Source organism: Eptatretus burgeri, chromosome 11, assembly GCF_056783735.1.
Source record: "Eptatretus burgeri isolate ZD-2024b chromosome 11, Ebu_testis_v1, whole genome shotgun sequence".
Classification (NCBI taxonomy): Eukaryota; Metazoa; Chordata; class Myxini; order Myxiniformes; family Myxinidae; genus Eptatretus; species Eptatretus burgeri.
Window position 1 is genome coordinate 27,133,914 of NC_140971.1, and position 122,129 is coordinate 27,256,042.

At 43.7% G+C, this 122,129-nt stretch overlaps 1 protein-coding gene and 1 pseudogene across 6 annotated transcripts; both read right to left on the minus strand.

Moving 5' to 3' along the window:
* Positions 1-613: 613 nt before the first annotated feature.
* Positions 614-4,060, minus strand: LOC147016724 (uncharacterized; annotated as a pseudogene). The gene is made up of 4 exons (XR_015049656.1): positions 2,676-4,060; positions 2,316-2,589; positions 1,839-2,219; positions 614-1,744 (listed from the first exon to the last, which is right to left on the minus strand). The product of XR_015049656.1 is annotated as an uncharacterized LOC147016724 (transcript).
* An 8,471-nt stretch (positions 4,061-12,531) lies between these two features.
* LOC147016725 (kinesin-like protein KIF2A) lies at positions 12,532-118,186 on the minus strand. 5 transcript variants are annotated; one of them, XM_085847867.1, is made up of 17 exons: positions 106,160-106,251; positions 102,548-102,796; positions 78,718-78,822; positions 72,057-72,108; positions 71,788-71,904; positions 63,697-63,788; positions 57,364-57,459; positions 57,210-57,264; positions 52,855-53,017; positions 40,294-40,384; positions 40,093-40,156; positions 33,803-33,894; positions 33,400-33,542; positions 30,743-30,968; positions 23,545-23,655; positions 13,365-13,432; positions 12,532-13,090 (listed from the first exon to the last, which is right to left on the minus strand). In XM_085847867.1, exons 2-17 carry the CDS (start codon positions 102,680-102,682, stop codon positions 12,652-12,654), a joined length of 2,049 nt encoding a protein of 682 aa, XP_085703993.1. In that variant the 5' UTR covers positions 102,683-102,796; positions 106,160-106,251; the 3' UTR covers positions 12,532-12,651. The 5 variants fall into 5 exon arrangements, with proteins under 5 accessions (XP_085703993.1, XP_085703995.1, XP_085703996.1 ...); XM_085847869.1 differs by lacking the exon at positions 102,548-102,796 and adding an exon at positions 77,649-77,676 and having other exon boundaries at positions 12,533-13,090; XM_085847870.1 differs by lacking the exon at positions 106,160-106,251 and adding an exon at positions 77,649-77,676 and having other exon boundaries at positions 12,533-13,090; positions 102,548-102,657.
* Between the last annotated feature and the right edge of the window lie 3,943 nt (positions 118,187-122,129).

Consider the following 122,129-nt stretch of genomic DNA (forward strand, 5'->3'; position numbering starts at 1 on the left):
CAGCATCTGATCTGAAGTAAGAGCAAACATCTTAGTTCGTGGCTGTTCCCAGCACTGCCAGGGTTTGTGGTCCCTGTTGAGGCACCAAAATGGTGGTGGAAAAGAACTCGATTTCCACAAGTTGGATCAGCATACAGAAGGAGAATCTTTAATTTCGTATATACGGAGGAAGAACATTCAATGATTCACTAAAACATTCGAATGGACTTCACTGAAACAGAAGCCCGAAGTAATCCCTCATACACAATTTGACATCCAAAAATGGGAGGGTCAAACATTTGGCAATTAAACTGCAGGATGAGCTGATAAGCATAAGGCTAAAGAACTCAAAACTGCAATAAGTGTCCACTTTGGGTGGGAGGGAGAGAATGACACTCATGGCAAAAGTTTGCAGTGTGATCAACCAGGTCACCCTGTTTCTATGCAGTGAGAAATAGTCTAGTAGGAAGATAGGGTCCCATGCACCCCCATGATACATTTTTTTTAACCTGCATTTATACAATCCCTGAGGTGTGTGGGAACAGAATTTCCTTTGTTCCCATTCCAAAAAATGTCCCATGTGGGTCGTTTCGCCATTTTTTTGTCCGCCATCTTGGATTTCTTGGGACTCAAAAGTAAGGGGTAGGGGTAATATAAAGGACCTTTTCACATTGAAAGAAATTAGTTATAGGTACAAATTAGGTACCATTGGAAAGGGTATGACCTGCACTATCACAAGAACCCATCAATTATTCAATTAGGGCATCGATGACGTCATCAGGGGGTCAAAAGGTCACGTTGAAGGGCCACCAAGTCAAATTTCACGCCCATCCTCTGTCATCCACCCTGCACCTAAGTGAATGAATCTTTTGGATTCTACTTTACTTGAAGGAAAGTGTACATGTATAGGCAGTTTTTAAAACTAAAACAAATTATTTAACTTCAGTACAACATCATTAACCCTTTCCGCAAAAATACCGAAAATATTGAAAAAAATGAATTTTTGTAATAAGTTTCCTGTGAAATTGCAGTTTGACACATATTTGTTTTCTCTGCCTTTTTGTTATGGTAAAAGGCTTTACATGTTCCAATGAGTCCTGAAATACAGTCTATGTATCATTCTCTTGATATTTTCACTTCCACTCCTTACTAATTGATATGGGAATATGCATTATATAGAGATCGTGTGTTAACGAGTTACTATAATACGCAGGCCCACAACTAATGTTGAAACATTATTACGACTGCCAAAAGTCTCAATGTTCATATTTTAATCTAGTCTTTGTTATCACTGAGAAGTTCTTCATAGTCACTATCTTGGCTGGACTGTTCTTCCTCAATGTCATCATCACACTGTTCCATCTCTTCCATAGTCTTCTCAACTAAGTCTATCAAGGTAGGTGGAAGTACTGGGCCACAAGACCACACTGGCTCCAAAACACCCTCATCATTTCTTTCCCAACCTTGTTCAGGATCATATGGCTTTGGAGACCAGAAGATTGGAATATCTGCTCACTTGTAGATAGCAAGGCGATGGTTCACTCGACCAATGTGTGGGATAAGGTTGTCTCGGCAAAGTGGCAACCAGGAGAGGTCAATCTTAGATTTGGTTGTCAGTTGCTCATCTTCCCCAACCATCTTCCTCAACATGATTCCACGTACAGTGTCAATAGATTTCTGTCTGGAGTCGCCGTACATCAGACATGTGAATGCCTCAATATCATCAATCGTTTCTGGCTTTACAGACCATTCATCCCCAAGTTTTCTGAAAGGAGATGAGTACAATTATATGAATTGCCACACAAAAGTTAAAAGAAACTGTGATAGTCAGCGGATTTCATAGATAATAAAACAAATACCTGAAAGCTTCATGATAAATTAGGATGACGTTGTAACTTCTTGAGGGGTCCGATCTTGCCCTTTCCCTTGAAGGAACTTATTACGTCTTCCCCGGTGAACACGTACAGGCCCAGGACCATCTTACAGTTGTCGGCACCCATGGATTCTGCCATTTGACTTATGTTGACAATCTGACGATGTTTACCAGTTCCGATGTCAAGAAAGATGGTAAGACCTGTTGTGTTAGCATAAAACAGGAGGATAACAAATATATCGGTGTCTGGTGTCCTGACTACAGCTGACTTGTAACCCAGTTTGGCTGCATACTTCAGGTACAGCACAATCCTTGTGTCTGTTTCCTCCTGATTTGACGTCAACTCATGAATTTCTTGTGCTGTAACCTGAAATGATATAATGTGGAATTTATCATACATACTGATTTTAAGCAGTAGGGAAAGGGTTTACAATAAATTGACATATGGAATTCAATTACTTACCTCACCATCAGATGATTGTAACTGGTATGCCTTGCCATCCACTACCACCAGTGCTGTTCCACATTGCTCCATGCGAGATGCTGGTGCATTGCTGCTCCACACCTTGAGTAGTAGTTCGCAGAGCTGTGTTTTATTGTGTTCATTTGCCAGGAATAGCAATTTCTTGTTGCTGGCCCTTGTATTAGATAACGCTGAGAAGATCCTGAGCGTAACCTCTCCTGAGCCTTGATAGAATCAGCATGGTAAGAATCAGTTGAGAAGAAAAAAAATCTTTCTTGGCCACCATCTGATACAACACTTGCAGACATATTTTTCCAAATGTAGGGGATATGTTTATCAGGGCATGAAAAAGTGCATTGCCATCTTGGATGTGTAGGGCACCTTTCTGACAAGGAATATCCTCCTGACTGTCATCTGTGAAGAAATTTCTGAAATCTGGATTTGGAAATCCACAGCATTCAAGTTCTTTGACGTATAGGTGGCTGAGTGTTCCAAGTTGCACGACCTCCTTCTGCCCAATTACCCTCTCACGTATAAAATCCAGAACTACATTAAATGAGCTTTGATGAGCTTCAAGCTTTTCATCTTGCTTGTTTTCAATACTCCTGTTGGCTTGATCACGTAAATAATTCACATGTCTCAGTTTGAATGAACTATGACAGGATTTATGGAAACGAGCCTCTTGAAAACAAATCTTCGCCTGCCACCTTGCGAGGTAAACGATTGTCTCCTATTTCTAGGGCTTGGGATTCAATACGAGTCCAAGCTGCTTCCTTTCCCTTGAAAGATGCAAACTGGACACAACGTTCAGTCCTTCCGGAAACTTTTGTCTCAAGCATTTCACAGAAAATACATTCTGGTGGAAAAATGTTCTTGGAAGAGGTTGATGGTTTACGAGGGGATCGTATTGTTGAGGGTTCAACGTCTGGTATGACACATTTCAAACGATCCTGATATTTGGTAAAGGCTTGATAGCATCCCCGGTGATAGCCTATCATTTCTAGGTCCACACCATCAAGATTGTCTGGAATTAACCTACACACAGCTTCCATACAAGCAGGTGAATCATGAGACTGAAGGAGCCGTTTCTCACGAAGATTATGTAACATCTCAAGTTTTTCCTGGGGAGGACCCCTTTTATTGTGTAGTGGTATAAATTCACCATGCTGTATGCCACTCACATGTAAAATACATACAGGAGGAGGCATCTGCAATCTGCAGTTCCTCTAAATTGCAACCATGATCAGTTCGGTGTTTCTTTGCCTTTGACATGATGAAGCCACCACCACCAGTTAACTGCAACTAAGCGTGCACTACCACCACTGGAGCACTAATCTATAATAGGTGTTGCCTGAAAAAAAAAAAGACAATTATCCACCACCAATAAACTACAGCTACAAGCAGGTATGCATGCCAGCAGATATTCAATACAACCACTAAAACATTAATCAAAATCACAGTTGTCTGCACGTCCTGCAACAAAAAACCACAACACCGTCAGTTGACGAAATTTAACACCACCACTAAAGTGTTAAGGTAGTTACAATGGCCTCACCTGTAACAAAAAGAATGTTAATAACCATAGCCATAAACTATAAATAAACAGTGAAATTAATCATTCGTATGCAAAGGACACACTCACACAGTAAACTCAATACAGAACCGCATTTTCGGTATTTTTGTGGAAAGGGTTAATGATGTTGTACTGAAGTTAAATAATTTGTTTTAGTTTTAAAAACTGCCTATACATGTACACTTTCCTTCAAACAAAGTAGAATCCAAAAGATTCATTCACTTAGGTGCAGGGTGGATGACAAAGAGGATGGGTGTGAAATTTGAGTTGGTGGCCCTTTAACGTGACCTTTTGACCCCTGATGACATCATCGATGCCCTAATTGAATAATTGATGGGTTCTTGTGATAATGCAGGTCATACCCTTTCCAATGATACCTAATTTGTACCTGTAACCAATTTCTTTCTATGCGAAAAGGTCCTTTATATTACCCCGACCCCTTACTTTTGCGTCCCAAGAAATCCAAGATGGCGGACAAAAAAAACGGCTAAACGACCCACATGGGACATTTTTTGGAATGGGAACAAAGGAAATTCTGTTCCCACACACCTCAGGGATTGTAAAAATGCAGGTTAAAAAAAAATGTATCATGGGGTGCATGGGAACCCTATCTTCCTCCTCAACGAAAAGACCTTTTTTCAGAGCAAGATATTCCTTTTATCAAAATTGCAAGTCAAAAGACTCTTGGGAAAAAGGAAACATGATTGACAGCCAATTTGACTATAGTACAAAAATTAAATATATAAAGTACCAGCAACAATTCAACAAGCTAATATAATTGAAAATACATGAATATAATTATTTTGCTTCTTCGGGAGGTCCGAGGTCCTTCGGGACCTCCAATCTTTGATGATAGGAAAGAAAACCACGGGGTAACCTTCCAGGGTCAGATTGAGGTCGTGTGTGTTGGGGTGGTGCTGAGGTCTCCTCCACCAGAGGACACCTGGTGTGTCAGTTCCTTCGGGTGGGTGCCTGGAATGTCCTATCCCTAAGAGAATGATCACCTGTCATCAACTGAGCTCAAGCATTTCAACATCTATATTGCAGCACTCAGTTTCGGAGACCGCATTGCATTGATATAATGGTGGGTGGTTACACCTACTGTACGATTGGTCTGGTCACTCTGATGGTTACCTTGCCCAAAGAGTTGCTGTAGCTGTGCCCAATAAGTTGACTAAAATGATAAGAGGTAACACCGGTCAATGACCGTATTATGAGACTAAGGATTCGTCACTCCTTGAGTGTCATTTCCCTGGTCTCAGTATATGCTCTGATGGAGGCGAGTGATCTCATCCTGTACGACGCATTCCATGCCACGCTCGAGTCTGGTTGATCAGTGCCCCAGGCGAGATACTCTAGTCTTGTGGGATTTCAATGCATCGACTGGCACTGATAGGGATGGTTATGAGACGTGTGTTGGTCCTCATGGGTCTAGAACTGTGAACCAGAATAGCACCAAGTTCCTTGACTTTGCAAGAATTTGTGGAAGAAAAATAATTATATTCATGTACTCTCAATTATAATTGTTGCTGGTGCTTTATAAATTTTATTTTTATGCGATAAGTCGAATTGGCTGTCAGTTATGTTTCCCTTTACCCAAGAGTCTTTTGACCTAAATATTGACAAAAGGAATGTCTTACAATGAAACAAGGTGACCTGGTTGATAACACTGCAACTTTTGCCATGATCATGTCATTCCCTTTCACCCAGTGGACACGTATTGCAGTTTGAGTTATTTTGCCTAATGCTGATCAGACCCCTCCACTCCCTTCAAAGCATATATACATCAGGAAATGCAAGCTTAGTTGAGTGCAAATCATTGTGAATGTTTGCATCAGTGTTTTGGACTCCATGGTACCACGCAATAAATGTTCTTTGATGAAATGTACTTTTCGTTGTGGACAGCGCATTATTTGTTTATTGCAAATTGAGTAATATATCAGCCGAGTCGGTTACAAATTCCACAACAAAGTCATGGACTTAGGGTGACTGGTTCATGGTTTCAGTGCCCACAGGCTCACCGCTGGACTTGGTATTCCAACACCAGTGGTGTGGCAAAGGAGATCGACCATATGTGGCAAAGGAGATTGACCATGTGTTCGTTCATGGTTCCTGGAGGATAATCCAGAACTGCAGGGTCCACCGGAGTGCTCAGTTCCTCAATACTGACCACAGGCTTGTTGTAGCAACTCTAAAGTTGCAGTTTAAATCCAGGAGAATGGTACCATCCCAGCCGAGGCTGGATGTTGGCAAGCTCAAGGATGAGAGGGTAGCTGAGGAGTTTGTAAACAGCCCGAATGGAAATTTGGGGGTCTGGGTGTTTTGAGGGATCCTGAAGAGTTGTGGAGTGCCTTCAAGACCACCGTCCTTGATGTTGCTGGTGGATGTCTAGGAACTCAACATAGGGCGAGGAAGAAGAATTGTCTCTCAAGGGACACTGGTTACCATTTACGTCGCAGGGCCAGGCTGAATGGCAGAGCTGAGCTGTTCAGGGAGCTGAGGCGTATAACTGGACGTGCACCAAGGAGGGCGTACCAGGCGGCCTATGAGCGAGGAATCTGAGAGGGTGTTGAGCATCACCTGTGGTCAAGTGATTCTCATCCTGCTTACAGGGGAATGCGCGCATTTCGTTCCTCCAAGACTGTCCCTCGGTGCACTGCAGTGAGAGCAGAGGGTGGTAGGCTCTTGACGGAGGAGTCTGAAGTGAAGGCCTGCTGGGCCAGTTACTATGAGCGACTGCACCAGGCTGATCCACCAGCTGTTGAGTTGGATGTCAGGGGTGTTACTACCCCTATTGCTGACCAATAAACTGCGGTAAACCTTCGTTTGTGGAAACACAGATGGCGGTGAACCGGTTGAAATGGGCAAAGCTCCTGAGATTTGTTGCATCCATGCTGAACCTCAAGGCTGGTGGAAATGCTGTACTCACGTTGCTGCATGCAGTTCTGTGCTCTATCTGGAACACAGGCATCATCCCAACAGACTGGAAGAGGGGCTTTGTTGTCCCTCTGGAAAGGGAAGGGTGATCGCCAAGACTGCAACAACTACCGAGGGGTGACGTTGCTCTGTGCCGGATAAGGTCTTTGCTCGGATAATTCTTGATAGGGTTCTGCACCATCTGCTTGAGCACCAGCGTCCAGAGCAGTCAGGCTTTACACCAAAGAGGTCAACGATTGACCGTATCCTTGTTCTTTGGGTCCAAACCGAGCGCAGACGAGAGTCTCGGAAGGGTTTTCTTCCAGCCTACATTGATCTCTGCAAAGCGTTTGATTCAATGAATCGGGATGCCCTCTGGAAGATTCTTGGACTTTGTGGGTGCCACCAAAATTGATCAGTCATCTGAACAATACTCTGGTACTGAGAGTGCTGTGAGATGTGGTGGTACCATCTCAGACTTATTTCCACTTGTTACTGGAGTTCGTCAAGGGTGTGTACTGACCCCACACTTTTCAGCATTTGTATGGACTGGATTATGGGGAGGATGTCAGAGAGATTAAATTGCGGTGAATCGTTTGGGAATGTCAATATCTCTGACCTTGATTTTGCAGATGATGCCATCACCTTTGCACACACAATGTACATCCTTTTGGGGGGCCAGAGGTGCTGAATGAGGAGTCGGAGCCTTTGGGATTACGGGTTTCCTGGGTCAAAACTAAGATCCAGGCTTTCAAAGACATCTTGGATGCTGCTATCCTGACTGTAGCTTTTTGTGGCGAGGATGTTGAGGTCACGGAGAGATTCATTTACCTTGGCAGTGATATTCGTGTCTCTGCTGGCTGTGAGCCAGAGGTCAATGGACGTCTGGGTCAGGCCTGGGAGTCATACATTCACTGGATCACGGGGTGTGGCGCTGCCTGTACCTGTGCGGGAGGATGAAAGTCTGAGTCTTCAGGTCCTTGGTGCTTCCAGTCTTGTTCTATGGATGTGAGACTTGGACTCTGACCATAGACCTGAGATGGAGATGGAGACTCGATTCCTTTGTAACCAGGTCTGTTCGGAGAATCCTTGGCTATCGCTGGTCAGACTTTATGTCGAACGAGCGGTTTCTGAGAGACTCAAATGAGATTTGTTTCTTGCATAGCCCATGAGAATCTTCTTCGGCTGTATGGACATGTGGCTCGTTTTCCTGACGGTGATCCTGCTCACCAGATTTTCTTAGCGAGGGAGCCTCGTTAGTGGAGGAGGCCAATGGGCCGACCATGTGCCTCGTGGTTGCAGCAGATTGATCAACATCTCAAGGAGATGGGGATGGGCCAGGCATCTGCCTGGGGGATGGCGAGACGGAGGCCCTTGGAGTACCAAAGGAAAGTGGATGCAGAGATGCGCTGCTCCGGCGCATGCTCCCATACCTGACCTGACCTAATCCTGCTTGCTCGGGGATGAGACGTTCACCTACTGTTTGAGCTATTCTGTTTTGGAGATAGTGTGCTATATACGAGACCTTTTGAGATATTGTGCTATACATCATTTTTTGGCCCTATCTCTCAATGCTGAAGAATCACTTTAAAAAAATTCTCCGATCCGAATCTTCACAAAAATTTAGCGTTGTCCTTGGCTGGTCACCTGCACACACAAAAAGTTTCAGAACGATGGCTTGTAAACTGTGGCCAAAAATTGTACACCAAACAAAGACAGACAATGCTACAGACCAACATACTGTGCAAGAACTCTCATCAGAAATTACATGTGCTGGCACTTGCAAATTGGCAGAGTCAAAAATTTGGATGGAACAATGACTAAAATCATGCCCTGCCTCATTAAAATGATTACATAAATAGGTCTTAACACCAGAAAACACAGTAGACTGATGCACATTCAAATGTTGATGGAAACGTTTGTTAAATTCTTCATTTACAACACGTTAGGTTTCAATGCAATGCAATGCAATGCAATGCAACGCTCTGTTTCATTTGCAACAATTCAAACAGTTAGGCCATTTCCAAAATTTGTTGTAAATTGTACTAAACTATCACCAACAAGGCAGCTGTGTCGAGTTGTTTTGATGCACAGAGACTTTTTGATATATATATATATATATATATATATATATATATATATATATATATATATATATATATATATATATATATATATATATATATATATATATATATATATATATATATATATATATATATAGTAGACTAGGCGTAAGTCGTCACCATCGGGACCGAGAAAAAAGTGACGACTTAGAAATGTGACGACTTACGCGTATGCGAACATTCATGATGACTGTGGGGTGAAGGATGAAGTCGCGCGTGGCCTGGACACATATGTGTGAGAGCCGGCTATTGTACCAAAAGGAAAACACAATCATCGGGGCATAGGTGGGGGTGAGTTGGAAAGTGATCAAGCAAAGATGGAATTCATGAATCAGTTTATCAAAAGTAAAGATAATGAACAACTCTGTAAGACAACTCGTATACCATCGGTGATGGTATGGTGACAAATTACATGACACACAGTCATCGTAATGATGATTACCACTCAATGCCTATGTGTAAGTGAGTGCGGTAATGTACAAAACAAGCCAATATAAAACCATGATCGGACTTCAACACTAAGCTCGATCGATCCTTTACTTCTTCGCGAAGTAATCCGTTATGTTTGACTGCCTCAAACTCTTGGGCATCTGGTGCATGAGAAAGGATTCAAACCAGTCATTGTATTCCATGATGTTGGCTGGGCAATCCTCCACCGAAAGACAGTATCGGCCGAATATTTGGCTGAATCGGCCGAAACCGAATATTTGGCTGAGCCGACATTTGCCGAAACCAGATGATGAGCGCGTCATCGACATCTTCAAAGGACACACATTTCACACTTTCCACCGGCCTCACGATCTTCTCCACTTGTTCAAATATCTTGCCCTTATTCTTCAAGATATCGTTCAATGTCTGCCGTTTGATGTCCAACTTCTCAGCTATGTCTGTTTTCTTCATCATTGGATTTGCCTCGCAAAACTGGATAATGTCGTATTTTTCTTGGTAGGTTTTAGTTGTAAGCTTACGCTTAGTCGCCATTGTCCTGCCTGCAGTGCGATCAACATGTGTACGCAGTTATAAATAGCCTATCACTGGTGGTGTATACCAATGAGCGAGCATCACGATTCTATGAAATCGGGCTTCTCATGAGGCAGCAGTTCCGTGTGACGAGTTAGGAGTGGTAATTTACTTGAGTTTCCATTACGTGGGAATGGACAACATCTGACGACTTAGACAAAGTGACGACTTAGAGATGACGACTTACAGAGGGATGACCCTTTATTCAAAGGGATTTAACATGAGATAAATTCGGGACTTTTTGACGCTGCCGACTTAGGCGAAGTGACGAGTTACACGCTGCCGACTTACACTTGCTCTTCTGCACGCACACACACACACACACACACACACACACACACACACACACACACACACACACACACACACACACGTCAAAAGTTGCTAATGCGTTACATTGCCTTCATGGAATTCGGTACGTTATAATTTTGCCTCTTTTTTGGATACCTTTGCCCAGTGTCGCATATTCTATTCCCACTACGTAGTTACATATCTTAGAACACGTCCGTAATAAAGTGCGCGGCATCGAAATTCATTGTTTGTCCGATTTTACATATCTTGTTCTGAAAAACGTTGATTCCGATGCACTAGTTTTGTGACGTCCGCGTAGAACGCATTTGCATACCCCTAGTAGCCGTACTCTCATACGTCTGTTGGAATATTAATCGCCTTTCCCCCAGAGAAATGTTCAGAATCCTTTGTTCTGCAACACGTTTCACCGGAAAGAACAACGAATTGTTCGTACGGAGCGATGTTTCCTCGGTTCACGTGCGTAATATGTGTCCGTCAAAGTTTCACGGGGGAGCATAAATGATAAGCTTTACTATTTAGCTGCATTGCAATTAAGATATCAATTATATGTATTACATCGTAATTGTAGTATACCGATCTGCATGAATCGCATCAATTGATGGCCGATCGTGCAAAACAACGCCCGACGAGACTGATGCAGGTCTGTCAATTTCTTACGCACGTGAAAGTGGTCTGCAGGTCACGTGGATGAGGTACAACAGAAGTGATGACGCTATAGACGTGTGCCTAGTGGCACTGCAAAAAGCAACACGTCATTGTTTTCCGATGAAGAAGCCCGTAATGGCCGTGATATCTTTGCTATTATGTGAAAAAAGCGTTTTATCCCCTGATATTTTGGTCAAACCTGACACACGTTAACCCCACTTTTTTGGCAAACATTCTATATTTTCTTCGTTTTCCAATGACTGGAAGCGTTTATAATGAGTGAAACCCAAAAATGTGGTATCAAATGATTCCAGAAGTGACGAATTGAGCGGAATTATTTGAATATGATTTTTCTGACCGGCTGTCACGCTTTTGTAACGCATTAGCGAATTTCGACTCATGTATATATATGTATATATATATATATGTATATATATATATATATATATATATATATATATATATATATATATATATATATATATATATATATATATATATATATATATATATATATATATATATATACATACAGTAGACTACGCGCAAGTCGGCAGCGTGAAACTCGTCACTTCGCCTAAGTCGGCAGCGTCAAAAAGTACCGAATTTATCTAATGTTAAATCCCTTTGAATAAGGTCTGTAAGTCGTCATCTCTAAGTCGTCACTTTGTCTAAGTCGTCAGATGTTGTTTGTTCCAGCGTAATGGAAACTCAAGTAAATTACCACGCCGAACTCGTCACACGGAACTGCTGCCTCGTGAGAAGCCCGATTTCATGGAATCGTGATGCACACTCATTGGTTTACACTGCCAGTGATAGGCTATTTATAACTGCGCTGCGTTCAGCTCAGTCAGCGTGCCGTCCCACAGGCCATCTGAAGAGGTAGGCAGGCTGCGCAATGCAGTCTCTGGCGAAGGAGGAAAGGATCGATCAAGCTTCGGTTTGAAGTCCGATCATGGTTTATATTGGCTTGTTTTGTACATCACTGCACTCCCTTACACATAGGCATTGAGTGGTAGTTATCACCACGATGACTGTCATGTAATTTGTCGATGGTATACGAGTTTTCATTCCATATGAAAACTCATTCCACATTCATTCCAATGAATGAATTACAACAGCAATTCATTCCACATTTGTCGATGGTGATATACCATCACTGATGGTATCCGAGTTGTCATACAGTTTTCATTATCTTTACTTTTGATAAACTGATTAATGAATTCCATCTTTGCTTGATCACTTTCCAACTCACCAATTAACCCCCACCTATGCACCGAGGATTGTGTTTCCCTTTTGGTACAATAGCCGCTTAGAGATTGTTGCGCCCTCTCACACGTACGTGTCCAGGCCACGCGCGACTTCATCCTTCACCCCAGAGTCATGAATGTTCGCATACGCGCAAGTCGTCACACGTCTCAGTCGTCACTTTTTTCTCGGTCCTGATGGTGACGACTTACGAGTAGTCTACTGCATATATATATATATATATATATATATATATATATATATACACATACAGTGTACACACACACACACACACACACACACACACACACACACACACACACACACACACACACACACACACACCAATTGCAAAACTTTATTGAAAATTTCAAAAATGACAAAATGGCAGAACAGACACAACCTCAAAACGCACAAAACATCCATTTTAAAATTTGAAATATTTTACCAAAGCAATGAAGCACTTTGTTTAAAGACAAAGATAAACATTAAAATTTCAGTCTTGAGACCGCATCGGTGCAACATTTTTGTTCGAACGTCCTCCAATCTGTTTCCCAATTTCTTCCTCTTCCTGCAAACCTTTGATGTACATCTGTGACTGGTTTGAGAGATCAGTGAGCATTTTCGTGTAATCTGTAATTTTCTCAAACAGATGAAGATGGTCCTCCAGTTCGAAATTGGCAGTCTCAGACTTTTGCAGTAGTTGCTGTAGGTCTTTTAACCAGCAAAAAAGTTCAGGCACAATGACATGAACTTGTGCCAAAATATTATCTTCCTTGACAGCGACTGCAGATACTATATTTTGAAAACAGAGAACCTCTTCAGTGGTGTTATCCTTTGAGAATGAATCACTGTTGGTTATTCCTCCTGGTGCAGTCACATCCTTCTCAGCAGTTCCTACCTCCGTTTCACCTTCCAGTGGCAGTTCCTTTACTCTGAGGATTTTTTTTGGAGAGACAAGGTGGAAATGGAATGGTTTGTGGTAAGATCAATGTGACTCCTTTCTCTGATGAACCAGTTAGGTTTTCTCAGCCTTATAACTAATGAGATAGTGCCAATAGTAATTTTAAAAACCAAAGTAATAATAAATCATGCAAGCCCTTTGGTGTTAAACAAGCATTTCAACAATTAATGGAGCATAAATCTGCAACCCAGAAACCCACCCTCCACCAAACAGAGCCACATATATTGATGGAAGAGAAACAAAACCTGTCAGCGTAGCGAAGTGTGTTAAGAGTGTGTTCGCAGCAACTCAGGGCTGGGGAGATCGTGGCAATCTGCAAAAAATAAAGAGCATTTATCAACAGCCATGACGCTCCATTTACACACAAATATCTTCTCGTAACCACGTGTTTCTGTTGGAATAGTTTCTACCCCCTGCGTTTTCCGATCTAAATTCACCATTCACCATTCACCTCATGACTTTTTCTTCAACCTTTCCTTTACCTAATCCAATGCAATGTATCAAAAAATAATTACAATAATAACAACAACAACAACAACAACAAAAAAACCACTTGTAATGCTTCATCTTCCTCTTTCACACATGTGGTACTCATTACTGTATCATAATGCACTACTCTTTTTCTATTTCAACAGACTGCTCTCAATTCGACCTTTCCTTCATCTAAAAAAAAATCCAACTGATTTCAGCGTTTCTTCTCTCGATTCTCTTAATTCGACTCTATTACATCCCTTCCGGGTTTTCCATCCCATCTCTAAACTGAAAAAAAAAACAAACAAAAAAAAAACCCAGTTTGCAATGCATGTTAGTTTTCCAACTTCAGTGCCAATTCACCCCTCCCTCTCAAAGCAACCATCACATTGTTCCCCCTCCAAGCTTCCCTCTCACCTTTCTCCCCACAATCACCCTTCTCAAAGTTGCCCCTCCTCACACCCACAAAGCTGCCTCCTTCCCCTGCCCTCTCTTCTCCATAAATCTTCAATTGCCTTCTGCCTTCTGCCCACACCCACTGTACCTCAACCCAGCACCACAGAGCCTTTTCTCCTCCTCATCCGGCCCTCTCCCCGAGCTCTTATGCAATCCCCCACACCCTTTCAACAACTATACTTACCTCCCCCCCCCACCACCCCCACCTCCTACCATCCCTCTTCAATCAGTGTGCACCTCAAATATCCAGAGCTTTCACTCAAACCTGAAGGATCTTTCCATACAGGTTGCCACTGGCAAAAGAGACAACCTGCCGAACAGAAACTTTCCTCCCTAAAGATGTCCCTGACTCCCGAGTATCTCTCCCTGGTTACTCCCTCCTCTGGTGTGACAGACCTGAGCTTCATGCTGGTGATGGATTGCTCTCTTCATCAAAGATTATTCCTCACTCTCCATGCACTGCCCTCACTCCCCCACACCCGCAGGTATACCTCTGGCTATGGCTTCCCCTCCACTCCCACCTCATATTTATGTGTCCAGTACCGTCCACCAAACAGTTGCAGTCTTGGTGGAAGGGTTGAGGGGTGTGGGGAGGGGGCTTGAAGGCTTGGAGTATGATGGGCTAGAGGCGGGGATTGAAGCTTTCGGGTTGAGAGAGGGAGGTTGTTGACTTGGGGATTGCGAGGAGGGCTTGAATACTTGGGGCTGGGATGGGGGGAGGGGTTGAGGATTTGAAGAAGAAAGGTTTTCTTTCCTGAGACAGACCTGAGCCTCATCCTGGTGGAGGAGTTGCTCTCTTCATCAAAGACTCTATTCCTCACTCTCTATGCACTGCCCTCACTCCCCCACACCCCCAGGAATACCTCTGGTTACAGCTTCACCTCCACTCCCACCTCATGTTTATATGTGTGTTGTACCATCCACCAAACAGAGATGACTCCATTTACACCTCACTATCCAAAAACATGGACCAACTTCTATCCTCTCATCCAAACTCTCTCTTCCTCAGATGTGGCAACTTCAATTGTCATCATGCCAGTTGGCTCGGTGTGGGTACCTCTCCAACCTGCCATGGCACTTCAGCAAAAGCTTTCTGTGACTCATTGGGTCAACTTCCCAACCCGGATCTCAACCAACGGTACTCCATCTCTTCTGGATCTGATTTTGACAAATTTTCCTGAAAATATCTGCTGTTCTTCCTCGGCTCCAAAGGGTTCTTCTGATCAGATGCTTGTCAAAGTAGACATCTCTCTGGCTGTGATTAGAGAGCCACCTCAGCGCTGTCGAGTCTGGCATTTCACTTAGGCTGATTGGTAGGGTCATCAAGCAGCCATCAAACTTGTACACTGGTCTCCCATCGCTACTTTCTCAAACATCAATCAACTCGTCCTGGGAATTCTTTCAAAGAAACTTGCTCTCTCTCATGCACAGCTTTATCTCCTCTAGTCTTCAGTTGTCCTAACCTTCCTCCCACCCATGATTCACTGAAGCTCATGGTGAGGCAGTTGTCCTGACAACTTGCCTTTGCCTCATGGAAAGCAAATCCAACTTAGGCTAAGCTCAGAACAAGTGTGTGTCCACCCTCAGGAAAGCCAGAAAACAACATCTTTGTAATCTCACAATTGATTCTCATTCTATATCTCTATATCTCTCTATCACACAATCTCTCTATATCTCTCTATCTCTCTCTATCTCTCTCTATCTCTCTCTATCTCTCTCTATCTCTCTCTATCTCTCTCTATCTCTTCTCTATCTCTCTCTATCTCTCTCTATATCTCTCTATCTCTCTATCTCTCTATCTCTCTATCTCTCTATCTCTCTATCTCTCTATCTCTCACACACACACACACACACACACACACACACACACACACACACACACACACACACACACACACACACACACACACACACACACACACACACCCACACACACACACACACACACACACACACACACACACACACACACACACACACACACACACACACACACACACACACACCCTGGTGGCGTGTAATCAAATCTGTTTCTGGTGTATGTTCCTCGTCCATCCCCAACCTTACCTCAAATGGCCGCACTGCTGACACCGCACGTGAAAAGACTGAATGCCTAAACTCTGTTTGCATCTAAATCTTGTGTCCGAAACCCATTGCTTTCTGTACCCACCTTACCCAGTCACACCCAGCTGTCCCTGGATTCTGTGTCCTTTTCTTCTGACAAAGTGGAGAGCTTACTGTCAAACCTCGACTCAGACTCTGCAACCGGTCCAGACAGCATCAGCCCATGTATCCTAAAAACCTACTCCTCTGCTCTTGCTCACCTACTGTGTTCTATTCACCCTCTCATTTGCTCAAGGTCATCTGCCATCTGCTTGGAAATCAGCAAACATTACCGCTCTGCATCAAAAAAGGTGCAAAAACAGATCCCTGCAACTACAGACCAATCAGACTTCTCCCAATCATCAGCAATGTCATGGAATCCATCATCGCTTGAGACATTAAATCCTTCCTCTACTCCAATGGCTTGATTTCCGACCATCAATATGGATTCAGACAAGGTCATGACCCTGGATATACTGCTTCTGCTCTCCCAACAATGGATGGAGATCCTCAATGCCAGACATGAAATCAGTCATCTCCCAAGACATATTGTGTGCCTTCAATACGGTCTGGCACCCTGTGCTGCGCACCAACCTCTTCCTATGGTATCCAAGGACATCTCCACTCCCAGCTCACAAACTTCCTCTCCTGTCCTGTCGCAGCCAACGTGTGGCCTTAAATGGAGTTCTTTCATCCCCTCTTCCTGTCCAGGCTGGAGTTCAAAGCAGCATTCTGGGGCTGTTCTTTTTCTGGTTTTCATCAACGATCTCTCCAACTCTGGAAAATCCTCTTCATCTCTTCGCTGATGACCGCCCTCTGTCATACCATGTGTCATCCCTCAGACAGGCAAGCTGCAGCTTCTTCGCTCTCTGCAGATCTGGATGAAATCACAAACTGGTCCAACACGTGGAACATGTCTTGAAATCCTGACAAGTATAACACTCTCACTGTCTCTCCGAAAGGACCGCTTGGAACCTCCCCCTTTCTGCTTTCTCAACAATCCTCTGGAAGAAGTCCTTTCATTTAAGCTTCTGGGTCTCTCTGCCATGATCTTTCCTGGGAAAGCTACATTTCCAAACTGGCCTCCAAAGACAGTCCTCCGTTGTGCAAAGTCCTTCTCGACAAACTAGGCATCCTCCATCGTGCAAAGTCCTTCCTCGGCCCAGCTGAGCTCCTGACCACATACAAAGCTTTCGTCCGCAGCCTGATGGAGTACTGCTCTCCCCTCTCACCTTTCTCGGCTTCACGCTGTGGAAACCAAGGCATATAGGATCATTGGTGACTCCCGCGGCGAGGCTGAGTCTTTGGGCCTCTGACTCTCTCACCGCAGGCACGTCGGTTGTCTGTATTCTCCCATCTCCTCTCCGGTCTCGCTCCCTCTGCTCTGTCTGCGATATGTCCCCCCCCCCCCATTTCCGCAGGGCACTCAAGGTCCACCAGCAACCCCCTTCTGGTAAAACTATCAAAATCATGAATCACTGCTCACCTTCACCCTTTCATTCCTCTCTTTTCCTGCCTTTGGAATAAATTCCCACACTCTCTTCAATCTCATCCTTCCCTCTCGGTCTTCAAAACAGCTGTTCATGGCCACCTCTCATCTTCCCTCATCCAAAACTACAATCTCCCCTCCCCCATTAATCCACTCCAAACCCAGCTCCTTCAAATTCCATGCCTTCCTTCCCGAAAGTTGTTGTGCAAGGTCTTGAAAGTCCCTGTGGTGTCCATCACGTATTCACCAGGTCTCCCGCCCCATCCCTCTCCCTTCCACAGATCTAATGCCTCTGTTCCCCACTGTTTTGTCTTTCCCCCTCCCCGCCACCCCTTGCTGTGTATTAGCCGTCATACGAGCCTCGACAATGTACACAAAAAAAAAAAATCATCAATTACTAAAAGGATCAGTGTCTGTCTGTCTGTCTATCCAGCACACTTTACTCTTGAGCGCATGCTGTCAAAAATGGTACCGTTGGAAAAGTAATAAGCCACTTATTTGGGGGGCAGGAGACACCAACAACAAAAAACCAGCACCAACATGTGATGAAAGATTCCTCCCCCACCCTCCCCAACGTTTCACTTCATTTAAAATCATTGAGACTCACAGATGAACTGTTCCATAAGTCTCACATATTATTGTGCTGAAGGTGAAATATAAATTTTATTATTTCACTCGTGTGTTATCCAGTATTAACATAATTGTTTGGCAGCCTTCGACCAGATTTGCTGGAGCTGTGGGTAAAATAATTTGTGTTGGCCTGTTTTAATGTCACCATGACCAACCAAGGTTGCAGTAAGGCTTTGACAAGAGTTTTGGAATGGTAACAAAACCAAAATCAAGGCAGCCAAAGGCTGCAATGGATTTTGGAAAGACAATGGCACTTCCGGAAAAAATTAACTGCTCTTGAGATGAGGCACCAGACTGCCATCCTGACCTTACCAACCATAAAACATATCTGGATCAAAGAACATCTAAGAAACACTGACAGTGTGCAAAGGATATAAAATGCCAATGATTAGCATCAGTTGACAGGAGAGGGGAACATGAAGATGAGGAAAAGGAACGGCTGTGTACTGCATTTGTTGTGGCAGATTTCATTTTTAAAACAGGCTCAACCACGAAAGGTGGAATCGGGAGTCTTCTGGATGCAAACCTGAAACGGTTCAGCAGCTCCATTTCCGAATTAAAGAACCAGCTTCACCTTGCTCTGATATACTGGTCAGTCTCATTGTCAAATCTGCTGTCATCTCAGAGATGACTTCAAAGCAGGCATCTTGCTGGCTGCAGAGACTGCAGTCTGTCCGTTCCTTCACTCTTTCCTCACCAGCTGCCAGTACGCATTGTTCTACACAGTCTGCAGTCCCAAATTCAACATCTAACCCAACTTGATTTGTGGACTCAAGTTAATCTGCATATGTCAGTGATACAAGGCTTCATCCTCTGAGGACTTTTGCAACACGAATGGCCTGTCAGATTAATCCTGTGCACACCCACTGGACAAGATCCTTTTGAACCGACCCTTCACCCATTTATAACCTGCTGGAGTTAATTTTACAAACTGGTTACCTGAGATAAATTGCCACTTCAAAAGTCATGAGTTAATTGACAGCTGCATTGATATCTGTAACGTTTGTACTTTATTAATTTGGGGATCCCTAGGAAAGTCACCAAGGGTTTATTTTAATTCGTATTATTGTTTTTAAGGTAGACAAGAGGGATTAATAAATATGACAAAGAAAGGATCCTTCCATCTATTGTCATTGCTGGTTTCACCAGAACAACAAACAGGACACATTGTTGTCCTCAAATCTTTTCTAGTGACATCCTGTGGGTAATAGGTGCTCTCGCTCTGGTGCCTCAAGATGGATACATAACATGCAGTATGTTTATCAAGTATAACATGCTGTCTTTTGATTACACCAGTCAGTGAAGCAATGGAAAGGCATGCCCAGTACATTTGAAAAGCAGGAAGCCAATAGTATATTCAAAATATAAATGAGTGGGGTAGGAAGACAGGGGGAGGGGAGGGGGAGAGAGTGAGAAACAAACTAAAGTAAATAAAAAGAATGTGTAAGTGGTGGAAGAAACTATTTAAAGTAAGGGGTGAGGGTGGGGGTAGGAAGGAAAGAGAAGGTGTGAGAAAGAATAAGGAAACAAATGCTAATAAATTCAGATGAAAGTTAGCAAGACCAAACCAAGATTAGATATCTGCGATAACAAAATCGATCACCAATGGTAAGCCAAGGTGGCTGGAAAAATAAAAATGGCAACTGCTTTGGAACTGCTTGCGAATGAAACTGTGGATAGTTTCATAGCTATGAATGTCAAAACGATTGCAAATGCAAATGGTAACTGTGCAAAATCAAATCGCTTTGGATTTAGTACTTGCTCCACAGGAGGAAGCCTGTCCTCTTATTGAGTTTGAATGTTGTACTCGCATCCCAGACAAATCAGAACACATTGAAAATTAAAGACGACGAAGAAACAAACTTTCAAAATTATTATGCGGATGATGGAATATTTTTCTTGACTAAAAGGGATCTTTGGAGGATGGTGGACAAAATTGTGGATTTTTGTTGGACATGTTACTTATCATAGTACTTTTCAATTGTGCTACTACAACATTCCCCTCACTAAAGGCGCCTTCAAGGATTGCCTCGGGCTTTTAGAGGGAAATTACCCTCTCTTTAATGGTACAAACTGAAGAGGCCTTTCTAGAATTGTGCAAATTGGAACCCTAATAAATACTGCTGCCCTTTCTACATGCAAGTAGCAAAGGAGATCGTTTTTGAGTGTACATACAACTGAGATATTCTTTAGATTTTAACATGTCATTTAGGTGAGAGAAAAAAAGAAAGGTAAAATTTTGATATTACATGTAATGTAGGTTAGATGCTTTTATAAGAACCTTTGTCAGTCTTATTGAAATAAATGGGCCCACAACGTTTTATTGATCAATTGAATTATATAATCAGTGTTTCACCTTGATTTTGTTTGTTTCGGAGTGTTGAGAGTAGTTGAACTATGCAGTATACAATTTCGTCTAATGAAGATTTGGAACAACTTCCACCGAAAGATTGGACGATGTAGAGAACTCAGATTTGGGAGATTGGGCATTCAACACGTGATCATGGCACGACCCCTTCCTGAGGAGATAAGATGAGCATGTTGAATTTTTTTTTTAAGTGAACTTGCCGTGAAAGCAAAATGCACAACAAAGGCCCTTAAGGGCCATACAGCGAGTCATCTGCAACATATGCCCAATGGTGCAGGGAAATCGTGAGGCCATCGCGGCTGCCTCTGCCATGCATAGCCTGCTTTGGCGGAACAAACTTGATTGCACAAACTGCTGCTTCGGGGCTCCAAATTCTGCTGGGGTTGGATCTCTGGGTCACATCTCGAATCCTCTTAATCTCCTTCAACTCGGTGTCATCTGCAATCTAATGTCAGGCCCAAGCTCATCCATGCGAGGGCCTACCTTCTCTGCAGCTCAAGAAGCGCTGAGACTGCTTCCCTTTGGGTGCTGCTCCATCTACACCTTGACCCACTGAGCACACCTTTACAACTCATGACAGCTGCTGACGAACAGGCTGTGAACGAGGCAGAAACACGCTTAACCCGTGCAGTAGAACTGCATCTTACTAAATCTTATGTGCTTTTATCACACTGAAATCATAATATATCATGGGTGTAAGCCTGGAACTTAAACTTTTCTCTGAACATATTCCACTCATACTTCCAAAATCTTCACATTATGTGTTCCATGGATTTCAGCAGGTGAGAGCGGATTCAAAAAATCGAATATAGATAGAATTTTCAAAGAGGGAATCGATGACGTCACAATCAGCAGCGGCAAACCGACGGCCGGGTCCCAGACAACGTGCTTTACTTAAATTGGTCCATGAGTTCAGGACGTTTATTCAACTCAGCATTTAACACTTTTATCCTGCCATGTTGTTAATCTGTTGATGGAGGCAATATAGAAACGATGAATATGTCAAATCGTTGGTGTTACTCATCCGGCACGATGTGTCAAGGCCAACAATCTAAAGCGACCGGTCTCAAACACGCCACCAATATGAACTGAGCTGTTGAATGCGGCACAAAACATCCAAACTACCGTAACTGAGTGTTGTGATCCGTCCCCCCCCAACCCCCCATACCCATCGTAGACAGGTATCTGCTAGTACATATAACCAAGATTAGTTTCTTCAATGTTTAAATGAAACTGCCCAGCTGCTGAAGAGAGGAACGCCTTGCTGCCGCCCTTGTCCAGAGGTAATTAAATAACTTTTGAAGGCGACTGGAGCAAACGTCTTGTTATTTAAGGAAAATTAAATAACTCCATTGAGTTTTGATGGCAAAGGCCTTGCCAGCTGCATGAAAACAGGCTGGGTGTTTTGAGAATGTCATTATCATGTGGTAAATGGGATGCATGTTCAAAGTACTGAGCTCATATTTCCCTCCACCCTTTCTCTGCTTTCTGTCTTAAGTCTGTCATCACCCTCTCAAGGCTGACCTGGTTGTTGATCCTGCAAACTTTTGCCATGAGTGTCTATCCTCCCTCCCTCCCGAAGTGGCCATGTGTGCAGTTCTTAGTTCCCTTACCTTTTGCCTGCCAGCCCTCCCCTTAATTAACCCTTGCCAAATGTCTCACCCTCTCCTGTTTTTTGGCTGTCACAATAGTATAAAAAGCATTGCTGTGTGCATTTTGAACAGAAAGAGGATCATGTTTGAAATTGCGTGTGCCTTGTTTTACTCTTTCTCCATGCACGTTTTTTGTTTTTTTTTGTCATTAATAAATGATCTCCAACAGAGAAGAACTGAATTTCTTCCACAACAGTATGATGTGCTGAAAGTAAGGAAGAGGTAGAAATTAAATTGGAAGAGTGGAGGAAGGCATTGGAAGATCGGGGCTTGAGGATTAGTCGGTCAAAGACAGACTACATGAGATGCAGAGCGAGTCGTGAAGAGGAAGAGGGAACAGATCAAGGAGGTGCAGAAGTTTAAGTACCTGGGGTCAGTCATGCAGCAGGATGGTGAGTTATATGGGGAGATGAGCATCAGGATACAGGCAGGATGGATTAACTGGAAGGTTTCAGGAGTGTTTTGTGAGAGAAAGGTGCTGATGAAACTGAAGGGAAAGGTGTACAGAACGTTAGTGAGGCCAGTGCTGTTATTACAGCATGGAGACATGGCCGATGATAAGGCTGGAGCAAAGATCAGATGTGACCGAGATGAGGATGTTGAGATGGTTGTGTGTTGTAATGCAAGACGACCATGTGAGGAACGAATAAATCAGAGGAACTGTGAAGGTAGTTGAAGCATCAAATAAGGTAAAGGGAAGTAGAATGAGATGGTATGGGCATGTGATGAGAATGATACCACCTGGAAAGGGAAAGCGGGGCAGACCGAAAAGATGGGGCAATTGTGTGGAAGTGGACATGAAGGAGAAAGTTGTGGATAAAGAATGGGTATACCACACCCAAATGTTGGAGCAGGTGTCGGTGATCCCACCTGAAGCGAGTCGGTACAGATCCACTATTATGATGAAAAAAACATCTTGGAAAGCCAAGTGGTCTTTGAGATTCTATATTAGCAAAACAACAAGTTCTCTTTTCAGACCACCATTAGACCTTGACCTTTAACTCAGAGGGGTCCAATGTAAATTAGAGAAGACTTAAATCCTCCACCATCACCGCCACTCGCTGTACCACAAAAAAACTCTTGTGTTTGAGGGAACTATTGAACTCGCAGTCGAGTGCTGTCAATAAATAGCCACCACAAATTAAGATTTCCAATGTCAACCTGTATGTAAGAATAAACAAATAACACATTACGGCAGGAAAAAAAACTCATTCACAAGAGCATGTGGGCAGTTAATGTGTTGTTGCGGGTCAAACCATGCAAGTGCGTGCCCTCTCTCCCACAAAAGAGTCTCGGAGAATCAGGGTGAGCTTGCTGCCTCGGAAAGGCTGGTGCGTCTGGTTCTCACTCATAGCTCGGATACATTCCTGCACAACCAAGAATCAAAAGAAAGCAGATAGAGCAAGAATAGTCACAAATTCTTAACAAGCGATTTTGTTAAGGGATGCATCGGTGTGCTGTGTCTTGACTGATGCTGGCATATCTACTATACGCTATGGACAGCATCATGTTTACAATGGTGCCAGACCCACAGCGACCAAATTTTAAGGGTATACGTCAGCATGTTCTTATTATTATTCTTTTGTAACCACCACCATTATTCCACCTAAATTGTGTGTCAGCCAGGGGGGAGCTTGGCCCAAATCTTCACGAACTGGCTGGCCAAGCCTGACGTTTGACGAGTTAGGGCAGGAATTTAGAATTTGGCCATGGTGCCAACAATAGCTCACTTATTCTTTGCAAAGGACACCATGGGATCTTTAACATCCACCAATGAATGCTGGCAGGCAGACAGGACGCCCATTTAACGTCCATCCAAGGGACGGCACACACATTCATTACCAGCGTCTGAATTTCCCTGCATCCAAATTTCAATTCAAGTAGATTCTCCCATGCCCAAATTTCCTGACTCCTCACCAAGGTCTTAGCCCAGATTGCAAAACTGCCAGTTTGTTATCCCAGCACAATATGCCTATACCTCTGGATGAAATGGCTGGAGATGCATTCTCAGCATTTTCTGGAAAAAGAAATAAACAAAACAAAAACTGAGGTTTTTATATTATTAAATAGCTCAAGCACAAACGGACCATCCACACATTGTTTTTCTCCATAATTGGATGTTCCCATTTCATCTATCATCTCAAATGGGGTATTGATACACGTCACCACAGTGTGTTCTCATGTTATTAAAGTAACATCTACAATCACCAACAGAGCACCGACATGGCTTTTCTCCAGTGTGTGGTCTCTTTTTCTAATCTATATTATTTTGGTCTCTTAGTGGAATGCCTATATTATAAAACAATAAACATCAACTTGGCTTTTCTTCAGGGTTTTCTCAGGTCACAACAGATGGTGCTTTGAGGTAGTTCTGCAACTGAAACTTACTATCCCAAGATAGACGCACGACAGTATACAGTTGCATCGATTATAAGTATGAATGTATAATGGCAAAGTCTGCCATTACAAATGTCTATATTCACTGGCTGCCTAAATTAAAACACTTGATTTGCATACTAAAAATGCTAAACTAAATCCTTCTATTTCCAACTCTGAAAAGGTTCACTTGGGCCTCCTGAAAGAAAGTCTTCAAACTTTATGCCAGAATAACTCAATCGAATCAGCTGATCTGAGTAGCTGTCAAGCTAGCCCTTAGTCAACTTGATGCAATTTTGCATGGAAAAAATAATCATTTCCACTTCTACATTTCCAACCATAACAAAGCCAGCAAGATTGCAAGTTGTGCATTTCCCTGTATCTAAATAGTCTTCACGAGGACGACCTCAAAATACTTTTCATGAGTTATGATGGTCGAAATGACAGAGAAGTACATTCCCCTCACCATTTTCTTCATTTTCACGACAATTCCGGCTCACGGTCTGCATAAATGTAAGGAACCCTCTTTGTAACTAAATGGATCAGCCATTCTTTGGAAATCCTGTCCATCATTCTGGTGATGTAGGGCATTTCAATGGTTGTTGCCCAATGTGTGTGGATATCTTGGGACATCCAACTACATCTTTCAAATACTCACATTGCATCCAGGATGCCAGTTTGTGGGAAGCTTTCCTACAGATTCTGTAACATTGTATTGACTTGTATATGTGCATGGCTCACAAAGTGGGTACACATACTGTTACACAAAGGGCAAAAAAAAAGTTTAGAGAAACATGAAATGCACCCCATTATGTTAATCTGCATGTATTCAAATATCTAAATCTAAATTTTTAGACATGCAGCACGTCCGGTTTTAAAGTTACCACTGAAAATATACAACACTGTAAATACACGTTCGAATTTCGAGCTTGGCGTCAGCGTTATGTACGGAATCAGATGAAAAAAAAAACAATGTAAATATTATATTTTGGGATAAGAAACAGATAATTTTTACTCTGCCTTTTTAAACAGGCTCAATATGTGACAGGAAAAAGAAAAATATACCATCAGAGATGGGGAATCCCCCACCATTGAATGAAAAAGGTCATACATATTCCAGATAATGAGGGAGGTGAATTGGAAACAAGACACCATTTGGTCATCATCTCAAAAAAGTTCTCCAGGAGTGAGGAATGTAGGAACCAAAAATAATTGAAATCAGATAAGCGGTTTTCCATTTATTACAAAAAAAAATTTTCAAGATGGCCGCCCCAATCGGCCATCTTGGATCCGGCCATGCCCAAAATCAATAGGGTTCTTCCTTTTCAGGTGGTACATGTGACTCAAATTTCAAATCGATATGGCAAACAGTTTATGAGTTATCGCACCCACAGCTATAAATGTTGACGCCGCCCCAGTCAGCCATTTTGGATCTGGCCACGCCCAAAATCAATAGGGTTCTTCCTTTTCAGGTGTGACATGTGTAACCCAAATTTCAAATTGATATGGCGAAAAAATTTTTTCAAGATGGCCGCCCCAGTCGGCCATCTTGGATCCTGCCACGCCCAAAATCAATAGGGTTCTTCCTTTTCAGGTGGTTCATGTGTGACCCAAATTTCAAATCGATATGGCGAACAGTTTATGAGTTATCGCACTCACAGCTATAAATGTTGACGCCCGGACGGACGGACAGACGGACGCCCTGGGTGACAACAATATCCCCCTTCCGCCACGCGGCGGGGGATAAAAACAACACATTTTGAGAGAGTCCAATGTTATAAATTACGAAGAAAACACAGACTAGTTCAGAAGCAAAGAAAGCCACAGTTGTAAGCGAAAAAATAACGTTAAAATCGAATACATTTCTTTCGAACTTTTGAAAATAATCACTTTAAACATGAAAAGAAAAACATAATTCTTACCTCTCAGATCCTCACAAGGCACCAAAAAAAATTATAGCGTTGGTTAAAATGAAGAATTATCAGACAAATGCGAGTCACCTCGTTCGGCTCGGCATCCTCACGCTGGATTCATACGTTCCGGCTCTCGCAAAGACACGGACACGAAGACAAACGCTGCGCTCAATGGCGAATGGAAATGTGCTGACACGCTTGCAAGTGCCTATTATATCCATCAATCGGGGAGGTTTGCAAGACGGCAAGATTTTCTAATGCTAGCGTTATTTGCGTCCGACGAGAGATGATGATTCGTACATAACGGGACTGACACAAAAATCAAGACGGGATTACTTGTGGCCCGAATTTTATTTTTCTGATCACAAATTTGATCTATATTTTTCTGCCGTTAGGCTCTGTCATATTTCCAAGAAATTAAGGGAGATTTGGAATAAAAATCATAGGAAACATTATCAACACTGGACTCCTTATTTTCCTCAATGCAGTGGACACGAAGCGTAATGTACGAATCCATTATTTCATCAGATAGGGTAGATACCACAAAACCCGAATAGGGAGACAGAACATCAAAACATAAAAGAGACACCAAAGTTCACATTCTGAGTCATCACACTCAAAATAACTGTCACATGTAGAGTAAAATAAAAATTTTACCAATCAAACTAACATTTCTAAGGTTACAATACCCATATTCTGTTGCTTTAATTCGTCTTTAATAAAACAGGGAAATGGAGAGTATGATATTGCCAGTTTCTACAGGTTCCCCAAGATGTCCACTTTCATTTCTGACCATTGATGGTTTGTCCAAGTACCTCATAATAGTTTTATGTGGAATTTCCCACAAACATACCATAGCATACCCACTTTGTGAGCCATGCACCTATTCATGAACTAGCAAATACAACCGGCTGCTTCGCTGATGGTGGTGTGAAGGGGAGGGGGGGGTGGAGAAAGAGAAAGGGAGAGGAGGCAGAGAGGATGGAGGGGAAGCGAGCAGTGGGTGAAGAGGGGGAAGCAAGGAAGGAGAGAAGAGTGAGGAAGAGGGATGGAGGTGGGGAGAGCAACGCCTCACAAAACATTGCTTTACACTGTGGGAGGGAGGGTGCGAGAGAGAGAGAGAGAGAGAGAGAGAGAGAGAGAGAGAGAGAGAGAGAGAGAGAGAGAGAGAGAGAGAGAGAGAGAGAGAGAGAGAGAGAGAGAGAGAGAGAGAGAGAGAGAGAGAGAGAGAGAGAGAGAGAGAGAGAGAGAGAGAGAGAGAGAGAGAGAGAGAGAGAGAGAGAGAGAGAGAGAGAGAGAGAGAGAGAGAGAGAGAGAGAGAGAGAGAGAGAGAGAGAGAGAGAGAGAGAGAGAGAGAGAGAGAGAGAGAGAGAGAGAGAGAGAGAGAGAGAGAGAGAGAGAGAGAGAGAGACAGCAAGAGAGCAACAGAGGTGTGGGAGGAGAGTGCTGCATTGTATTTGGAGGGGGAGCGAGGAGGGGAAAGACAGACAGACAGACACAGAGTGGGGTGGGGGGAGGAAAAAAAACAAAAGCGATAGGTGAAGGGTGGAGGTGACATTAGCAAAGAGTGATATGTTATGCTCAATGACCAAACGCAAATAAAAAACCCATCACATCAGAATAGCTGTATACACAACACCACAAAAGTTTGTCATGTTAACTACTGGCACATCTGCATAAAAACTTTGATATCCCAACTCCAGAAAATTTGTGGGAACATGAACCAAAAGCATGGACTGAAACCAAGGAAGTACCACTCACGGATAACCTCGTGATCCCATTGAGCGTGAACATAAAAAAACAAGGCGTTGCAACCAGATATACTTAGGTACAAACAAGAGAGAAGGCAGCATTGCTAAATGAGGTGTTAAAACCAGTGATTTTGGACTAAACAATGCAGAAATCAAGAAAATTACCAAATACCAAGACCTCAACAATGAAGTGAAAAGATCCTGGGAGCTGAAGAATGACAAAGTTGTACCAGTGATAATTGGAGCTACAGGAATGATAACAAAGAACCTCAGAGAGATATTAAAAACCATCCCTGGGAATTTTACTACAAACGAACTGCAGTTAGAAGCTGTCCGGGGCTCAGGGACGATCCTGAAGAGAGCGCTCGGCACAAAACTTTGAGAACAGAAAACTTCACAGCTTGGTCCATGAATCATGACCCCTTACTGAAATGAAGATGGATACTTTGAGCCTGCCTTGGGAGGACTCCATTCTGAAACTTACATATGTAGATACCACACACACAATTATGAAAAAGTGTGAGAATATAAAATGTGTTGAGCGAGGTCGTGAAGCCGATTGTACATGACCTGTACACAGATCTCCCATTTCCGACAAATTTAATGCACGTCCGCCACCCATCCGAATGAATCGTCTCGCATCCAAAAGACAGATGGATGGGTCACTATCGAAGCCAGTTTGGAATAATCATTATTCTGAATTTGGGAATTGCATGAAATGAATATGTACATATGTGTGCAAACGTTCCACAACCTTGGAATGAAGAGAAATGTTTTGCAAAAAAATAATATATTGTCGTGGAGGGTGGCCGGACCAAATTTGTGGGAGCCAGGCGGTTAACACAGACAGCCCCCGAACGGTCTCTTAAGAGGCGGCAGACATGTTGCTCGACGGAGATTTCAACATGTGCTCGAAGGGCATGGCGAAGGGCACAGGAGCACTGCACCAGCACAGCACAAGGGGGTTCAGCCTCAAACCCATGACAATTACACGAATAGTTTCTTCAAAGTAAACACATTTAATGAACATGCACAAATATTTACAAAGACAAAAATTCAATGGGTAATAATAATAATAATAATAAAATAAATAAATCCTACAGTAGCGGCCTTGCACACAGACGTAAATACAGAAAAAGGGTGACAAAAATGAAAAGAAAAACCCTCCTTTTTAAGTTTACTGGTACTTAGCTTGGCCCACCAGCACGTGCACAAAATGGCGCAGTCACTCATCGCAGGGCAGACGCACACCAGGCAATTCACAAGCAGCTTTTCACACGAATGCTCAAAACGTGCCAGTAAGGGCGTAGCCAGGCTGAGGCAGACGAGGCAGCTTCCTCGTCGCTCATTTCCTGAAATATGATCTGGCCTGAGCCCTCTGGCCATCTGAGCTCACTGGGGAGTAAACTATCAAAGCTACCCGGCAGTGCTCTGAATACTCTTATCTCCACTACTATCACAATACCTTAATAGGACAACACCCCCCCCCCCGACCTCTTTTCGCCTCATCGCTTTTGGACCTCTGGCTACGCCCTTGGCCAGCCTTCCTCTTTCCAAAGGTGCCACCTGCCTCATGCAGTCCTCACACCGACCTGGTGTGCAAGCTCGGCCAAACTCCCGACGGAAGTCCTATCCAGACAGAAGCCTTCCACAATCCACATGAGCAATGCGCCAGCCTCTCCTCTGCTGTGTGCGCTCCATCTACTTCGCCCTATATCCTCCGCTTCCAGGGCGTGGCCTGCTCGCCCCCAAACCCGGGGAGGCGGGGCTTCTCCTATTTGTCGTCGTTTCAGGGACTCGTTTCCCAGCGTTACTGCCTGGCTTGAAAAATAAAAAACATAGGGAAAAAAAAATCACAGAGGGCAATCATGAACTGGGGAACGAATTTTACCTCCCTAGGCTAATTAACACCACACCACCCCTCGTGTGGTGACATACAACACTTAAGACGCGTAACACTGGACATCATGACAGTGTTAGATCTAGCACAAGGCTAGGCCTTTACACAACAGTGTACTATTCACGTTTCCATGACCATTGCATTTTGCAACTTGGGGAGAATGCAGGGGTGGAGAGGGGGAACAAAAAGGACGTAATGTCTGATCCCTGGGAGCAGAAAAATTCATTGTTTTTTGGCAAATCCATGTGTGGATTACTAAAATTAACACTGGGTTGTTAGCAGTAAACAAAAGGTTTCTGGAATGGAAAATAAATTGCCAATATTGACTGTCAATAAAGTATTCGTGTACTGAAACGTGTACAAGCTATATTGTTCAACTGACAGCGGAGCGACAAGTTCAATGCCAGTAAAAATTTAAACAATGGTGTGCATTAACCTTTGAGCTCTGGACAAAACATTCACCCCAGAACATACAAAATGAAGATTCAGCCAAAACTGGCATCAGAGTACAAACCTTCAAAGCCAAAAGGCTGACGTTGATATCTGCCCCTTCTCGCCGAGTCTGTCTGTCCGAACTCGCAGTATCAGCTCCTCGCTCATTTCCAGCGAGATCTATGAGAGAGAGTTTTCCATGTACTGGCACAGGACAACCAGGATGGAGGCTCTTGGGCCGCAGGATAAGCTGGAAGATGGCATGAGATCTTGACGAATTGGTGTTCATAGATGTTTGGCCAGTGGTTCTAACGACGAGGAAAGCAGTGGGTTTGGGGAAATAAACAAAATCACTCGATTTGACAGCTATGAGATCATCTTTATTCCAATTCTACTTTGCAAGTACCGGTAATAACAGGTTTGTGCCTGTTCTTCACACTTATTGTCCCACATTTTGACTGAACATTTTGCTCCGTTTTGCAAGCTTTTGTACCAATAAGCACTGTTGATAGACACTGTGTACGATAAAGTGAACCTAATTGTGGTATCGATCTGTTACTCTTGAGCATCGATCATATACTGTTTTGTTTTTGGATACAATGTCGAGGCTCGTGGAGGAGCAAAAACAGAGGGTGTGTGGGGGGAGGAGGGGGGGAGGGGGAGGAACCATCAACAGGGAGGAGGGACAAAATAGTGAGACTTTAAGAAATACAGGATGTAGAAAAGAATGGGAGTCAGGGAAAACACATGGGGTGAGCAAGATGGCTACTGCTGCAAACTCAAGAAGCAAATAAATAAATAAAAGGAAAAAAAAACTTTGGGTAGGGTGGGGAAGGGAGTTTATGTAGGGTTAATGGGGGTAAAAAAAGATCATGGTTGCAGATGTGGAAAATGCAATCAATAAAATGATAACTGTTGCATTTAAATGCGCAGAATCAATGGTGTTCTTCACCAATGCCCATTTGTCTCAACGATAATGCACTCAACACCAAGGGTGTTTAAGACGATTTCCTAAGTTTGGTTGTCCTGATGTTTGCATTCATTCCTCCAGAAACCATTATTGGTGCTAAGACTGAGCAACGACTCACCTGCCAGATGTTGAGCGATGTAGTTGTTCCGAGCACACTCAAATCACAAAGTCCCAGATTCATGGCAACTACAAGGTTATTTTGCTCAGGTATTATGATGACAGACTCTTTAAACAGCATGGGAAAGACAGTTTAGAGACCTCTTTACAAGCATGTCCAGCAAGATAGCAACCACTCTCCCCTCTCTCACAAAACTCAGAACTACATGAACAAAACTATTGAAAATATGCTTGGAACTAAAAAAAAACTTCAATATAGACATAAAGACACACATTTTAAAGAACATTACCATAAAAAAAAAACAACCGCAAAGCATTTCGTTGTGCTCTCTATCAGGTGAAATTCACACAAAGTTAATGAGGTAACAAAGAAGAAAGTCTAACAGACACCTATCAACAGTCAAATCTGATTGAACGTTCTCAACTGACAGGTCATCACCTCCCAACGGTCTAGGTGGGAGGAGCCTGTTACCTTTTCTGGACGTCCTCATAAAGAGATCTGCATAATCATTTACTACGTCCTTCTATAGAAAGCCCACTTTCACCGGCCAGTATACTCGATGGGATTCTTCGTTCAATGAGATACAAGATTGGTTTGATCAATGTATTTTTGAGTCCAGTCAAGAGGACATGTTCCAACTCCAACCTTCAGACAGAGATGGACAAGACTAGGTATATCATCATCAAGTTTATGCACAAATTCCTCACTGCTATCGATGAACGGAAGACGGGTCCTGAAAAGTGCCCAGTCCACATCAAGATTCCTTGGAAAGGGAAAATGGCGCAAAGATGTGAGGAACAAATCAAAAGATGCGTCTCAAACACGTATCTGGCTGTTCGTCTAAGAGAGATTTTCACCTCTTGATGTCCGATTCCTGCAGTAAAGAAGGATGTTCTGCATACCTCAAAACTTAGCAATAATATTTATGAGTTCAAGTGCCGATGTGATGCTCGGTATGTAGGCAGAACTACCCAGACTCTGACTGACAGAATCAAACAGCACGTCCCTTTGGAAAAACACTATTGGTATGTGAATACAGCTGGTACGTCCTTGTCGGAAGGTCCCAGCATCAATCCCAACGTTGTGTGCATCTGCTATTGGACAGCATTTGATTAAGAATGCAAACTGTGCTGAACAGTACAACGTGGATGCATTCGAGATATTGAGTTCCAGAAGCGACATTTATCGATTCCATGGACCCTTCGTTATGTCGGCAAAAAAAGGTTGTCCACTCGCTTTGCTCATTTGTGCAAAGAAGAGGAGGAACACGAACTCATCTCACGATCACAGCTATTGATGAAGAGGATTCTACAACAGCCATAGCAGCTCCGCTTCTGACTCTGCAACCTCCAATTGGAGAGCTGAACACTGAACAGGCTCCTCCCACCTAGACTGTTGGGAGATGATAACGCATCAGTCGAGAATGTCCAATCAGAATTGACTTTGTTGATGGGTGTTTATTAGACTGTTCTTCATTAACTCATTCACTTTGAGCAAATTTCACCTGATGAGAGCACAACGAAAAGCTTTGTGGTTTTCTTTTTGTGGTAATTTACTTCAAAATGTCTCTGTTCATGTCCATATTCAAATTAGTGAAGTGACACCTGAGCACAAAAAAGGCAAATAGAGCAGTTAAGTGAAAGATTGCAACCTGTTGCAATTGCCTGCATTGACCAGACTCAAGATCTGAGATGCATCAGTAACCAGGATCTCTTTTAGGCCAACCACATGGACCTGCCCTCGCTTGTCCTCCATCACATGAAGTCTTGCTTTTCCATTCAAGAGGTCAAATACCTGCAATGGAATTTAAAACACTTACAAACTTAAACCTGCAAAGATCACCAAATCTTATATCTGCAAAGATCATCACGAGCTTGAAAATAAACCGAAGGTGGGCACTGATGCTCTCGAGAAGCATCGAGTTTACAAATCAACAAAAAGTAATCCCATTTTTAAATTAATTAATTTCACAGGGATGAAAACGAGCCACAACACAAGCATAACCACCAGACATTTTATACATCATCCCTCAAAATGATAAACTAGTACTTCACCTTGCTAGCATAAAGCTCAAAGTAAGCAGCGAAGACAGCAAGATTAAGACTCTGATACCGCTGCTGAATTATCAGCTCAAACACATCACGTGCTGAAAGGGACAGGCCAGTCAAGTAAACATGCCACCACAAATTGGCAAACAACCTTCACCAAGCAACAATGATGTCCACAGTTATTATATATGATGCCAAGCTAATATGCCAATATCAAAGTCTTTCATTTCAAAACCAGCACAAGCTGCATAACAATTCAAAACTACGACTTAGAAAAGCTAAAATAAAAGGGTAGACAAAGCCCAGATGGAATGTTCAAACACACCTGAAGCAGCACTTGTGAAGAAGTTCAGATTCTTAATGAATGGAAGGTTTGAAAATAAAGCTCATCACGGTGAACACCACCATTATGCAAGTGGATCGTCACAAACAACCCTGCACGTTCATCACCAAAGATCTTCAGGAAAGTAGGTGGTCTGCAATGCCCCATTGGGCTTTTCCTCCAGTTTGAGCCAGACCAGTCTTCATCATTGACACTTAAACATGTTTTCTTGACACGACGGGGTCACTTATCTGTCCGTAATACATTTATATGGCCTCAAAGTGGACAGTTAGGGAGATATGAGGGTCGAAAGTTTGTGGTGTCTGCCATTTTTTATGCCATTTAGACTGCTTTCTTGAAGTCCGATTTTGGATATGATGTTTAGGGGATCATAGTGAACCATTTGCAGCAGAGAAAGTGATTTGCAATTCGTTATGGGTCACCTATTTTGTGGCTACATTGCCTAGACTCCAAGGTTAAAATCACCGACATCATCATCATGACAAGTGGATACGGATGCAAGAGGAGGCTTTTTCCCAGCAATTTCCGCAAGGATCTCATCAGATAGCAGCCCAGGATATATCGATCATTGTGTTAATGATAATGATGTGAATGTAATTTACTTCTAGGTGGCAGCAAAGTCGAAAAATGACTTCTTTTTTTTATACCGTAAAGACTGAATGATTAACCCCTCATATTTGCCTCGATTCAAGATTGAAACTATTGCTTTGTGTATGCTGCATTATGGAGACTGCAATTTGCGAGGTCATTGACAATGGTAAGAATATCGTGAAAATCAGTGCAAAAGGAAGTGGCAAGTATGAACGACGCGAGTGCTTTGTGAGGGGTGAACGTTCCTGCAACCAAAGGGCAGAGATTATATGTGGACTGCTGGAGAACTTACTGCAATAGAAGCATCAAATCGAAGAAAAAAGGACAACGAAGGTGATGTCTCCGCACAAAGGAGCCAGAGTTCAATTTCAAATATCATTGCTTCCTCTGTGGGACCCTGGTAGTCCATGAAAATAAGGGTGACCGTTTTCTTTGCCAGGAGCTGGTATTTTCAATCTTCCATCATGCGAGCTTGTGATGAGGGGTGACCAATGAGCTGAAACTGTTCAGGGCAGAATAATATATGCACGTGACCTTCATGCCGCTGATGCTATATACCACCAGGCATGGAGCAAGAATCTTCATACAGGAGAACAAATTCCTTCATGATTCCAAAGAGAACCCACCGGCGAGGCAGCCACGTTTAGGACGGGCAGATTTGGTGAGGAAGGAAGCTTTTCTGTGCATGGTTGATGAACAGTGATCAGCAGAGTCGGCAATTTAGTAGATGAGATGTCTGAAATTTGCTACGAAGCTTATTGTGTGAAATACAAGCAAGGTGGGGCAGGGGAGGATGCGACCATTTTGTGTTCACAAATGGATGACCTGATGTAGGCCAGTGAATGACAATGAAGCACGACACGTGAGTGTGGCTATCAGAGAAGATGGATAGCAATAATGCTTTTGAATTCAGCTTCAAGAAGAAAGACCAGGTTTCAAATGTGTGACTTGATGGAAAGGCAGTATCAGTCAAGCCACAACTGTTCAGTGCCGGCCAAGGTAGCACAATACAAGAAAAGGGACGACAACTCTGACGAGAAATGAAATGATGAATGATCAAATCACCCAACAGCTCTGAATAACACGGCCTCCTCAGAGAATAGCAAAAGTTACAATCAGCAGATGAGCATCTCAATCAAAGACCAGAAATGAGCGCAAGAGGTGAGCATGGCATGTCTTGGATGGCGGGTCACTGCTCCACAAACTGCCGTGGAAGAAAAATACCACATTCAAAGGCATTTGCAATGTGTGTGGCACATGTGAAATGGAGGTATGCAAATCCAACCATAGCAATTAATGGATGTTTCGGAGTCATCTACAAAAGACTTTATGCATCTCAGAAGAAACAAGGGAGCCATTGGTCTGAAAGTGGCATTCATGAGCCAGATGGTTCTGAATCATTTTCTGCCCAATCATGACAATTAATTGGCCTTCTTCATGAAATTTTCAGTTCAAGTGAGAAAACAACAATACAAGCTGACCCGATCTGCTGATCACACAAACGGCTATGGACTGTTCTTCAACAGGTGTCACTCCTGTAATTCCGGAGGACAATGATCTATTGGTGCTCCTTTGTCATCACACCAACACTAAAGGATTATTTCTAAAACCAGGAAAAAAATGCAACACTGACTTTGGGATAACGCTCTCCATAAATCTTTAGGCGATTAATTATGCCACCTTTTGCCCTTCATTCACAGGCTGTGCGTTTGTGACAGCACACACAGCATCGTTTGATCAGCATAGTAAAAGGAGCCACTCTAATAACAAACAAACAAAAAACACAAGGTGTCTGGCCATAGCCCGACAGGGATTTTTTTTTTTTTTTGGTTATTGTATTTTTGGATACATTGTCAAGGCTCGTATGAGAGCTAAAACAACACACAGCAAGGGGGCATGAGACAAGAGGGAAGGACAAAACAGTGGGGAACAGAGACATTAAGAGATCTGTGGAAGGGAGAGGGATGGGGCAGGGAACACAGGGTATACAAAATGGACATTACAGCAACTTTCAGGAAAGAAAGCAGGGAATTTGAAAGAGGTGGGTTTGGGGTGGATTAACAGGGGTAGAAAAGATCAAGGTTTTTAGATGGGGGAAGATAAGAGGTGGTGGTGAACAACTGTTTTGAAGGCCTGCAGGGAAGAATGGGATTGAACAGTGTGGGAGTTTATTCCAAAGGCGGGAAAAAAAAAGGAATGAAAGGGTGAAGGTAAGCAGCGATTCTTTTTTTTTGGTAGTTTCACCAGAAGGATGTTGTTGGCGGACCTCAAGCACCCTGCAGAAATATGGGGAGGGGGGGGGTGGGTCATATCGCAGACAGAGCAGGGGGGGCAAGACCGGAGAGGAGACTCCAGAAGACAGAAAGACCACCGATCTGCCTGCGATGAGAGTGTGAGAGGCCCAAAGACTCAGCCTCACCGCGGGAGATACCAATGATCCTAAATGCCTTGGTTTCCACAGCGTGAAGCTGAGAAAGGTGAGAGGCAGGAACACCAGCCCAGAGGAGAGAGCAGTACTGAATCAGGCTGCGGATGAAATCTTTGTAAGTGGTCAGGAGCTCAGGTTGGCGGAGGAAGGACTTTCCACAACAGAGAATTCCCAGTTGGCGACTGGCTTTGGAGGCCAGGTTGGAAATGTGGCTTTCCCAGGAAAGATCATGGTAGACAGTGAGACCCAGAAGCTTGAATGGAAGAACTTATTCTTGAGGATTGTTGAGAAAGTATATGAGGGTGGGGGGGGGGGGGTTCTAAAGCGTTCTTTCGGAGAGACATTGGAAGTGTGAGAGATTTGTCAGGCTTGAAAGACATGTTCTACGTGTTGGCCCAGTTTGTGATTTTACCCAGATCTGCAGAGAGCGAAGAAGCTGCTGCTTGCTGGGCTGGGGGATGACAGATGGTATGACAGTCATCAGCAAAGAGATAAAGAGGATTTTCCAGAGTCAGAGAGATCATTGATGAAAATCAGAAAAAGAACAGGGCCTAGAACGCTGCCTTTAGGAACTCCAGCCTGGACAGGAACAGGCGATGAGAACTCCATTTCGGGCCACATGTTGGCTGCGACAGGAGAGGAAGTCTGCGAACCAAGAGTGGAGATGGCCTTGGATACCTTAGGAAAATCATGCAAATGTCACTGTCACATTGACCTTGGAAATGTTTCAAGATGCAGGTATCAAATTGCCACAAAGTAATTTTATTTTTTGTACCACCCCCCCCCCACCAAAATCCCCCCCCCTCTACTTGAACATTGGTGACTTCGTTGCCATGGAAACAATGTTCTACTGCAACAGATTTCCACCATTTTGGAAAAGCGTCATCTGTCTCCCAGCCCCCACAGAAATCGTGTTTTAATAACGATCAGATTATCAAATCTGCTCAGAATTTGTCGGTGATGTTTTCCAACTCATTTGTGTCAAGTTTGATGTCACGTAGCACAAACACTTTTGGTCGATTCAGTTTTATGCAAATGACGTCACAGTCACCATTGACAGACAAAAATATTGATAGCCTCACTTTTGTCTTTTGGAATCCTCCAGCAAAGTTTGATGAAGACAGCTGAAAGTGTTGGCGAGTTATCGCACTCACAAACAAACCAACATGATGAAAATTTTCAATTTTTGTCATAAACCGATTAATTATCACAAAAACAAAACAAGTACATCATTTGCAACAGCCCCACAAAACAGACAGTTTCAGCTGGTGAAAGAGCGCTTGTCTGTCTCCATGAAATGGTTAAAAGAGGTGATGACCATGAATAAATCCAACGTACAGGTGCAAACACTGCCCCTAACAGAAGCTGCCAAATTTCACACTGAGTGTACTATCAAGTTCAAGTGTAGATGGGTGGAGATGATGCCTTGAATCCAGTGCAGTGGGGCTGGTGTCTCATGAACAATCGACTAGAACTACGAAAGATGAATTCGGCACCAGCACCAAAATTCCTATCGAATGTCATTCAGTGCAAGTGCAAAGGAGTCTGATACCAAGCAATGCACTTGTCAAAACAGACTTGAATGCACTCGTGCTTGGGCAGAGTGCAAGGGCATTTGGTGCACCAATTCACCTTCGTGCTGAGACACTGACGTGCATGACTGATCATGAATTAACGGATATCGAAATTAACGTCTAATGGGGACAAGTTCATTCCATTCAGTCACAGTGAATTTGATCAACCACAAACCTGAAGTTTTTTTTATTTTCGTTAATCTCCCTTCCAGGGACATACAATAAAACTGACATACACTGCACAGGAAAGAATGGCAAGGACTGACGCATATGTCAAAACAAAGGCGATAAGCTCTCACAGACCTGAAAGCAAAAAAAAAAAAAAAAAAAAAAAAAAAAAAAAAAAAAAATGCGTGGCATTGTGAAATTCAAATCGGCGAGAACTGGCCACAGCAGTGAACAATTTCGTCTATCATAAAGAAGGAAGAAAGGAAGAGAAGCATTCCTTTCACATCTTCAGATGCATAGGGCTGCTGAAGCAATTTTGCTTGGCCAGTGGACAATCCTGAACAGGTTGCCACTGCAACAACAGAGGATACTCAAATGGCTTATTCTTCCCAGTAAATCGGTACTCATTTTGCCAACCTCGAAATGACAGGCTGAGGAAACCAACCTGATGTTATTTTAACGGAACAACAGGGGCTCAAACTCAGGACCCCAAGATGTTTAGCCAAACACCTAAAAGGGAAAGCCAACACCAGGTTCACTTGGAGGAAGTGCAGACAAAATGGTGGTCATGTTGACATGTTCATGACAAATCAATCTCCATATAATATTTTTTATCCCCATGAGCTCACTTGATTTGTTTGAAAGAATCTCCAAAAATCATTTCATTCACTTGTAAATGCTCTTTCATGAACCATTCTGGATCAAACGAGTTTGGATAATCACTTGGCCAAATCAGTCCAGCGAGCCGTTTATATTATTGTGACAATCTTTGGATCCAGCCCGAGACTTAGCTTCGTCAAATTTAAGTGGCATTCATGGCTAAGGCTAAACGAGAGGTATATTTCATGCAACAACGCAAAGAAACTTTTGTATCGCAAAAAAAAACAAAAAAAAAAAGATTCTGACCATTTCAGTTGAAATGAGAATGGAACAAGTAAAGTGCCAACTTGTATTCACATTAATGGGTTGCAACACTCAATGGAAACTGCAGACTAGCAAGGCTAACGAAATCATGAGAAAGGCACAATAAACGAGGAATCACACAAGTAACTTCCTGGAAAAGCAGACTGGTAATGGTACTGGATATTAAAAAGGAGATGCTGCACTGTTTAACGAATGTTAGAATTAAAGAACCAACAAATCATTAGTAATCCTCCATCACATGACAATCATTTTATGGAGCAATTCTCACCTGCCAAAGCATAGATCCCATGAGAACCCTCATGGCTTTTTCCTGAACATGTTCCACCCATTGTCTATGAAAAAGAAAATTAAACTGGATTAAGAATAAAAATGAAGTACCAAAAAAAAACAACTAAACAATAGATTTGCTTGTACACATTTAAATAGCAGGTTGTGTCAGTGTGGAATGCTGCTTCAGTGCAAAGCATACGTGAGTTTTTCCACTGCCAGTCTGTCCATAGGCAAAGCATGTGACCATGGCACCCTCAAATATTGCTTGAACCAATGGCTGGGCTGTGAATCTGTAAGAAACAAACGATAGCATTACACACTTTAATTATATTGCAAAGTCGAAGCTCATGTGGAACAGAACATAAAGTGGGGGGAATACCAACAACAGAGTAGAGGGGCACTTGGAAGAATGGGTAAGGAGAATGAGAGAGTAAGGGGATGACGACAATGGGTGAATGAGTTGGAGAAAAGCTTAAACACAGCAAGAAGGGGCTGAAATAACAGGAAGAGTAAACCAGAGATGAAAGTTATGGAACAAATACACTGAAGAGTGGGAAGGGAGAATAAAGAGAACAAGAACCTGGAAATGAAGGGGAAGGCTAGGGAAGGGTTAATGAGGGTAGAAAAGATATTCAGCATGTGGGTGAACAACCATTTTGAAACCCTGGAGGAAAGGGTGATATTGAATAGACCAAGTAAGTTTGTTTCAAAGTGAGAAGAAGAAAAAAAAATGGAGGTGAGCAATAAACCTGGATTTTAAGAGTTTCACCAGAAGTGCATTACTGGCAGAACATATAGACCTAAGGGTGGAGGATGGGGGTATGGAGGGAGGTGGAGAACAGAGCATGAAGGGCAAAGGGATTTATCCCATCTTGTCTTCAGTTGTCCTACCCTTCCTCCCGCCTATGATACACTGAAGCTTGTGGCGAGGAAGTTGTCCTGAAACAACTTGCCTTCACCTCATGGAAGGCTAATTCAACAGAAGGCAATCTCAGTTCCTTCCAGAAAGCTCAGAACAAGTGTGTGTAACCTCAGGAAAGCCAGAAAACATCATCTTTGTAATCTCAAGTCTGAACTCTCAAACCTGTCTCCCTCCTCCAAATCCTGGTGGTGTCTCGTTAAGTCTGTTTCTGGTGTATATTCCACCTCCATCCTCTCCCTTACCTCAAATGGCCATACAGCTGACACTGCACGTGAAAAGGCTGAATGGTCTAAACTCCGTGTTTCCTTCTGAATCATGTGTTCCAAAACCCATCGCTTTTTGTACCCACCTTACCCAGTCACACCCAGCTGTTCCGAGACTCTGTGTCCTTTACTCCTGAAAAAGTGGAGTTTGCAATTGCTGTCAAACCTCAACTCAGATTCTGCAACCAGTCCAGACAGCATCAGCCCATGTGTCCAAAAAGTTGCTCTTGCTCACCTTCTCCGTTCTATTCACCCCCTCATTTGCTCAAGGTGATCTGCCATCTGATCGGAAATCAGCAAACATTACTATTCTGCATAAAAAAGGTGCAAAAACAGATCCCTGCAACTACAGACCAATCAGCCTTCTCCCAATAATCAGCAATGTCTTGGAATCCATCATCGCTTGAGACATTAAATCCTTCCTCTACTCCAATGGCTTGATTTCTGACCATCAATTTGGATTCAGACCAGGTCACGACCCTGGATATGCTGCTTCTGCTCTGCCAACAATGGATGGACATCCTCAATGCCAGACATGAAATCAAAGCAATCTCCCTCGACATATCGTGTGCCTTTGATACGGTCTGGCAACCTGCCCTGCTCACCAAACTCTCCAGATGGTATCCAGACATCTTCACTCATGGCTCGCAGACTTCCTCCCCTGCCGCAGCAAACGTTCTCAAGCCCTCTTCCTGTCCAGGCTGGAGTTTCTCAAGGCAGTGTTCTGGGACCTGTTCTTTTTCTGGTTTTCAACGATCTCTCCGACTGGAAAATCCTCCATGACTTTTCTGATAACTCCCAACTCTGCAGTACCACCTACAATATCATCCCCCAGATCAGCAAGCAGCATCCTTTTCACTCTCTGCAGATCTGGCTAAAATCACAAGCTGGTCCAACACATGGAACATCTTTCAATCCTGAAAAATCTCACTCTCACTATATCTCTCTGAAAGGACCGTCTGGAACCTCCTCCCCTCCCCCCACCCCCACAGACTTAATCAACAATCCTCTTGAAGAAGTCCTTTCATTCAAGCTTCTGAGTCTCACTATTTGCCATGATCTTTTCTAGGAAAGCCACATTTCCAAGCTGGCCTCCAAAGCCAGTCGCCAACTGGGCATTCTCTGTCATGCAAAATCCTTCCTTGGCACACCTGAGATCCTGACCACATACAAAGCTTCGTCCACAGCCTGACAGAGGACTGCTCTCCCCTTTGGGCTGGTGCTCCTGCCTCACCTTTCTCGGCTTCACGCTGTGGAAACCAAGGCATTTGGGATTATTAGTATGTCCCACGGTGAGGCTGAGTCTCTGTCTGTATGTCTGTCTGTCTGTCTGTCTCTCTCTGTCTCATCGCAGGCAGGTCGGTGGTCTTTCTGTCTTCTTCAGTCTCCTCTCCAGCCTTGCCCCCCCTCCTCCGTCAGACATGTCCCACCCCCATATTTACGCAAGGCTCTCAAGGTCTGCCAACAACCCCCTTCTGGTAAAACTACCAAAATCACGAATCACTGCTCATCTTCACCCTTTCATTCCTCTTTTTCCCCACCTTTGGAACAAACTCCCACACCCTCCTCAGTCCCATTCTTCCCTCCAGGTCTTCAAAACAGCTGTTCAACACCATCTCTTATCATCCTCAATCCAAAACCATGATCTTTTCTACCCACGTTAATCCACCCCAAACCCACCTCCTTTAAATTCCCTGCTTTCCTTCCTGAAAGTTCTTGTCATGTAAGGACCTCAAAAGTCCCTGTAGTTTCCATCTTGTTTACCCTGTGTACCCTCACCCCACCCCCTCTCCCTTCCAGAGATCTTATGTCTGTTCCCCACCGTTTTTTTCCTTCCCTCTCCCACCCCTCTTGCGTCCTGCTCCCCTTGTTGTGCGTTTGTGTGTTCGCTCTCATGGAGCCCCGACAGTGTATACAACAACAACAAAAAGGTGCAAGACCAGAAAGGAGGCAGAAGACAGGCTACAAACCTGTTTGTGATGCAGAACAACTCATAAATTCAGCTTTCTTGCAAGAGAGTTCAATAATGTTGAGTGTTTGAGACTCCACAGACACCAGGAGACAGATGTGATGCTGGGGCGTCAGCACATAGATGAGAATAGTACTCCATTGAGCTAGGGACAAAGGCCTTATAGACCAAGCAAATCTGATTTTTCAGGAAAGACTTGGAGTGACTGAGGATTCCCAGTACATGGCTGGCTATTTAATACCATCTTTGCTATATGGGTGACCCGGGAGAAGTCATGGCTAATGGTAAAGCCAAGACGTTCAAGAAGCTGATCATTTAAATACTTGTTTGACAATCCTTTTGGAGGATGACAGATTTCCCAGGATTGAAAAACACATTTCATTTGTCAAACCAGTATCTGATAATTTCCAGATCAGCAGAGGACATACATGCTGCTTGACCATCAGTGGGATAGGGTTACTGTATGATTGTGCGGTGCAAAGAACAAAGAAAAAAAAAAGTGTGAAAGGGGGGGGGGTATACACAAGGTAGTTTAGGCAGACCAGGAAAAGAAAGTTCAATACTGCCTTGGGGTACTCCAGCATTCAAGAGAGAGGAAAGGAAAAAGTTCCATTGACAGCAACACTGTGTGGATGGAAGTCATCATTACTCCAGGAATGAGGGCAGCTTTGTATGCACAGGCAGAGCTTCGCATACAAAGCAGGATTGCAGATTGAGCCAGAGAGGCCCACAGAAACAGTCATAACCTCATGTTTGAGATTTAAATGTCTCCGAACATTGCTGAGACGCATCAACATATCCGCTGTTCAAACAGAAATCACGTTGCTTGAAAACAGGAAATTCGACTGATGGATTCCCATGCTTTGCTTCTACTTGGAAGCAAGCTTTCTGTTTTAGTTGAAAGGATATGATGGAGGGAGTGATGTTTGCAGACTTCCACACAGACAGGAGGTACCTGTGGAAGAAAAATAATTATATTCATGTACTCAATTATAATTGTTGCGAATTCTTTATAAATATAATTTTTATGCTGGAGTCGAATTGGCTGTCAGTTATGTTTCCCTTTACCTAAATATTGATAAAAGGAATGTCTTACTATGAAACAAGGTGACCTGGTTGATAACACTGCAACTTTTGCCATGATTATGTCATTCTCTTTCACCCAGTGGACACATATTGCAGTTTGAGTTATTTTGCCTAATGCATATCAGACCCATGTACTCACTGCCTTTTTATATACACAATTGCTTATATTCATTTCTTTGCATTTAAAAAGTACATAATCACATTCTTACTGAGACCTATAACCTAATGTTACATCTCCCACCTATCCTCTACTGTCTGCTTCTTAGTATTTTGTTCGACCAGTAAAATGCCTCTCGTGTGAAACCAATCTCACCAAGGCCAGCTATAGGTCATCATCATCATTCTCTGTCTCTCTCTCAAGTGTATATATATATATATATATATATATATATATATATATATATATATATATATATATATATATATATATATATATATATATATATATATATATATCAGGAAATGTAAGCTTGGTTAAGTGCAAATCATTGTGGATGTCTACATCTCAGTGTTTTGGACTCCATGGTACCATGCAATAAATATTCTTTGATCAAATGTATTTTTCCTTGTGGACAGTGGATTATTTGTGTATTGCAAATTGAGTAATATGATAGGATTTACACCGAGTCAGTGAAGACAACAAATTCCACAACATACCCAAAGGAAGAGAACAGACTGGACAGCACAAAGAAGCCAAATAATTTTCACACAAATCTATTTGACTTGTTAAAGGTGTAATGATCAGACCAGCACACAGGCTGAAAGAAACGGCTTTAATGATTAAATAATCCCAGAAGGGCAATGACATTGAGTTCCGGTAATGCCAGATCTCCAAGATGGAGTAGCAATACCCACAACAAAAGGGACGTCTCAGCAGCTTGTGATTGGGGCAATCAGAAAGCTCGTAACTTTAACAAAACAGTGCAGCAATCCACATGATAAATCATAATAGGATTGCATTACATTGTGTATGACCAGAGAATGTGAGCAAAGGCAGGAAAGATCAACATTTCCCAAACAACATTCTCAGACTTTAAAAAGAAAATGGTATTTGTTGTGGGAATGCCTTTTAGGGGATAACTTTGCATCACATTGGGTAGTTGTCTCCCATATTTCATGTACAGTACGAGTCAATAAGGTATTTTTATTGTGATACAAGATGCTACCTGCCCATCTACATCTAAGATGCTACCATCTACCTGCCTCACGTGTCAAACTGTACTCACTTCAAACCCCTTTATAATGTTATTACCTTTGGAATCCAACCTTTGTTATTACCTTTGGAATTTCGCCAACCCCTTCTTCCTTCTACTTTCCTGTACTTCCTCATTCCACCACCAAGTCTCCTTATCTTCCTTCCTCTGTCCAGATGTCACACCAAGTACCTTCCGAGCTATCTCCCTCACAACTTCTGCTGTCGTTGCCCAATCATCCCACCCATCTTTACCACCATCCAACTCCTGTCTCACCTCCTCCCTAAATTTCACGCAACAGTCTTCCTCCTTCAGCTTCCACCATCTGGTCCTTGGTTCAGCCCTCACTCTCTTCCTCAACCTCACCTCTAAAGTCATCCAACAGACCACCAATCGATGCTGTCGAGCTACACTCTCCCCTGCCACAACCTTACAGTCACTAATCTCTTTCAGGTTGCATCTCCAACTTAAGATGTAATCCACCTGAGTGCACTTTCCTCCACTCTTGTATGTCACGCTGTGTTCCTCCTTCTTCTTGAAATACGTATTTACCACTGCCATTTACATTTTTTTGCAAACTCTACCACCATTTGCCCTTCCACATTTCTCTTGTTGAGACCGTACCTCCCCATCACCTCCTCATCCTCTTTATTCCCTTCCCCAACATGTCCATTGAAATCTGCTCCAATCACCACTCTTTCATCCTTGGATACACTCTCCACCACTTCATCTAACTCTATCCAGAAATCTTCTTTATACTCCATCTCACACCCCATATGTGGGGCATATGCACTGATGACATTCATCATCACCCCTTCAATTTCCAACTTCACACTCATCACTCGGTCAGACACTCTCCTCACCTCCAATACCCTCTTGACATAATCTTCCTTCAGGATTACCCCCGACACCATTTCTCCTCCCATCCACACCATGGTAGAACAGTTTGAAACCACCTCCAATGCTCCTAGCCTTACTCCCCATCCACTTGGTCTCTTGTACACACAGTATGTCCACCCCATAGGTCAGGAACTATGAACCAGAATAGCACTAAGTTCCTTGACTTTGCAAGAAGTCATGGACTTCGGGTGACCCGTTCATGGTTTCAGCACCCACAAGCTCATCGCTGGACTTGGTATTCCAACGCTGGTGGTGTGGCAAAGGTTGACCATGTCCACGTTGATGGTCGCTGGAGGATGATCCAGAACTGTAGGATCTAACGGAGTACGCAGTTCCTCAATACTAACCACCAGCTTGTTGTCGCAACTCTGAAGTTGCACCTAAAATCTGGGAGAATGGTACCATCCCAGCCTCGGCTGGATGTTGGTAAGATCAAGGATGAGAAGGTAGCTGAGGAGTTTGTGAACAAGCTGAGTGGAGATTTGGGGGTCTGGGTGCTTTGGGAGGTCCTGAAGAATTGAGTGCCTACAAGACCACCGTCCTTGATGTTGCCAGTGGATGTCTTGGAACTCACCGCAGGGCAAAGAAGAATTTTGTCACTCAAGGGACACTGGATACCATTGACCAGAGTCACAGGGCCAGGCTGAATAGCAGAGCTGAGCTGTTCAGGGAGCTGAGGCATAAAACTGTACGTGCGCTAAGGGTGGACAAGGAGGCCTATGTGCGAGGAATCTGTGAGGGGGAAGAGCATCATCTGTGGTCAAGTGATTATCGTCCTGCTGACGGGAATTCGTGCATTGCGTTGATCCAAGCCCATCCCTCAGTGCACTGCAGTTAGAGCAGAGAGTGGTAGGCTCTTGTCTGAAGTGAAGGCCCGCTGGGCCGGTTACTTTGAGAGGTTGTAACAGGCTGATCCACCAGCTGTCGAGTTGGACGTCAGGGGTGTTACAATCAATGTTGCTGACCCTCCAATCAACTGTGGTCCACCTTCACTTGTGGAAACAGGCTGCAGTGAACCGGTTGAAATGGGGTAAAGCTCCAGGGATCTGTGGCATCCATGCTGAACTTCTCAAGGCTGGTGGAAATGCTGCACTCGTGTCGTTGCATGTAGTTTTGTGCTTTGTTTGGAGCACAGGCATTATCCCAACTGACTGGAAGAGGGGCCTTGTTTTCCCTCTGGAAAGGGAAGGTTGATCGCCAAGACTGCAACAACTACCGAGGGGTAAGACGCTGCTCTCAGTGCCGGGCAAGGTCTTTGCTCGGATAATTCTTAATAGGGTTAGCAACCATCTGCTTGAGCACCAGCATCCAGGCTTTAAACCAAAGAGGTCAACGATTGACCGTATCCTTGCTCTTCGGGTCCTCACCGAACGCAGACGAGAGTTTCAGCAGGGGCTGCTTGCAGCCTATGTTGATCTCTGTAAAGAGTTTGATTCAGTGAATCAGCATGCCCTCTGGAGGATTCTTGGTCTTTGTGGGGTGCCACCAAAACTGATCGATCTGATGTCTGAACTCTACTCTGGTAATGAGAGTACTGTGAGATGTGGTGGTACCATCTCTAACTTATTTCCAGTTGTTACTGGAGTTTGTCAGGGGTGTGTACTGGCCCCCACACTTTTGAGCACTTGTATGGACTGGATTCTATGGAGGATGTCGGAGAGATCAAGCTGCGGTGCATCGTTTGGGAATGTCAAGATCTCTGACCTTGATGTCGCAGATGATGCAGTCATCTTTGCGGAGACTTTAGATATCCTTTTGGGGGCCCTCGAGGTGCTGAATGAGGAGTTGGAGCCGCTGGGATTATGGGTTTCCTGGGTCAAAACTGAGATTCAGGCTTTCAATGATGTCTTGGATGCTGCTGTCCTGTCTGTGGTGAGGATGTTGAAGTCGTGGAGAGATTCGCTTACCTTGGCAGTGATATTCATGTCTCTGCTGGCTGTGATTCAGAGGTCAATAGACGTCTGGGTCGGGCCTGGGGAGTCATGGATTCACTGGATAATGGGGTGTGGCGCTGCCAGTACCTATGCGGGAGGACGAAAGTCCGAGTCTTCAGGTCCTTTGTACTTCCAGTCTTGCTCTATGGATGCGAGACTTGGACTCTGACCAAGGATTTGAGACGAAGACTTAATTCCTTTGGTACCAGGTCTCTTCGGAGAATCCTTGTCTATCGCTGGTCAGACTTTGTGTCCAACGAGTGGTTGCTGAGAGAGACTCAAATGAGATTTGTTACCTGCATAGTCCATGAGCGTCAGCTGCGGCTGTATGAACATGTGGCTCGTTTTCCTGACACTGATCCTGCTCAGCAGATCTTCTCAGCGAGTGTGTCTCATGAGTGGAGGAGGCTAATGGGCCGACCACGTGCCTCGTGATTGCAGCAGGTTGACCAGCATCTCAAGGAGATGGGGATGGGCCAGGCATCTGCCTGGGGAATGGCCAGACGGAGGCCCCTGGAGTACCGGTGGAAAGTGGACGCAGCGACACGCTGCTCAAGTGCATGCTCCCATACCTGACCAGACAACAAGGCACAAGGAAATGCTCAAAGTTGTTGGCCTCAACCTGCAAAGCCCATGCTTTTCTCATAGCCAACTCTATGTTGGTTGTTCCAGAGTTGGCAATAGCAAAAACCTTTTCATCTTGGCTCCACATGTCGAAACATGCAACAATGTCAAGCCTGAAGCTCCACAAGGACAATTAAAATAAAAAATAAAATTTTTTAAAGTCAGATAAAATGTCATGTGAAATCCTCAGTGCTGAAGAATAAGAAATAATTCTGAAGAAGAAAGGCAGAAAGAGGAACACAGGAGGAGTAGGAAGACAGAACAATAATGAAAAGACAACAAAGGAGGAAGGAGAGGCTGACAGAAGAAGAAAGATACAAAAGAAAAAAGGCAGAAGAAAAAAAAGGCAGGACACAAAGATGACAAAAAACAAGGAACAACAAAAATCCAGAGCAACTGAAACTTCTCAACAGCAAAAATCAAGATTAGAAGCACACAGCAACAATGATTGCATTCTGCCCTCTTGTACCTGTGATCTCCCAGTTATTGTGTTGTACTTTAGTCAGTTGTCCATACCATCTGGTTCAACAGGACACAGTTCAAGCCTATGAAACCTTTGCCACCACTGTGTGAAGCGGGGCAATCATCGTAAAATCTTGGCGTGAAAGTAAATGGCGCTTTGTGTTGAGGCATGGCGGTGATGGTCATGTTTAACCCTCGACCAGTCAAAGATCCGCAGGGGGGTTGAACACGGCAAGGTAAGCCTTGGTCTTATTTGCCATCTTCCACCTGTCTCTTTGTCTTTCCTCCCACCCACTCCTCTCTGCCCCCCCCCTTCCCTCCCTCTCCCCATCTCCCCCTCCCCACCCTCTCTGTCCCCTCTCTTTGTATTCCAATCAGCAAAGCGACAGTTGGTATTTGCTAGTTCATAATAAACAAGACCATCAATAACCCTGCTTGCATACTCTTGGATTTTCTACTGATACATTGAACTTCAGAGACCCTGTTAACTCATCCACATCCACAGCTTTGTAAAAATTCTGTTCAAAGAATAACTTGAATGAGAAAGGACCACAAAGACAGGGCGTAGTGGCGTGCGCCTGTAATCCGGCTACTCGGAGGATCGCTTGAGGACGGGAGCTCTGCACTGGGCCACGTTATGAGAGGGTGTCGGGCAGCCCGGAATCATGGCGAAACCCAATCCTTATCCCTGTGTTGTAAGAGGCGACCAGGGTTGCGTCAGGAAGGGCATCCGGCGTAAAACCTATGCCAAATCAATATGCGGATCATAACGGATGATCCGCTGTGGCGACCCCTAACGGTAGCAGCTGAAAGCCAAACAACAACAGAAAGGACCACAAAATTAAAAATTAAAAACTAGACTGATACTCAGGAGAGCACAAACCTCCCCCAGGCTGAAAATACACACAAAAAAAAACTATGTTTTGTATCCCGCTGACAGGCTGGATCTGGATTCGGACCTCAACTAAAATTTAATTGGCTTGTTCTCATCACCTTACCAACTCATCCACCAAGTTTTGTCCGAATTAATCCACAACATTTTGAGATATCGTGCTCCATATTGTTTTAGCCCCATCACTCAATGGTGAATAATCATTGAAACACAATAATAACAAGTGGTGCCAGGCACAACAAATCCCCCCCATTTAAGGCATAAAGTTATTTTGGGAATCAAATTTAAATTTGATATATCCTTAACCTGAATGTTGATTTCAAGAAATAGAATAAGGAATATTTTAGTCCGAGTTTGAAGTCAATTAAACCATTTTTGACGAAGTTATGACCGTAAAATGATTGACCTTTCAAGGCCACGTAAGGTCAAAGGTCATGGTGTCAAATGAAAGCCAATAAAGGACTTGATATATGTCTTCCATAGTAACCACGCATATTCCTAACCTTTTTTGATTCATAATGGAAAATATGTAATTTTGACCAATGACCATGACCCCCAAAATTTCTGACCCTACCGATCTTCACAAATATGCATTTTTGACTATAGGAATGGGCAAGTTTATAAGTGACAAATAGAATAAGGTTCACTCTAAGCTTAGTTTGAAGTAAATCGGATCATTTTTGACGAAGTTATGAGCGAAAAACGATTTTGATCTTTTCGTGACCTTGACCTTTGATCCAATTGGACCCAAAAGTTAATGGGGTCGTCCAAGGTTCATTGCCCACCTGTGGATTAAATTTGATCGTGTTTGCTAAAGCCGTTTTGCCGTAAAATTGCAAACAGACAAACAAACCGGACGATTACAATATCCCGCTCCCTCCCTCCGGGAGGGGGAGGGATAATAATAAAAAAATATAAAAAATAGCACTGCAAAGCGGGCGTAACCCCTCAGCCCCTTGACGCAAACCAATTTCAAGATGGTGGCCATATTGAAAATCGCAGCATGCCCATTTTCGAAAGGAACCTTCCTCGACTCAACCCCAACACACCCAGCAAAAATGGATTTAATCGGACAAGGCGTTCTCCTCGAAATTGACGGAAACCAATTTCAAGATGGCTGCCGTGGCGGCCACAGTGAAAATCGCAGCATGCCCATTTTGGAAAGAAACCTTCCAATGCTCAACCCCATTATACCTCGCCAGAATAAAATCAATGTGTGAAGCCGTTCTCAAGTTATTGTCCTGAAACAAAATTCAAGATGGCTGCTCTAGCCGCCATATTGGATATCGGATTGCGCTGTATATCGAAAGGAACCTTCCGCTAATCACCCACATTATACCCCCATGAAAATAAAATCAATCCGTCAAGCCGTTCTCAAGTTATTGACTGGAAACCAAATTCAAGATGGCTGCCCTAGCCGCCATATTCGATATCGCATCGCACTGAATATAGAAAGGAACCTTCCTCTACCCAGCCCCAACACACCCTGCAAAAATGGATTGAATCGGACAAGGCAGTCTCCTCGAAATCGATGGAAACCAATTTCAAGATGGCTGCCATGGAGGCCACATTGAAAATCGCAGCGCGCCCATTTTCGAAAGGAACCTTCCTCGCCTCAACCCCAACATATCCTGCAAAAATGGATTTAATCGGACAAGGCGTTCTCCTCGAAATTGACAGAAACCAAAAGTTGACAGACGCCTGGACGGACGGACGCCCGGACAACGCCTGTGATGACAATACCCCTTAACCCAATTGGGCTGAGTGGTAAAAAGGATCGGATACAGATTTGGATCTTCACCAAAATCGAATCGATTCTTCCTTGTTACATACCCAACATGCCCACCAAGTTTTGTCCGAATCCGTCCATAACTTTTTGAGATATCCCGCTCATAACTTTTGAAACTAACTTTTGAGACAGACAAACATGGGTGAAAAAACCTCTTTCCACCTTTAGTGGCAGAGGTAAAAATAGAGCAACACGCTCTCAAGTCTTGAGACAGCACATCAGGGTCTCAACACGTGCTGGGATTGTTTTGTTGAAAATACACATATATCAAAAAAAAAAAAAAAAAAATTATGAACCGCAGATCAGCGTGAACCACATAACTGAATTTTTCCGACATGCATCAGATTTTGGTGGAAGTCGGTCAACCGCACAACTCTGAATCCACAGATAGAAATTTGATTGTACAGTACATTGAAAGTCAGGACTTCTTGGACTGATGAATCTCATTCTGAAAAAAAGATCACCACCCCATGAATAAAGAATTCAGCTTACCATGCTTCAAAAACTTGACAAAATAGAACAAATATTTCAAGCAAACACGTTTTTTTTTTAAATCAATAAAATAGTCAGACCTCAACTCCAGAGCATAGCTCAAAACAGCTTGGTTAATCATTATAATCCAATAAAATAAAGTGTTGTTAAAGGTGAATGAAGCACATCAAGGGGAGCAGGATACTTGTACAGCTTGACCATCCTTATTTCTTCCACAATCCCCAATGGACTCACCGGTACACAAGATCATTGTCTGCATGGCTATCAAATACGTAGTCAAAGCGGAACTTCACGTTTTCCAGGTATCGAGTGAGATCTACTTTCTGCCGTGGCTCATGAACCACTATGCAATTCTGTGTTGCTACTGTGATGATGTCCACTTCCTTGGCTCGAACGTCTGAGGTGTGAAGGAAAAAAGAAAAAGACTGAAGAGGGCTTGGATATTTAGCTGGTAGAAAATGTTAAACACCACATATCAAAATTCAAACCCCTTGACTGTTATGGAACTCAACACATGCCACACTGGCTGTTGCTGCACAAATCCTGACCAGCAGGATGAATCCACAATCCATACAAAGACCTGGAGTAGTAGCCAGGAAAATTACAGTAAACAGAAGGATAAACTTCTACCATGTGCACAGTTTAAATAAATGAATAAATAAACCAATGTCACCCGCAGGGTGACCCGTATCTTGCCAAAAGGTGACCACGTGTGACTTCTTTAAGGTCACACTGAGGTGAACAGAGCTGCTATCCACCAGGAGCGACTCCTTGAGGAATATCTGCCTACGAGAGATTCCGATGAGAATCGTTCTACAGAGTAACCATGAAAAATATGCTTTTGCCTCATAACGTCACCAAATGACGTCATAATGTCTCAAGCTTGACATATCTAGAAAGCACTCATCGAGGTGTTCAATTTGAGGAACTACACGATATGGTTCCTAAAACTTGAAAATTTGACCTTGGGGTCAAATATGTTTGACCTGAGGCGCTAACCATGAAGGTCAAGGCCAATCGCCACCAAAAATTAATCAGCTGAGCGCCAGACCATGATCTATATTCCCATGAAGTTTGAAGACTATCCGATCAAAATTACTCAAAAAATAAGGGTTTCGTCGACTCCCCTGATTTGCGACAAAGTGACCTTGACCTTTGACCTTCAAAATTTTATGCGCTGAAAGAGACCTCTATTGGCTTCTGATATGCGAAGTTACAAAAATTTCCAATGATAACTGTGCTCTACAGAGTGATTTATACGTGATTACAGACCAAAAAAACAAAAAAAAAAAAAAAAAACATATGAAGGTCAAGGCCAATCGCCACCAAAAATTAATCAGCTGAGCGCCAGACCATGAACTCTATTCCAATGAAGTTTGAAGACGATCCGATCAAAATTACTCAAAAAATAAGGGTTTCGTCGACTCCCCTGATTTGCGCCAAAGTGACCTTGACCTTTGACCTTGACCTTTAAAATTTTGTGCACTGAAAGGGACCTCTATAGGCCTCTGATATGCGAAGTTACAAAAATTTCCGATGATAACTGTGCTCTGCAGAATTTTTTTTTGTGATTACAGACAAACAAAAAAAAAAAAAAAAAAAAAAAAAAAAACACAAGCTGACTAACATATCTTGCAAAAACTTCGTTTTGGCAAGATAATAAAATAAAATAAAAACTAGGTACTGCCACTCACTGGCCTTGCAGGTTAGGCCACACTGCAGTGCATTTGCTACAAGAATACTATATTCTCAACCCGATTGCAAAAGTCATCAGGATTGTGTGCCAAATACGCTGCAGTCTAACCGACCTTGCAAAGGGCCATACCTGACTCATCAACAAGGTTTCCCAAATACCTGCTAACAGCAGCACCTGCTTTTTAGTTTGTGCATTGTTGGAGGTTTATACTCTGAACTGTCACTATTGCAATCTTTTTAAACACCATTTCACAATGAATAAAACTCCAAACATTAGTACAGTCAACCCTCTAAAATCGAGGGTTCTACCATCACCGGCAACCGAATGAGTTTCGATTCCGTTATCGCAGTATTTCATTTTGACCAATCGTGGTTTTTGAGCTGAGACGAGTCATCGTTTATCCCACACCGTTTTTAATGAGCCCAAACGTAAAGTGATGGACAAGAGTTGTACCACAAGGCAAAGAAAGGTTATGACATTGGGTGAAAAGATGGAGTTGTTCGGTTGGTTCAAGGATATAATACAGCATCTGTACGGTCCGCCATTACAGGTTCAATGATTGGAGGTATAACATTCCCCATTGTACTGTCAAAGATTTCTTCTTTAAGCATTTGTAATTGGTGTTGCCAGTCAGTGTGAATAAATAAAGACATTGTTAATCACTCATAAAATATAATTTTAACTTTGATAAAATGCTGCAGTTGAGAGGATTCCATTGTGAACATGATTATCTATGTATACTGGTGCATTTGCTCTCTGTAAAACATACATCTGCCTTCAATTGATATTGATTTGTCATTATTTTGATTAAAACTATGTAACAACCTGGAAATGTTGCATAAGTTCCAGGATGACGCAAGTGTATCAATAATGCTTCAGTCACATTTGGCTCGGCGGCCGTAGGGTCTAAAAAAAATCTACGGCCACAAGCAATTATAGGGCGGCCGCAGTATTTCCAGGGTCACACAATGTAGCGGTCACATACGTTTTTATCTTTTGGGTAGCCGCACGGGGTATTTAGAAATTGTGGAAACCGAAAACGTGGGGTGCCGTACGGTCTTTGATTTGATGTCGCACCGTGACCTTAGGGCGTCCCTGCGGCGGCCATAGAATTTTCAAGGCAGACGCAAGGTAGCCTCAAGGTGCCCACAAGGCGACCGCAGGGGGGCACCAAGGCGAACGTGGAAATAGTGCTGCCGCTGTAATTTTTTGGGGGTTGGCAAAATTCATTTTTCATTGATAAGAGCCTATGGAAAACTCAGGAATAACGCAAGCCTACCGTACGCCTTACATACGGTCGACGTGGAACACATCTACATCATGGCTACGGCTTGTTGAATTGCTACGGCCAACCTAGAAATGAAAAAAGTTATAACTCCGCGCTTTAATTCCACGGAGATCCCTACGGCCTGTAAAAGATAGCCATACGGCGGAGGGCCACCCTGAGGCCACCTCAGAAACTCTGCGGCCACCGCACGATTCTGTCAATTCAGGTGGGGTACGGGCGCCGTATCCTAGCCGTAGAGCAAATGTGACTCATGCTTTAGTGCACGATTAAACATAACTTCAGATATTTCATATTTAGTTCAGAAATTTTATGAATATAATGCATGGCTTTTTGTGTAGAGGCGTTATGGGAGCTGCCGAGGTTCTGTTAGTAGTGGTAGTCAATGTAAAGTTGTTCTATATAAACGCCGAGAACATGCCAAAGTAATGATTCACTCCCTTGATCTGTATAATTGTCTGTACCTCAGACCTTGAGGGGCTGTGCTCTTTTCTGATTGCCTGTACTTGGGCCTTCCCATTTGGAACCAACATTGTTTAGAATGTTTTCACTCCTTTCCCAGTAGCAGAAAGAGTTATTTTGATTTTGAACTGTGGGAATAGTTACTCTTTCGCAGATGAGCTGTTTCTCTTTTATCCTGCTTGTTCAATCATTTCCCCCATTTGTCCCCACTCAATATATAAGACTTGGGTTTGGGTTTTTCCTTTGAGTTTCATTGATGGATTTTTTCTCCCATATGTGCACAGGTATATAATTAAACATTCTCCTTTGTATGCTAAACCCGAGTGGAAAATTGAGTTCATTTCTTCCACAGTACTCTTCTTCATTCGTAAACAGTCATTATCCTTCAAACCTAATTCCCAAATGTTAATTTCCAACTCTGCATTCGAACCTTATTGTCAAAACACATAATTTCCGAGACCCCGATTCAAAACCCCGTTCTCAAACACATTCGCATGCTGCTCTCATGAAACAAATCGAGGCGAAGGGATTTATGATGGTACAGGTTTAACACACCGATTAGACAGGATTATTCTGGAAGGTGCGAGATGACATCTCGTACCTTGATCCCCAAGCAGGGAAGATCGTGGTTCAAGGTAAGGTGATTTCAGGATCGTGTTGCCATTCTCGGTTGTGGGTTGTGTAAATGCTGCAGGCGCTTTTGTCGTAAAGCTAATGCTGCTTTTCTGTTCGCTGAATCACCTTCCCTGCTCACCCTCCACAATACAACACCTTTCCCCCTCTAACAGCATCATCCCAAGATAAATCTTGTGTTTTCAATTAATGGCAGAGTACAGTGTGAGTATGTAATATGTTTACAATCACCGAACAATTAAAAACTTTCGTTTTTGTTTAATTTACACCGTATTTATCTTATTTACAAGTTTATTTCAATGTTAAAATTCTTTATGTACATGTTTATGTGTTTATTTCAATAGTAATGCATTTATTTATGGCTAACCCCCCCCCCTCTTCCCATTGGACCTTGGTTTCCACGATCACGGTTTCAACTACCTCGGGATTTTCCAGGACCCTAACCCCTGCGATATTAGAGGGTTTCCTGTATTACAAAAAAAAATAAAATTTAAATTAAAAAAAGGCACTCACCTCTTTTGTTCAATGGCCTCTTACGAACACATACACAGATTTTGTGATTTTGAACCTGCAAAATAGTGTGATTACATAATGATGCTTATTGTAAAGTGGTAGTTCGGGGGAAAGAAAATCATTTGGTTAACAAGTATGGGACAAGGTACTGCACCTGATCTAAGGGACACAGGGATTGAAGATGCAATGCGCTCTGGAATTCTAATATCTTGTCGAGGAAAAAATTTTTGGGGTTATTTGTTGAAAATTTCTGCAACAAACAAACAACAAACTGGTCATAAAAATAATAAACAAACAAACAAATAAATAAATAAAAGCTTCTGAAACGGTTATAGTACAGTATTCACTCGCAATCACCTCTAAAATCTTTGAACTTTTATACAAAGCAGCGATCATTTCTACTATAGTAAACCAAAAAAGGTATGATGGCAGCCTCATGAGAACAACGGACTGGCCTTCCAGGTGATTTGGGTTTAAATTCAGCCAAACAAAGCATTATTGTTAATATTATTATTATTACATAGTTTTATTCTGAGCTTATGGATGCAAACAGCTCACCTCAAGAGAATAACGATTGGACCATCAAAATCCAGCTTGCTCACAAATGACCTTCAGTTCAGGAAGGTGGTTTGACCTGGTCTGTCACCCATGCCATTATACCCAATGGTGTGAGAACTGCTGTCCATACGCAACACATTTCTTCAATAATAATCCCCTTCTCACAGTCATGCAAATACACTTCGAACAGTGTTTTGGTCGAGTCCGAGTACGAGTCCTTTGCTGTAAGTGTATTGTAAAGTGGCAAAAAATAGCGAATTTCCGAGGATGGGTTGAAAAATATCCGCATTAATTTTGTAAAAACTGTTCACTCCATGGCTTATTAACCTCCGCCATCTTCGAAGATGGATGGATGTTACTGTTTTCACCCCTTTGTTTGTTTGTTTGTGAACAGTATTACGGAAAAACTCCGACGGATTTCGACGAAACTTGGTGGGGGGGGGGGTTAGGTATGCTCCAAGGATCATGCCATTAAATTTTGGACTTGGTCCAAAATCCAATATGGCCGCTATGGCGGCCATTTTGAAAAAAAATTTGAATTTTTTTTTTTTTTTTTTGCATTTCTACACGTTTTAAGTGATTTACACCCCCCCCGCCCACCCCCAAAAAAAATTGTTAGAGAAAAAAAAAATTTGCAACTTTTTTTTCAACAAAATTTCGATTTCTTTTTTTTTGCATTTCTACATGTTTTAAGTGATTTCCAACCCCCCCCCCTCCCAAAAAAAAAATGTTGGAGAAAAGAACTATAACTCTGTCAGCACTGTTGACGTCATATTTAATGAATAAGATACAAGGTTCACTTGAGTGACCCAGCAGTATTGGCGGCGGAGGTTTTTCACTCTCCCGAGTGCTCCCTCCTCTAAACCTCCACCATCGAAGATGGACGGAGGTTACTGTTTTCACCCGTCTGTTTGTTTTTGTTTCGGAACAGTTTTATGGAAAAACTCCTGGACAGATTTCGACGAAACTTGGTGGGGGATTAGGTGTGGTCCAAGGACCATGCCATGCGATTTTGGACTTGGTCCAAAGTCCAATATGGCCGCTACGGCGGCTATTTTGAAAAAAAATTAGAATTTTTGTTTTTGCATTTCTACATGTTTTAAGTGATTTCCAACCCCCCCCCCCCCAAAAAAATTGGAAATTTTGCAACTTTTTTTTCAAAAAAGTTCTCGATTTTCTTTGCTTGACATTTCTACATGCGCGTCAATCTAGTTTAGTTTATTCAATCGTGGTTCAGTAGCGTCTGATCCGTCTTGACCTACAATGAATAGGATATCAGGTTCACTTAAGTCACCCAGCAGTATTGACGGCGGAGGTTTTGCACTCTACCGAGTGCTCCCCCTCAAGTTGTACATGCAAGTACAAGCATGAACTACCTGAGCCATTGTGAAGCAGTTTCAACCTTGAGCAGTCAGTAGTTGTGTCGTTGTAAGGGAGTTAACATGACCGCTCTGCTGTACATTCGCACCAAAGAACATCATGCAGTGATAAGATTTTTGTGGCCTGAAGGTGTACCGGGGCAGAAATCGATTGCAGGCTTTCAGCACAATATGGGAACAGTGCTTTACTGCAGTGGAGTGTCTGATTGGATTACCATGTTCAAAAACGGGCGCACAAGTGTCACTAATGAACGATATAGACACCCATCCACGTCCACAACAGAAGAGAACATTGAACGAGTCCACGCCACGATTCTGGATAACCGACAGTTGATGATTGACAAAGTAGCACATCTGAGTATCAGTCATGGTTCTGCACATGAAATAATGAACAACCAACTTGGCGTGCATAAAGTTTCTGCAAGATGGGGTCCAAAACAAATCACAGAAGAGCACAAGCACAACCATGTGACAATCTGATAAAGCCTTTTGACTGCTTTCATCATGAAGGGAATGCTTTTTTGAGATGCATTGTCACTGGAGACGAGACGAGACGTGGATCCACCATTATGAGCCAGAGAGCAAACACCAGAGTATTGAGTGGAAACATCCGACATCACCAATCAAAAAGAAGTTCAAGTCAACCATCAGCCACAAAAGTGATGTTCACACTTTTCTGGGATTCACAAGGCCCAATTGTTGAACACTAACAAGAGGGGGGGGAGGCACAACGGTAAACAGTGTCCATTATTACCGCCGCCACCGAAGGTGAAGGTCGTTATGTTTTAAACCCTTTCTGTGTTTGTGTACAGGATATCTCAAAAAGTTGTGGACGGATTCGGATGAAACTTGGTATGTGAATGAAACAAGTAAAAAGCAGTGGTGCATGTGTGGCTCGTCACTCAGACAAAAACATTTATTTTTTCTGAGGACATACAGAAACTTTTGAACCAATGGACTAAGTGTGTTGAAAATGAGGGGGACTTGGTGGAAAAATGATACTCTTGTACATGCTCATTTGTAGTTATGTTTGTGGGGGTAGCTCAAATGACTTTAGCTGAGATAGGAATGCATAGTCTTGCATGGACCATGTGATGCAGTTAGGAGTGACAATGACATCACTAAGTCAGTGAACCTGGAGTGCGAATGTGCATTTTTGTCAGGATGAGGGGGGGGGGGGGTCGTGATAATTAGAATAGAGATTATGGGTAAGATCCCCTGTTCGCAGCAACCCCTTGTAGTCATCCCTGAGTTTTGGAAATGAAAACGGGCTTTGCGATGTTGTGGCAGGCCATGATGGAAATGGAGGCTGTAGTGAGCACAGGATATAACAAGAAAAATGCACCTGAGGAGGAGGAAGGGAGCTTTGGTGCTGAGAGTATCAGGCTGGAAGAATGGTATTGGAGAATGTTGGGCCCATGGAGATAACGGTGACGAACTAAGAAGGTTCAAGGTGGTAACATGATCAGCGGCGATTAAAAACATTTTAAAAATATAAAATAAAGGTCAGCCTGCGCTGGTCACCCTCCTCCCCCTCCTTCTTTTACACTTTGCTCCCTCTTTCGGCTCAGCCTCGATGATCGATCTGGTATCATAGTTTGTGTCCCTCCCTCTCCTCACTGACTTCGCTTGACATCTATCTCCTGGTCGTGCGCACCGCTTCAGCTTGTCCCCTGGTTCCATTGCCTCACATTTGCTGTCTTTGGTGCAGAAGGGAGGTCAGTGTTGGACGTGGAGTGGTGCATCTGAGATTTGGTCAGCTCCAAGCATTTCGCGTCAAAGGCCGGGGACATTTTCCTGCCTTCCGCTCGCAAGGGACCTTTGCCTGCTCACCAGACAGATAAGCCTGGCCTCTGGGGGATTTTCTGGGTGTCTTGTAGCTACCCCTTTGTTTGTCGAGATTGTTTGTGGGAGCGTTCCATTTAGGCCTTTGTTTGTTTATTGGTGCCGTCCATTTGCTTTTGCTGGATTCCTTTCCTTGTACATAATTGTTGAACATTTGATTATTTTATTTATTGTTGTATTTCCTGCATTGTTGTACATTTTCTTGGTTTGGGTGATTAAACCCATAAAATCCAGTCAAGTCTCCCATTTCTTTGCAATATTTGCTTTGGTTGGGCAATATTTGCCCATTCTTCTGGACCAAACAGTTCAAGCTCAGTCAAGTTGCATGGGGAGCATTGATGAACAGCAATCTTCAAGTCATGCTGCAGATTTTCGATTGGATTTAGGTCAGGGCGTTGATTGGACCACTCAAGGACATTTATCTTTTTGTTCTTTAGCCACTCCAGTGTAGCTTTGGCTGTGTGGTTCAGGCCGTTGTCATGCTGAAAGGTGAACTTTTGTCCCAATTTCAGCTTTCTTGCAGAGGGCAGCAGGTTTTCCTTGAGGATATTTCTGCATTTTGCTCCATCCATTTTCCCTTCTATCCTGACCAGTGCGCCAGTCCCTAATGAGAAACATCCCCATAACATGATGCTGCCATAACCATACTTCACAGTAGGGATGGTGTTCTTTGGTGATATGCTGTGTTGGGTTTGCACCAAATGTAACATTTTGCATTTAGGCCAGAAAGTTCTATTTTGGTTTTGTCAGACCACAAAGCTTTTTGCCACATGGCTTCAGAATCAGTGGTTTTTTTTTTGCATACCAAAAAACAGGACTCAAGGTGAGATTTTTTTGAGTAATGGCTTCCTTATTGCCACCCTTCCATACAGGCCAGACTTGTGGAGTGCTTGGGACATTGTTGTCACATGCGTACAGTGACCAATCTTCCATAAAGGCCTGTCACTCTTTCAAAGTTGCCATTGGCCTCTTGGTGGCCTCTCTGATCAGTCTTCTCCTTGCTTGGTCATCCAGTTTGGAGGGACGGTCTGATCTAGGTAGGATCTTGGTGGTACCATACACCTTCCACTTCTTAACAATTGTCTTGACTGTGCTGCAAGGGATATTGAAGACCTTTGAAATGTTTTTTATACCAATCCCCTGATGTGCCTTTCCACAACTTTATTCCGGACATCTTTTGAAAGCTCCTTGGTGTTCATGGTTGAGTCTTTGCTGTGAAATGCACTACCCAGCAGAGGACACTAACAGGAACAGCTGATATTATTCTGAAAATCAGAATCGCTGCAATTTAATACAGGTGGAGGCCAATTAACTTGGTGTGTGATTTTGAAAGTGATTGGTTACACCTGAGCTAATTTACAGTTGATATTAGGGGGGTGGACACTTATCCCACCAAGATATTCTGGTTTTGTATTTTTAATGAATTATTTTTTAATCTGAGGAATATGTTTTTCACTTGGAAGTTGTGGGTTATGATGTGTACATAAAGGTGGGTGGGTAATTATATATATATATATATATATATATATATATATATATATATATATATATATATATATATATATATATATATATATATATATATATATATATATATAATTTGATGCAATTGAATTGCAGGAATAATGCAATAGGTAAAAATTTTGAAAGGGGTGTAGACTTTCTGCAGGCACTGTACAAGAGGACTTTGCATGGTGTGCATGTGTTATAATTCATAGGAAATCAGATCTTGAACCTCCACATACAAGATAAATGCACGCGTGAACTTGAAATCCAGTATGATAATGCAACAAATACTCTAAATTTTGCTGGACTTGAACCGAATCCTTGAGCCCTCACAACCCAAGTGAGTCTGAGTAAAAGTCCGCCAGCAAATGGACTCGAGTCCCACATCAATGACTTCTGGAGGTTTTTTGTTGTTGTTGCCCACCCCCCCTTCCACCCTCAAACTAATGAGTTACAAAACAACCCCTCCTTTCCAAATAAGTGTTTTATCTACTCTTCCTCCACCCATTTACTTTTTGTTTCATCACGATCCCCAATTTTCTCTTCGTCTTCAAATTATTCCCGTGTCTTTCTGTCCCTCCCATTCTGCATCCAAGTGCCCCTCTCCCCTGCTGTTGATGCATTTTGTGTTCGAGCTCTTCCACAAGCCAAGTTCACATTTTTTAAATTTCACTGAAATGGTATTTCATTGAAAAACATCTTCCCAACTCTTACATTGTACCAATTTTTGTCAATGTAGGCCACTTCCTTTGAGGAAGAATGTAGAACTAGTCATGCAAGTGAGTCACATGGATCTGCATCTGGGTTAGGTAGAACAATGTAATCCACTTGGTTCATACTTTATTACAAACCAAATTATCAACACCATTGAATATTGATGGAGTTCGACTAACCACCATGGGAATAATGGAGAAACTGACATTTCAGACATTAATATTAAGAGGCGTTAACATTGATACCCAGAATGTCAGTTTGTCTTTTTTCTTCCCAAAGCAGTTAGAAAACTTTCATCAAGATTTGGTTGATTTATGCATTGTACTTCCTTTGAGGCAATACAATTTTAAAAACAAATGAGAACAACGAATTTGGCATGAATGCCGATACGAAAACAAGCAGGTGGATGCACATACAAACAACTCGAAAATAATGCATCTGGCCTTCAGCTGCGGAGACATAATTCCTGATGCTCTTCTACTTACTGAGACACGACGAGGCTGAGATTCCTGTATCAGGCGCTTATCTCGGCCCTTTCGTGAAATCTCCCCCCCACGATTCTGCCGGATCGATGGACCTGTTAAAAGTACAGAAATGCAGTCATCAACTGGCAATGGGTTTAACAAATATATCTCCAAACATAACGTGTTCATGATAAATTTAATAAAAGCAGCACATCTCCAACAGTCTGAGCTTACTTAAGTTATTTGAAGGTTGGCCAAGCACAGAATTGCAAAATTACGATATGATGAAGCCTTCTCAGGATTCATTTAATAACCAGTGTAAAATTTGGAGAGAACCTCGTATCGTTAAAAGACAACCAAATTTGCAGTTATTCAAATTACTCGCTCCACCAAAGGTTATGTTTTTACCACGGTTTGTCTGTGTTTATGAGCAGATTCAGACGAAACTTGCTGGACAGGTTGGGTGTGTGACAAGGATGAATTGATTTGATTTTGGTGAAGATCTGGATCCAATAATGTTCTTAATTTTCAAAGTGGTTCTTCACCATTGAGAGATGGGGCTAAAAACTATAAACACAATATTTGAAAAAGTTGTGGACGGATGACAAAACTTGGAGAAGTTGGGTAAGTGACAAGCGGATTAGATTTTGCTTCAGGTTCAGGTGGAGATCCGACCCATCAGTGAGATACAAAATGTAAACCGTATAGCCTGGCAGAGGTATGCCCTCGACTGAGTGCCATTCTAATTATTTCAGGAATGATTGAACCAACTCAGACCTTGATCTGGATCTCATAATGGGAACTCGCCATTCAAGTCCAATGTTTTCCACAAAAGTTTTAGACCAGTAAGGATCTTGAAGGTAAGTAGTCAACTCTTATGCTTATTCAGCATTCCAGATACAGATGAGATACAGGTGGCACTCGTACAAAGCAGGGGATGAGTTCCCGTGAAACGCCATGTTATTCGAAAACGTGTTATGGGGAAATATTTAACATGTGAAAATCTGAGTTGTGTTCAAAATGGGGAAGATTTCAACCTTTTCAGGTTGAAGACCAACAACAACAAAAAAACCCTCAACAAAGCAGTTTACAATACATAAATAAAACATAAAAACAAATAAAAACATGAATATTAAATACTTTTTAATAAGTGTTGTCATTGGGGTTGGATACAATACAAATTGCTTGTTGCAGGCTTATTCAGGTGTGGCAGGCTGTTCAGTTGAAGTTGAAGTCTCAGAAAATGAAATTGAGGCTGATTCGCTAGGGATTTTTTTTTAACTTCATCATGGAGACTCGAGTGGCTGTCTTGACATTTTGTGTTCGTAGACCTCCTTGTAACATTTCAGGACATTCTCAATCTCCCTCCGCACCTTGCAACTTCTCATGAAGTCGGGATCATGTTCATCATGAATGGCTCGCTCAGAATGACGGGGCACGCCGAAAGCATACGCAGCGAGTGAATATTCGCTCAGAATGACATAGCGTGGTGGTTGTCGTTGAATTAAATCCACTCTGTAGCGAAAATGCGTTATACGAGGGTCACCTGAATGCGATTCGGTCATGGCACCAAGACAAAAGATGAACCTTGGTAAATAGTTTCACACTTTTGTTTCAGTAATCCTTTCTGGGAAGAAAAACTGATGTGGTCGACTGTCTCCTGCATCAGTTTCACATTGATATTGAAAGCCTTGTGCCAAGATAAAAATAGTGGACAGCTGGACAAATGCATTAAAGATTGTAGATGTACAGAATAATGCGACATGAAAACGGTCGGCAATGTTACCTGTATATTACATCAGTTTTGGGATGGCTCTCGTACAAGCATATGTGAGAAAGGGGACACCCAGTTGAACCCCTCAAGTGGTACCATGGTACATGAGATTTCACTGCACAGTAATGCTGGTCAGTCATACAATTCCAAAATTTAGGAATATAGTTTTAGGTGAGCAAGAGTCCATCACACGCAAGACAATTTCCACCCACCTTATCCCCACAAAACTCAAATGTTTAAAACAAATTTCAACTGATCAATGTTATTTTCTCAAGAGTACAACCCTCACAATACAAACTGGAGACTTCATAGAACAACGTACTCCATGCAATCTTGAGAAAAAGGACATGGGAAGGATCTTTTAAACTCTTACTTTGCGTTTCTGAGCACAATCAAGACTAGCTTGGTTCCTGAACTTTGAACAACAGACGAAATGGCAACCATACGAAGCTGACAAGTCAGAGTAGGCCAGAGCTGAACCTTCTGCCAACTCATTTTAGAGAAGCTGACGATTTTGAAAATCTGAGAAAAAGATTTCACTAAACAAACATATGTTGGACTAAGTTAGCAATGCAACGACCGACTTAGGTGCTGCTATTTTGTCTGAATCTCACTGTTACTCCACCATCAGAGCATGCGGCAAAATTGATTTGTCAAAATGGCATAAAGCTTTGCCAAAGTACTGCTAAACTGACTGTTTTTGGAAGTGCAAAGAATATATCCAAGATAATCTCCACTCATGGCTCACGAACCTCCTCTCCTCTCGCAATCAACACGTGACTCTTAACGGCGCTCTCATATCTTCTGTTCCTGTCGAGGCTGGAGTTCCTCACAAAAAAAAGTGTTCTGGGCCCTGTGCTTTTACTGTTTTTTTTATTAATGATCTCTCTGACTGGAGAATCCTCTCTCTGCTGATGACTCCACCCTCTGCCATACCATCTCTCATTCCTCTGATCGGCAAGCAGCAGCCTCTTCACTCTGCAGGCCTGGATAAAATCACAAGCTGGTCAAACACTTGGAACATGTCTTTCAATCCTAACAAACCTCTCACAAAATCTCTCCAAAAGGATAGTCTGGAAATTCCCCCACCCCTCCCCCCCCAATTCACTTTCTCAACAATCCCCGAGAAGAAGTCCATTCATTCAAGCTTTTAGGCCTCACTATATGCCACAATCTTTCCTGGGAAAGCCACATCTCCAAGCTGGCCTCCAGAGCCAGTTGCTGACTGGGCATCCTATGTCATGCAAAGTCCTTCCTTGGCACACCTAAATTCCTGATCACATACAAAGCTTTCATCCTCAGTCTGATGGAGTACTGTTCTTCCAAATAGAGTGGTGCTCCAGCCTCACATCTTGCTCAGCTGAGTCTTTGGGTTTCTCACTCTCTCACTGCAGGTAGGGTGGGCACACATTGACTTTTTCTCTGTTGTCCCGTTGAAAGGAGCGTTTTTTAAGGCCATTTTTCACGCTGATCACAAATCCGTTGAAATTTTTGACCGAGGATGATGTCTTAGGTTGGTAAAATGCAAAACATCAAAATGGCCACCAAATTTACCCACTTTTCAGGTAAAATTTCATAATTATGGCTTAATAGGGCATGAAATAATATTACATGCCCGAGTAAGACATAATTATCAAATTTTACCTGAAAAGTGGGTAAATTTGGTGGCCATTTTGATTTTTTGCATTTTACCAACCTAACACATCATCCTATGTCAAAAAGTTCAACCGATTCGTGATCAGCGTGAAATTTGGCCATAAAAAACACTCCTTTCAAAAAAAGTATGGTTGTATGCCCAACCCTACTGCAGGCAAGTCAGTGGTATTTGTCTTCTACAGTCTCGTCTGGCCTTGACCCCATCCCCACTCTGTCTGGGTTGTCCTCCCTATATTTCCAGAGGGAGTGCAAGGTCCGCCAAAATGAGAATTATTGCTCACCTTCACTTTTTCATTCGTCTTTTTTCCCGCCTTTGGAACAAACTCCCACACTCTCTTCAATCCCACTCCTCCCTCCAGGTCTTCAAAACTGCTCATCACCACCATCGCATATCTTCCACCATCCAAAATCATCTTTTCTACCTCCATTAATCCACCCCAAACCAACCTCCTTCAAATTCCCTGTTTTCCTTCCTGAAAGTCCCTGGAGTACCACATTGTTTACCCTGTGTAGCCCACCCCATTCCATAGCTTTCCTATTGTGTGTTCCATACTATTCTGTGCTTCACTATCCCACCGTTATGCATTTCTGTGTATTCGCTCTTACAAGAGCCTCAACATGGTATACAAATAAACAAATAAAATGAAAAATCACTCACTGACAACTTGGCAAAACAGCACAAAGTAAAATGGCACTCAGTAGAGTGTACACCTCTGCCACGTGGAACATTTTACGTTTTGTATCCCACCGATGGGCTGGATCCAAACCAAAGCCCAATCCGCTTGTTCTTGTCACCTATACTCATCCATCTGCTTTTGTCATAACTCGTCCACAACTTTTTGAGATACAGTATAGTGATATATTTAGTTTATGGTCCTATCTATCAATTTTAGAAATTAGGCCTGTGTTGACCTTTTGACCTTAAAATTAATTGGTGGCTGAATTCAGCGTCCTGACATGAAAATGCTGTTCAAATTTCAAGTCAATCGGATGAAAATTGAGGATTTTCGAAAATTTGGCCCAAGATACAAATCTTGGGTGTTAAAGGACACCCTTTTGGCCTAAGTTGATCTCAAAATTAATAGGTGGTTGAATTCAGTGACCTGTTATGCAAATGCTAAGCCCCGGGCAAAGGGTGAGGTGACGACCCAAAGCGACATACCGTGACCCGAATCGCGCTTCCACATAGGGGCCTGGTGGTCATAGCCCGCCCTGCCAGACTCCTGGGGCCGGAAGCGGTCTCATTCACACATCCAGCATAACACAGCCCGGAGCCTGACACCAAACTCCCGGGCCGCCACCCCACCCAACCCCCCCCCCCAACGTCCCGAGCCGCACACCCGCCCTGCCATATTCTGGCGACTGGACGAGGGTCGTATCGGTCCCGCATGCCCATTCGGGAAGGGGGGCATCCCCGGCAAGATGCGGTTGGCGCTGTCAACATGCTTGGCTTGTCCCCGCATCACAAGGTCCGAGTACCTTGAGCCGTGCAGCACGCCTCTGCTTAGTGGCAAATTGTATCGATGCAGAAGTGCGAGGAGGCGTGGGATGATTTTTTCCCGTGTGCGGGAGATGTTGGTGATTGAGGTTGTGAGTTTTTGGTGAGCGAAGTTTGAGCAAGGTGAGACACCGCTGTAAACTGGCATGCAGATTTGAGTGAAAGGGTGCACCATGCATGCGCCGGGCAGCGTCTTTGTTCATGTTGTGAGTCTTTCACAGGTGGCTGCTTGGTGCTAATATGCGTGTGTGCGTGTGTGCGTGTGTGCGTGTGCGTGTGGTGTCCTGGCACTTGTCCTCGTAAGTTAAGATTGCAGAAGATTATTATTATTTTGGGTTAAGTCTGCTATGTGTCTGTTTTTGTAAGTTGCTTGTATTATTGTTGCACCTCACACTTCTTTCTATCCCTGCATTACACTCACCAATAAAACTAATCACTGCACCACTTAACTTTCCTCACCTGCTTGTACATAAATTATTAGAAATGTTCCCAGCTCGTTTTTGTCTATTTGCATTGATCCAGCATGGTCTGAATACTAGCTTAGCCAGGACTTTATTCCCAACGATCCATTTCTTTTAGCCGGTACGTCCTTGGCAGTGTCGCTCGGCTGCATCCGATCTGGTAAAGTGATCCGATCCGGTAGAGTGATCTGGTTCAGACAAGGCATACCGAGGGCGTGTTCCCCGGTAATTAAATCACGTGATTAATTAGGTAACCCGGTTAACCCATAGAAGGGAGGACCTGAGGTCACGTGGTTGAGATATTGGCGTTCACGGTCGGTTAGCGACCCTCCGCGTCACAAATTATCTGTGTGCGACGGCCTACAATTCCGAGGAGTCTGGTGGGAGCCGGGATAGAGCGCGCCCCCCCCCCCCGGTGGTCTTCTCACCCCACGCCAGGCCCGCAACAACGCAACAATATAAATATTGTTACGTTTCCACCGCAGTCGGCGTGCAGACGACTGTTCAAGCCAAATTGCGGTCGCGCGCCCACCGAAGGCCGCAATCCAGTCGTGACTTTCCGGACCAACGCCAAAATCCAGTCACGGATGCCTTAACGCATCACAAACTAGCCAATTATTCTGTCCACGTGCTACGGGGTTGATCGCCGAATTATCGATGCACCTAATTATTCGCGGGGACAGAAATACCGGGAGTCGATACATCGACGGGACCTGTACGAAACCGAGCCGCTAAAGCAGATCGTTCCATGTGCAAAGCCGAGCGGTTATACATCAGCAAGTCCAGTCAGACCAAATGATCACTTTTATTGGCCTTAAAAGCCAGTTAATATCCCAAGCGCACCATGGCAGTCAATACAGGAAGGGACGCAACGAGCAGGTTTACATTCAACAACAGGGTGGTTTATTTTCACACTCGGCACGTAAGCAGTCAATGGGGGAATGGGGACAAGACACGAGCAAAAGCCTATAGCCGAGTTCTATTCGGAATGTACAAGCACGTACTTACTCACAATTCTACTTAGAGACAAGGCACCACAGACTTTCATACAAAAACCAAGAAAGAAAAGACACGGGCTCGTAAGCCTTTAATATTCCTCAGAGCTGGGATGACCGAAATGCTCTGAGAGGCCGGGCAGGTTACCTCGCCGCCCTGGTGGTGACTCGATGGTCTTCGGATCGGCGACCCTTGGTGTCTCCATTTGGTCCGATGCGTCGCGAACGCGCCAGTCGCTTGGGTGGCTTGACGAGCAGCTTGTACGGTTGCTTGGTCGGCTTCAGTGGCCCGGCTTCATCGCGGCGGCTTTTTGGCGAGCCTGGCCGGCGACGCTTCAGAGGAGCGAACGGGTCCCTTGCTCTTTCAGAGTTGATGCTCCTCTAGACCCCATTCACTCCTCGGTGTCCCCGACCGTATCAGGACTGTCTGCCCGGACCCCCACGCTCCGATTCTGCCGCCAGCTCCGACGACTCCAAGCTCCTCCGGTGAACGACGAACAACCACCTCCGCTCGCCAGCTTCACCACCAACTGCTCTCTCGCGTTGTCAACGCGGCTTTTTATAGCCAGGGGGGTGAAGCCGCTGGAGGTTTCGCCACCCGAAATCGGCGCTTCCCCCTTTCACCTCTGAACCGTCACCCCTTTCAGCTCTGATTGGCTGGCATTTTCCAAGGCAAAGCCCGTTTTGATTCACTTATGCAAATCAGCAGTCTTCACGGCTGATTTGCACACAGAGGCTGGAATGTGGTTCTCCCTGTCGCGCCGCGAGTTCGTATCACAGCATTTTGCCGCTGTCGCTCAGGCGGGCGTGATGGTGTCGCGATGTTGATGGCGCTGTGGTGGGGATGGCGTGGTTGTTGAGTTGTTGGCATTGTGGTGGAGGTGGCGTGGTTGTTGAGTTGTTGGCGTTGTGGTGGAGGTGGCGTGGTTGTTGAGTTGTTGGCATTGTGGTGGAGGTGGCATGGTTGTTGAGTTGTTGGCGTTGTGGTGGTGGCGGCATGGCTGTAGAGTTGTTGTTGAGATGTTGTTTGTTTAAAATAAAAGATGGAAAAAGAATAACGGCTAACTCAAAGATTCACAGCCCGGCACACGAACAATTTCCGTTATACATTGGTGGGGGAATCTAACCTGGAACGCACACTTAACAAAATAACTGATCTCTGGGGAACCTGAATGGTGTTCTGTGAATTTCCACCACCGTAACAATATATTCGGAAGCTTTCCACCAATTTTGCACCCTTTTTTTACGCAACCTCCTTTAACACGTTAAATTCGTTCTTCATGCCTGTTCGTATCCTTTATGATGTTCCTAAAAACAGTTTCCCATTTGGAACGATTTTGAATTTTGTTTGTTTGTCTGTCAGACAAGCAAAAACAATTGCCTTGCTCCTTTGTGTGCATGCACAAAATGGATGAGATTCTGTACTATTTGCCAAATTCAAGCCAAAGTATTGATAAACTGCAGGTTCGTGGTCTGATTTGTTCTGCAGTATTCCAAATTAAATTGGAATAAAGTAGTTCTTTGATCATAGAATGACAAACAGACAGTTTAACCCCACTTTGGGCTTCAGGTAATAACACTGGCAATCTGAACTTCCACATTAATCAAAACACTCCTGTAATTCCATCCCCCCCCCTCAAATCTCACCCAATAACCATACCACACTCTACCCTGCAGGCAAATCAATGTCCTTGCATATAAACACGTTGTCTGAAGCCATGTGTTTACCTTTTTTGTCCAATGTCTTTGGAGGTAACTGGCAATCTTGAGTGGTTCCCTGGAGCTTGTGATGTGATGAAGCAGAAACCTTTCCTTCAGGCACTGGAGGGAGAACTACATCAGTTTCTGGAAAATAAAAATGCAAAAAATTTCACACAATTCGATTATTTTTAAATCAATGGCCGCCAAGATACAAACCAAATTATCACCGTGCAATGCAAAACTGCTTGGGTCTTAAAGGGTAAATTGCAAACTTAGGGGTGAGGTTTTGTACTCGCCACGGCCGAGCTTCCTTTGTTTTCCTTTTGTTGATGGCAAAGGAGAGAAAACCTGCAAAACAAGTGGGGTTTTTTTTTTTTCATTGCTTGTAATGTCTTGCTTATTGTACAGCAAATTATTTCCTGAAAAAAAATTTTGTCATTATTTAACCTCTTGAAAACCCACCTTCTGGCAAAATTTACAAACAGTTTCAATTTCTTTTCAACTTTTACAAGAATAGACATTAGGCCAAATCGATGAAAAGCAACAATTAAAATGAATGTTGGCACTGTACCAAAACAATGAGATAAAAAAAAAAAAATAGGACCACTGGACATTACATGTAGCTTATCTGGGCCCTGGCCAAATGTTGCAACCCAAACTTGGTAGAATTCTAAATGGTGGGTCTGGTGAGGAAGATTATTGAAGGAATTTAAACGATTTTCCAAAAGTTATACTTGGTCTGCGATTTTGACATTTTCAGTCATGTGATCGGCAGGACCTCCACAATTTATTTCAACCCTGCCTCATGTTGTAACCCAAATTTGGTATAATAGCTCTCTCTCATGCACAAATTTATCCCAACTCGTCTTCATTTGTCCTACCTTTCCTCCCGCCCATGGTACACTGAAGCTTGTGGCGAGGCAGTTGGCCTGAAACAATTTGCCTTTGCCTCATGGAAGGCCAATCCAACTAAAGGCAATCTCAGTTCCTTTCACAAAGCTTGGAAAAAGGGCGTGTCTACCCTCAGAAAAGTCAGAAAACTATGTTTCGAAGCTCATGTCTGAACTCAAACCTGTCAGGACAGGTATGGGAGCATTCGGCGGAGCAACATGTCGCTGCATCCACTTTCCGCCAGTCTTCCAAGGGTCTGCATCTGGCCACCCCCCAGGCAGAAGCCTGGCTCACCCCCATCTCAAGATGCTGATCAACCTGCTGCAACCACGAGGCACGTGGTCGGCCCATTAGCCTGCTCCACTCACGAGGCTCCCTCGCTGAGAGAATCTGGTGAGCAGGATCAGCATCAGGAAAACGAGCCACATGTCCATACAGCTGCAGCTCACGCTCACTGACTATGCAGGTAACAAATGTCATTTGAGTCTCTCAGCAACCGCTCGTTGGACACAAAGTCTGACCAGCGATAGTCAAGGATTCTCCGAAGAGACATGGAACCAAAGGAGTTAAGTCTCCACCTCAGACCCCTGGAGAGAGTCCAAGTCTTACATCCATAGAGCAAGACTGCAAGCACCAAGGACCTGAAGACTCAGACTTTCGTCCTCCTGCACAGGTACCGGCATCGCCACACCCCATGATCTAGTGAATCCATGACTCCCCAGGCCGACCCAAACGTCTGTTGACCTCTGGCTCACAGCCAGCAAAGACATGAATATCACTGCCAAGGTAAGCGATTCTCTCCATGACCTCAACATCCTTGCCACAAACAGGTACAGACAGAATAGCAGCATCCAAGATGCCAGTGAAAGCCTGGATTAGTTTTGACCCAGCAAACTCAATCCCAGCGGCTCCGATTCCTCATTCAGCACCTCGAGGGCCCCAAAAGGATATCTGGAGTCTCCGTAAAGATGACTGCATCATCTGTGACATCAAGGTCAGAGATCTCGACATTCCCAAACAATGACCGCAACTTGATCTATCAGACAACCTCCCCAGAATCCAGTCCATACAAATGCTGAAAGTATGGGGACCAGAACACACCCCTGACGAACTCCAGTAACAACTAGAAATAAGTAAGATGGTATCACCACATCTCACAGCACTCTCAGTACCAGAGTATAGTTCAGACATCAGATTGATCAGTTTTGGTGGCACCTCACGAAGACAAAGAATACTCCAGGGGGGCATCCCGATTCACTGAATCAAACGCTTTACAGAGATCAACATAGGCCACAAGCAGCCCCTGCCGAAACTCTCGTCTGCGTTCGGTGAGGACCCGAAGAGCAAGGATACGGTCAATCGGTGACCTCTTTGTGTAAAGCCTGACTGCTCTGGACGCTGGTGCTCAAGCATATGGTGGCGAACCCAATCAATAATTATCCGAGAAATGACCTTACCCGGCACTGAGAGCAGCGCCACCCCACGGTATTTGTTGCAGTCTTGGCGATCACCCTTCCCTTTCCAGAAAGGAACAACAAGGCCCCTCTTCCAGTCAGTTGGGATGATGCCTATGTTCCAGGCAGAGCACAGAACTGCATGCAGTGCAACGAGTGTAGCATTTCCACCAGCCTTGAGAAGTTCAGCTTGGATGCCACAGATCCCTGGAGCTTTATCCCATTTCAACCGGTTCATCGCAGCCTGTTTCCACAAACGAAGGTGGACCACAGTTGATTGGAGGGTCAGCAATAGAAATAGACACACCTGACATCTCACTCAACAGCTGGTAGATCAGACTGGTGCAGCCGTTCAAGGTAACCGGCCCAGCAGGCCTTCACTTCGGACTCTCAAGAGCTCACCACCCTCTGCACCAACTGCAGTACACTGAGGGACGGCCTTGGAGGAATGCAATGCGCAAATTCCGTTGAAAGCAGAACGAGAATCACTTGACCACAGGTGATGCTTTACACCCTCAGATTCCTTGCACATTGGCCTCCTTGTCCACCCTTAGCGCACGTACAGTTTTACGCCTCAGCTCACTGAACAGCTCTGCCATTCAGGCTGGCTCTGCGACTCTGCTCAATGGTATCCAGTGTCCCTTGAGACAAAAATTCTTCTTCGCCCTATGGTGAGTTCCAAGACATCCACCGGCAACATCAAGGATAGTAGTCTTGAAGGCACTCCACAACTCTTCAGGATTTCCCAAAGCACCCAGACCCCTCCCCAAATCTCAACTCAGCCTGTTCACAAACTCCTTAGCTGCTCTCCAATTCTTGAGCTTGCCAACATTCAGCCGAGGTTGGGATGGTACCATTCTCCTGGATTTAAGCTGAAACTTCAGGGTTGCTACAATAAGCCTGTGGTCTGTATTGACGGAATGAGCACTCCGGTAGACCCTGCAGTTCTGGATTATCCTCCAGTGAGCATCAATGAGCACATGGTCAATCTCCTTTGCCACACCACCAGCGTTGGAATACAAAGTCCAGCAATGAGCCTGTGGGCATTGAAACAATGAGCAATCACCACAAGTCCATGACTTCTTGCAAAGTCACAGAACTTGGTGCAATTCTGGTTCACAGTTCCAGACCCATAGGGACCAACACATGTTTCATAACCATCGTTATAAGCTCCAATTGATGCATTGAAATCCCCCAAGACGAGAAGAACATCTCGCCTGGGGCACTGATCAACTAGACTCGAGCATGGCATAGAAGGTATCCTTCATGGCGAGATCACTCGCCTCAGTCGGAGCATTTACACAGACTAGGGAAACGACACCCAAGGATTGACGAATCCTTAGTCTCAGTATACGCTTGTTGACCGGACCGATGTTACCTCAATTATAATTTGAGTCAGCTTGTTGGATACAGCGATAGAAACTCCTTGGGCATAGTAACCATCAGAGCGACCAGACCAATCGTAGGTGTAACCACCCACCATGATCTCACCGCAATCCGGTCTCTGAACCTCAGAGAGTGCTGCAATAACGATGTACAAACACTTGAGCTTAGATAACAGACAGGTGATCATCCTCTCTGGGATAGGAAATTTCAGGCACTCACCCGAAAGGACCGCCTCAGGTTAATCCAAGGAGACCGCCATCTGGTGAATGACAACTCGGCACCACCCCGACACACACGACCACAATCTGACCCTGGAAGTTTGCCCTGTGGTTTTCCTCCTGTGGAAGAGTGGGAGTACCGAAGGATTTGCCCCAACCCCATCATCCGGTGAGCTGCCCTGCAAAGGGTATCTGCACAGGAGGTACTCCCACGGAGTGGGTTTTCACATTTCTTTGTGTTTGTGTTTTGCTGAGTGAAGGGTTTTATGGTGGCCAAAGGGCAAATCCTGCCACCAACCTCCTAAAAAAAAAAAAAAAAAAAAAAAAGGTAACCCAACTGTAGGAGGTCATCCAGACAGTTGGGCATGAAATGGATGGCCACTGGCTCACAAGAAGCTCCTCCACCCTTTGTCAGGTTTTGTTTTTAATCCTGCTGGGTGTTTACATCCATACAACCTCCTCACCAGGAAACTTGGTGGGGGAGACCGTTTAGTCACCGACAACTCGACCATGAAACAGGTTAGTACAGGTTTATGTGGTACCTGTAGCAAGTCACAGTTCCGATCTGGCCTGACAATAAATTACCCTTCACTGCACTGTTCCCTCAGATGTCAGCACCCCCCCCCCCCCACAACAAAGGAAACAAAGATGGCAAAAAATTATATATACATATATATATATATATATATATATATATATATATACATATATACATATATACATATATACATATATACATATATATATATATATATATATACATATATATATATATATATATATATATATATATATATATATATATATATATATATATATATATATATATATATATATACATATACATATATATATATATATATATATATATATATATATACATATATACATATATACATATATACATATATATATATATATATATATATATATATATATATATATATACATATATATATATATATATATATATATATATACATATATATATATATATATATACATATACATATACACACACACACACACACACACACACACACACACACACACACACACACACACACACACACACACACACACACACACACACACACACACACACACACACACACACACACACACACACACACACACACACACACACACACACACACACACACACACACACACACACACACACAAACACGCACATATCTCAGCTGGAAGTGTTGGGGGTCTGAACCACAAGTATTACTATTAAGGTAATGTTCAACTGTTACAACTGACTTAAACAGACCTGTGATCTTCAAGGTTTTGTTCAACTTAATGCATTAATTATTGAAGCCATCCATTACACATTTGACCCCAACCCCTCCAGTACGCTTCGTACATGCCGACATGCCGACTAGTTGGGTTTTTCAACAAACCAAATTCCCAATTTCCCTGCAGCCTGCCACACAGGTGTCCTGTTAACTTTACATATTGTTTTCACCAAGGGAAAAAGGTTACATTTATGTTGGTTGAAATGGGAGTGAGGGGGAGGGAGAGGGAGAGTGCAGGGTTGCGGGAGAGGTTAGATCCAACATATCTAACTGACCAAAGACAGGTGCGATGGCAGGAAGATGAAGGCTACTTGTATATGTACATACTGTACAACAAGACAATCACGTCTCGTCCATAATTCGAAGGAATAACCAATCAGCACTCAGCACTCACCTAATAAACACAGGTGGCTGGGATTATCAAATAAATTAACTACATGCTCTTCAAGCCAAAGAAAGCTGCATGAAGCAACCAAAAACGGCTACACAAGGTAAGAAGAGCTGTTTCAAACCCTACTAGAGTTCCTCTACAGCCAGAGACCTTCACAAGTAGTACATACATGAGAATCACAATGCTACATATGCCCCCTCCCCCACCCTCCCCACCTCCTTTTACGCTGTCACTGATCACTCACCAACAAGTGATGAAACCAGTCCAGCAAGCTGAGGGGGGAGGTGTGTGAACATCACATGAACAAGACAATAGATGCATTAGTACATTGGATCTTTAACCATCTCAGACATCAAGGCCCAGAAAGGCAAGTTACTGGAATTTTACACCAAGTCAGAGACAGACAAAGCTGCCGACAAGCGCCCCACTCTACACAAGCCAAAGATGGAGCAGCTAAAGTTCTGAATGAATGGTTTGCTCTCAAGCGTTCAGATGGAGCACCAATCTCAGGACCGATGTTAATTGAGAAGGAAAAGTATTTTTATGATCAGATGGGATTGACTGATCAATGTGCCTTTTCTGATGGCTGGTTGGCTTGTTTAAAGCCATAACATGGGATACAGCAGCTTGATTTCAGGAGAACAAAAGTCTGCAGATCACAATCCAGGAAATTTCCATTATGGTGACACAAGCAAGTGACAATAATCTTCAAAGTTTGACCAAAGTCGAAATTGAAGAGTGGCATGAAATGGAGCCCGTTAAATGACAGACTACGAAATAGTCGACAACGTTGTTAAGAGGATCTGAATAATATAATACAATATTATATAATGTAATATTAGGTCTATATGTATGTTTGACTTCCATGTAATCGGGTAGAGTGCATGGGAGGGTTTTTTTTGGGGGGGGGGGGGACAATCCAGAGTTTAGGGTGGAAAGGAACCATCTGCTCTGAGTCTAGGTCAGTTATAAGCCAACCTTGGCAGAGTTAGAGCAAAGACTTTATTAAGGAAAAAAAAAAAAAGGGTATGTGCCCTTTTCTTTCTTGGTGGTCAGCATTTAATGATAGAGCATGGACAACACTATGGCTTGGCAAGCATCATAAAACTTGATGTGCCTGATAGATTCCTCCTGTGTTGAAGTTCCTTGTAAGGGAACTCAGGTATATTAAAGCACACCTCAGGATATGCTGTGGTGAACAAGACTTAAAATCAGACAACTTGTCCAATTTGACATCAAATGAAATGAGAGGTTTTGATTTTTCAGTCGTTGATAATTTGTGAATGGTAAAAATTCTTGCCCTTCATACACACATTTGTGGTTTGCCTTGAAAGCAAAGGAGCATCACTCTTCAAGCATGGTGCCAGGCTTTGCTCCAACAAATACTCATTCAATTCGAGGATCTGACACAATTCAATCTGAAAGAAAGAATAATTCATTTAAATTAATAAAAAATAAAATAAAATTTGTCACGAACATGCAAATATTGCATCATTTAAAGAAGCAAAAGGATGTTACAAGCAGATATATTATCTTACCATGCTGGGAAACAAATACCATGTATATTTGAGATTAATCTCATCAAGAAATTTAATAAACAGGAATTAATTCCTGTGTGGGGATGGGATGAAGAAATTGACAACCCAGGAATTAAACCCAAAAACTTAATCGCTTTTGTGGTGACAACCCACTGGGAGATAGAGTCTTCGAGTGAACCTCAGAACTCTCACACCAACACTGAAGCAAAAACCAAAAAAATAAAAATAAATAAAAACTTTATAACATCGTGCATTACAAGGATGTTCAAAACAGAACAATTTAATATTTTCCAAGAAAAGCTTCATTGTCACTCGTCTAAAAAGGAGGTTCAAACCAAAGATTCCAACACAAAGCTTCACAGCAAAGCAGAAATTGTTTTTTTTTTTATCGTGCCATATACAAGCAGCAAGGATGGCTGTTGAAGATGGGTGGCAGGGTGGCCTCAAGGAAAACGAAACCAAAAAAAAAAACACACACACAGACTTCAGAAATCGGCAGGTTGGAGTCAGTGCGATTGCTGACTACAGTACGTACTGTATACAACCCAAAAACCCAGAGTAGCATTCCCCCCCTTGTTTTGGGGGAATTTCAAAAAACAAATTATAGAAACAAGAAGGGCACTCGAAAGAGCGCATACATCCGCAACATTATGCTTGATCCCCGAGAACATATCGGGCCCAATAAATTTTTTGAAATATGCTATACAGTACGATTGTTGTGGGCCAGGGTTCGGTGGCAATAAACGACCACGAGGGGGAGCAGGAGGGTCGTCTCCACCGAACACCCCAGAATTTAGGTGGTGACTCTCGGATAAGTCCGAAAGGTACAGGGTCCCTTAGCGGACCGTGGTCGCCAATATTTTGAAGGCGTGGGGTAGGGTTAATTGCCTAATTTCAATGTACCTGAGTACCCACGTTGTCAAATTACCGGGGAAGTCACACCCTCAACGGACTCTGTTGAACCGGGTCGCTCTAGCGACCTCGTTCCAGTGTAACCGAGCGGAATTACCAAAGTTGGTCGGACCCAATGACAACTTACGGCCTCACTATTTCTCAAGCCCACACCGTGCTGGGTCAATGGAAGAAAACACGGACAACGAACTGGAGCATTTAACAATTGGGGGGTTTATTTATAATGGGGGCAATAGTCGTGAAGGGAGACACAGAGCAGAGTTGCAACCGAATATCAGGCAGGCAATGTACAATGAAAAGAAAACACTTAAACAATTCTACATAACAGACTGGCGCGACGCGGCGCGCGCACACGCACACACACACACATGACCCTGTGAGTCTTTATTCGGCCCCTCAGTCCAAGCCAGTATTCAAATTAAATGGTTGATAAGGAACGGCTGGCCAGGCTGTGGCTGCATCCCATATAGGATCCCTTTAACGTTAAAGCGGTCTTCACCATGCCCACAGCAGTTAAAGAAATTAAATTAATTTGTTCAAATGACTTTATCCACAAAAGAGTTTCTGTTTAACATAGAACACCCTGGAGACATCGCAAAGTTTAATCACCTGTGAAATAAACATTGCAGATAATCAGCCACGATGCCTGCTCATCTGTGCACATGTCACGTGGTACATCGGTTCGTGCAAACGTTATAACTTTATTTTGAAATGTCTGTTTTTCACCAGATTTGCTTTGATTGCTTGGAGAACACCTCACAAAACCTCCAAAAATATAGACAGATCTGGCAGACGCTATGGATAGGCAGGCCCTCTGGGGACAGGGTGCAAGGTCGAGCAGTGAATGCATTAAATCAAATCGCTCAATGAAGCTGATTATTTTTGGCACGTTACTAATTTTTTTGTTCACTCAATACAATTCTCCAAACAGAAGAAAAAGATAAGTTTAACACGATAAATTTCCCATTTTCTTCTGTATATATATATATATATATATATATATATATATATATATATATATATATATATATATATATATATATATATATATATGAAGTAGGGAACATAGCCTTGCTTGATTAAAGTAAATAGGTATATCAGCTTAGTAATAAGACATTTCTTTAAATTATCAGATTTAACAACAGATTTCTACACGTATTTAGTCCGGACAATATCCAATCAAAACCGAAATAATATTTCAATTATATACTATGATTAGTCCATGAAAGTAGATGATGGAAAATCGTATCATATAATGCATGAAATCGCTCAAAGCTCCTAATATGAAAACTATAGCACTGACAAAAGTGATGTATACGATTCGTAGCTATGATGAACAGGCATTCGATAACATGAGTGAGGAAAGTGGAAAAAAAAAAGAAGAAAAAAACCTATCGTTAAGAAATCGTTGCAGCCTGTTCCAAGTCAGGGCATGGTTGAGCAGTCAAAAAAAAATGGCGGCTTCAGACCCCAGCAAGGTTACCAAGGAAACGCCTTAAGACCCAGAGAGTGAGGTGGCCGATATAATTAAAAAAGGCCGTTAATCATCTTCAAAAGGGGTGTTTTAATTAACCCAAACACCCAATTTTCAGTCATACACTTCCTTGGAGTTTACTTAAAATGCACGCAAAGATTCAGGCTGCTAGATTTCATGGTTTTGGAGTTATGGAGGAGACACAAACAGACACGCTCATATAGATACCAGCAGGGGTGCCCGGCGTTGCAGGCAACACCGGGTCCCTCTTCCCTCATCCCATTCCTTCCCGTGCTTCCTACCCAAAGACCTCATGAGAGACTGTGACCCCTTCACCTCTCCCTTCCCACCCCACCCCTTTCCCTGCCTCCCTTGATTGGTGGAAGTTGGCTTTGGGGCTTCCCACTCTGGGGATGTGCACAGTGCAAAAATGCAAGTCATCTCCACAGCTGACTTGTAATACCAGCAGGGGTGCCCGGTTATGTTGTGTACATATGTTATGACCTCTGCCACCACTACCACCACCACCGAGTGGCGCAACAAGATACACATTTACATAGAGAATTTTTGTCAACCTTCACTCCCGAACCCCTGAAACTGCAGATGAAACCAAGTAACCCATGTTTACCATGAGGTTAAACTTGGTGGCAATTGGCGCAGTAGTTTTAGCATAATTGGTGTTGCACACAGATAGACAAGGCAGACAAACAGAAAATAAAATGTATTTATTCAATGCCAATGCATGGTATGTTTTGCTGATACACGTCGGTGTTAGTCAGTGCGGCATGGTGGAAATACCCAGCTCCTTGAACTTCCTGTCAATGAGAGGCCCTCGAGCCCACCGTAAAGCTTTCTTCGGAGTATCAGTGACACCATCATTCAGAAACATTTTTCTTTTCCCAAATCTAGCAGAGACGATTGCAAAGACCAGGTCTTGGCAAGAAGTCTGTCGGGAGACCTGCACCAGCATCTCGGGAAGAAATAAAGACGAGCCCATACAGTATAAGTTTCTCCACATGGTCCTCGCACCGGAGCTGACCGCTCGTTTCTCCACGGGACTCACAGCCCAACGAACAGGACACAATGTGGGAGTCGAGGAGTGTATTTCCACAAGCGTGCTGAGGGTCAAACCGAGTGGCTTTTGAACAGAACAGCGATTTGTGACAAGCATTTACTTGCTGTAAGCTGAATATGCATGACTAATGTATTACGGACAGCAGAGAAAAGGAAGGAGAGGGTGAAGGGAGGGGGGAGGGGGGTAGAGAAGAGGGAGGGAGTGGGGTGGAGCTAGGGATGAGTGCCTCAAGGGTGGGTGAAAGGATCGGGTGTGAAGGGAGGTGGGGGGGATAGGCGAGTGGATTTAGAGCAGTATGTGTGCATGCACACACAGGATTTTGACAATAGGGTAAGGTAGTGAGTCCAGCAGGTTAGCCTGGACAGCGCTGCCGATTGATGACCAGAACGTCCTGAACAGATCAAGATTGTACTGGCTCTGCCAGGCGGGTAGCAGTTTAGAAATGAGGTCTGGCTAGGTAGTTTGACTGTGGGATCAATGGAGGGGAGAAGAGTTGAGGTGGTGGAGATGATGCAGAGGATGATGGAAGTGTTATGTGTGCAGGAGACAAGATGGAAAGGAGACAGGGTGAGGAGGTTGGTAGGAGGATACAGGCTGTTGCACACGGGTAGAGATGGAAGGAGTAATGGAGTGGAAAAAAATAGTATTGGAAGACATCAGCAAGTCGGTGGTCAGAGTGGAAAGATGGGAGGGATGGATAAGTTATGGCATCATGTGTGGTAATCGAGGAAAATGGTGCGTGTTATGTCGATAAATGGGCCACAAATAGGAAGGACTGGGGCTGAGAAACAGGAATTCAGGGATGCAAGAGAGAGGATGATGGGAATGGTTGAGCTGGAGGTGCTGCTGTACATTGCAGGGGAGTTCAACACACATGGAAGGGTAGCCAAGCCAGGTGAAGAGGAAGGGGTTGGTAAATTTGGTTGGGGAACAACGAATAGAGGGTCAAGAGCTGGTGGAGCTGATGTCAAGGAATGGGATGGTCAAAGCTGATTCATTCTTTCAAAAGTGGAAAAGCCACAAGATTATCTGTAGTAGACATCATAGAACAGAACTGGATTTGGTTGTGGTAAGGAAGCTACAGTTGTGGAGGGTTAGGGTTGTCAGGCACTGGCAGGAGAGCATGCAACCATACAGCACAAGCCTGTGGTGTTTGTGGTATGGATGGGAAAATAAATAAATGAAAAGAGGGAGGTTAAGAGCAGTGTTCAGAAGATTATTAGGTGGGGATGTGTCGAGGGAACATTGCACAGAGTAAAAGGAGAGGATGAGGGTCAGATATGAGCAACTTAGCAAAGAAGCAGACTGTTTGGAGGAGTGGAAGAAGTATTGAAGTGTTTAGGGGAATTGCAGTAGTTTTGTGTGGAAGGACGACAGAAAAGGATGCATCATCTGAGGATATAAACCAGGTATGGTGGGCAGAAGAAGTAGTGAAGACTATTGGTGAAAAGGAGGGAAGGAATAGGATGCAGGGTTGCTGCACCTGTATGAGCAAAAGAAGAAAGCAGCAAGAATAACTGAATAAAGTGAGGAATGATATAGAAAAGGAGATGTACAACAAGGTGGAGCGGGATCATGGGAAGATTTTCTACAAATTGGCTCATCATAGGGATAAGGATAGCAAGGACATGGGGGGGGGGGGTTGGATCAAGGATGGTGGCTGGGAGATCATGACAGAGGAGAGCAGTATATTTCAAGGAGCTGTGGAACTGGGGAGGAAGCGACGATGAGATGGAGCTACCGTGTATATAGCAGAGAATAGTTGGTGAACATCACAGAGGAGGAGGTGCAGACAGCATTGAAGAGGATGAAAAAGAAAAGAGCGCTAGGCATTGATTGTGTGTACAGCGATAATTTCAGCAGGAGAAGTTGGAGTCAGTTGGATGAAGAGGCTGTTGAATGTATGTTTAAGAGAGGGTTCAATTCTGGAGGACTAGAGGCTGGGGTTAATTGTGCCGATATGGAAGGGGCAAGGTGATGTTCAACATCCAAGAAAGTACAGGATCATTACACTCTAAAGTCAGGTAATGATGGAGAGGATCCTGGACGGGAAGATAAGGAAGTGTGGGGAGATTGAGATTGGAGAAGAGCAGCAGGGGTTTAGAAAGGGTAGGGGGATGACAGATTGGATGTTCATGCTGAGTCAGCTGATGGAGAAGAGGTTGGAGGTGCAAGGTGAAATGGCATTGGGATTTGTGGAGAAGATCTACAACAGTCCCAAGAAATATAGTGATGGTGACACCAAGATGGATGGGAGTGCAGGAAGCAGAAGTTAGGTTGGTGGAAGGGACGTACAAGGGAATGAAGGGAAGAGTTTTGGTTGGTCCTGGGATGTCGGAGGAGTTTAGTGTGAGCATTGCGTTGAGGCAGGGAAGCGCTGTCGGCCCACTCATGTTTATCATGGTAATGGAGATAAGCAGGAAGGTAAACAAGAAAGGTAGTGGGCAGGAGATGCAGGAAGTACTGAGGGAGTGGAAGGAGGCATTTTGAAAGCACAGGCTGAAGAGTATGGAGAAGACCGAGGTGATGTGGGCCAGGCAGCAGAGAGAAAAAAAAGAATATCAGGTTTGAAGCGAAAGAGATTAGACCGGTAAATAGATTTGAGTATCGGGGGGGGGGGGGTGGGAGAACAGTGACCGGGGAGTGGAAGTCGGAGGCAGAGGAGGATTCAGGTGGGTAGTGTGGAAGTTGAATTATTAAAATGAATTTATAGACATGTAGAAAATTGAATCAATTGAATTTGTAGTCATGCAGAATAAAAAATCTTCTCTTAGTGCTTTGAAAAAGAATTACATAAATATATGTGCTGAGGTCAGTTAAAAGTAGACTATGCATTTCTCTGTTTTTAGCCAAAACAGAGGAATAAAATGTCTCATGAAAGACCATATCTGTTTTATAACCATTTAGTCAATCTCTCCCTCTCCCCACACCCCTTCCCCAAGGCTGAAAAACAACCCTTTAGATTTTAGAATAAGCAAAAATCTCTTTGTTGCAAATTTTGAGCCCACAAAGTCCATTTGGTGTCATAAAAAGCCTGGATATATACTTGTGATTCTGTATGAAATGTTAAGTCTTCAACTCACTCTACTTTTAAGAGTTGAGTTCTTCCTCCTGGTACACCAAGGAGAGTTTTTGTTGTCTCGAATAAATGGCTTGCATGTAAACTTAATCTTTTGCACCGTTTTAAGGTAGCTGGAAAAACCTGCTTCCAGTCAGAATGCATGGAGGAGGGTAGAGGAACGTGGAGGGATTAATGGCAGACAAAGGTAAAGGAAATTGAAAGGGAGGGTTCTGATGTTATATACAATGCCGGCCTACCATTACGGTCTGGAAACTGTGGCACTGACAGACGGCAGAGGCTGCAAGTTTGCAAGAACTGGGTCAGGATGATTGCAGGAAGATGGAGGGAGGAGAATGGTGTGCAGATCAGCTTGATCGGGAGATTGGTGAAATTCCTGAGACGGGCTGGTCACTTTGTGCGGATGGGGAAAAGGGAATGGCAAAGAGTGGATTGGTTGAGGGAGCAACGTAGGAGGGAAAGAGCTAGACCACGGTTGATATGGGAAGATTGCATGAGGGACATCAGTAAAGGGGGGATGGTGGTTGGAAAGTGGAGAGGATTGACCGAGGACAGAGGGAAGTGGAGTAGTAGCGTGGTCAAGGCAGGGCAGAAGCTTGGTGCCATTGGACCTCACCCTTATAAAGAAGAGGAATTGAGATTGTTCATTATCCCCACACTTTTTGATTTAAAAATAAATAAATAAAACAGGGGGATATTGCAATTTGCTCAGTCTAATCTATTAGTCTGTCCATCATACTGTGACGTCCACGGGACTTGAACAGTCCCGCCAACGTAGAATGAGCCGAAACGATGGAGGCGGTTTATTTATTTATAACCCAAACATGGCGGTTCTAATCGCTCTACCGCAAACGGGACGAGGAAGGTGGCACGAGTCACTTTTCACTGAGTTGATGATGTTTATTTGTTTTTATTATAACCAGAAATAACAAGACTCGGCAAGAAGAGGGATCCGGGGCGATTCGACGGGATGGTGTGGGATCGGGCGTGGGGAAAACACAGACAATTCCAATGAATATACAGTTCTCAATCCCTCTAAGGCGCCAAGCACACACACACACACACACACACACACACACACACACACACACACACACACACACACACACACACACACACACACACACACACACACACACACACACACACACACACACACACACACACACACACACACACACACACACACAAAACGTAGCTATTTCTGGTGGTCAGGCTGGACCGTGGTGTGGACGCAACTGTCCCTGGATCGGCGTCGGACGAGCTGGCCTTGCTCTCGTCAGGGGGGGCAGGAGAAACCGTGGTGCTGTCGACCTCCTGGTCTTGGCCCAAGTCCGCTCACAGCCGCCAGGGAACCAGTTCTGGCACCAAGTTGCGAGCAGGAGAGGGAGGCAGGTCCGCCCGCCGTTCGACCCCATACTCCGAGTCAGCAGAACCCCAGAGCCAACCAAGGTGAGGCACGAGGCTCAGCAAGGCTCCAAGACACAATCAAGAACACGATCGTGTCAGCACAACAAGGACGCTCCCCGCGCAACAGCCTCCACACCAAAAAAAACACGATCTTTTTGGTTGTAATCTTCTTCCTCTTCCTTTTTCAACCCCGAACAGAATATTTTTATCCTTGGTCCTCGTCACTTCAATCGAGCCGTTTATTGGCCCACCGCCATCGCCTTCTGCCAATCGTGATCACGGGGCGGAGCCATCCGCTGCACTGTCCTGTGACGTCATGGCCAGTCTCCAGAGAATACCAAAAAGGGGTTTACGCAGACACACTTACCCTATCCTGTGTCCCTATCTAATTACGTGACAATTATCATTCCCCCCCTTGAAGAAATGAACATTTACTAGACAACTTATCACCACTGAATTGCTACTTATTACATCGAGATCCTGGTAAACTCGAACAGCATGGCATACCTAATTAAACATCCTAATTACCCTTTGAATGCATACCCCCCCCCCTCAAACGTAACACTGCCCCCTCCTCTGGTACCGCAGCTCCTGCAAGGTATATCACAGGCGCTACCGTACCAGCCTTAACACTTACTGACTCACACCTAATTAACCTAACGAAATAAAGTAGGAGGGGCAATGGGCAGCGAGTCGCAGTTAACTTACCTATCCTGCTTAATGTACTACCCCCTTATAGCCTTATCCTCGCCTAAACAATCATTCGTTTTTTTTGTTTTTTTTTTATTTTATCACATGAGAGCACTGAGCGAAGTTGCACTCCATCTTCTGGATCATTGCTCTTGCCCAGCACTCTTCCAGTGATCTGGGGAGGGGAAACAAAAGGTTCCACAAAAACACAACACTTATACTTTACATTCCTACTCTAAGCCTTAACGACACTATTCACAGGATATTTACACTTGACCGCCTCCCCCAGTGGATGCTAATAGACCCAGCGTTACCTGGGGAGCCAATTTTCAAATTTGCTTGCCCCAAAATTATGCGGACATCATGCCCTTGCTGCACATGTCAAGTTGTGCGGGATCGAGTGGGACTCACACATCTTCACAACACTCACACCATGGTCATCATCACATTTCTAGGTCATGGTCCTCATTTTAATCATGCAGGCTGAATCCCGTCGTGGCCGTGGGGTGGGTTACCACAAGATGTTGGGGGCATCTCAGGTGCAACCATGCCCACAGGTAAGCTTTAGTCCAACCCGGACGTTTCTTCGCCCCGCTCCCTTTGATTCCCTCCCCCCTGGTAACCATCAGCTCTAATCCCGTACAACACTCTGGAAGGGGTCTCACTGGCTCCTCTGGCCTTCCTGGGTCGCCAAGGTCCTACCCGCCTTGGTTCTCCCAACCAGACCCTCTCCCAGTTGCCTCCAGACACTGTCACCATTAGCCACCGGGTGGTGAATCTCCTTGAAGGGGGTCGCAATTCACGCTCACCGTGAGCTTCAGCAATCCCTGTGGACAAGCACATCATCCCCACCCACAAAACCCACATGACTCCCCCACCCCATCGGCCTTACATGTGACACCTGCATTTCTAACACTTCACCGACCATGACCTTCCCTGTTACCACACCATGCCCAATAAAAAAACAATGTGTGCACCATACATTTCACTTCTTCACTTAAAACAACTCACAAAGCACTTCTCACCCGATCCACGCACCAGCCATTGGACAGCCACTCGTGCCCGTTTTGTTACCAATTACCCACTGTCCCGATTGTCACTCTAAAACCCAGCAGAACTTACCATGCCAATTTTCCCACAATTCATTTTTTTTTCCACTAAAGGAGGCACTTCGCCAAAATCTCACCAGCCGAGCATGGCCGTATATGCTCAGCCCAATCTAGTCTCCCCGACCCCCGACACTGATCTCCAGACCCGACCTATGAAAGGGTATCTCGGATAGACCTGGCGGTTCAGCAGGAGGATTCACCCTCTCCGAGTCTAAAAGTCTATTGGTGGGTCCCTCCATCGCCGGGTACCGGCAATATCGTTGCATGTGTCCTCTTCGCCCGCACCGGAAACAACTCCCCATAAAAGGCCCCCGTGGGTATCGGTGTAATGTCTCTTCCGGTTCCAGACCCCCTCGGCCATAACCGAATTGCTCTATTGGCTGGGCTGGACCCCGCCGCTTTGGCGCACTAACTACCGGATTATCCTTTATCAAACTTGACAGTTTCTGGCAAATTTCCTGAAACATTTTGGTAATGCCAATTTCTCCCAGCCCCCCTCCCTGATCCTGGATCTCCCCCTGTCGGATCGTCACCGATGGCCTCTCGGGCACCCGACCCGGCCGACTCCACGAGGCCAGCCTGGCCGCACACTCGGCCACTCGGTGCACGGTGGGTGGATCCTGTAGCTCCACTAGCGCTCGGACCTCAGGATCAGGAAGAGCAGCTAAAAATTTCTCGAGTGCCAGTCTGTCCCATGCCTCCACTGTAAGGTCCCGATACGCGATCCTGACTGATTGGTAAATGTCCTGTGCCAGCTCCTGCACTGTCTCACCCGGCTTTAATCTGCGGTGCTGGAGCTGGGCCCGCACCAGATCACAGTTTGCCGCGAACCCAAACCGACGGCTCAACGCCTCGCAAATGTGGGAGCTGGTCAACATCCCCTCCGCGATCACGTTTAACACATCTGCGGCTGGTCCCCGCATCGTTGCCACCAAATTCCCTGTACATTCCCGCTCATTCCACCCGTTTAGTCGGGAAATGCACTCAAATTGCGTCAGAAAAGCTTCAACGCTCCCTGACCCGTCGAAATTTACCAGGGGGATCACTTTTACGGTGGCCCGCTTCTCAGTTTCTCCCTTGTCCGAATCCAGCCCAGGGATCAAACACCCTTGTGGCTGCGTATCCAATTTCGGAGCCCATTGTGGCCAAAGACGTTTTGTGGTGAGGGTCTCATGGGTCAATTTTGCCTCCTGTTCCAAACGTTGAATGGACCGATTCACCTCTTCCCGCAGGATCTTCTGGGCCCGCACAACCTCCTCCAAGGCTCCGTCGCGAGTTTGTAGCTGCTCCTCAACCAACCCGGACACTCCACTTACAAAAGACGGCTCTACCAGGCCTTTATCCAAGACTTCATCTTGGCTCATAATTTTATCTTGTTCGTCCAAACGAGCCTCCAATCCTTTTACCTCCTCCGCCAAATTCATCCCTTGCTTCCTCAACTCTCCCCACTGTTCAACTTGCAGCTGCATACGAGCATCCACACAGGCACGATGACGTTCCAGGCTTTCATCCACTTTATCAACCCGAATGTTCGTTGCATCAATTTTATCTACCAATTTTTTTCGTACATTTTCCCCCTCCAATGTAATTTCTACCTTTGTTTCCTCCAATCTATCCTTGAATTTACTTTGTATTTCCCCCCAATTTAACATCCACACACTCCTGCATCTCAGTTTTCATTTTCTCCATCTTTTCCCACAATTCATCCCTCATTAAATCAATCCGTGCACCCAACTGTACCCCCAATTGATCTGTCATTTCTGCCCTCTGTGCCGTCATTTTTGCCATTTGTGCCGTCATTTCTGCCCTCTGTGCCGTCATGTCCCCTATTAAACGTTCCAACAGTGTCTGGATCGTCATCGCACCGGTTTCCGGCACTGCCGGCCCCGTTACGGGCAATGAAGCACGGTCCACGCTCGGAATGGGGGAGGTTCCAACCCTACCCCCGTCTCTCCCCTCTTCCCCCGACTCGCTGCCAGACACGTGGCCTTCCTCCTCAAACATCTGCACATCCGCCATGGTGCAGAAGTCCCGTTTGCCGCCAATTAATTTAAATTTGAAAAATCCCGCCAAAATTTTCCCGCGCTCGCGCGCTTTTCTGTAGTAATTTTAGATTCCAATTCGTGGCGAGATTTTAATCCTGGTATATAATTTAGAGGGGTTCGAACATCCAACACCCTGACACCAATGTGACGTCCACAGGACTTGAACAGTCCAGCCAACGTAGAATGAGCCGAAACGATGGAGGCGGTTTATTTATTTATAACCCAAACATGGCGGTTCTAATCGCTCTACCGCAAACGGGACGTGGAAGGTGGCACGGGTCACTTTTCACTGAGTTGATGATGTTTATTTGTTTTTATTACCAGAAATAACAAGACTCGGCAAGAAGAGGGATCCGGGGCGATTCGACGGGATGGTGTGGGATCGGGCATGGGGAAAACACAGACAATTCCAATGAATATACAGTTCTCAATCCCTCTAAGGCGCCAAGCACACACACACACACACACACACACACACACACACACACACACACACACACACACACACACACACACACACACACACACACACACACACACACACACACACACACACACACACACAAAACGTAGCTATTTCTGGTGGTCAGGCTGGACCGTGGTGTGGACGCAACTGTCCCTGGATCGGCGTCGGACGAGCTGGCCTTGCTCTCGTCAGGGGGGCAGGAGAAACCGTGGTGCTGTCGACCTTCTGGTCTTGGCCCAAGTCCGCTCACAGCCGCCAGGGAACTAGTTCTGGCGCCAAGTTGCGAGCAGGAGAGGGAGGCAGGTCCGCCCGCCGTTCGACCCCGTACTCCGAGTCAGCAGAACCCCAGAGCCAACCAAGGTGAGGGACGAGGCTCAGCAAGGCTCCAAGACACGATCAAGAACACGATCGTGTCAGCACAACAACAAGGACGCTCCCCGCGCAACAGCCTCCCCACCAAAAAAACACGATCTTTTTGGTTGTAATCTTCTTCCTCTTCCTTTTTCGACCCCGAACAGAACCTTTTTATCCTTGGTCCTCGTCACTTCAATCGAGCCGTTTATTGGCCCACCGCCATCGCCTTCCACCAATCGTGATCACGGGGCGGAGCCATCCGCTGCACTGTCCTGTCTCCAGTGGCCAGTCTCCAGAGAATACCAAAAAGGGGTTTACGCAGACACTTACCCTATCCCGTGTCCCTATCTAATTACGTGACAATTATCATTCCCCCCCTTGAAGAAATGAACATTTACTAGACAACTTATCACCACTGAATTGCTACTTATTACATCGAGATCCTGGTAAACTCGAACAGCATGGCATACCTAATTAAACATCCTAATTACCCTTTGAATGCATACCCCCCCCTCAAACGTAACAATACTATCTCCTCCTAAATATTTAGGCAGAAATTCGCCCGACTTTGTAGTTATAATCACAAGGACCAAAGGTGCCAGAGCAGTGCAATTTGACCCCACCCCCTGGACCAGGGGTCAATCATAAAAAAATGCAATTCCAGACAAATTTTTAAACATCTTTTAATGAAAGTTTGTATATGCAATGAACATTGGAAGCCGCATGAAAGATGTAACGATTCTTTTGGATTTGATCTCCGGTGCATGGGGTGGGAACATGTGGTCATCGGCATAAAAACTGGAGTGGGGGGGGGGGGAAAGGAAGATTAAACTCAGAATTTGATTTTGGGTCATTCCGAGAGAAACTTTCACATCTTCCAACTTTGCTTTCGGTGGGAAGCATGGGGGATTTGTGATGGCATGCCAGACTCCACTCTAGTTATGCTTCAGTCACATTTGGCTCGGCGGCCTTTGAGTAGAAAAAAAAATAATAATAAATCTACGGCCACTAGCAATTATAGGGCGGCCACTAGCAATTATAGGGCGGCCACAGTATTTCCACGGTCACACAATGTAGCAGTCACATATGTTTTTATTTTTCGGGTAGCCGCACGAGGTATTTAGAAATTGTGGAGACCGAAAATGTGGGGGTGCCGTTCGGTCTTTGATTTGATGTCGCACGGTGACCTTAGGGCGTCCCTGCAGCAGCCTTAGAATTTTCAAGGGAGATGCAAGGTAGCCTCAAGGTGCCCGCAAGGCGACCGCAGGGGGGCCCTAAGGCGAACAGTAATGGTAACGAATGGGTATATATATATACCAGTTTTTTCATATGTATATCATATCTCATATCTGTCATGTAGATTGTGGACCGGGTTATATACAGATGGCGCTGGTTGTTCCTCAACGGCAGAGGCTGGGCTACCTGCACATGATAAGAATTCATTGATAAATGATAAAATTCATGATAAAAAATTCATTTTTCATCGATAAGAGCCTACGCAGCCACACGAATAACGCAAGCCCACTGTACGCCCTACGTACGGTCGACGTGGAACACATCTACGTCATGGCTATGGCTTGTCGAATTGCTACGGCCAACCTAGAAATGAAAAAAGTTATAACTCCACGCTTTAATTCCACGGAGACCCATACAGCCTGTAAAAGATAGCCATACGGCGTAGGGCCACCCTGAGGCCACCTCAGAAACTCTGCGACCGCCGCATGTCTGTCAATTCGGGGGGGGGGGGGGTACGGCCACCGTATCCTAGCCGGAGAGCAACCGTGACTCAGGCTTTACCCTCGCCAGAGGAGAGGGTATTGCATTTGGATGCGTTTGTTTGTCCACACAGAACTTTCATGTTTTTCTCCGCAACCGCTTGTCAGATTGAGACAACATTTTCACCATCGGATTGCCTACTCATGTAGAATGTTTGAATTATGTCATTGGTCACGTGGTGGTGGCATCCATGTTGGAAAAGAGGGAAAATAATAATAATAATAATAATAATAATAATAATAATAATAATAAAATTAAAAAAAAAAAAAAAAAAAAAAAAAAAAAAAACTTTGGACCTCTATCTCTGAAACCACACCAAGGAAAAAAAAATTGAAACTTGGCACATGCCAAGTACTCATGGGGAATGAGTTCAAGTCGTTATGACTTCCTAATTGCATATGTAGAACACTACATCCGATCAGTATGAAAATTTGAGTTTATCTCGGAATAAATTGATCCACAGAAAAGAAGAAAAAATTGACAGTGACATGATTCAGAAGCAATATTGCTTAATTAAAAATAAAATAAAATAAAAATAAAAAACACCCTTCAATAATCTTCCCCGAAATTGTTGAACAGATCTAAGCTAAATTTTACACGTATGACCGCCTATACATGAGGAACAAAACCTTCATACATATGACGTCATAGGTCACATTGTTTGGCAGCAATACTGGATTTACCCTAAAACCGATTAAAAAAAAAAAAATCTTCTCCAGAACGGCTGGACAGATCGAGGGGAAACTTCACACATGTTCCCCAAGCCTTGGGGGTTCCAGGGTATTCACGAATAATTGATGTCACATGGTCTGGCAGCTAATGTTGGATTAAGCAAAACCTTTTTAAAATTCTTTTGAACCACTTCATCGATCAACATGAAACTTCACAATTACGATCTAGTAGTGATAGGGAATATACGTTTTAAATATCAACCTGATCGGATGCACGGTCTGGCAGCCAGAATATTTTGTTTTTTTGATCTGCATTCATTTAGATTTTTTTTTCCTTTTTTTTGAATAATGCTCACTTGAATGCACCTGAATGGATTTGAGGGTAGAGGAGCAACATCTGAAACCCGAATTCTACTCAGGTTCCTCCTGGTGACATCTTTGCTTGTTTGGGTTCCTTCTGATTACTCCAATGCAGGACTTGTACCTATTTGGTTTTCCATTTGATTTGAAATTAATTAATTTTAGTCCCATTCTGAATTGAACTGAATAATAACAAGTGAAATCCTTCAATACAGCACGTGTGGTGAAGCAAATGAGTACACTAATGTTATTGAAAGAACCACTTATCACTTTGCTACCAATATCTCTCATAATTGTAAGTAAATTTCAACTACTAATGCATGACGAAACACTTGTTTATGGCTAATATTAAAGAGAATTATGGCATAAAAAGAACTTAGCTTTCAGCGTTCGGCATAAAATGCCATGGTGGGCAGAAATGATGTCTTTCGTTCGTACATGAGAGGGGAGCGTTTCTTGGTTTTTTTTTTTCTGTCAAGCAATAAATTCAATGGTTTTCACATTTATAACACATTAGTTTCACAAATTTCCATTGAAATACTCGGGTATTTCTGTCAATTGTCGCCATTTCCGTCGAGGTTACGCACTGCCATCTACCGGACGGCCGTCATTGGTTCACTTGAGGCACAGGAACATTTCAAACTCGGTGAAATTGTATACAGCGCACGCGCTGTAATAATAAATGTCATGGGTCAGGGTCAAGTGTCCGATCAAAGTGGGACGTCTTCGTACCCGGTCATCACTGCCAGCAGTTATAAAGTGATAGTTATGTCTTATTAATTACATAACACCAGTACAAAAAACACCACATAAAACAAGTCCTGGTGAGGGTCTGCAATCTCTGATTGCTCTTCTTGTTCTTATAGTTTTTGCTTCATGTATTCCTTCCCACAAACATTTGCTTTGTTCATTCATAAATATATCTGGTCTTAGGATTAGATTCTGCAAGTTTGGATTGCCTCATTTGATGGCTTATGCTAGTTGCAGTGTAGTTTGAAAAGCCAAATCAAAGAGGTCTCAGGCCACGCTTTCGACCAATGGTTACTCAGCCAAATTAGATGGGTTGTGAGCATCTAATCGGCACTTCTTCTGGTTAATTCCACGGTCCCAATTATTGTGATGTGGCAAACAGGCCTGTAAACTTAGCTGGCGGTTGCAGTTGTTTTGACACGATCCACAGGACTCGGACCAGTCTCATGGCTACAACAATATATTTTTTGTGGAAAAGGCTTTTAGTGCATTAAACAAGCTTCATAAAAGCACAGAAATTTATTTAATACGTCTCAACATAAGCATAAAGCAATTGTGATATGACATATCTATCACTTATGCAATAGACACAGTCTACCTACCCTGGTGTTCAGGTTTAAGAATCATCCCCATGAGCCTAAGTTTTGCATTACCCTTTGTGAAATCTTTGTGCATTAAAGCACTCACTCGGCCTTGTGACAATTATCGGTGGGAGAATGGGACAGGCACTGTCAGCCAGCAGCCCATTACCTTAGAGCTTGGACATGAAGGGTCATGAGGGGGTCACTCCACCCCAGACTGAGCTCTGGCCCAAACGTGAGCAAGAGGGGAGGGGGGGAAGGAAGCACATTAGGGCAGGAGGTGTGGACCAGAAAGCACATGCAGGAGTGGGGTGGTTTGAGGAGTTCCCAAGCCAAGCACAACAGAAAGCGGAGTGATTTTGCCAGGCTGTCCTGCTGCACCACACCCCTCCTTCCCCTTTGTGTGTGCCAGGACAACTCACTGATCATGCCCGAGGGGACGTGACTGGTCTGCCACATCGACAAAGCTTGGATATTTCCTGTCTTACACACCTCCATACCATGGTGTGCTTGATTGGGCCCCAAGGCATAGGATATCCCATTAGTTTGGTTTGTTACATACTGGTTATATGTTTTTATCGCTTCCTGTATATTCCCCTGTGCTATTTGTTTATTAAATATACCTGGTCTCAGGGTGAATTATGGTTGTCATGGTTCTCCTGTAGTGATTAAGAAAGACCAGAGGGCTAATTGGCAGTGGCATGCAATGCCGCATATCCAGACTGCACTGTGTTCCTCTCAGCCCTAACTGGGAATGAGGTAAACAGTATTTTTAAGGTGTACAAGTATTTAAGATGTCAACGTTTTCAATGGGCATGTGTCAGAACGTGTTTGTGGATTTTTTTTTGTACCCATGACCTGACCTTGAATACCCCCAGCACCAATACAAAAGCAGTTGGACACTGACCAGGCCGTTTTTTTGGGGGGTGGGGGGGGTTTACGATTTTCAGAACACCATGTCAAGAATGTGCTTCATTTTGTGGGGTGGGGAAGGGACAAGATTAAAACCTTGCCCAAATTCTGAAGTTTCAACACCCAAATTTTTTTTGGGCCTCGGTGCTTCAGTGCGGCGATGAAAGAATAACGTATAAATACACAAACACACAAACTCCCGACCGCATTTGATAATGACTCTGGGTTGTGCATGGTGAAGCGAGATATAAAAGTTTTCACGCGGCAGGCGGTGCTCATCACTCCCAGTACCCTGCAGTAAGGGCTGTATGAGAGGTGCTTCCAGTGCTTTCACTGCTCAATTTGGAGTCACACATTGATTGGTATATAACCGCAAGGTTTCAGTCACAAGTGGATGGAAACTCACTGTTACCTTGATGCCTTGATGCTCTAATGCCCTAATAAGGGTGAAACCAGTCAGTAACCACTTTCATTCATTTGCGACAGCTTCTGAAATTTACACATCACATTAAACATCGTAATTAGCACTGCAAGAAGCTCTTCCGAGAATTGCAAACATAACCATGCATCATGCAGTGACATCATAGCATTCAGCTTCGGTCGGAGAACAGGGGCATTCCATGTCAAGTGTACACACCCTCCCGATACATACCTCATTTTCTCCCCTTATTTTGGTCATTTATTCACTTGGGTGAAAAAAACTCAAAATACCAACTTTTAGACCTGTGGGCCCATCGGGGCCCATTTTAGGGGCCCCCCAGATTTGGGCACCACCGGCTGCCCCACAATCTTCCAGAGGCCATATCACAGGTTGTCGTGGTCCGATTTGGCTGATCTTGGGATCAAAATGCTCGTAAAAGCGAGATCTTTCGAATCACGTAAAGTAAAATCACTCCGAAACAGCTATTCAAAAAGTTATAGTTTGGGGCGCCCTTTGAGCTTGGGCCCCCGCTCCCCAGCCAAACCGATGGTCCCGATTTTTTCGTGTGAGAATATCCCTTAATATACTCCAACACCTCAGCATAAATGAAAATGGGATCTCAATGGGTTCAAGTGTGATGATGGTTATATTGTTCGGGGACTAGGGTGCTGGACAAACAATACGCCACAATACATAGCACAATATTTGAACACAAGATTTCCAATACACTATATTAGTATATTGTACACAAATTTTCCACAGGCACATGCAGGAACTGGAAGGGATACTAGTAAGAGTAAGAGTTTTTCCTCGCATATTATAGTCAAGATTTTTTGCCAACCAATGTTTTATTTGACAGCTGTGTTTCTTTTTTACTAATTGTTTAGGTTCCACCTGAGCAGTTTTGGGTTCTACGGAAAGATGCATATCAGAAATGTCTAAAATGCAGTGATCGTCAATGCCAGGAAAAAAGAAACTATTTGCGGGCCCGTTTGGATGAAGAAAATTCACTTTCACTTCATGAGTGTCCTGAAAGGCTTCCATGATGCAGGCAAGCCACCATTTTCCATCATAGTGCACTGTGACATAACTTGAGAGTTTCCCGTTAAAAGTTGGTGTAGATTTTGAAATAGCCGACTCGATACGGTGTTCCTCGCTCAGGCTGAATTTGCGTACTTGAAAAGCAGTTTCAGAAATAGGGATGAAAATATGAAAGCATGAAACAAAGTTTTTGAGTTCCAGCTATGGTTTTGGCCGTTTTTAACCTTTCTTCCAGATTTCGTTCTTCCTCGTCATACGCCTCTTGGATCCCGTAACCGAACTTCATTTCATTCAAACCATTTTCAAAGGCGAAAAGATCTTTTGGAGAAATAATTTGACTGTCGTAAGGTCTACGCAGGCTCTCACGTGTTGCTTCTCGTTTGACTGTACCTCCTACGCCATCTGAAGGGACCTTGCCATGACTTGTGGCAAAAAAATGCCATTCTGCGTCAATACCATACTCTGAGTTGAGACGACATAGGTTTATGAAGGCTTTGCAATTCTTATATTGGCCAGCGCAACCATCTGAGAAATAGTAAAGTTTCTTTACATTTCCAAAGCTAGATTTTAAGTGTTCAATGAGCATTCTTTGGAAGAGGTGGACTGAGACAACGTCGTGAGTATTGCATTCTGATATAATCGTGAACAAATCGTGGTTTAATTTGCCATCGTCTGATGTGAAATAGTAAACCCAGGGGTGAATTGTCACTTGAGAGCAGTTCCAATGGAATCCTTGGGTCGCATACTGTACGACAAACTAATAGTACTCTGAGAAGTCTCCAATAATGACAAATTCTCCTTCACCGATTTTGTCTTTCTTACTTTTCAGAAAATGAGATTGGGCCTTGGCAATGAAGTCGTGTCTCACAAATTTCACTGCGCATTCACAGAATTGATTAATGAATTCTTCCAAAGGCAGGACCATGGAGCTCAGTTCAGATCTGTCGGTGGATGTCCACCGTTTAAACTGAATTTCATCAATATCCTCTAGTTCATAAGCACTCAGTAGCTCGGTTTTGAAGTCTTCAATTGATGGGCAACTTTCGCAAGTTCTGAAATACCATGCCGGTTGTGCTGGGTTACAAACTATGCGTGCTATCACATGATGATAGCAAGGAAGTTTGGCTATCTGTGGCATTTTGGAACCAAATATCACGAGTTTCACATTTTGATGTATCGCACATACACATACAGTGTGTGTACCGCCTGAACCGGCTAGGACACACTCCGAGGGACGGAGCATGGCGAACTTGGCAAATCCAACTATCACGCCAGGGTTCTTCTCCTTGAATTTCTGAAACAGTTCCTTGAGATTGTTTCGTACCAGGCGCTTCTGAATTTTGTCTTTTCCATGTTCATTCCTGACCACTACACAGTCCTTTATTGCCGGCATTATTCGGCTGACTTCATCACTTCGGTTACGGAGGATTTCACTTCGTCAGGCAATATTTTACCCTGTTTGGGATTTGGAGACAATAGCATACCATTTTCTTTCTCAAAAATGTTGGCTTGCACAGCAATTCTTTGGGAGAAACTGAATTCACTCATCATCCCTCTGATGCTCATATTCCTAGCAAATATTGTGAGTATACATATTTGCTCTGAACGGCGAGAAAAAACGCATTTTCTTTCAGGCTTTTGATCACATCTGGCATGCAGTTTTTATCACATTTTGACGCTGTATCTTGCGTTTTCTCCGCAGTGCTTGGTCCAGCAACTAGTTCCAATTTCTTTCGCACAGAATCTTCCACTTTATTTCGCTTTTCAGGAACGTACCCTGGGTTCCTTTCCACCTTTCACCTATCATCGATAATGACTGATTTAACAGGTCAACTTCTGCTTCTCGCTCAAAAACCTCCTCGTCCTCATCTGTTGAAATAGATTCTGCAATGCTTTCGATAGTACCTTCTGATGATAATTTCGAACTGGTCGAAGACGATTATTCAATACGCTCAGGTGACAACTGAGTTTTTTTCTGCACAACTACAAAGTCGTCATCTTTTTACACCTTTGAAGAAAATTTCATCAAGACATCATTTGACACATTGCAAAGATCTTTTTTGTCGTTTTGTTTTATGGCAGCTGAACGGATCGCAACAGTATTTTCGGAACTCCTTTCAATCTTCAGTCACTATGCTTACTGCAAAAACTGAGATTAGTCCATAACTTAATTCGATGATGGTTATACAAAAAATGTACACTTAAAATTCAATAGACAATAATTTTTCATAAATGATGCAATATATATATATATATATATATATATATATATATATATATATATATATATATATATATATATATATATATATATATATATATATATATATATATATATATATATATATATATATATATATATATATATATATATATACATATATATATATCCTGGTGTTGGTGCAGTGGTTAGGACAGCGGCTTGGGATCCAAAAGGTCCCGAGTTCAAGCCCCGTTGGGCCACTGAATTAATACACCAGGGGGTTGACTCAGCCTGTCATCCTTCCGAGGTCGGCGAAATGAGTACCAGTATACTGGGCCGGTGTATACCCCGGTTAAAATAGGTGTACCATATCCCTGTGTCGTAAGAGGCGACCAGGGTTGCGTCAGGAAGGGCATCCGGCGTAAAACATGTGCCAAATCACTATGCGGATCATACGGATGATCCGCTGTGGCGACCCCTAACGGGAGCAGCCGAAAGAAGAAGAAGAAGAAGAAATATATATATATATATATATATATATATATATATATATATATATATATATATATATATATATATATATATATATATATATATATATATATATATATATATATATATAATAGTCCAGAGATGATGATTGTCAATTTCAGACATAAAGTCGCCTGCCAGCAGGTGATGTCATTGGAACAATGACGACAAACGTCGCCCAATGTTGAATCAAGAATTAGTGATATGTGGACCGCGAACAATAAAACCATCATCACACTTGAACCCATTGAGATCCCATTTTCATTTATGCTGAGGTGTTGGAGTATATGAAGGGGTATTTTCACACGAAAAAAAATCAGGAACATCGGTTTGGCTGGGGGGTGGGGGCCCAAGGTCAAAGGGCTCCCCAAACTACAACTTTTTGAATTACTGTTTGAGTGATTTTACTTTACGCGATTCGAAAGATCTCGCTTTTACGAGCATTTTGATACCAAGATCATCCAAATCAGACCACTACAACCTGTGATGTGGCCACTGGAAGATTGTGGGTCAACCGGGGGTGCCCAAAGTTTGGGAGGGGGGCTAAAATGGGCCCCGATGGGCCCCCAGGACTCAAAATTGACAATGTTTTACCGTGGATACAAACACTTGCACAAAAAAAGCGAAATCTGAGACGATGTGTCAATTTCACTGTAAAATGTGTACACCTGACATGGAACGCCCCAACAGCTTTACTTCATAATTGTTCCCAATCATATTCAATAAAGACTCCAGGTTGTGTGGGATGAAGCGAGATAAGTTTCCACGTGGCAGTTGGTGCTTATTGCTCCTGGTACCATGCCGTAAGGACTGCATGGGACGCATTTCCGGCACTGTCATCACTCTGGAGTCACATAATGATTGATGCAAGTACGAGACCAGTAGGAAATTTATTGAGAACTGATTAAATAATTTTTTCTATTTGAAACATAAAGCACTTTCAAGGGATTTCCATAAACTCCAAGATACAACACTTGATTTTTTTTTCTTTCTTTCTCCAATTACAAGTCTATCTACATATAATCAATAAGCTTGACCCCCTTATATCTTGAGAACTGCCACAACTCAATTTGGGATCAAATAAAGTCGTTTTTGGATTATGTTCGAGTCAATCTTTTCCCAACAATGTTGTAATGAACACCATAGCAGTCAAACTGCTCACATACATTTTATCTTTCTCTCAAATGTATTCACCCTTAATTTATTCTGTTGACAAAGTTGGTCAATAACAAAACTAGAAGGGCACTCGGCAAAGTGCATACCTCCGCCACATAATGCCTGATCCACGAGAATACATCGGCCCAATAAGTTTTTGAAATATTGTTGCGGTTCTGCAAAACTGCATGCCTCCAAGGCAATGGCACCCAACACAGTGATCCCCAGGCAGTTACCTCGTTAGTCTTCATACAGTCAGACGTTCTCCTGATGTCTAATGGGTTAACGCGACGAAGTGCGTTGTGTGGGTGTTACAGCTTGGTCTAATTATATCTCCATCTTCCAATCAATTCTGATTTTCATTCCAACCCTTTCCTTTTATCCACGATGCAAATCGAAGCAGGCACCGCACTCAGCCACCCTATGAGAAACTCTCCAACAATGTACAGGATACACATTGCACGCCCTTTCATACGAATCTGCATGCCGATTTACAACGGCGTCTCACCTTGCTCCACCTCAACCACCAACATCTCCCACACACAGGGGAAAAAAATTAATAAATAAAAAGAAAAAGAATCGCCCCTCACCTCCACATCGATACAATTTGCCACCAAACGAGCATGCTTGCACAGCACAGGGCACTCGAACCGTGTGGCATGGGGACAGGCCAAGCACGTTAACAGCACCAACCACAGCGAGTCAGGGGTCCCCCGAACGGGCATGCGGGACCGACACGACCCTCGTCCAGTCGCCAGAACACGGCCTGGGAGTTCGGTGCAGGGCTATAGGACGTGTCGCGCCGGATTGTGAATGAGGCAGCTTCCAGCCCCAGGAACCTGGCAAGGCGGGGAGGAATGGAAGGGCACGATTCGGATGACGGCGCGTCGCTTCGGGTCGTCACCCCACACTTCACCCGTGGCTTATAAAAGGCAGTCAGCAAAGCCGTCCGCCCACCCTCTCCATCCGCCTGCCTTGCATTGTCTCCACCTTTTTGCTACGCCACCCTCTTACCTGCAACTTGTCTGCCTTTCGCTGCATCTGCACTTGGGGTTGGTGTGCGACAGACCTTCTGGACCAGTACGGAGCACACATTTCCACAAGCCCCGGCAAAGTGATCAACACACAGACTCTTAAGGTGGGATCGCTCAAACGGAGCTTCCCCCAAAGTATACTGGGTTGCACATTCGGCTGACTGCACCAGGTATTGATTGAGAGAGGCCGTTGGTTCTTATCTGCTCTCCTTTCTTCTGGCTAACTAGTGTGAGATAGACAGACAGAGGGAGAGCACCTGTCATAGCCCAAGTTAAGATCGTAGAAGATAAAACAGGATAAGTCTGCTCTGTGCTTTTGTAAATTGCTTGCCTTTTGGTGCACCCCACAAATTCCTTGCTATCCTCTGCTGCACATAATAATAAACCCCATTTACTGTGCCACATACCATTCTTCACTCATTGTAAATGCTTTGTATAGAAATGCTCCCAGCTTATTTTCGTCTTTTCCTTCATTGGTCCAGCATGGTCCGTATCATAGCCTAGCCAGGACGTTGTCTCCCAACGATCTGTTTTCTAGCCGGTACATCCTTAGCAGTTATGCTCAGCTGCATCTGATCCGGTATGAACAAGGCGTACTGAAGGCGTGTCCCCCGGTAATTAGATCACGTGACCATTTTCGGTAACGGGTTCCATTAGATGGAGGACCCAAAGTCACGTGGTTGAGATATTGGCATTCACTGTCTATTAGCGACCCGCCGTGTCAGAGTTATCCGTGTGCGACGGCCTGCGATTCCAGAGTCTGGTGAGAACCCGAGATTGTTCCCCCCCCCCACTCGTAGTCTTCTCGCCCCGACCTCGGGTCTGCAACAATATCATGCTACATATCGTTTTTGGCCTTATCTCTCAATGGTGAAGAATCGCTTTAAAAAAAAAAAAATTCTAGCAGTCAGATCTGGATCCGGATATTCACCAAAATCTAATCAGTTTTTCACACACCCAACCTACCCACCAAATTTCACCCGGATCAGTCCACAACTTTGAGATATCCTGCACACAAACAAAGACAGAGGGGTGAAAACAACCTTCTTCACCTTCAGTGGCAGAGGTAAAGAATATGGATACACATATTCAATATGACAAATTCATCTTTGAAATCATGATTTGAGAAAGCTGTCATTACCACTAGTCATTAACCACCCCTCTGTGCATGTCAGCTGTTCTGCAAGAGTTTATATTTTTGGAGGAGGAAAAATATTTTAAAAGTAAAATAAATAAATAAAAATTAAAAATATCTTATTCATATTGTTAAGGATACGGGGGTGGGGGGGGGCTTCGGACTAGTGCATCAATCACCGTCCGTAACCAGTTTGGGTTTTCGCACCCTACTCTCGACAGCCAAATGCTACAGATTCGGCGCCACACTCACCACCGCCGTCTCCGGGGTTACAACGCCGGCTGGTTCGGCACAATTCTCGGGTTACGAGTCTCGAACCACGACACCAAAAGACACCTGGTACCTTGCCAGCTGGGGGAATAGACCCCGGTTACAGACTGGTTTTGTCAGAGACCGAGCGGAGTCTACCAGTGTAACGCTTTTATTTTTCATATCCAAATCGAGCGGATCGTTCCTCGGCGCGGCACAAATTAATTCAAAGCGGAAACTTCATACGAATCAGCCAGATTTATTGGGGACACATCGGGGAAACACGACACAAGCAAAGCATTCACGACAATGTTATAATCAATCTATAACCCGTTCTTAACTAGGGAGCTACGGATTATGGGTTTCGAAGGGGACCCTAACGAGATAAACCTTAAACGACATGCAGACAAGACATGGACAGCATGCAGACAAGACATGGACAGCATGCAGACAAAACAGAGTACTTGGTGATGTTTCATGGACGAGAGGAGCGTGTCAAAAGCACGAATGTGGCTGGTGCAAGCCGATGTCCACGGATTCGAGCCCCAAGCTCAAGCACGCCGCGTGGCAAGATGGCGCTCGTCCTCCTTTTGTCGCACCGCCTACCACACGTTCTGACCCCGCGTAAGGTCGACAGCACAAGACCATCAGATCTATGGTGGGTTTCAGCTGGTTTCGCACAAGGTCCAGTATAAAAGTCCAGGCCTGGCCTGTTCACCAGACCAGGCCAAATTGAGGTGTTTGGCTCTGGCAGGCGGATCGACAAACGTGTCAAGGACCTTCTCATGAAAGTCGATTGCCGACTCGACGTGCAGGCAGCCTCTAGTCGTTTCTCCTGCCTCCTTCACGAAGCAGATCGCAGAGAGACACAGCCGTCCCTGACACAGCAGATCACGACCCCCACCAGTCGTTTCTCATCCAGCCTAGGGCAGACTCGGCACGCTCAGGTCCAGTCCTCTCCACCACTGCCTTTCCTTTTCTCGCTCACCTCGAAGCCCACTGCAGTTTTTCCCTTCAGTTTCACTTCCTCTTTCTCGGCGCTCTCTCGCCTCAAAGCCGACTGCTCATCCAGCAGATCGAGACTCGACACTCGTAGTTTCTCTGTTGCCTTCCTGGCGCACGCTCGCCTCCAAGCCGACTGGCTCCTCCCTTCAGTTTCACTTCCTTCTCTAGGCCACTCCCCCTCTCAGCACTGGGCGGGGACTATTGTCCAGAGAGAGGAAGGAAGAAGACGAACCCCTCGGTCCACCACCAATGTACGAACAATGAACATGCCTCTTACACCTCCCGACACACACGTAGCGTCCATTTACCAAACAACCTGGCTAAACATGCATTTAATGGGGGATCTGGGCTAATCCTGTATTTAGTAACACACCAACGGCCATTTCCGCAACAATATATAATCCATACTCTGTGCAGAGCATTGGTGCTGCCTAAGCAGTCTCCTTGGCTGTTGGGTACAATCCTGGACAGATAATCACTCCAACACAGGATACCAGCAAGCTCACACTCATTTTGCTGACCTCGGAAGGATGACAGGCAGAGTCAACCCCACCTGGTATTAATTCAACAGCCAAGGGGGGGTTTGAACTCAGGATCCTAGGATCCCAAGCCTACCACCCTAACCACTAAGCCAACAGCAGGCATATTAATTGATAACCAGCACAAGATGTGCAGACAACACAGGTCTCAAAACAGGATGCCACAGACATTCCACTAATTCTGTAAACAGGAATCAATTAGTAACTTTACAATTTACAGTCTCAAAATCAATGACATACCGTTTTGTTCTTTCCAATGTCACCATCAAACCACTCAACTGTTACAGCACCTTCATTGGTACAATGAAGAACTTTCGTCATTTGTATTTGGCCTTGTGGGAGTATGGAAATACCAGCAAGGGGAGGATAAGGAGTGGAAAACAAAGAAATGAATAAAAGGTTATTGCATTTCATGCTGTATAATAAACTCACATTACATCGTTTACAAAATGTCCCAGCTAAAATAGAACAGCACATACCTCCACCAGGATGAACAGCTTACGCTTTGTAACCCATTGATAGGCTGGATCGACATCCAGACCTTCACCAAAATCGAGTCAACTCGTCCTCGTCACCTACTCAACTCATCCACCAAGTTTTGGCATAATCCATCTACACAACTTGCGTTATTGTGCTATATACATAATTTAACACCATTTCTCAATAGCAAAGAACAGATCTTCATCAAAATAGAATCAATTTGTCCTTGGACGACACCCAACCTGTCAAAGTTTCATACAAATCCATCCATAACTGAGAAATCCTGCTCACAAAGAGAGACAAACAAATGCGTAAAAACACAACCTCCATCCACCTTCGGTGATGGAGGTTATCAAGCTATTTAGGGTACCCAGTCAGGACTGGGTAACATTGTTTTTCTTCTGTTTATTTCTTATTTATTCTTTTTCTGCCAGCAATTTGCGGGTTCTTTCGCTTTAAAAATCATTTTCTCAGGAACGCAAAGTCCGATCGACACAAAATTTTCATCATCGTATGCATCTTTTTTGATAGCAAACCGAATCAATAATTGTGACGTCATGGGTCACGTAGTACAGGCGCCATCTTGAAAAAAAACGATAAACTTTGGACCTCTGTATCTCTGAAACAGTGCAATGGAAAAAAATTTCGCTTCATACATTTTAATGAACTTCCCATCGGGAACACGGGTGATTTTTCATGACGTCATCAGTGAAGCAGTCTCCCGATGAAAATTCGTCAAGTAGAACGCTGCATAGGAAAAATGTGAAATTTGAGCCTCATCGACACAATTCACCATAGAAAAAAATATATTATGACATCATAGGTCACTTGGTTCGGCAGTTTTTTTATTTTAAAATGTTTTTTTTTCTTTAATCTTCTCCAGAACAGCTGGACAGATTGAGGCAAACATTTACACACACATTCTCTATGACGTCCTTTTTCAAGTTTGTTAATTTCTTATTGACAGGTCACATTGTTTGGTGGCAATCTTGAATTTACCGTAAAACCTTCAAACATCTTCTCCAGAACGGCTGGTCAGATCAAGGGGAAACTTCAGATACCTATTGCACACGAGTAGCGAATAAAATTGTTAATTTCTAATTGATAGGTCACATAGTTTGGCAGCCATGTTGGATTCAAGAATTATATTAAATAACTTTTTCTCTGGAACCACATAACCTATCAAAACGAAACTTGGCTACTATAATCTACCCCCATGCCTGCATATACATAAAAAAATTACGACGTCACATGTCACATGGTTTGGCGGCCGTCTTGGACAGAAAAACGCACCTTGTCCGATAAACACAAAAGTTCAAAAACATGTTCCAGTGCAAGATTGGAAGCAGAATATAAATTTATGACGTCATAGACCACATGGTTCGTCAGCCATCTGGGATTGAAAATCAATACATTTTTGAAATCTTCTTCTCCAGAACGGCTGGACAGATCGAGGCAAAAATTCACACACACTTTCCCCCAGACATCCTTTCATAAGTTTGTTAATTTCTAATTGATGTCACATGGTTTGGCAACCATATTGAATTTACCCTGAAACCTTCAAACAATCTCCAGAACGGCTGGTCAGATCAAGGGGAAACTTCACAAACATATTGCACACGGGCAGTCAGTACAAGTTTGTTAATTTCTCAATGATAGGTCACATGGTTTGGCAGCCATGTTGGATTCAAGAATTATATTAAATAATGTTTTCTCTGTAACCAGATAACCTATGGAAACGAAAATTGGAAAATATAATCTACCGCCATGCCTGCAAGACGGTAAAAATTATGTTACAAGTCACAAGGTTTGGAGGCCATCTTGGATCGAAAAACGCATCTTGTCCGATTAACACGGAACTTAAGCATAATCCACTTCCCCATTGGATGGAGAATTTAAATTTATGTTGTAATAGGGCACATAGTATGGCAGCCATATTGGATTGAAAATTAATAACTTTAAAGTCTTCTTCTCTGAAACGGCTGAACAGATCGAGGCAAAATTCCATATGTATGACCACCTCTCCATGATGAACAAAGAGTCCCCCCCCCTCCTTTTTATGTAAGACACATCGGTTTGGCAGCCATATTGGATTGAAGGGAAATATTAATTAATGTTTACTCTGGAACTGCTAAATCAATAAATGTGAAACTTCAAAGAGATGATGCAGCAGACATGCGGAATGAAGTGTTTAAATTTCAACTCGATCGGCCCCATGTTTTTGGCAGCCATGCTGGATTGAAGGATAAATATTAATGTTCACTGTGGAACCGCTGCTTCAATATCTGCGAAACTTCACAATTTTAATCTAGCCGGCATGAGAAACGTAGTTTTAAAATTTCAACACAATCGGCTACGCAGTTTGGCAGCCAGAAATATTTAATTATTTGAATTTGAGAACTTTTAGATTTTTGTTGTTTTTTTCCAGAAGGCTCACTTGGCTGCACCTGAAAGCATTTGAGGGTACTGGAATAGCAATTCAATTGATACCGCCAATGTCCCCAAGAAAAAGGGCCGACTCCATACGTAATAATTAGATTGAACACTTGGTGCTACCTGGTTCTTAACTCGTCAGTCCCACGCTGTATCGAAGCAGGGCTTAATCTTAATGGTGCGAAGTCATTGAGAATGGTGAGAAGGCATTGATATACTCAGCAGCAGTCCAAAATACCAGAAAGCAGTGATCACTCGTCATTTTTCATAAATGCCAAGGTGAGCCAATGAAAAAAGCCAAGAATTCACAAGGTTTCAGAAAAGCAATGATAATAGAAAACCTATAGAAAACCAAAATGCCAAGGTGAACAACGAATAGCCAAAATCTTGTGAAAAAAGCCAAGGAGTGGTCACACTGCCAGAAAGACTGGCAAACCTTGGAAAAAAACCCAGCTGTTAAAAAAAAAAAAACTTGACAAAATGAAGATTGCAAGACGTTTGTATGAAGTTTGTATACCCATGACCAGAAGGCTGGCACGACATGTGACAGTCTGGTCCTGGTGGTTTTGCCAAAATAAGCAGAGAAATTAAGGGCTTCATATTAAATGGGCGATCAGACTTGTGGGGAGGTGAACTCTTCAAGCAAAGCAAATCCTTCCAGATCCAATTAACAGTGGATGGGAAATAGATGCGCAAGATACGATTCAGCGAAAGATGGGAAAACTATGATCCAGCACCAAAAGGTATCATTGAGTTTGTTTTTGCCACTGTGCCAAGACTGTCTGCTGTCACTGATTGTACTGGTAAGGTGAATGGATAACAAAAAATTACCACAGCCACATCTGTCAGGACTTTTGACAATGACCGGCAAACGTGGGTGCTGCAAGTTTCCCATGAAGGCACAGCTAGGTATCGGCTTCATCATGGTATCAGCTGAAATACTCTAGTTCTGGCATTCGCCTTTACTTCAGACTTCAATAGATGTCAGAGACCAGCTTCCGCCAGGTTTTATGGGATGATCTGAGACAAGTAAAAAAAAGAAATTAAATCAGGGTCTCCTGGTTTTATCCATTGATGTGAAAGTTTTTCCACTGCTAGAGTTTGTGTTCTGTACCATATGTTTGACAGAGCTGAGCTCCTGATGTATACCTTTGCATATGCTCTACACTTTTTATGCTGAATGATGAGTATTGATCAAAGACAAGGCCCATTGCACCCTGGTCATGTTGAATAAAGGTCAAAACAAAGGCAACTAGAGCAAAGTCGGAGTCATCGCAAATCCCCACGCTTCCCACCGAAAGCAAAATTGATAGACAAAAGGTTCAAACAGGATTGACCAAATATCAGATAGAGTTGGAAAAAAAAATCTTCCATTTTAACCAATGAAAGCCCCCATCCCCTGTGGAATGAAACAGGGGCTCAAATCCCAAAAAATAATAATGATCACATATTTCACGCGTCCTGCAATGTCGATTGCAGATACAAAGGTGTGTGCCATTTTGTGCAGATACGTTGATTGCAGATACATTGATTGCAGAGATTGCAGATACATTGGGTGTGTGCCATTTTGTGGAAACTTCACTTTTTTTTAATCCCACCCTGGGGCCGCAGGGGGCTGGACAAAAATGCTACCGTTCACATCTTGCCATGTGGTGATCACAACTACCAAGTTTAATGAATTTCTGCACCACTTTAGGAGGTAGCATGATAGACAGACAGACAAACAGAAGATTACAACATCCCCCATTTTAAAAAAAATAAACAAACAAACGTGGGGGATAAGGTCTCCGAATGTATTGTGTAGCTGCTGTGGGAAGGCCTGTATAATGGCCATACTGTCCAGGACCAGTGCTGAATCAGCAAAGATCTCAGCAGGCAGGTAATCCATGCATTGATCTTAGATATGATGAAGCAATGCTGCTTGTTCGATTCTCACCAATGATCCATTCAAACTGGTCAATGCGATGATGCTGGTCTGAGCAAATAAGAACTCGTCTCGGGTCAATATTTAGACTTCAGCTGATAAACATCTTACCCTCACTATGCACGACAAGTTCATTCCGAGTGGTCTATCACTATTGTTTACTGCAAAAAGCATTACATTGCTGATGGTATTCAAGAGGTGAGTCAATCTCGGGTAGGGAAATAGACCAGATGTCGATGTTAAGAAATGCTTGGCATCCCCCTTCAGGTTTCGCTACTTCAAGGCAACACTCATGTTTTCAGAAGTATCTTTCTTTTATGTTAACACCACAGGGGGAAGAGTTGAGCCCAAAACGCAAAAAGAGGATCCCAAAAGAGGGGAGGCAGAAACAAAGAAAGAAGATGATATAATGAGGATGGGGGGTTGCACAGATGATCAGCCTCCAGGAAAGTAAAGAGGGGGCAAGGGACTTTGTAGAACTTTGCAGATAAACAAGAATTACAGATGACACCAACAGTGCAAGCTCGTGGCCTTGGAAGGGCTTCCCAGAAATGCATGATCGGCATGGCTCCAGTCTTTAACTGGCAGAGAAGGGGACCAGATTATGAGGAACCCAGGTTTGGGCCTCTAGCTTCTTTGCAGAAAGCCTGTGGGAACACAGACTCAAAAGATACCCTAAAGCAGGTTGAGATGTACAAGTAGTTGTGCTATTGCATGCACACATGGGTGCACCAGGGCATGGTTAAAAGTAGTCACGTGACCCGCTCATGTCCCGATGCTGTACTGTATTGTACTGTGCCTGTGGCCAGGAATAAACCTGTTTCCACTTCAGTCTTCCTCTCTGACTATTGAATACATTACACAGGTGAACAGTTGCATTCACCATAACCTCATTTTCTGCTTTGATTTCAACACAACCCACCACAGAAGGGGCACCATCTTTGATCTTGCCTTGTTTATTAAAATTCCTCACACCATACCACGACTTCCAAATCAAATCGCAATTTGATTGGCTGTGAGCTGAATCAAAACATTTGTTCTAAGTAGCAACATCCAGCAGCACAAGGTTAGAGATTAAAATGTAAATTAAAAAAAACTCCATGCATGTCTGTTCAAGCACCAATATGTGAATTTGGGTGCAATAACAGACAGATGATCCATGTGGAAATCTAGGTTCATGGCCGACCAATTGCAAGTCCACAAAGCAAAATACACCAACTCCTAGGGTGTGTGCCATTACCAAGCAGCTTGTAGAGCACTCACCAAGTCGCTCTATTACTTCAGCAAGCACACCATTGAAACGGCAAATAAGGAACGGCTGGCTTGGCAAGCGATAGTGTTGTATCGTATTGATGAAATGCAGCTGCAACGCCTCCAGGACAAGAAGGTGGTGAGTATCTCATCACGCAGTCTTCTTGTAGTGACAGTTCAGTTTGCAATCTGAAGTAAGGAAGGAGATCAGGACCCAGACCTTTTGATGTTTTTGGCCAGTGCTTTGAAAGCAATTCATACAATTTTGTTTGAATTGGGCAGGAAATACAAGCAGTTTTGAATTATTCAGCTGTCACCGCAGTGAGGGTCAACATGAGCACGACAACCTCAACATCTTCCCCCAGACTGGGCACTGAAGTAGGTAGTGGAAGGCGAGTCAAGCAATCAGCTGTAATGTTTGCAGAGCCAGGCTTATCATGAATGTCAATTAAATGACAGAAGCTATGTGGATCATCTGACCACGCGCATTCCAGCTCTTCCCAATCCTTTCGTGGAAAGCAGTGTAGTGAGGACTGTGGTAGACATTTCACTTTACGCACTGACCAGAGATAAGTCCTCCACCTCTGTCGCCCACACACATCCAAGTGCTTCCTTTTCCCCCATGGAATATTTTCTTTCCGATTCAGTCAGCGTTCAGGATGCAAATGCGATGGTTTTCTCCGTTTTGTCAGCATGAATGTGTCAAGACCGCTCCAAGGCCATAATCGGAAGCATCAGTTGTCACGATGTTGTGTAGCTCTGGAGCAAAGAGAGCAAGAGCTGGACTACCAACAATCAGTTCTTGAACCGAATCGAAACTTTGCTGTGCTGTGACTGACCAGAAGGTGGACGGTCCCTGCAGTAATTCTCAGGGGTTCAACAACTGATGCATAGTTCAGGATGAACTTCGCATACCATGACATGGCCTGAGAAAAGAGTGCAAACTCTGCACGTCTTTCGGTGGGGGTGCTTCTGACACCAAAACATGTGCAGGGTTAGGTTTCAGTCCTGTGTGTGACACTACATTTCCTAAAAATGACAGCTCTCTGTCTGAAGTGGCATTTTGAAAGGTTCAGTTTCAGTCCAGCTGCATCGATGCGCTGTGGCACCACTCAGAGGTATTTGTCATGCGCTTCGGGAGTCCCTCCAAAAACAATTTTGTCAAGGTAACACCGAGCTCTGGGTTGATTTTTTTTTAAATGGCAGACATCATACTCTGAAAACAGCTTGGTGCTGAAGCAAGCCCATAATGGATTCATTTGTAGCGAAATAGTTCCTCATGTGTAATGAAGGCCAGTAAAGGCCCGGTCACACCTTGACGTTTTAGCCAAAGTATGCCGATTTTTGAAGTTTTTTTCTAAAACGCTGGCACACGTTGAATACGTTATGGGTAAGTTTTGATAACATTGAGAGCACGCTGAAAAACACTGCCATACGTCGTTGTACGTTGGCTTTAAACGTTGTACTTTTCGGTTGTCCTCAAATTTTTTCATGCTTGAAATTTCACGACGTATGCCGGCGTATGACTCACATGTTCCGCTACGCTGGCCACAAGTTGTATGCACGGACTGCGATCGTTGACAGACGGCAACACGTTACTTGTAAGTTAATCACAAGTTGAGACACGCCGAGGTAATGTTTAGCGTACCCGAAACTTATTTCTAACCTATGATTAACGTGTTGTTGGCACGTTACGCGATCGTTGCCACACATCGACAGACGTTACTTTTAAGTTACTCATAGGCTGAAAGACGTTGGTATAACGGATCGTCCTTGCGTCAGCGTCCACGGCCACGGCCAGGACACTTATTTGCAGCATTCTTCAAACTTTTCTTCGGCATGACGAGGATGTTCACACTTCGATGTCTAGCTTGGCTATGATTCCAATTGTCCATCGGCAGCGTCTATTTAAAATAGTCGAGTTTGAGCGTTTTAACACGTTCAGAAGAAACGCTTCAAATTTCCAAACCCCAGCGTCAAAAACAAACAAACAAAAAAAAAAACAGGCAAGTGACAGCAATTTAAATTGTTCATTGTAAACAATGAAACTAGCTGAGTGGTACCGTTTAAAAGTCGTTGAGTGTAAAAAAAATCCAATTGTTGAGCGCAAGCGTCTACTTTCAATAGTGGAGATGCAGCCATTTAAATCGTTGAGTGGCAGCCTATGAACCTACCCGTGGACACGCGGACACAAGGACGATCCATCATAACCCACACCCACCTACTACTGCCAACATGAACAAACTACTACTAATACTAATACTAATACTAATACTGATACTGATACTGCTGACATGGACATCGACTCAAAAAGGAACTCGAAAACACTGTTGGGTTCCCCTTTTATGAGCAGCATTTTTATATACCAATTCCCAACACCGCTGGGAACACGTCTTTATTTGGCAGTTGTAAGCGAGAAACACATTCATTTTTTTTTTTTGTCGACCGGAAGACGTCATTGGAATACGTCTACATACGTCGATGTGTGTTGGGACTACGTAAAGAATTGGTTCAAAGCACGTCAAACATAAGTTAGAAATAAGTTTCGCGTAAAAAAGACATTACCGCAACGTGTTTCGACTTATGAGTAGCTTATAAGTAGCCTTTGTGGACGTGTATAAGCGTCCACATATCGTGTGTAAAACTTATCCCCATCGCATGCGGAACGTGTGTCATACGCCGAGTACGTCGTAAAATTTTGAACATGTTTAAAATTTCTTGACGTACTCTACTTACTACGACGTATGATAGCGTACTTTAGCGTTCTACTCACGTATACCAAACTTACTCATACCGTATTTGACGTGCCCCCAACGTTTTAGACACATTTTTCTTAGGTCGGCATACGCTGGCAAGATCGCCAAGGTGTGACCGCGATGTTGTCACTTCCATTTCTACGGCAGTTATGATTCGAATCGTTGTGCGTCAGCCTTTTAATAGGCTACGTCACGACATCATCGGCGATGCGTGCAACGCGCTATGCCGAAGTTAGACTATCGTTGGGCATAGGTTGTGTAGGCCAACAACAGGTTCAGCATTCGTTGGTACAAGTTATCTATAACACAACGAAACGTTCTGTGTCCATTACTAATATGTTATGCATACGACCAACTCGTTATGAATACGTCCGAATCTTAAAAAAAAAAACATCAAAAGTTCAACGTCAGCCAGCGTTTTACATACATTTTAATACGTTGCCATCGCTGGCTAAAACGTCAAGGTGTGACCGGGCCTTAAGGTCCCTGCTGTTCTCATGCAGTACAACCTGGTGGTATGCATGTTGCAGATCCAATGTGGAGAAAAGTGTGCTGCCTCGCAGCTCCGCAAACATTTCCTCCATATGCAGAAGAGGATATCTGTCAATCACCACCGCTTCATTTGGTTCTCTTAAATCTACACACAGACTAATCCCTCCGTTTTTCTTCATAGTCATGACAAATGGTGAAACCCACGCTGATGAATCGATTGGCTCAATTACATCCAGTTTAACGAGATTTTTTCCGTTCCTGTGAAACAGCATCTCTCACAGACAAAGGCAAACGGCTCAGCTTTTGCTGGACTGGAGTCACATTTTAACGAGATGAATAAATCCCTTTGCACAACCCAGGGTGCCCTCCATGCTGTCACCTGTAACATTTGTGACTGGGATTTGATTTTCAGTGCTTCGGGTGGTAGAAGTGATGCGACCATTCAGTAGTTGCATATCAAGTGCAGCAACCAGGTCTCTGCCCAGAATGGCAGTGCGGATCCAGATTATATAAAATTCAGCGGGCACACAGTAATCCTCGAAAGTCACATTGGCATGCAGGCAACCACGCACAGGTATAGGATTTCTCAGGTAGCTAACCAGGTGTAGTTTTGGCTCAGTCAGCGACACATTATTGAAACATTGCAGGTAGACGGATTCGGGAAGCATTGACACTGCCGAGCCTGTATCCAACAGTAGCTCAATGTCCACCGGCTCTCCCCTGGCAGCAGGAAGTTGCACAGTGCACGTTCTCTTATCAGCATCTCAAGCCTTATTGTCTACACTCAACAAATTCACGTCAGGGATCGTCACTTTGTGAAACCGTTTGGAGCCACAGCATACTTTAGCAAAGTGTCCTCTCTTTTTTGCAGCTGTTGCACTGGGTGTCCTTTGCTGGGCATCCATAGTAGTTGGCTGTGTGATTTACAGATCCACATTGAAAACACATTTTCCTTTGAGCCAGTTGAGATCGCTCATCTGACATCCCTCTCACAGCGAGTCTAAAGGTTCTCTTGCCACTTTGTGAATCTTGCGTCTGAACAGGGTGGATCTTGTATGGCCTGTATGTCACAAGCAGTGCCTTGGCCAATGATCTGAGCCTCCACCATTGCTTACTCAATCTGTCCAGCCATGGTTGTAGCATTCCGCAATGTCAGTTCCATTTGTAGCAGTAAACGTCGTCTCATGCTAGGTGAGTTCGTTCTCTCGACGAGCCGGTCCCGGATCATTTCGTCTGCCGGCTCACCAAACTTGCATGCGACGACCATCTCCCTTCATGAAGCGACATATTGTTCCATAGACTCGGCCATTTTTATGACCACGTTGACGAAATTTACATCTCGTTCTGCCACGACATTAACTCTTGGGACCAAAAAACAGAAGTTCCTCAAGGCCGTAAGTGCAGTCTCGTAGTTATTAGCTGCCGTTAGGGGATAGAATAGTTTCTGGCCTTCTGTGCCTCAGCAATGCATCAAACGCACGCCCTTTTGGGCACCAGTGAGTGCGTTCTCCTGGATCGCCAGCTCGTTCTGTGCCTCAGCAATGCATCAAAAGCACGCCCTTTTGGGCACCAGTGAGTGCGTTCGCCTGGATTGCCAGCACGTTCTGTGCTTCAGCAATGCATCAAACGCACGCCCTTTTCGGCACCAGTGAGTGCGTTCTCCTGGATCGCCAGCACGTTCTGTGCCTCAGCAATGCATCAAAAGCACGCCCTTTTGGGCATCAGTGAGTGCGTTCTCCTGGATCGCCAGCACGTTCTGTGCCTCAGCAATGCATCAAACGCACGCCCTTTTGGGCATCAGTGAGTGCGTTCTCCTGGATCGCCAGCATGTTCTGTGCCTCAGCAATGCATCAAACGCACGCCCTTTTGGGCAGCAGTGAGTGCGTTCGCCTGGATTGCCAGCACGTTCTGTGCTTCAGCAATGCATCAAACGCACGCCCTTTTGGGCATCAGTGAGTGCGTTCTCCTGGATTGCCAGCACGTTCTGTGCCTCAGCAATGCATCAAACGCACGCCCTTTTGGGCACCAGTGAGTGCGTTCTCCTGGATTGCCAGCACGTTCTGTGCTTCAGCAATGCATCAAACGCACGCCCTTTTGGGCATCAGCGAGTGCGTTCTCCTGGATCGCCAGCACGCCGTTTTCAGACACGAGTCCAGGCCATAAAAGACATTGAAGGCTCACCCCGATTTTGAAGAAAGGGTGTCGGTGGATTCAAGTTCAACATCGTCCTCGTCGCCATTTTGTTGTGTCGTAAAATACTCCAAGCATGAGGAATTCAATATTCTCCAACGGTTTTAATCAACCGAACATGGGAACGTCACAAGCTTTGCACTGCACACCTCCCGAGCCCAAGCCCCTCACCCCTCACCCCTTCCTCCTCATCGCACCCTCTAGCGTCCACTCTATGCACAACACCAGACTGGTAATTTTAACACACCTCTTTTCTCTCTCTCTCTCATATCGAACACTTGAAAAACAGGTTACACGAAACCAGCCGAACTACGTGGTTTGTCGTGTATGTATCAACGCTTTGTCGAGGACTCAGGAAAAACTCGCTAAAAATTAAAAGCCTGAGATCTCACCATTTGATCGGCGAATCTTCACCATCGGGCCTTCGTTCAGCCTCGAGACCAGCAAAACAAAGTCGATTCCACAAGCTCCACCCTCAGCAGCCATGCCACCAACTTCGAGTGCAGAAAGAAACGAATAAAAAACAACGACACAGCACCTCCCCCCTCCCCCTATTCAGGCTTTATAAAGTTGCATCGGCTGCGCATGCGCACACACGTAATCGCTTCAGCCCTTGCTTCCGTGCGTCGTTGGAGTTCTTCAATAAATCATCAAGTTCAATTGAATTTCCACGTTTAATTCCATTTTTAATTGAACTTCCACTTTTAATCCCACAATGACATCTTGTATTTTCGAAAATATGATCTACTATTAATGTTACGTCTCCATGGCAACGGGATGATATTATGCAATGTAGAGTTTTTTTAATTTCTTCAGTACCCATGATGCAGTGCGCGGGCGCCATATTGATTGGCAAGCCAAATAAGCGCGAAAAGGTAAAAGCAAGACCGAACAAGGCTAAATAATTAGCGTAGCCTTCCATCGCAGAAAGTCAGAATAACGCGATAATTTGCTACATTGTGGAGCTACTAATGCTATCGTTGCCAGGGAAGTGAATACAACCAACATGGCGACGCGCACGGAATTGTGGGAGAACTCTGAAAACCCTCTCTTTCCTCTTTCCTAAAAGTCGTAAAGGCATAATTAAATTATTAGCGGAAATAGTGAACTCTTACGTTTAAGGACAATAGTTATTATTATTAATATGGAATAGGCAAAGCCGAGAAGCGAACGTCGAATTCTTACATTCGCTTCTCAAATATATCAAATTAAACAGTCTTTTTGCTATGAAAAAATAAATATTACCTCAACATTACCTTCACAACAACAACTACACCGCCTAGAACAGGATCTCATCGAAAAAAAATTAATATTACCTCAACATTACCTTCACAACGACAATTACACCGCCAAGAACAGGATCTCATCTAAAAAAATTAATATTACCTCAACATTACCTTCACAACCACAACTACACCGCCTAGAACAGGATCTCATCTAAAAAAGTATATTACCTCAAGATTACCTTCACAACAACAACTACACCGCCTAGAACAGGATCTCATCTAAAAAAATTAATATTACCTCAACATTACCTTCACAACGACAACTACACCGCCTAGAACAGGATCTCATCGAAAAAAAATTAATATTACCTCAACATTACCTTCACAACAACTACACCACCGAGAACAGGATCTCATCTAAAGAAAAGTATATTACCTCAAGATTACCTTCACAACAACAACTACACCGCCTAGAACAGGATCTCATCTAAAAAAATTAATATTACCTCAACATTACCTTCACAACAACAACTACACCACCTAGAACAGGATCTCATCTAAAAAAAGTATATTACCTCAAGATTACCTTCACAACAACAACTACACCGCCTAGAACAGGATCTCATCGAAAAAAAATTAATATTACCTCAACATTACCTTCACAACAACAACTACACCACCTAGAACAGGATCTCATCTAAAAAAAGTATATTACCTCAAGATTACCTTCACAACAACAACTACACCAACTAGAACAGGATCTCATCTAAAAAAATTAATATTACCTCAACATTACCTTCACAACAACAACTACACCGCCTAGAACAGGATCTCATCTAAAAAAAAGTATATTACCTCAAGATTACCTTCACAACAACAACGACACCGCCTAGAACAGGATCTCATCTAAAAAAGTATATTACCTCAAGATTACCTTCACAACAACAACTACACCGCCTAGAACAGGATCTCATTCAAAAAAAAAAATATTACCTCAACATTACCTTCACAACAACAACTACACCGCCTAGAACAGGATCTCATCTAAAATATATATATATGTAAATATATATATATATATATATATATATATATATATATATATATATATATATATATATATATATCACCTCAAGATTACCTTCACAACAACAACTACACCGCCTAGAACAGGATCTCATCTAAAAAAAAAAAATATTACCTCAACATTACCTTCACAACAACAACTACACCGCCAACAACAGGATCTCATCTAAAATGTATATATATATATATATATATATATATATATATATATATATATATATATATATATATATATATATATATATATATATATATATATATATATATATATTTATATATCACCTCAAGATTACCTTCACAACAACAACTACACCGCCTAGAACAGGATCTCATCTAAAAAAAAAAAATATTACCTCAACATTACCTTCACAACAACAACTACACCGCCAACAACAGGATCTCATCTAAAATGTATATATATATATATATATATATATATATATATATATATATATATATATATATATATTACCTCAAGATTACCTTCACAACAACAACTACACCGCCTATAACAGGATCTCATCGAAAAAAATTAATATTACCTCAACATTACCTTCACAACGACAACTACACCGCCAACAACAGGATCTCATCTAAAAAAAAATTATATTACCTCAACATTACCTTCACAACGACAACTACACCGCCAACAACAGGATATCATCTAAAAAAATAAATACTAGAAGTGAACGTCGCATTATTCTTACTGTGATGAAATAAAGGATGAGGTGATGCGCGATCACGTGTCGCGCAGCTCGCACACGGGACAGATAAAACCGAGATGCCGCGCGGTCAGTGGGATTGTCCCTGGGGCAATGTCATTTACGGCGGTGGCTCACTTGGTGCTCGTTGAATGGTGAGAATTGAGAGTATACCGGACTCCGTGCTTATGCTGGCTAATTGCTGATTTATTTTGCGGTGATCGACTGCACATGTATTCCTTGCTGCACATGTATTCCTTTATGTGTCTAGAGTCGGCTTCAATCAAGTGAAATAAAGCCTACACTCCGAAGGTTTTTCCCTCGCATTCACTTTAATTTATTTCACTTGATTCCTTCGGCTGCCTCAACCGACTATGGACAAGATCTACAAGCCGGAGAGGTTCGATGTGGACCCCAACGCTACTGACTCGGAAATGAAGTGGTCCCATTGGTACCGCTCCTTCTCACACTATCTGACCATCATTGAAGAGGGAGCCGACAAACTGGCCGCACTTGTAAACCATGTCTCGCCAAGTGTATTCAGGCTCTTCTCGGAGTGTGACACCTACGACGCAGCGATCGACGTGCTGCGGGTGCTCTCCGTGAAGCGCAAGAACGAGGTGTACATACGACATCTTCTCAACACACGCAGGCAAGCAGCCTGGGAGACAATCGATCAGTACTTGCAAGCTCTGAGGCAGTTGGGCAAAGACTGCAATTTCCGGGCTGTAACCGCCAAGAAACATCGAGATGAAGCGACCCGAGAGTCGTTCATCCAGGGGCTCCGGTCAGCCTCCATTCGGCAACGCTTACTGGAAAAAGCACAACCCAATCTTGAAACGGTAGCTGACCAAGCTCGAGCAATGGATACGGCTCAGCAGCAATCTGAGTCATATGGGACAGCGGTGTTGCTAATGAACGCTGCTACGGCGGAAACTCAAAGAACCCCCCGGGACACCTCCGACACTGAGGATGGAGATAAACCCGAGGAATCGGATACCCAGACCTCGTCAAACCCCTCAGCAACTACTTCGGTTGGTAAATGTTTCTTTTGTGGGTATAAAAGACACCTCCGCAACAAATGCCCTGCCAGGGATGCCACATGCATGAACTGTGACAAGAAAGGGCATTATGCCAGGGTATGCAAATCTACTCTTAGAAGAAATAAACCCACTTCTGCGGCCCTCTACTCACAAAAGAAAGTAACAGCAGCTTCACCGGGGAATCTATCCAAAGTTATCATCAACGTACGAATTAATGGGCATATGGCTGAGGCGCTGATTGATACCAGTAGCTCTGAAAGTTTCGTCAACAGCTCACTAGCGAAGGGCAGGAAATGGAAGATCCACCCGACAGACAATCCGGTATGCATGGCCGCCACATCACTACAGTCCCGCGTACGAGGGTACTGCAATGTTGAGTTGGACGTGAAAGGCTACACGTATCGGGATGTAAGGGTACTGGAGCTTCGTGATTTATGCGCAGATGTAATTCTGGGTCATAATGTCCTCAAGCAGCATGCGAGCGTTGAAATATTCTTTGGAGGAAGCAAACCTCGTCTAATTCTAAATGCTCTGACCACCGCAGAGGTATCGTCCCCCCTGCTGTTTGCTAACTTGTCGCCGGACTGTAAACCGATAGCGATCAAATCGCGACGATACACCGCCGCCG

Bases quoted from the DNA above. Each gene is read 5' to 3' on its own strand.
- LOC147016725 (XM_085847866.1), bottom strand. From the start codon at position 117,931: ATGGCTGCTGAGGGTGGAGCTTGTGGAATCGACTTTGTTTTGCTGGTC. The intron at 72,109-78,717 runs GTGTGTATGAAG...CTTGTTTTGCAG, and splicing joins TTTCAAGGCAAACCACAAAT to GTTTTCTCTCCTTTGCCATC. The intron at 40,157-40,293 runs GTATGCTTTGCA...TCTTTTTCATAG, and splicing joins CTGGCAGTGGAAAAACTCAC to ACAATGGGTGGAACATGTTC.